Raw genomic sequence first — 144,179 nt, 5'->3', positions numbered from 1 at the left:
GCATGAACAGGGGAGGGGCAGAGACAGAGAGAGACACAGAATCCGAAGCAGGCTCCAGGCTCTGAGCTGTCAGAACAAAGCCCGACGCGGGGCTGGAACCCACGGACCGTGAGATCATGACATGAGCCGAAGTCAGACGCTTAACCGACCGAGCCACCCAGGCGCCCCAATGCTTGTATCTATTCTTACTCTCATATCTTTTCTATTTATGGCAAAATTACTTACCATATTTGAAAAAACAAGTTAATCTGTGCACAAATAATTACTGGCACCTACTAGGTATTAGGTACTGACAATATAGATGTAAGAAAAAAAGAATCTCTTTAAGGAGTTCATGTTCTATTTGGGAATTGGCGAGCCCAGACAAGAAACACTACGATAGAATAAATGTGATCTGTTCGGCTGGTGCTTATTTATGGAGAAGATGAAATGGAATAATATGACAGAGACTAGAATATAGAACATTACAGGGAGGTTAATGTTTTTTCAGGGCTAAATGAAGAGGCTTTTCTCCTGAGGTAAATGGGAAGAGAGCAGTTGTGGAGATGTTGAGAGAGAACCTTACTTTGTCTTTCATTATTTTTATATATGGTTTTAAGAAATCTATATTTATATGTCTCTCTATATATTTTTAAATATCAATTATAAGCAGTCTATTAATTTATAAAATCTTCCTACCTCTTTATTATTACTTATAAGCATTCTTGTTTAATTTTTTATTTGTCTGTTTATTTGTTTGTTTATTTGTTTGTTTGTTTGTTTTTGAGAGAGAGAGAATCCCAAGCAGGCTCTCCACTGTGTGCGTGGAGCCTGATGCAGGGCTCAAACTCATGAACAGTGAAATCATGACCTAAGCTGAAATCAAGAGTCAGATGTTTAATTAACTGAGCCACCCACGTGCCCCGGACTCTATTAATTTTTCAAGTTGTTGCTAATTCTCAGTACTTTTAAAGCTGCTTAAATTTTACAGAGAGATAGTTTATGCATATATTCTAAAATCATTTTTTGTCTTTCTGTCTGTTGCCTTAATTGGATTGATTCAAATTGGGGTAACTAAAATTTTTCTTTTATCTTTTCAAGAAATTTCATCTGTGTCAAAGGAGTCCGAAGGGAATATCGGTATCAAAAATTTATGACAAACTGGAGTAAGAGAAGACAATCACAAGGGCAGGAGCAAATGAACATTCCCTTTTTCCAGATTTTTAATTGGATCCTGGTTATTGATTTTTCCACAAATAATGTTTAGAGGAAATTCATGATTTAAGCAAAGCACAGTTTAAGAGATGTGGAATCTGTCACCATAACAAGACTAGACATACAGTAAACCTGACCTAGAACCCCAAGGAAAGTCTTGGAAAGAGCCCTGTAACTTTATAGTTTTTGAAGATAGTTGCAATAAAAATGTGCAGAACAAAACAAACTTAACATGGAATCAGGTCCTCTCCTGACAAGTCTGATGCATCTCTGTGGGTGCATCATGACAGCAGGTCAGGGGACAGAGTGATGGCCTGTTATGTGCTGTGGATTTTAGGCAGGGAAACAATGTGCAAACACAGGAAGCTGTGAATTGTAAGAATGCAATTTTCAAACACACACACAATATAATGTTACCTAAGTGTAATGTAATCAAAGTGGTAGAATAAATAATTAAACTATGGTATTCCTGTGTTCAGGAGTAAATAAGTTAAATACATGTATGTGAATAATATACAAAAATAATTTAAAAAATGAAAAACAGCATGGTGGGGGGGGGGCTTGAAAATACAGGCATTTTTTCACTATATAGTTTAAGAAGTTTTTTCTTTTTGTTTTCTTTTTTTATTAAGTTTTTAATTTTAATTCCAGTGTAGTTAACATGCAGTGTTATATTAGTTGCAGGTGCACGGTATGGTGATTCAACAGTTCTGTACATTACTCAGTACTCATCGTGATAAATGTACTCTTAACCCCTTCACCTATTTCACCCATCCCCCCGCCCACCCTCTGGTAACCATCAGTTTGCTCTCAACATTTAAAAGTCGGCTTCTTGGTTTGTTTCTCTCTCTATATCTTTTTTTTTCCCCCTTGCTTATTTATTTTGTTTCTTAAATTCCACATGAGTGAGATCATATGGTATTTGTCTTTCTCTGACTGACTTATTTTGCTTAGCATAACACTCTGTAGCCCTATCTATGCAATTGCAAATAGCATGATGGCATTCTTTCTAAAGGCTGAGTAATATATATATTTGCACATTTGGACTCTTTCCATAATTTGGCTATTGTTGGTAAGTACTGCTATAAACATTGGGGTGTATATGCCCCTTCGAGTCAGCATTTCTGTATCCTTTGGATAAATACCTAGTAGTGCAATTGCTGGGTCATAGGGTAGTTGTATTTATAATTTTTTGAGGAACCTCCGTACTGTTCTCCAGAGTGGCTTCACCAGTTTGCATCCAGGAGAACTACCAATTCTACTTCTATTGTACCAAGATAGATGGCATCCACTAGATTCACACGAAGATAAATCTGGACATTTGGAGCTAGAGTGTCGGCATAATGTCATGCTTACTGTCACAATTAAAGGATATTAGTTTACATATAATATTTTTTAAAAAAAGATCTCCCTGGGTTCATGATTAGAATATATGGCTGCACAGATGTTTCCCAGCCAATACATAAAAATGTTGCTATTTTCTCCTTAATATCCTAATAGTAATTTCCAAAGGGCATAGTACTGGATTTAAATGGAACATTGGTCAGGGAGCCTGGGTGGCTCAGGTGGGTTAAGCATCCGACTTTCCCTCAAGTCATGATCTCGCTGTTTGTGAGTTGGAGCCCCGCATCGGGCTCTGTGCTGATGGCTCAGAACCTGGAGTCTGCTTCTGATTCTGTGTCTCCCCCTCTCTCTGCCCCTCCCCTGCTCATGCTTTGTTTCTCAATAATAAATAAACGTTAAAAAAATAAAAAATATGTATATTAAATGGAGCATTGGTCATTTTTGGTTGGCAAGCACCACTTCCTCATTAGAAATTTTAACGCTTTCTGAAGACAATGACATTTATGAACTGGAATGAAACCTGGCATGCTTAAAAATTGTGAAGAAAGTTAATCTATACCTTGTGGAAGAGTATTCTGATTTTCAGCTTATGATTACAAAACTAAATTTAGTTATCCAACCAATATCTAATATGCTAAGCCAATTTAATTGATAGTTTTCTCAGAAAATTAAATGAAGCAAAATGAGCTATTTTAAGGTAGGTAAATCTTACACCATAAAAGATAGCTGCTTTTCAAATAACGCCCATTGGATTTTCAATATAACCTATTAGAATTTTGTTTTCGTCCCTTTTTTGGGAGATGTTTTAAGTGAAACATAGAAACCAAAATCTACAATTTGGCTTCCTTTCTTCCAAGGCATTCTTATGTTCAATTCCCACTATTTTCAGCTTTATTCAGTTGTTCCAAGAACATACCTTTTCTCAAAAAGTAATTTTTTCTCCAACTTCAAAGGGAAAATTTAGGAAAGGTCAGAAAACACAGACTCCTTAAAAGTGTACTTGGCCTACTTCTTCTCAGAACTTAAAAACAATTGAGTTTCTTTAGTTCAGTCTCTCTACAGAACAAAAACTATAGCAGAATTTGTTGTTGTAACTGTAAACTTGACCAATGGCAGAGTATTAAGCTTAGAGCTCAGGACCACCAAATCACTTTTGTCCCTACTGGTAAGAACTTAAGTTCCTTTATAGTTGGTCCCTTTTTGTCACTGGTTCTCACAGTCAAGACTGGTCTTTATAACCACCTACATTAGCCCAAAGACTTCACTGCTTTCTTCAGGTTTTCTGTTTTAAAAAATCAGAAGCTTGGCAATAGACACATGTCTGACCAGCGTGCACTGATCAGGTAGGATATGCAGAGATTACATTTACAATTTATTGTAGGGATGTGATATCATGATATAATGGTAGAATGTAGGGATGTGATATGTGATATAATGAGTTACAAATAAATAAGAACAAATGATACTACAGAATTCCTAGAAAAACATGAGGTCAGGAATCAAGTGTAATTCACAGGGATGGAAAGTATTAAAATGAAACCTGTGGTGATTTCAACGTTCTAAGGAGTTGAGTAGGTGTTTGAATAGTAGTGACAAAATAAATCTGTATTCAGTTCCTTTCCACTAGGAAAGGCTGAAATGTCAAAGCCCCTGCTGTGTGATGACACCCAGAGTAGATAGTTCTTTGTTGAGTGGCACACAATGAATGAGTCCTTCGGAGGTAAACGTAGTCTCAGAGATGAGTGAATGGTGGCAGATTAACTTGAAAGACATCAAAAGGTGATGGGCCAGAAAAATGGCGGAGCAGAGTGAGATAGGAGAGGCCCTGAGAAAGGAACAGGCTGACTAACACGACCAGGGAAGTAGCCTAAAGACTTAAGAACAAGGATGGGCAATAATTAATTTTGTGTTATTTGCATCCCATCACTGTAGAAAATCACTATGCTGCACCTCAACTTTGGTAAGATTTGAAACAAACAGAGCCACCAGTCTGGTGAACTCATCATTTTTAAGACTTAGCTCAAATGTTACCTCTCTTCATGACTTCACATGACCCACCCATACCCCAAGAAGTCCATCAGAGAAAAGCAATTTCTTCTCACTCTATGTTCGTAGAGTACTCCATAAATAACTTCTAGAGCTTACCCGCTGAATTATATCGTGCTGCTTTGAAAACGCGTCTCATCTTTCAGACCATGGGCTATTTTAAGCGAGGGCCCCTTTCTGTTCATCCCTGTGACCCCAAATATTAGTACCATGCTGGGCTTGGTGCCAATAACCATTCAAAAATTTGATTGAAATAAATCGGTCAAGCAGTTTTCTAAGGACAAATAAACTTTTCAAAAAGAAATAAAAGGTAAAAATGAAAAGCTTCAACAGCTGCTTGCTGATCACGTAGCTGGGTGAATAGACAGATACCCAAATTTAATTGTATTATAGTAGCAATTAGTATGGATTTCAAATGTCCGGCAGATCACTGTCCAGGACACGGCACTTTGTACACAGGGCCCTTATGGCCTTTGTATGACTGTATTACTGCTAATTATTTTCAAGTCTCCCGCAGAAGGTAAGCACCTTAGCCAGGACTTTCATGCATTCCTGTATACCACCCCTGAGGTTATAGCACTTGATGTACGTAGTATGGTTCTAAAAAAAGTTTGAGAAAGAAAGGACAGGTTTAAAAGAGTGGGGGGGGGGGAGGGGGGGAGAAAAAGACAAAGGGTAAAATTTTAAGAGTGTGGTATAAAGTTATGACAAAAGAATTTTTTTGCTGGGTTGGAGGTGTCTAGGCCAAGGAAGGCAGTCACACACACACAAGTTTCCAACTGAGCCAAAAGAAAATCTGATTCCTCCCGGTCTCCTCCTCGCTGCTCAGGTGCCACATGCGTATCTGACTAACGTCAAAACAGAAAGCTGGACTCCTCGTACAAAAATGTGCTGGCAAGCCATCCGGTGACCTTTAAGAATCAATCACTGAAAATGGGCACTGGAGCGAGAGGAAATGATCCTCAGGTGGCCGTCTCTCTTCTACATATGCTGGTTGGCAGAGTGGCGGGCAGAAAACTATAAGGAGCACATTTCTTGTTTTCAAACTGCCTGCCCAAACCTTTCAGTCTTTTCCATAGCTTTACTGCAAAAAATAACACTAGCCTTAAATTTAACAGGATGTGAACGCTCCGTCCACGTTTTGAGACAATTCCCCTCCTATGCCGCTGCGCAGCCTCCTGGCCTTTCCCTTCTCACCCAGTGTGATCTGCGTAAATTGTTTTAACAGCCGGATACCAAGAGCAAATATTGGCCTTTCTTCTTCCTGTGTCCCAGGATTTTGCCCTTATCCAAATGCAGCCCGGCAACCGGCCAGAGTCAGAAGGAATTGCCTAGGTCTTATTTATTAGCTCAGTGTGGATAAACACAGCTAATCAGCAGCCCTCACTCTTCCTTCCTTACTCGGACACTTTCTTTCCCTTTGCAAACCTGGGGTCCGGCTGCCTACCTGAAGCTACCCACTGGGGCTTCTTTTTAGAAGGCCATGCCCCGTGCGGTGTGAGACAGCAAATGCAATGCCTGCCCAGATGTTTAACATACAGCTTCTAGAATAAGATTACTCCTTTCGCACGTCTCCAAGTAGTACCCATTCGCAAGCTTGACACATTGTTTGCTACTGAATAATTCGTAGAAATAGACACAGGAAACATGTTGTGTTTATTTCTTTGTTTCTCTTCTGTTTGTTTTTGGAATGAAAAGGAGGAGGGGAGGAGAGACAGTCGCTTCATGTTTTAGCACGCCTTCTTTTAAGTCAAAAAAAAAAAATCTTTCAAAAAAACTCAAAAATCAAACTATATTCAAACTTGTAATAAAGGTCGCCTTTTCCTAAAAGATACGTTTCTAGCACACACAGAGGTCAGTCAGAAGTAACGTTGAGCTGTTCTCTAAAGCAATGCTATATTAGAATAATCCGGTTATAACATTTTTGTCACCAGCCTATGGGAAGCAATTGCCTCACTGAAGAAGTTTCTATAACGTTCCGAAGTGAAGCTAATACTGTACATGAAGTACGACTGACGAAACGACCTTGTTTCATTTTGAACAAACCTGCCCACTATGATACATACATGTAATAGTCACCGTACATCCAGCTGTGAGTTAAATGTGAGGATATACATGCTTTGGAATAAAATGTGTGCTACATTACCATCGAAAACACTTTATTAGCGTTATTTCTCTTATTCATGTATCATATGGGAATAAATGTCAAAATCTCTTCATCTGTGTCCTCCCTGCACTTCCTTCTTGGAAATTTGCTGTGAATGTATCTTCAGGGCCGTGCAGCAGTTGAACTCGGGGAGTCTATTCCTGCGACCTTGAAGTCTACGGCAGCAGTAGGAAAGGCTTCTTTGTGACAGGTTGGTGTAAAACTACGTTTGTTGGCAGGACAGCTGACATCACTCCGCTGGCTCCAACATACATAGTAGACATCCTTAATCAAGGAAGCTACTTTCTCCTGCAGAGTAGAGATTAGACTCAGCCTCGCCAAATACGGAGATCCAGACAGCTAAGTAAACTTATCTCTTGGACTGCTTATGGAGTTAGAGGAAGTCCGTTCGGTTCTCTGAAGTCCCTCTATATGTCTTCTCCTTGTGGTCTCTTATCTATCACAATCACCCTGGGACTCTGTCAAGGCCAATTGGAGAAACTTGGTCGGGACACGATGAGCTACTGCTTTTCTACAGTTCTGAATTAGAGAGAAGAAAGTTTTTGACCTCTCCCGCCCTCTGAGTCAGAGAACTTTCCAGAATGCTAATAGTACTGGACAGGCCTTGCTCCTGGAGCAGCTAGTGCCACGACAGGCGAGTTCTGCAGTTTGTAGAAGCAGCACATTCTGTTCCTTTTCTTGATCAGCCAGCCAGAATAAATGAGAGCGGAGCTCCCCTCATGCCTACAGCTGCATTCCAGCATGGACTGGAGAGGTGCCCCTGACACACGGTGTTTTCTACTGGGAAACGTGCTAAAACTAACCAGAAGTTCCTCAAGTCCTGGCTGGGGAGGTATCACACAGTCAGCAGAGCTCCCTTTTCCTCCCTCTTCACACTCTTCCTCGCTATCTCTGGAGCAAGTGACCTTTGGCATTCTGGAGGATTTATAACTGTTGTGTCTTAAACTTGTAACTCTCTAGTAATGACCAAATCGTGGACATTTCAGTGGGCAGGGCACTTTCCTATACTAATTCCAGGCATGAGCTACATACAGAAAGATTTTTTTGTGTGACTTTTTCTTCCACAGGCCCCATCTGGCGTTTGCAGCCCAAGTCTGAGGAAATCTAATGCGCAAGTGAAACTTCCATCTGCCATCTATTAGGCTTCCTGTCTAATGTTGCCTCTTTGGGAAAAAGGCACCTGGCTTTCCAATAAGCCATCTGGGGAAAGAGGATGAATGGGTCCAGTTCTCTGATGGCTCTGGGGCACCACGTCGCTGAGGGCCGCAGGCAGGAAGCCCACTCCTCGTGAGAACCCCCGAGCGCTCCCCGTGAATGTCAGCAAGGCCATGATGAGGCACTCCTCTACCTACTCCAGGCTACCTCCAAGCCCCAGCACAAGCATTTGACTTTGGATCCGCTCACCTAGCCCCACCCCCTCGAGCACCGGCTTTGGCCAGAGCGGACCTCCCACCCCAGCTCAGGCCTGGCCCTGGCGTCCTCAGCTGCTCACACAGGTCAGGCGTCCTCTCTTGCGTCCCACACAGACCTGCATTCCTGCCTTCCTACTGACCGATGCGCCTGTGCCCTGGAGTCCTGTCTCTCCACATCTCTACTGTGTCTCTGAAATCAAGGTTCTGTCTCTCAGAAGGCAAGGACGTTGGTTGGGCCAGGGCACAAAACAGTGGCGGCAGGTGGGACGGGAGAGAGCCAGAGGCTGGGGTTGGAAGCATGGTCTGGGGAGCGTGGGTACTTGTGTGTTCCCTGACCTCATGCAAGTCTCTGACCTGCTCTCAGGCTTGGTTTCTTCATCCTAAAAAGTAGATCGTACTAACACTGAAGGAATAATTAAATATTCTGTTTGAAGTCTTTGAGACCTGGCTGGCAAGCACATGGAGCTTCTCACTAGGAGCTTTTTTTTTTTTATTGCCGTGACATCAACATACCCCCTGAAGAAATGAATCTCAGCATTTGCCATACCAAAAAGCTTTCAAATCAAATATGCCTGGGAAATGTTGTGAACTGAAGCTTACCCAAGGTCACATGAGGTGGAGCCTGCCAAAACTACGTAATGGCTCTGCTTCCATTTTTCTGACCCACAAAATGGGACCAAGAATAGTCTCTTCCTCCTATTATATTGTAAATCATGCGCCATATATTAAACATTGAGAAAAATGCCTGGCATATCACATGTCAAGGAGAACTTTTACAACTATTATGACTACAACTCTTTAATGATACTGAGAAGTCTTGCAATTAAAAAAAAGAAACAAAAAACAACTTTCTAAGTTTCTGAACCATGTGTTTCCCAAACTTACCTGGCCACGCATCTCCTTTCTGGTGACCAGTAGAAAACATGAGCTGAAGAACTGAATCCTTTAGAGGCGTGCTGTGTTCAATAAGAAGCTTCTGGAGATGTTATGTCTTAACTGAAAGAACTTCTTATGCTGTAGTCATATCCACTGAGCAATCCTTGACATGTATGGTTCATGCTCCAGGGGAAAACATTCGAAGAGGGGCATGATAGTGAAGCATGGGCTTCAGAGTCCAGACTCAAGAGCATCCTAACAGAGGGCCAAGATTATGGGTCTGAGGCTCAGATGGTACTGAGTCTAAATCCTCACTGAGTATTTACTATTCTTTTTTGGAAGAGAATTATTTAATCTCCCTAAGCTTCAATTTTCTCATCTACGAAATAGGAACCATTGGGGCAACTTCGTAAGATTGTTACCTAGTGTAGTACATGGTTCAGCCTCAAGAAATTATATCTCCTGGTTATTATAACTGTATTACTATTATCTTTGTTATTATAATCTCTGATTCTCTGCCTAACCAGCATATGGTTTTCAGCACAGTACACGTTTTGTTTATGTCTGGAAACTCCTCACGGACTTTTGAAGGTTAAATGAGGAAATGCACTTGAAGAAGGTAGCCCAGGGAAAAGTGTTCACTATAACACTTCTCTTTCCCCAGCTTGTACCTTCCTATAATATTGACTGTAGCCCAGTTCATACTGGTCCCCATTGTTTCTTGTACTGAGACTTTTTTTTTTTACCAGAAAGTAAGGTAGATTATAAATCCTCTCCCCTCACTTGACCCTTTTCTAAGAACCTAGAATATACTAAACATATAGGAGATTGTGAATCACTGTGTGAAAAAAGTGGAACATCAAATATTAATCAGACTAGTGTAGGAGAGAGTTTCAACCTAGCTTCTTTCTGGAACCCTTCAAATCAAGACCTAAACGAAACACCTTTTCTAGTTTTATGTTCCAGTGTGAACAGGCCCCACTTCTCCACAGATCTCTTGGCATACTTTTTTCTGCCTGAATTGAAGTATTATAGTGGATGTGCCTTAAGTTCAATCACAAAGTCTCCAAGTTGAGACAGCAAATTCCTATAGGTATTTTATTCTGCAGAATCTTATCTTCCCAGAAGCAGTCTGCTCTGCTCATTTTAGTGGCCTGAGTAGCTTCCAGAAAGCTGCCAGTAGTTACCCACAGCCCCTAGGGCATAAGTCAAAGTCCCTTAATTTGTCTTAAGGATTGTGTATTAAGATAATTATATGAAAAAGGGCACCCCTTACATATGAAAGTCTAGTGATCTCAAATTTCTACCTTCCATAACTACTCAGAAGCCAAGAATGGGCCCTGTGATGGTTAACTGCATATGACAACATGACTGGGCTAAGTGATGGCCAGAGAGCTGGTAAAACACTATTTCAGGGAGAGTCTGTGACGGTGTCTCCAGAAGAGATTAGCATTGGAAAAAGTGAACTGAATAAAGGCAAATCATTCTCCCCAGTGGGGAAGGCTTCATCCAATCTCTTGAGAACTTGCTTAAGTAGAACAAAAAGGTCCAGAAAGGATGAGTTTGTTCTCTCTCTCCCACTCTCTCTCTTTCTCTCCCTCTGCTTGAGCTGAGAGACGCATCTTCTCCCACCCTTGAACATCAGCACTCCTTCTTCTTGGGCCTTCAGATTCAGATAGGGATTTTCATCATCAGCCCCCATTTCTCAGACCTTTGGACTCGGACTAAATTACACCAGTTCTCCTGCTTCTCCAGCTTTCAGACAGATGTCTCTGACTTCACAACAATGTCTGCCAATTCTTATAATAAATCCCCTCTAGTCTATCTGTTTATCTGTCGTGTACCTATCATTGATCTCCTATTGGCTCTGTTCCTCTGGAGAATGTTGATGAATATAGACCTCATAGGATGGCCATACTATGCAGACAGTATCAAATTTAAAGTTCATTTACACTCTCTTTATTTTAGAAAGCTGAGAAGATAGACAATTTTTAAAGTTTATGTATCTATGTTGAGAGAGAGGAGGCGGGAGAGAGAGATCAAGCAGGGGGAGGGGCAGAGAGAGAGGGAGAGAAAGAGAATCCCAAGCAGGCTCTGCACTGACATGGGGCTCAAACTCACGAACCGTGAGATCATGACCTGAGCTGAAAGCAAGAGCCGGTTGCTTAACCAACTGAGCCACCAGGTGCCCCAAAGATAGAAAAATTTTTTAAATGAACCAGGAAAGTATACCTCCCGTTTAGGAAAACTATGTTAATATCTATTTTATTTTTAAACAAGCCTACATTGTGAACAACTCGGTTCATTTAAAACAAAATAAAACATAGGTAGTTTTTTGCTTATTACCCAGCACACTTTTTGGAAGTAAGAGCTGTATCTTTTCTCCCTGTTCACCTTGCATACAGTGCAGCTCCTGATATTTAGCAAGGACAAAATATGTGTTTCATCTAATAATTTCTATTCAAGCGGAAATACTAATAGAAATATTAAATATAACAAAAATATTAAATTTTATAGTTCAAAACATAAAAGTTAATTTGCACAGCTTTCATGACTTAACTGGTTCCTCCATTTCATGAGAAGAATCATATCTGAATTCTCACAGAGAGGAAATGTAAAGGTTTCTATTCATTAAAAAATTCAGTGAAACCAGTATGTTTTTATTATGCCAGACACCAGTTAAACATTCAGGTTCTTGAGATAAAATCTAAATTTAGCAACACTTCTCACAAATGGATGTTGGCAATAAATTGAGGAGTGTCTTATTGTTTGTTTCAATTGGAAGTGTCTAGGAACACGTATATGTCATTCTTTTTGATAGATTCCACTGTGTGCAAGACAAGAGACTGGGAAGCACTGTTTGGGTTCAAAACCAGTACTGTACTTTATGACAAATGTCTTTAAAAGGCATATATAATAAAGGGTTAGTATCCAAAATCTAAAAAGAATGTATCAAACTCAACATCCCCCAAAAACAAGAAATTCAGTTAAGAAATGGGCAGAAGACATGAACAGTTTTTCAAAGAAGACATCCAGATGGCCACGAGACACATGGAAAGATGCTCAATATCACTTATCATCAGGGAAATACAAATCAAAACTACAATGAGACACCACCTCACACCTGTTGGAATGGCTAAAATTAACAACACAGGAAAACAACAGATATTGGTGAAGATGCAGAGAAAGGGGAACCCTCTTACACTGTTGGTGAAAATGCAAACTGGTGCAACCACTCTGGAAAACAGTATTGAAGTAAAAAGTTACAAATAGAACTACCCTATGATCTAGCAATTGCACTTGTAGGTACTTATTCAAAGGATACAAAAATACTGACTCAAAGGGGCACATACACCCCAATGTTTATAGCAGCATTATCAACAATAGCCAAATTATGGAAAGGGCCCAAATATCTATTGCCTGATGAATGGATAAAGATGTGATACACACACACACACACACACACACGCACGCATATACACACACACTGGAATATTTCTCAGCCATCAAAAATGAAATCTTGCCATTTGCAATGATGTGGACAGAGCTACTAAGCAAAATAAGTCAGCCAGAGAAAGACAAATACAATGTGTTTTCACTCGTATGTAGAATTTAAGAAACAAAACAGATGAACATAGGGAAAGGAAAAAAAAAAAGAGGAGGCAAACCATAAGAGACTCTTGATAATAGAGAATAAACAAGGTTGCTGGAGAGGGGGAGGAGTGGGGAATGGGTGAAATGGGTGATGGGTATTAAGGAGAGCACTTGTTGGGATGAGCACCGTTATATGTAAGTGATTGAATCACTAGGTTCTACTCCTGAAACCATTACACTATATGTTAACTAGAATTTAAATAAAAACTGGAAACAAACAAAAAAAGATGAACTTTATTGTTTTTATTATGCAATAATAATAGAAAATTAGGATTGCATTCAAGATTTCTGTGCAGATCCTTAAATGCCCACCCAACCTTCTGACAAAATTCAAATCCTTTAAATTCTTACCTGGATTCCTTCCTGAGAATTTACCACTCTCTTTGCAAACGTGACAAATCTACCACAAGAGGGCACTGTGCTCCTAACCGGCTCCAAAAAGAAGCTAAAATCAAAACCGCATTTGGCATTCTGTCTTGGCTCATACACAAAGGTTCCAGCTGTTGCAAAAAAAAAAAAAAAAAAAAAGTTTACATGGGTCTATTGTATCTGGATGGTGATAAAACAGATGCCATTATGAACTCAATAGTTCCAAATGCAAGGAAATAAATATGTAATGAGAACTTTTGGCTTGCCTACACTTCAAATCATTTTTCATTTGTACCACAAGATGGCGCCTCCTTCCTGCTCATAGCTATGTTGACAGCGCTGAGCCAGCAACAATTTCTTTTTTAACAATTTGGGTTGAATAATCAGCACTGTCATTCTGAAAGTATTTCTTACAGGTGGAAGTTTTACTAAGAAACTTTGTTAACTGTTACTTCAGCTTTTTCGCATTTTTCATCTAACTATGAAAATGTGTTATTTGTAGAGAATGTGTTTCTGTTAAAGATGAGCAAATGTTAAGACAATAAAATGGAACTATTTACTATGTCTGAGGGATTTTCACTAGTCCATTGAAAATAGGCAAGGCTGTGTTTCACGTGTCTTTCATGTCCAGTATTAGCTTTAAAATCTGTCCACAAAACTGATAGAAATCTTTCTTTCACACAATCAGCAAAAATTCTTCCATGAACCATGAGGAAGATAAATTATTTTTTGAGGAAAATGATTTCATTTCTTGGTGTTGCAATTGGGTTTTGGGCTCTGAGTTTCTGGATCGTTTTCTAACTCAGAAGCTTGCCCGTGTTTTGCCTTTTCACTTGCGTGGTCCATTGTTACAGTTCTCAAGCTTGAGGCATTTCTGGGTTGTCTTGCAGCATCTTGAACTGTGACTTCTTTTTGTAGCATGAAGGTGATGTACTTTCCTCTCTAGGAAGAGGGAGGAAGAGGGCAGCATGAGTGTGTGTATGTTTATTAGAAATATAGACCAAGATGATATAACAATAAACAATTTTGATGAGTATTTTTGAGAAGCTATCACGTTGCTTTAATTAACCAATTGTGAGCGTTCCAAGCCCATCCTCTGAGATTATGCTTCAGTAGGTATGACATAGGGATGAGACTGGGAAGTTTTATGTTAACAAATTATTCCAATATGATTCCGACACATCCAGGTTTTGGAATCACTGACAAGGTAACCGGCAAAAGACCAAACAAAAGATAATAAGAATTTGAATTGGGGATGCCTGGGTGGCTCAGTCCATTAAGCAGGCTAAGCGTTGGACTCTTGATTTTGGCTCAGGTCACGATCTTGCAGTTCGTGGGTTTGAGCCTCCAGTCAGGCTCTGCACTGACAGCTCAGAGCCTGCTTGAGATTCTCTCTCTCCTTCTCTCTCCCTCTCTCTCTCTCTTTGCCCCCCTCCCGCACTTGTGCACACCTACTCTCTCTCTCTCTCTCTCCCTCTTTCTCTGTCTCTCTCTCAGAATAAATAAATAAACTTTAAAAAATACAATTGAACTCATAACACTCAAGGATCTATGAGACACAGGGACAGATGACTGTGAAAATTGAAGAGGTGGGTGAAATCTATGATGAGTTCAAATTTTCCAGTTTAGGTGAGTGAGAAGACTGTGGGATCTGTTCACGAAAAGGAAATAGATAAGAAGATGGACTTTTTGGAGCAAGATGAGTTGTAATAAAATTTGACCTAATATAGATGCCATATATATTCTTACAAAATATAGTATATACCTATATAACATAACATATAATATATGTTATATATTATATAATATATAATGTAACACCATATATATAACAATATAATTATACACACACACACATATATATATATATGTATATATATATATATATATATATATATATATATATATATAAATCCATGTTGCTGTACCTAGTCCAATATGTTGGAGGCCAGGAATTATCATGATACAAACAATAATGAACCCCAAGAAGGACAGAACCCTAAAGAGCACCAACATTTAAGCCTGAAAGTTGCTGGATCACATAAATCCATTCTGTATGGCTGACTCAGCATTTTCTAAATTTAACTTAATTTTAAAAAATTGAAACTTTTAGTTTAGGCTTGTGTTCTTTAATTTGACCAGAGACTTCTTCTTTCCAAATTTCCTAATAGTTGGCAAGTACAATGCTTATTTATATTACTGGCTTGGCCACCATAGTTACTGAATTTGCCACCTTAAATTCAAGGAGTGGGTAGGGTTTAGGAAAAGATGGAAGTCTGGGGAAGAACAAGAAGAGAAACTCTGAAGAGAGAAGGAGGTAGTGATCCTTGCATTAAATGTGACTGGGAAGTGAGATGAGACTGGTCTTGGAAGCAACCTGGATTATCGTCTAATAATTTGTAAAAGAATCCATTTATTCAACAAGTGTTTATTGAGCACTTTCTCTGTACCTGGTAGTATGTTGGGAGCAAGTGAGAAAACAATAAGATGGTTAGAATTCTTATCTTTGTGGACTTTAAAGGTCAGAGGACGTAGAAAATGATGCAGGGAATATATAGTAATGAATCTTCTGAAAAAGGGAGCACATGATATTATTGGGTAATAGAAGAGGAACCACCAATCCAGATGTGAGGGATGGGAAGAGTCAAGAGACCCCTGGAGAAGTGGACACCTACGGCTGGCCCCTTCTGTCTGGATGTCTGACATCCTGTGGCTTGAACCAATCTGCTTCAAACTCAGAAAACTCAAGAGGTTTCTGCTCCTCTTGCTTCTACACTCTTCCCTGACCTTACTGTTCCCTTTTCAACTGGGCCCCATGAAATGGATGGAAACCTCCCATTCCTGCCCCACACCCAAGGAACCCCGTTGACCAGGTAGGTAGGCTTTTCTCCTTCCTTGTGGGAAAAGTAACAATTCAGGTAGAAACCAAGTCATTTCAGATATCAACCCATAATGAGATTTGTTGACATATAAGCTTACCAATTTCATAAGTATTTATCTAGGCTGTCCTGTTCAGTGTCAAAGGAACCCAGTAATCTCCCTGAGTTGAGGAGACAGAACGGGGCTTACAAGAAAGCCAAGGATGTTAGTATTCACAGGAAGGTTATAGAGAGGAAAGAGATGAACAGAGAGAAAACCCCAGGCATCTGCAGGGGTCCTCATTAAGCATTCAGTTGACTACTAATCAGCTCAGCTGAAGCCAGGGGAAAAACCATCTGAATTGTTTGGAGGGAATAGTGCCTGGAGGTTACACTACACTGAAAGTAATGCTAGAGTCTATTTCCACCAGTCAGAGTGAAAAACTCATAATTAATGGGGGCATTGGTTAAAATGCTGAGACATTTCTTGCTTCAGAAGTGAGGAAAAAATTAACCCTAGGCTAGATGTTTCCACCAACAAAACTTAAAAGATCTGGGGATTGAACTGTTTCCAAGTAACTTAAGAGTGATCCAGAACAAAATTCAAGAATATTCATAATAACACAAAAATATCCAGCAACCACTACAGTAAGTTTCAAAGTGTCCAGCATTTAATCAAAAATTGCTGCCAAGAAAGTCCTGTAAGGATACAAGAAGATACAGTCCATAGTGGGGGGTGGGGGGGGGGGGTGGAGTCAATCAGTTGAAACTGATCTAGAGAGGGGAAGGTCATGGGATTAGTAGCCAAGGGCATTACAATAGTTATAACTATATTCCATACGTTTCAGAAACTAGAGGAAAGATAGAGCATGCTAAATAGAGAAATGGAAGATATAAAAGATTCAGTTCAAATTTCTGGAGATGAAAACTACAATGTCTTTGATGAAGAATACAAAGAGTGGTAATAGAGGGGCGCCTGGGCGGCTCAGTCGGTTGAGCGACCGACTTCGGCTCAGGTCATGATCTCATGGTCCGTGAGTTCGAGCCCCGCATCGGGCTATGTGCTGACAGCTCAGAGCCTGGGGTCTGCTTCAGCTTCTGTCTCCCTCTCTGTCTGCCCCTCCCGCTCTCTCTCTCTCTCTCTCAAAAATAAATAAACATTAAAAAATTATTTTAAAAAGATAAGGAGTAGTTACTAGAGTGTACATTACTGAAAAGACATTACTGAAAAGACATAGCAATGGGAAATGACCAAAATGAAGCACAGTGAGAAAAAAGACTAATCTGAAAAAGTAAATACATAAAGCACCAATCACCGTGGTACAATTTCACGAAACCTAATATACAAACAATTGGAGTCCCTAAAGGAGGAGGCTGGAAGACAGAAAAAATATTTGAAGAAACAATAGCCAAAATTTCCCCAAATGGGATGAAAACTCCAAATCCCAGATCCAGGAATCTCAACAAGCCCCCAGTGCAAAAAACATGCTGAAAAATACATCAAGGCATATCATGATCAAATTGCTCAAAACTAGTGATAAATCAAAACCAGAGAAAAAGACCCACTATGCACAGAAGAATAAAGATCATGATAGCACATTTTTGTCAGAAGTAATGTCAAGAGCAACCTGTTTAAAACACTAAAAGAAAGAAAAGAAAGAAAACTAACAGCCTAGAAATCTTTACCCAGCAAAATGTCTTCCCAAAAGAAGGTGAAACATAGACTTTTTCACAATATAAGCTGAATGAATTTAATGCTCGAAGACCTGCAGTGCAAGAAATGTTCAAGGAAATCTGACAAGCAGAAGGCAAATGATACCAGATAGAAAGCTGGATCCACATAAAGAAAGGAAGATACTGGAATGTTGATTGCATGGGTCGAATGCTTTTTCTTATCACCGAAATTTCTTTAAGGGTAATACACTGTTAATGTCACATATCATGGGGTTTATAATACATGTAGAAATAAAGTATATGACAATGACAAAAAGGTCTCAAGAGAAGAAATGGGAACATACCGTCCAGAAGTTCTCACACTATACACAAAGTAATGAGAAATCACTTGAAGGCAGAATGAGAAAAGTTAGAGACACACACTCTACCCCCTCTAGTAACCACTAAAACAACATAACTAAGAGTCCTAAGTCGCCAGCAAGAAAACAAGGTGAAGCTATAAATAAGATTCAGTTAATCCAAAATAAGGCAGAAAAAGAGAAAAACGTGAACAAAAAACAGATGGAACAAGTAGGAAACGGTAAGGTAATAGGTTTGGAACCAACCATATCAATAATGGTATTGAATGTAAGTGGTCTAAAGACACCAGTTACAACACAGAAAGGACCAGATTGGATAAAATAGCAAGACCCAACTACACACTGCCCCAAAGAAACCCACTTTAAATATGAAGACGCATATCAGGGAAAAGTAAAAACACGGAAAAATACAACACCATGCTAACACTAACCATTATCAACTAAATAAATGAAAATTACTTTGCCAAGAATAGCGTCAGTCTCCTGACTAAATTTATTTATGTGAGGAACAATATATAAGGGGGCGGGCCATGGAATATGTGAGGAATTTCTGTACCTTCCTCCCAATTTTGTTGTAAACATTAAAGTGGTCTTTATTTTTTTTTTTAATTTTTTTTAACGTTTATTTATTTTTGAGACAGAGAGAGACAGAGCATGAACAGGGGAGGGGCAGAGAGAGAGGGAGACACAGAATCTGAAACAGGCTCCAGGCTCTGAGCTGTCAGCACAGAGCCTGACACGGGGCTCGAACTCACGGACCGTGAGATCATAACCTGAGCTGAAGTCAGATGCTTAACCGACTGAGCCACCCAGGCGCCCCTAAAGTGGTCTTTAAAAATAAGGTCTTTATGGGGTGCCTGGGTGGCTCAGTCAGTTGGGCGTCCGACTTCAGCTCAGGTCATGATCTCGCAGTTCGTGAGTTCGAGCCCCGCGTCGGGCTCTGTGCCGACAGCTCAGAGCCTGGAGCCTGCTTCCGACTCTGTGTCTCCCTCTCTCTGGCCCTCCCCCGCTCACACTCTGTCTCACTCTCTCTCTCAAAAATAAACATTAAAAAATGTCTTCTAAATAAAAGTAAGGTCTTAAAAAAAAAAAACAGTATCTACAATTAAGTGTCTTCTGTTAAGCACTTCTGTTTGTCCCTTAAACATCATCCAAATACTGTTTCATATATTTCCTAACTGTAGGAGAGATGAAAATGTTGTGTTGTTAGGGCGTAGTGACATTTTAGAGCAACCACGAAAGGAAACCGAGTGTTAAATGAGAGAGCGGACCTGAGCAGCGGTATATGTACTGTTGGTATCCAGACATTATCAAGGGAAAACGTTGTTATTTTGCCCCCGTACACTCTGACAGAATCAAGCTGGCAATGGTCTTTGAATAAGAAAGACTGTTCTGCAGAAGTTGAGAAAGTCTGGCTTTCGGAGGGAAAGGTTTTCATTAAAAATCACATCAGCCCTGGCAACGAGGCTGAGACCATGGAACATTCTCAGACACACCAGGGGCCCTCGCAGCTTCAGCTGAGATGAGTCACCAGACAGCAGAGGCGGCACAAATGAGCTCAGCTGAATAAAAGGGCGCAGCAGCCCCCGTCCTCGTTGTAACTGCAGCTGGCCCCAAGCTGGAGCAAAGCAGACGTTCCAGATGATGTCTCTCAACTCCCATTCCTGAAACTGAACGTTCTCCTGACACTCCGCACTCCCCCACTGAGAACAGATCCCAACCCTAATAGTATTTATTTGTGTGACTTCTCCAACAAACACGCAGTGAAATGCTTCTGGTACTTAAACATTTTTCATGTACACTTTTTTTATTTTGGAAGAGCTTAAGATTCACAAGGAGACGAAAAATTAGTACAGATAGTCTGTGTACCATTCACCCAGCTTTCCCGAATGACGACACCTGACATAACCATAGTGCATTGTCAAAAGGAGCAAATTGATGCTGGTTTAATACAATGAACTAAACTACAGACAATGTTGGTATTTCGCCAGTATTTTCATGTTTTCATGAACTTTCTTTCTTTCTTTTTTTTTTTTTTTGGAAGAGAAGGGTACATCGACTGAGAGATCTCATCACATGTATATATTTGTGTAACTATCACAATCAAGAAGAAACAGAACTACTCGATCACCACAAAGAAACATCCTCACTTTATTCCTTGATAGTCAAATCCTACACCCGACCCTAATTCCTAGCAACCACTGGTCTCTCTTCCACCGCTATGGCGGTGCCATTTTGATAATATTATATAAGTGGAATTGTACATTGTGTAACCTTTCTAGATTGCCTTATTCGCTGGGCATAATGATGTGGAGAACCATCCAAGTTCTCATATAGCAGCCCATTCCTTTTTACTGCTGAGTGGCTTTTACAGTGGTTGCATGTACCCCAGTTTGTGTTTCCATTCATCCATTTAAGAACATTTGGGTTGGGGTGCCTGGGTGGCTCAGTCTGTCCAGCGTCCCGCTCTTGATTTTGGCTCAGGTCACGATCTCATGGTTGGCGAGATCGGGCCCCACATTGGGCTCTATGCTGACATCGCGAAGCCTGCTTGATATTCTGTCTCCCTCTTTCTCTGCTCCTCCCCTGCTCGTTCTCTCTCTTTCAAAGTAAATAAATAAATGTTATAAAAAAAAGAACATTTGAGTTGTTGTTTCCAGGTTTTAGTTATACTAATAAAGCTGCTACGAACATTCATGTAAGTTTTTGTGTGAACACAAGGTTTCCTGTCTCTACTATAAACACCCAGGAGTGTGAAGCCTGAGTTATATATTAAATGAATGTTTCCTTTTATAAGAAACTAACTGCAAACTTGTTATCAAAGTGGCTGCACCATTTTATATTCCTACCAGCGATGTGTGAGTGATTGATACATTTTTGCTTCATATCCTCATTGGCATTTTCCCAGTGTATTTTTATTTTAGCCATTCTAACATATGGACAGGGGTATTTGTATGATTGTTGTTCATTATATTTCTCTCCCATTAGGTGGTCGGTTCCAGAAAGTTAGGAAATTTGTCATGTTTCTGGCCTGATCAAGTTGGTGCTAAACACATACTATCCAGCTGAGAGGAGGTAAACAAGAAGAAAGACAGGAAGGGAGAGTCCTTCTTGTTTAAGGTAGAAGGTAGCAGGGAGGGTGGGGAGACATCACGAGGGAAGAAGAATGACGAATCTAAGGGGCCACAGTGTTGGCTCAAATGGCTGGATCCCCCAGTAATGGAGAATGTTCCTGCCGCTGGCTGGGCATCTGTTCACACAGTGGAGGCCACGTCCCTTAAAAGCAAAGGAGGCCTTCGACAATATGTGGCTCCTTCCGTTCTTCGGTAGGAAGAAGGTCACACCTACCCCCAAGGGACAGGAGGGAGCCCCTCTTTTCCCTTGACCTCCCTCTCCGTAACTTTGTTCTTTATTAGTCAAGCCCATTTCTTCTTACAGCAGACTGAAAGACAATGCACCTGCTGTTTAGAGGGCGCCCGTTTTCAACTTTGCACTAGATTCTCCTCTTAGGATAGAAGCCTCTTGTTTTCCTTCTTGTTTTAATACGGATGCCGCTTTTGTGGGTGACAGGAGAGGATGCATTAAGGGCTAATTATCTTGCCAAACCTTGGGTATGGCTTATGCACACACCTACTGAGGACGAAGAAAAAGGGAGAGAAGTTTGCTTTCGACTCCTTTTTAGCGCCTGTTACCTCTTGTAGGAACACACGTTCATTCTTTTACCGGAAGACCCCTCCACCCAGCACATCTCCTCAAATCCTTTTACTCCCACCACATCCTACTGAATTCCTTCTCTTTTCAGAAGGAATAATAAGGTTGGCTGTATTATTTTCCCCGTGACCAAATACTAATGTTCTATTTTTGAAATTTTAGGCAGCAGCCGGGGGGGCAGAGTTTTTCCCTTCATCCCATACACCTTCGAATTCATGAAGCTGGATCACATGAATGGTTATCAATTTTGCCTATTTACAGAATGAGCCCTGCCTATAAAACCTGGCCTTATACTAGTTTTGTTTGCTGTGTTTTTCCACCAGAAATAAGCTATCCCATGAAAGAACTTCACACGAAAACAATTTATTTTGTCTGATGTTACATCCTTTGTATTACATTTGGTACAAAACACTCTAAGTTCAGAATTTTTTTTAGAATTTTAAATACTAAATATATTTAGCTTCTTGGGATTTGGCAACCTACTTTAAATTTTTTTTAGGGGTGCCTGGGTGGCTCAGTCAGTTGAGCATCTGACTCTTGATCTTAGCCCAGGTCGTGATCCCAGGAGCATGGGATTGAGCCCTACATCAGGATCTGTGCTGAGTGTGGAGCCTGCTTGATTCTCTTTCTCCCTCTTCCCCTCTCCCCTGTTTGCTCTCTTTTTCTCTCTCTAAAATATTTTTTTTAATTTTTAAAAGATTAAAAAATTTCTTTAATGTTTATTTTATTTATTTTTGAGAGAGTGGGCAGGGGTGGGGCAGAGAGACAGGGAGACAGAGAATCCCAAGCAGGCTCCACACTGTCAGTGCAAAGCCCAACGAGGGGCTCAAACCCATGACTGTGAGATCATGACTTGAGCCCAGATCAAGAGTGGGACACTTAACCGACTGACCACCCAGGTGCTCCAAAAAATTTAAAAAAATAAATAAATAAAGCATAATTGGAGAAACTCTAATCTACATATTTCACAATTATTCAACAAACATTTATAATGAAAGGACTAAAGACAATTCGCTGTGCTAAAGTCTAGAGGGGTTACAAAGGGAAACGATAAAAACTTTTCGGCTAAATCACATTCCACAGTCTAGTGGATGTGGATTTTTCAATAACCATCATAAGAGGATTTTTTAAAATTCAATATTATATCATACCTTTTTCATTGTACTTGGGTCACCTTTAAATCAACCCTTTGTTCATTGTAATGAAGTAAGGCAAAGATTTAAAGTCAATTCCTCACGTCAAAATAGGTTCTTAGAGCTACTGTGAGCTTCAGACTAAGCATACACAATTGTCTTCTGTAGATACACAATATTGGCCAAGGGACACAGTCCAAGCTCTCTTCCCCTGCAGGCTCTCTGCTCACACATCCCGGCCCCCAGTTCCCTTTTCATTCTGGTAGGTAGAGTGTTCAAGAATATAATTTATAAACTAGATAGAATAGGATAGGACCAAATCACATGAGAAAGAAAATTTTTATTAGAGATCCAGGCATATCCTACTTAAAGAAAGCTCTTTTATTTTTTTAAGTTTATTTATTTATTTTGAGACACAGAGAGAACATGAGTGAGGGAGGGGCAGAGAGAGAGGGAGAGAAAGAAAATCCCAAGGAGTGCTCTGTCAGTGCAGAGCCCGACGTGGCGTTTGAACTCACGAACCCTGAGATCATGACCTGAGCCAAAACCAAGAGTCAGATGCTTAACTGACTGAGCCACCCAGGTGCTCCAAAGAAAGCTCTTTTAAACTATTGATTTAAATAAATTCATCTACAGATAATACCAAAAATAAGTTAAAATTTCTAAAAATACCACTCACATTGAGGGGAAATAGAAAACTTAGCTGTATACAATATACCTGTCAAATATTGCAAGTAAAGATGTGTACTATAGGTGAAAAGAAACTATGTCCTATGGCCATCAGAATTGATGCTATATTAGCTATAAAAAGGGGCTCAAAAATTAGAGTCATAAAAATCCAACCTACAACCTCTGTTTTTCTCACTATATTTGAGTTTCAGCTTTTTTTGTTTACCAGTGTATTTCAAGTCTGTAGCAAAGTGTCTGACTCAAGGTTGAATGACTGATGAAAAGTTAAATTTGTTTAAAGGATGCATAGAGTTCTTGCAGAGCCCATATGTACAACCACATCTCAAGTAAGAAGAGACGGACTGCAGGAAATCTCTGTTAACCATAAAATAGAGATTTTAAGAGAAGGAGAGAGAGAATTTCTGTAGCTAATGAGGAATCACAAAAGCAACAGAAGAAAACTGGCAGCCTGAGAAGTAGGCTCAGTATACCGTATTTGTCCAGTTCTCCAAGTGCAATGACTGTATATGGCTCCTGACCAGAGTATGAAATTGTCAAAATTAACTCCAAACCCTGTGGTTTTATAACTTGGAGACTATGGAGTTTTAAAGAACAGAGTACTTCATATGAGGACTGAATGGATCTATGGAAAGCAACACCATTCTTACAAATCCATTGTGCTGAGTGATGGAATCTATGACTCTAGCATCTGTGACATTAAGCATTGGGGAATTTTCCTCAATCCCTGGGAAATCCTTTACACGGAGCCAGTGATGTAGATTCAGAGAGTTTTAGGGGGGAAATTCCTCCACTGCTTCTTGTTTGCAAAGTGCATCCTCACAACTGCTCATGATTTCTGCTGAAGGGCTTCAAGCTGTTAAAGTTTACTTTTAAAGAATAAAGAACTAATGGACTAAGTAATAAAGAGACTGGGAAGTAGTGATCAAGATGGTTAGATTCAAATTAAAAGTGGAAATTAAATTAGAAAACAAAACCAAAAAAGTGAGAAATAAGAGAACAAAAGGTTAAAGAACCAAATAATTTCAAAATGGAAGGTGAAGTATGAAAGGCAAGCTACAGTAAAACAGCAATTTGGAAATTTTAAAAGGAAGCTTAGAATCATCTCTGTAAAAGCTTAACAGACTTAAGATTGATCTTGGAGCTAAACCCTCAGAAAGAAAGTTTAAGGTTCAGGTAATTGAAGTTAGAATTAGCTCCGATAGGAGCACCTGGGTGGCTCAGTTGGTTAAGCATCCACCTTCGGCTCAGGTCATGATTTCGTGGTCTGTGAGGTCTGTGCTAATAGCTCAGCCTGGAGCCTGCTTTGGATTCTGTGTTTCCCTCTCTCTCTGCCCTCCCTAGCTCTCGCTTGCTTGCTCTCTCTCTCTCTCAAAAAATAAATTAATTAAAAAGAAAGGAAGAAAGAAAGAACTCCAATAAAAGTAATAGGGAAGGAAGTAGAGTTGGTGTGAAAAGTCAGGCCAGGTTCTGTAAAGACCAGCAGATACACGGAACGCCCTCTAGTGGCTAATAGAGAGAAATACTTTCCTTGTAATACAGATCCCTCCCACACCACTCTTTAATTTCTCCTATCTTTCCTTATTCTTGCTTAACAGAATATCACTATATGTTTGGAAAAGCCTGTTTTTCCAGATATACACTATTAAAAGAAGACAACTTATGGAATAATTGCTCAAGGTGACATGAAGTTACTGGTAATCAAATATGGAAGAAAACGTTTCACAAAGCAATAAAAGAGCAGAATTTATAGCCATTCACATACAAAACTAATCATATGAAAGACAAGAAAGGTAAACTGGTTCATTTTAACTCTGAACTAGCATTTCAGTGAGAACAGATTATTTCCAAGAGGAAAAAAAAGCAAAATATGATGTTTTTCCTCCTCAGAAACATAAGACATAACAAGCAGTCATTAGAGATTCTTTTGAGTGAGTGATTGTCAAACTCACTCATATCTAATATTCATTTGATTAAGTATCATTCACTCAGCCAAAGTAGTTTGGGTAAAGTAAAATTTTAGTTGATTATATCTGAAAAGTAAGAGAAAAAAAAATCTCCATTTCTTGTCAGAGAGTGTGCATCTCAGTGTGAGATCTTGAAAAGAGAGGAAGAAAACTAACCTTGACAGCTCGGTGTGCCAGGTGCTATATCTTCATCACCACTTTTAGTCCACAAGCAACTTTATAAAGTTAGATATTATTATTCCCACTTTATCAGTGAGAAGACAACAACTTAGTAAGTCCAAGTAATTTGGGTCTGACTTATCCATGTGTAGTTTGTAAAGTGATTGAAACGGGTCTCCCATGATTCCATGCTGTCTATTTAACTTTTCTGAATATAAGCAATCACTTATAAGAGCAGTTGTAATTAAATGAGAAATGTTGTGAAAACACTGCAAGTTCCAAAGCATTATATAAATGCACAGCATTATTTTGCTTGTGGATATTTAATAGGGTTATTTAAAATTATTAAGGAGGCAATTGGTTCAACTCAGGCTTGCATCCTACACTTGTAGATTATTCCCCACCTTTTCCAATATCTTTTTTTTGTATTCCGTCAGTTGCACACCATTAGTCTATGTCTATCGATTGTGAACTTTCCAAAGACATACAGCCTTATTTGTCAACTTTCCTCAAATACCTTATTCATCCCATGTAATTCGTTTTAGTATATTTCATTTTACTATTTCCTCTTAAATTCCTTTTTAAAATTCTCTCTATGTATTACACTACCTCTAGATTGATAAAAATGTAGTGTTTGTGTGTTGGCAAAATAAGAACCGGAAGGAAGGAATAGACCAGTGGGCACACATGAAAGGCCTAGGACTGTCGGGCTATGTTTTGTAGTTGCCCATGAACAGTTTGGAATCTTCCAAAAACTTGTTACAGAAACCTGAAGATGTTCTGCCAGGAAGGTAGTGTGCCCCAAAGCATGTTTCTTGGTGAATGTTGCTTCACCACAGCATGGTACATTGGGAGATGTTTCGTACTACACAGCTTCTCTTGGACTTTCAAATGTAGATTTATATTTTATTTTATTTTTTTAATGCTTACTTATTTTTGAGAGAGAGAGAGAGAGAGAGAGAATGCAAGTGGGGGAGGGGCAGAGAGAGAGAGGGAGACACAGAATCAGAAGCAGGCTCCAGGCTCTGAGCTGTCAGCACAGAGCCTGATGCAGGTCTCGAACTCGTGAATCACGAGATCGTGACCTGAGCCGAAGTCAGTCGCTCAACCAACTGAGCCACCCACGGGCCCTTTGTGTATTTATATTTTAAAGACTCTGAAGAGTTCTGTTGTAAGCCTGTTTAACCCTGAAATAGTTTTCCCTGACTTTTTATATTTTCCAGAGAACACAGCTCTAGCCAGGGGAGTAAGGGTTGCTGCCATCAGTCTATTCAATTATCCGTTTTCTGCTCATGAAGTACCAGCTTGACTATGCTGGACTTGGGAGATGTTTCATAGTACACAGCTTGATTTTGTAGGGCTTAGATGATCAAACTAAGATATAAACTAGATTCATGGTCCAAGTCTATGGAAAAAGGATGGTCCTTGATGATGAATAAGCTTTTCACAAAGCTCAATCTATTCAAGTGGAAGGACTGGCGTTTATTCTGAATACTTCCGCTTTTCAAAGCCAAATGTTGGTGATGGGAGATTTTAGCTGACTCAGTCAGCTATGAGCCTCATCACAAGACTATCATCTCCATCACGGCAGAGACAATATCTGCTTTTGAGTTCTGAGGCCAACACTCTAGGGTAGAGCCTGGTTCCAAGCAGGCTTTCAATGGCATTTGTGAAACAGCAGTTATTCTGATTAGTGCTCCATTTGACAAAATGTGTAGTTGGCACCCCTCTACTGGTCTGATTGTTTCCAACTCAAAACTCTTGGAATCACTGAGCTAGATGAAAGTCAATTGTGCTAAAAATATATATTTCAACAGAGACAGCTTCTCCTCTATTTTGCTACAGGCAGCTTATAATTAAGCATTATACACCCAGCCCCTTTTACATCCTAGTGAGGCCATGTGACTAATTTTAACTGACAGAGTGAATCTGGAAGTGATTTGTGTCACTTTTAGATCATGTGTCTCTCCATTAGCGAGGTGAATGCACAGGACCCGTAGGACCTGGGGTTGACGGAGTCACCAGCTCTCGAGTACCTGAATCACCTTAACAAGTAGAGTCCGTTACCAAATGAGTCACATGCATTGAACTATTAAATAAACATGAAACAAACCTTGTTGTGTTAAACCACTCATATTTTGGCATTTGTTGCATTAGCTAGTGCTAGCTTGTATCAACATATGGATTCCCACAGATATCCTTTCATGGGCATATACTAGAAGCGTATGCACCAAAAGGTTAATTCTCTAGGTAATAGGGCTAACAGATTTTGCTATTTCCTTTTTCAAAGTTACCATATTTTCTAGATTTCCTTCAGCGAATAGGCATTATTACACATTAGGTTTATAATCAGGGAAAAACACAAATAAATTATAAATATTTTTGAATGATTCCAAACTCCAAGACCTCTTGCTCTTTTGTTTTGGGGGTCCTTCTTCACTCCCTGGATTTTTCAAGCCTTTTGTGCTGGACCTCCAAACTAGGCATATGCCCATCTGTAGCCAGAACCGGCAAACTGAGGAATAATCCCCCAGCAGCATGTGAGGAATAGTCCCAACCCAACTTCTCTTCTCGCCTCTCCAAAATGGTGGGCTAACGCCTAGTGGAGGAAGACCACATGGGTCACTGTACTGTCGGTGGATCCTTAATTATTTCATTCACATTTGTAACTTTGAATTCTGAAATAATTTCAAACGCCAAAGAAGAGATTTTTAAAAACCCTTCACCCAAAGTCTTCAATTGTGATCATTTTACTATATTTGAATTATCATTCTCTTACTGTAGATACATAGATAGATAGATAGATAGATATAGACAGATGATAGAATTCTGAACCATTTGAAAAAACTTAAACAAGTTGAAGACATTTGGCAATATTCATCTAAGTTCAACTTACAGTTACTAGTTTAAAATTAGTGAAAAATACAACTATTAATTCTGTAATTTCATTCAAAGTAATTTATTGGAAGAAGATACTTATAATCACAGCAAAGTTTATCATAGTGAAAAACAGACGGCCTATGTGTCCAACAATGAGTTTGGGTGAGCAAATCGTACAGTGTCGTCATGTACAGAGCACTTACAGTGCTTTTCTACGTCGTCCTGTTTGCTATTCATCATTGGTCTCCATAGCCATTAAAATGAAGTTCAAAGTTCTTAATAGGTCTGCCTCTGTGCATTGCATCTCTTTTATTATCACTTGGACTCTCTTGATCCTGCCTGAGACCACCTCAGAAAAAAAATGATCACCCCAAATACCCTCAACCTCACATGGCTTTGATGAATATTGGCCTTATCACATGTTTTTCCCACCCTTCCTGCATTAAGAATCAAAGCAGGGATCACCAGATGTGGACACTCCATCCTCCACTGGTCTCAGGCACTCCTTCCTGCTGGCCTAGGAGACAGGTAATGCAACTTGGCCAAGGGCAGCAGCAAAAAAGCCGGGGCTGTTCAGGAAGGTCTGCTCGTTGTAAGAACAAACTAATTTAGAATTGATCAGAATCTTACCAGATTTTCAACAGATAGCCTATCCTAATTTCAAATAGAGAGTCCTGTGCCTCAAACACATACATATTCATGAGAATTCCTAAGAGAAAAAGAATGTCAGCTTTATTCTTTGCAACATCAGCTGAAGAAGTTGATTCCCTGGTTCCACCAACGCAAGCGGCCAAAAGCTGTGTATCCCTTTCTAGCCTGTAGATTCACCTTCCTGACTCAGAACACTGAAAACAAACATATCATTATGGAATTTCCAAAGGAAATCACTTTACTCTGACATCTCAAATTCAGACATTCTGCAGTAAAATAAACACGAAATTTCAAACAGGGAGAGTTTGGGATTATCGTGTTCCTTGTATAAATATCTGTATGGAAAATCACAGAATTCGATATAGCACTTATGAAATAAAAACAAGTAAACTATGAGATACGCCTCATAAATAGTACAAACATTTCAGTAAGTGGATAAATTCTGACAACCAGAAAGGAAACACTCTAAAATACGGTATTTATTCAAAAGACGATATTGTTTGCAGGAGAGAAAGGGCTTAAAAGAATGGAATACAAAATGCAACATTTTCAATCTATTTGGCTGGAAACGTCAGTACTGAATCTCTTGGTTCTCTCAAGGAGCGTGCAAGATACCACACAAAAACTTAATTTTATTGAGTTTATTCATACGATCCCGAAAGACTTTGCTTAAGAAATGAGGAAAGGACACACAACAAGATTTGGCTGAACTATACCAAGGGAACCTAAAAGGAGACAAGATCTTCCACTGGTGACATTCTACTAAGGAAAGTTAGTTCATTAACTAATATAAAAAATAAACCTACAACAGCAACTGCGACTCAAATTGAGCCAGGATGCGGCACGTGTGACACCCAACGTGGTCAGGGAGGTACTGCAGGGACCTCACGCCCTCCTAGGTTGGCTCAGACTATCCCCCTTTGACCTGACACCTCATAAAGGACCCCTCACAGCATGGGGTTTGCAGCCAGCTACATCTTCTCCTCGGCCTACAGTCCACCATATACCATTTCCGTGTTTCTTATAGCTTCTTTCTTTTTAGAGAGTGATAGAGCTCAAGATAAACTCACCTGTCCAGTGAAGCATAAAGAAATGCTTTGAGATGGCTTTGGGGTCATTTGGGGGTACCAAGAGACTCAGATAAACCAAGAAACTAGAATGGGCATCTTCAAAAAGCACAGAGGTAAGGGGCCCATTGGTTTTTCCCAGAGGAAGACGGAGCTGGATTGACAATGAAACACAGAAAGAACCATTGTTGCCCTGGGGAAGTCACACCCAAAGAACAAGAAAGAGGAAGGAACACGGGAAGAGAGAGTGCTTCCTTTTACGCTGTTAAGATGGAAGTCTTCTGAGAAAGGAATATAGAAGCCAAATGATGAAGTAAAAAGTGAAATGGCGATGATGAGTGTTTACATAAAATGAAATATGGAAGGAAATCAGACACTCTGTCACTTCCACTTGACTTTGTCCGAATTTTTTAAAAGGTGGTGTTAAGTCAGTCCAGTTTTGCTTTATTGGCAATGGATACATTTTATCAGACGTATCTGAGCAAAAGAAAGAGAACCCAATCGGCTTCTCTCGGGTAGACGGGGAAGGATGGTGTAGGGAGGAAGGGCGTGTGTGACGGGAAGGTCTCCACACTCCTCACGCTCTGCTCTTCATGTCCAAAGTGTCTTTGACCTGACACGTTCGGATCACAGAAAACACTGTCCCCCAGCACAGAATTATGACCACAAGTGTGTGCTGTGCAACAGACTGCAGAGTACCATGAAACACACGAGCAGCTCAAGAGGGTGGTTTCTGGGCGGAGAAGAGGAAGAAGAGGTTCCACACACCAAGGGCTCTGCTTTATACGGTCTTTCCACGTGTGGAGGTAATGCTGTCATCCCTTGAATCTGAAAATGAAAAAGTAAACAATGCCAGTGATTGAAGAGCAGGTTCGCGGCCAGGCTCGCTCAATACCCCCCCTCCCCTCCAACTTCTGCAGGGTAAAAGGGGTGGGTGGCATGGGTGGCTGCTTAAGGAGTCAAAGGTCAAAGGAGTTGGAGCCTGAGGGATTCTAAGGGACGTGGAGAAGAAAGCCAGATGCGCCTTTGGGATGGAGAGACACAAACCAGGCTCTGTTGCTTTTCGAAGCTCTCATCTCATCCTATCCCCGCTTCATTCCAGCCTTAGCTTAACAGCCAATCTCCCTCTTCAAAGGGAGTGGAATCAGGAGTTTTCGGTCAACCCGAGCAGTTATGGAACAAGTAAATTATCAGACATATCAAACGACAACTGAAACATCGGATTCATGGATATTTGTCCGTTCCTTAGATTTTGCCTGGAGGGGATTAGGTAACATGTGACATCTGGCTTCTCCGAAGATTCAAACAAAGTAGGGCTCACCGACCACTCCGCGTTGTCCGTCTTGGAGCATCTCACGTTCACCGGCAAGCTAAGGACAAGCTTGTTGAAGGAGAGACCTTCCTTTTTAGCCCATTTAAATTTATTCATTGCGTCCATGAAAGAGAGGTTTTTATACTGCTTGGGGCTTTTGATAATGAAAGGCCAGGTCCTGAAATTCAAATAACCACAATTAGTCAGGTTCAGAACAAAAGCATGACACGTTTCCAGCACTTTTCAACATTCTAAAATAGACCTCACGCTGGTCCATTTTTACACACATAGAAAACCTAACGCGAAGGATTGATAAACCCATCAGCAATTGCCAGAAGAAATACATGCCAAGTAAGGAGTCTTTTGGAAAGAATGAAATTCCTTATTGTAGTACCAGATGGGTAATACCCTAGACAAATAATTTTGACTCAGAAAGCTTCCCCAGCCTCACAACTCCTTGCTTATTTGTTTTGGCTCTAGGTAACAATGTAACTCAGTACACGTTCAGTTCTGCAGAATGTAAGGCGAATGGCGTAATGAAGAAATCTGTAGGCTTTTTTGTAAGAGACAGAAATTTCAATTCCACACAGTTGAAAAGCCTGACCCCTGCTGGCTGCCTTGTTTTGGCTTGCCTAAGAGATAATAAATGTAACAAATCTGGAACTGAACCAGTGTTCTAAAAATTCTACTGAGAAAAAAAATACTCTTGCTTCTACTTGCCCCTCTAAAAAAACACATTAATGTCCAAGAAAGAAAGACGAGATCCCAGAAGAATGACACGATCTGCTTGAAAAGATACTCTTCAAGTGATGTCTGTGATTAAATGTTACGTTTTGTGTTATTGATTCCTGAAAAAAAGAAGTGTAAGGAAGTGTTGGAACACCACCAGGATTTACATGAATAAATCCATGGGTCTTCCCAGAGATTATCATGGGTAACCAGCAGGTATTTGGCTCCCACAACATCCCAAGAAGCTATTTCAGTGGTTTTGGTAATTGCCAACCAATTAATTTCCAGTTGAGGCATTTACACTTTTAATATTGGATCTTCTTCATTTATTTATGCCTTTAATTACTCTCTCTCTTACACACACAAGCTACTCAGGCACTTGGAATATTAGCTTTTTAATTAAATTGAACATCTTTTATTGACCTTTTAGAGAAAATAAATTTTTAATGTCTAAAATAAAATTATTTCCCCCTTACTCTAATAAGTGAAACAATGAGTAAAACATTGGGTAATATACAAGGACCTTTACATTCTTCATTTCTAACTTCCTTTTTCTTTTAATTAAAATCAGTATATCTTTGTTGAGTTTTAAATGCATTATTTTGTACAGAGACCTTAAAGTACCTAACTTTAAATAAAGAAAAAGCATTTGGCATCACACTACACTAAACACAGCTAGAAATGACCTAAAATCTATAGCATTCAAAAATTAAACATCCTGTGAAGACTTGTAGAGATGTAAATCAGAATTCGTATAAAATAATTACTTGAAAGGGGCCCATTATGTTTACATACAAAGTCCTTTTAAACACACGAAAAATTACAGCTAGGTTTTATTAAAAATAAAAGTTTTAAAATCAAATATTAAAGGGGCATCTGGGTGGCTCAGTCGGTTGGGCATCCGACTTCAGCTCAAGTCATGATCTCCTAGTTCATGAATTGGAGCCCCGCGTTGGGCTCTGTGTTGACAGTTCAGAGCCTGGAGCCTGCTTGCGAATCTGTGTCTCCCTCTGTCTCTGTCCCTCTCCCGCTTGCGTTCTGTCTCTCTCTTCACAGAAATAAATAAACATTAAAAACTTAATTAAACATTAAAAATAAAATTTGCTTTTCAAAAAAATAAGATGTCTCTCTTGAAACAAAGGAAATCAAATTCACAACCAGGGAGAAACGCTGGGAGGAAATCATCAGCCTGTAATTCCCTAAAACACCACAAGGTGGCACTGGAATCTGTACTAAGGCGCTAAAGCGGCTTAAATCCGCTGCGCTGTCTGCTGCCTTGCAGGTAAGAGTGAATAGAGTATTACACGTAGATGAAATCTTTAAAAAGCTTTGCTGCTAGAATAAATCAGGAAACTAGTTGTTGGGTTTTTTTTTTTTTTTTGAGATTTCACAGCATAAAGTAACAGAAGTGCTGTCAGCAAACTTGCTAATTTACTGTAAATATATGAAAAAGGATCTAGAAAAGGGCAAACCTAATGGCTCACGTGGAGACAGCATGACTGGGGCTGGTGACCTCGGGACATGGCTGTGAGCCTCTCTCGTATGGCAGCTTGACTCATATTTATTGTCCCCTCTCCATTCCTGCTGACGTCGTTCAGGCCTCTATTCTATAATGACATCACCCCAACAAACCTCCCACCCTCTCCAGCCTACACTACCCCATATTTCCTGATTACCCCTGGAGAAAAAAGAAGAGACAGAAAGAGGAGAAATCCTGAAAAGGTAAATATTTTTCCTTAAAAGACTAAGCTTTAAACCAGAAACAGGTAACTTTGAAGTAGAAAGTTCTGCTCTCACCTGGGACCGGGAGCTGGTTAGGAATATTGGGAATGGTCTAGAAATTCAGTTACATTTCTGCATATCTGAGCAGTGTGTAAATGTCTACCCAGATGCATCTATAAATAAGAGGGTATTATTTATATATCACTGTAGTTGATAAAAACAAACTATATTAACATGTTGATTTATTATGGGTGAGAAGTCTTCCTTTGCAAATTTAATTGACAAGTTGATTTAACTATATATATATATATATATATATATATATATATATATATATATGAAATGAACTTAGACTACCCTAAATAATTCGGGGAAAAGGAAAAAAAATGACAAAATTTTGGGACTTAATGCTCTTATTTCAAGATCTATCATAAAACTATGATAACAGAGTGATACAAGAGAAAGGCTAAATATGAACATCAATGAAACAGAATTCAGAGTCCACAAATAGCCAGTATATGATCTAATGATTTTCAACAAACATTCCAGGGCAATTCAATAGGAAAAAGGTAGGTTGTTTTTTTGTTTGTTTGTTTTTTTAGTCAAATGGTTCTTGAATAACTTGATATTCATGTGAAAAACAATGAACCTAGATATTTACCTCTTAACACACACAAGAATTTACTCAAAATGGATCATCAACCTACATATAAAAGCTGAAAACTGTAAACTTTTTAGGGGAAAAAAAAAAAGGCTATTCCAAAGAAAGCTCCTATGAGCATTATTGTATTAGTCTTTGTTATGGACACATGTTTGGCATTTTCTGAGCTAGCACGTAGTGGCTGAATGACTGCATTGGATACTAAATTTATGTTTACCTCATAAGACTCTCAAAATATTCTCCAAAATGATGTACCCTTAACATTCTTTACATTCTTTACCAAAAAAAAAAAAAACAGGAGAAAGAAATCTTGGGTAGGCAAAAATTTCCTACACAGAATATCAAAAGCACAAAATAAACAAAAATGATAAAATGGTCTTCAAAAAATACAATTAAAAATAAAAATGAAAATCTCCACAGACTAGGAGAAATTATTTGTAAAATGTATCTGACAAGAAGCTTTTATCTTAAGTATAAAGAATTCTTTAAAAATATAAAGAACTTGGGCGCCTGGGTGGCTCAGTCGGTTAAGTGTCTAACTCTTGACTTTGACTCAGGTCATGATCTCACGGTTCTTGAGTTCGAGCTTTGCATCAGGGTCCGCACTGACAGCACAGATTGTGCTTGGGATTCTCTCCGTCTCTCTCTCTCTACACCCCGCCCCCTTCGCACGCTCTTGTGTGTGTGCTTTCTCAAAATAAATAAATAAACTTAAAAAACTTAAAAAAAGAAAACAAGTAACCCAATGAAACAATGAACAAAAATTTGAACAATTAAAAAGAAACATATATAAATGACCAATAAGCATATGAAAAGTGGCTCAACACTGTTAGTCATAAGAGAAATGGAAAATAAAACCACAATAAGGTACCACTACATACACATTAAAATAAATAAAATCTAAAATATCAATAATACAAAACACTGGGCATAATATTAAGCAATAGGAGCTCTTAGACATTATTGGTGAGAATGTAAAAGGTACATCATTTTGGAGAATATTTTGAGAGTCTTATGAGGTAAACATAAATTTAGTATCCAATGCAGTCATTCAGCCACTACGTGCTAGCTCAGAAAATGCCAAACATGTGTCCATAACAAAGACTAATACAATAATGTTCATAGGAGCTTTCTTTGGAATAGCCTGAGACTGGAAACAACCCAAATACCTTTTTTTAAAAATTTAATGTTTATTTACTCTTTGAGAGAGAGACATAACATGAGTGGGGGAAGGGCAGAGAGAGAGAGAGAGAGACAGAATCAGAAGCAAGCTCCAGGCTCCAGGCTCCAGGCTCCAAGCTGTCCGCACACAGCCCAATGCGGGGCTCGAACCCACGAACTGTGAGATCATGACCCGAGCCAAAGTCAGATATTTAACTGACTGAGCCACCCAGGCGCCCCAGACCCCAAATGCCTTTCAACTGGTGAGTCAATAAATGAATTTTGGTGTGTCCACACCAAGGAATAGAACTCAGCAATAAAATGGAATGGAATTCTGACACATGCACCAGCATAGATGAATCTCAAAAACCTCCAAATCAAAGAAGTCAGGCATGAAAGAGTACATGCTATAAGATCCCATTTTTATAAAATCTAGAAAAGATTGAACTAATGTGGTGACAAAAAGCCAGTTTGCTGTTTCCTGGGGTTTTGTGTGGGAAGTGGGGTTGTCTCCAGATAGCAGAATAGAACTTTTGGGGGTGATGAAAATGTCCTATATCTTGTCCGTGCTGGGGTCAAGTAGGTATACACATCTGAGAAAACAGTATAGTTAAAACAGGTGCATTTTGTCGTGTGTAAGTTCTACCTGTAGCAATTGGACGTTAAAAAATAAATAAGAAAACAGAAATCAAAACATACCAACAGGCCGATGAAAAAAAGACGACAGAATGCCATACATTTTATAATCTAATTGTTAAAGAAGAAAGCCAGGAAGTCTGACCTAACAAGATATAACTTCTAATCCTTTTGACACCCCAAGAATATATGAATATTGGGAAGCCCACAGTAAAGTTGTCTCCCTAACTGTAGAGAAGACCCCATGATGTGAGGCCTCAGACGTTCCTCTGTGAAAGGGGATTCAATCCCAACCAGTTAGAAAACTTCCTTGGGGCGCCCCTGGCTCGCTCGGTAAAACACGTGACTCTTGATTTCTGGGTTGTGAGTTCGAGGCCCATGTTACGTGTAGATTACTTAAAAATCTTTAAAAAAAAAAAAAAAAAGAAAGAAAGAAGGAAGAAAGAAAGAAAGAAAGAAAGAAGAAAGAAAGAAAGAAAGAAGCCTTCCTCAGTAGATTTTCTAAAAAACATCCGAGAAAGGAATAACCCATGCACTGTAATACAAAGTTAACAGTCCCACCTCTATACCCACAGCCCTTTACCCTCAAAATATAGTAAGGTGTGTACATAAAATATGTGAGCTGAACCTCAGACTGTGGTGTAGAAAGATAGAAAGCTACTGTCAGATTTGTTTAGAAGGCAGACAAGAATTCACTCATTTTTTTTCAGACCAAAGAGAAGTGTTAGACAGAATTAGCTCAGCATAAGCAAGAAATGACATAACAACCCTGCAAACATAGGGTAAAGAACTTCTATTACATTTCATGAAAAGAGACAGAAAAAGTTGACTCTAGTAGAAAATATAAACCAGTGATACTGGAGAGAATTCCCATAAGTGTTTCATGTTGTAAATTTATTTAATAAAAACATGAATTGAATTAAATAAGAGCCCGCATACAAGAATTTAGAACAACTGAATGAGATGAAAAGGGAGATAGCAGACCAATGGAAATAAATTTAGGACAAACCAAATTTAACACCAAATAAATCAGAAAAAGCAAGAAGCAGAAGAACCCTTCCAAAAAAACTACAAGAGAAAGTACTTGTGAAAAATTCCAAATAGATTTTCAAAAAACTTGGTAGATATAATATAAGAAAATTTCCCTGAAATGGAAAAAAAACAAGTGAATATATGAAAAACACTTCATGTTTCAGGAAAATTGAATGCAGATGTTCCACACTGAAGTATGTTCAGTTTAACTTATGAATTCTACAGGTAGACGAAGAATGCTCCCATTCATCCAAAGAGACTTCCCAAGGGAAGGGGAGGGTATGACCTCAAAACGTTATATCCAACCAAATGCTGTCCAAATATAAATGCAGAAATTCTCAAATACAAAACAAAACAAAACAAAAAGCCCCAGTCATAAAGCATCTGGAAGCCCCTCTTGATTAACTAACTTGCAGATAACATTCTGATGAATCCAACGAAAGAACTCAGAAATGCAGAAATCCTATAAGATTAGGGATTACCGCTGAATCTATTTAACTTTAAAATTTTCATTAAATATTGTGGGACTTTGGTTTGAGAATTATATGCATAAATTTAAAACCTTGCAAATACAAAATTATAATATGAGTAAAAAATGCTTGGAAGTACGGAAAGGGACGTGGGAGAAAATATAAAAGTATGAATGTCCTCATCTTTTATGATCTAAAATCGAAACATGTAAAGTGTGTGGGACATTTTAATGTCTTTTACAATCTATGTTCTCAACATTTAAGACCCGTTTACAAAATATTACCCCTTGTGGCTAAAACCAACAGCACCAACAGCATTCATCTGAAGTTCAACAACTGTTCAGTTTTAGTTTAGTGGTTTTTTAAAAAATTTTTTTAATGTTTATTTATTTTTGGGACAGAGAGAGACAGAGCGTGAACGGGGGAGGGTCAGAGAGAGAGGGAGCCACAGAATCTGAAACAGGCTCCAGGCTCTGAGCTGTCAGCACAGAGCCCGACACGGGGCTTGAACTCACGGTCCCCGAGATCATGACCTAAGCCGAAGTCGGATGCTTAACCAACTGAGCCACCCAGGCGCCCCTAGTTTAGTGTTTTCATATAAATTAAACAAAATTACGATTTAATGGTTTTATTTTAAACAGTGCACAAATTATAATCTTTATTACAGTTAATTTATTCATCTTTATAGCAACATCTCCATAGAAAGATATCTGTAATAACCTTCAATTAATGTTAATATTGTTTATTTATTTTCTTATGTATTAAAGTTTATTTCTTTTGAGAGAGAGAGGGCGCGTGCACATGCACATGTTGAGCAAATCAGGGAAGGACAGAAAGAGAGAGGGAGAGAGATAATCCCAAACAGCCTCCATGCTAGCACTGAGCCTGACTCAGGGCTCAATCTCACAAAGCATGAGATCATGACCTGAGCGGAAATCAAGTCGGACACTCAATGAACTGAGCCACCCAGGAGCACCAGTATTGTTTATTTCTAACAGAATTTGAGATGATTGCTTGTGTCTTTTTTTTTAAAACCTTTTCTTCTGCACTCCTTAAAAGCCCTATAATAAGCATGTGGGATTTTTACACATTGTAAACATAAAGTGACTTTTCCTACAAAGAAAAATACAAACACTTGATTCTTTTTTAGAAATAGAATAAATTATATCAAACTTTCCATCACATAAGCCTCACTGGAACTACGTCGTGTTGATGTGTGGTGCGGCAGAGAATACAGAATTTATCTAAACTCATGATCTATTCTGTTATCTGATCTTTATGAGTGTTTTGTTTTTCCTTAAGCCTCACCAGATCTGTAGGAGGCAGAGAAAAACTGCATCCCTTAGAACAGACAAATCCTGAGACAGAATGTAGTTGTCTCTATGTTTCTATCAGCTCCTCCTCTAATCCTAGGATTGTTACTGAATGTTTGAAATAAGACAAAGCACCTAACTAATCATTATATTCAAAGCACAGAATACGAGATTTGGGGCTACGTTTTAAGTGATATTCCTCTTGAGTACTGTATCCTGAAACCAAATTCACAACATTCTCTTAAATAAAACAGAAAACAAAACCACCCCAACTGTCTCTCTTTCTGATCTTTGGTTTGGCTTTCACTGATCTTTTAGCCAGCACCTTGTTGGTTTGGCTTTCAATAACATTTATGTCAATGTGATAAGCTAACTTGAAAGACTGATTTAAAGCCTAAACATAATTTTATAACAGAGCCTCCTTTTCGCTTGTATTTTTGAAGAATGCCTAAATTTAACCATGTAGTTCAATGGTTCTGTGTGGGCAATGACATCTCAAAACTGGTCTTGTTCTGTGAAGCAATTCTCCTTGTCTTTTTAAGAAATGAAAAACCCAGCTTCAATATTTCCTGGGGGAGACCAAAGGTGTGGACTCAGAGCTCTCTGTAACTTGGAAGCGGAGCATTTTCAGAGGATCTACACAAGTTGAACACCAAAGAAAATAACGAGGCCGTAGAATACACTTTTGAACCTCATCGCCTTGTAAAACAAACAGCTTTCGATGTCCATGTGTTTTCAAGATTCTCTCAGATTAACCCTTGAATAGGAAAAGTTTCTAGCCAATATGTAAAAACAAAACAAAACAAAAACCAATATTCTAAAGGGGAAAAAAAAGACTACTAAGTCTTTGTAAGAGATAATGATATTTTAAACAAGACTATCCCCTAGTGTTTTTAGAATGACATTTTACATACTGTTTTGATATTCACTACTATTTTATTTTTTGCATATGTAATTATTTATTTTGAAGAAACAGGCAGATATCTAGCTACCTACCAGAGGTAGGCAAAAAATGCAAACACTAGCTCCTTCATTGCTTACGTAGATACGATGTTGAACAGCCTCTTAATCCCTGAATTTCCATTTCCTCTTCTATAAAAATAGGATTGTAAGCCCTACTCTACCTATTGGAAGTGTGTGAAAACAAATTAAGCGAAATTATACATATGGAAATACTTTTAAACTACAAACTAATTTACACAAGCATTTTGTTATTTGTATTTTAGTAGATACAGATTTCTGACGGTCATTGGGTTGTCTGGATAGGAACTCACTAGAATGTATTCACAGATAGTATAATTCAAAAGAAGAGTGCTCTTAGTTCATAATCTACAATCTCTATAATATTTTGGAATAAAAAAGTAGACCATAATTATATTCTACTCAGTGAGTGCATTTACCACATTCTCATTAACGGTTTTTTAATCCTTAAACACACTCCCTCAAAGATCTATGTGTTTCTTTTGCCCAACTTCATCAGTCTCTTTTATTTTGAAAAGTCCTAATCATTAGAAAATTCTTCCTTATATTAAAACAAAACCTATGCTCCAAAATTTCTACCAGCCACTCTAATTCTTCTTTGCGCTATTACCAAGAATGAATAAAATCATTTTTCCTACATCAGCCCTAATATATTCAAAGCAGAACTTTTGATTTCTGCTTCAAATCTGTTTCCCTACAGCACTCACACATCCTCATTTTCCCCTTCCTCTTTTTTTCCCCTCATCATCTCCCTGAAATGCCATCAACCAACAAGTCCAGTGTGTGCTATCTTGAGAAAGTAACCTGCTTGCAACCATTGCTCATGAGTTCTACTGCTATCACCTTGGTCCCAGACACATTCACCTCTCAACTGGGCAATCACAACAGTCTCCTGGTTGGTATTATTATTTCCAATCTGGTCCTCCTAGAGTCCTTTCTCAATTCAGCAGCCAGATCAATTTTGTTTATATCCAATAGCGTTTTCTTTGCACTTAAAACCCAAAGTCTTTATGTCACCTATAAAGTCCTACATGATCTTTGTGTCACCTACAAAATCCCACTTGAAGTCAGACCTCCTCACTTATTCTCTGCCGTGTTTCACTCTGTTCCAGCCAAATTCGCTTTCTGGCTGTTCTTTGAACATGCTACCTTCATACCCACCATAAGGTCATTACAGTGGCTCTTCTGTCTGCAAACAGTATACTTTAGATCTTTCCATGGCTGGCTCTTCATCGCTGAGGTCTCTGCTCAAACATCACCTCCTGCCATGGATTGAATGTTTGTGTCCCACCCACCACCACCGCCCCTGCCCTCCTGCTGCAAATTCATATGTTGAAATCTTAACACTCAAGGTGGATGGTATTATGAGGTGGGGTTTTAGGGAGGTGATTAGCTCATGAGGGCAGAGCCCTTATGGGATTAGTGCCCTCATAAAAGCAGCTTGAGAAACCTCCCTTGCATCCTCTGCTATGTGAGGTTACAGTAAGAAGATGGCCATCTCCATCTACGAGGAAGTAAGTCCTCACCAGACACTGAATCTGCTGGCACCTTGATCTTGGACTTCCCCGCCTCCAGAACAGTGAGCAATAAATTTCTATTTATAAGCTACTCTGTCTATGGTATTTATGTTACAGCAGCCTGGACAGACTGAGATACCTTCCCAGAGAGGCTTTTACTACCCTACTGACAACAGCTACATACCTTCTTCACTGTCTCAATTATTTTCATAACATTTACTAATATCTAAAATTTTATATTTATATTATTTATTCCCTCTCTCCCTCTGTAGCATATATTCCCAAGAGGGCAGGAATAATATGTATCTTGCTAATTATTTATCTTAAGTAGTTTCTATGATGTGCAATTGTGCAGACAGAGTGAACCTAGCAAGCCTGAGACTTCCATCCTTAGAAATGCCCATTTGGAAGGCTGGCCTTTGGCTGATGTCAAGGAACTTAATTAGTAAACAATTTCCTATACTGATATAAAACTTTCTCTAAGTGAAGAGTGACTCACTGCGCCTAGAGTATTTGTACAAACGATGCAATTTATGTTGACCATCTGCTTTCCTTCTAAGAGTCTAGATTTTGGTACTTACTAGGCATAGAACACCTATGTAACCAGCCCTTCATAAAAACTCTGAGTATTGAGTCTCCAATGAGCATCTCTGGGTGACAACATTTCATGCATCTTGTCATACTTTGATGCTAGTGTTATTAAGTACATTCTGTGTTATTCCACTGGAGAGGCCCCTTGGACACTTGTACTGGGTTTCCTCTGGACTTGGCCCATAACCTTTTTCCTTTTGTTAATTTTGCATTGTATTCTTTCTCTGCAATAAATGTCAGCCATGAACACAGTAATAGGCTGAATCCTTTTGGTCCTTTTAGAAAATCACTAAACTTGGCAGGAGTCTTGGGGACCTGGACATGCCAACCAAGAAGCTCACCTTGTCACCCAGCTAAAAAAAAATTAAATAGGATAGGACTTGAAAAAATTCTATAACATGGTGATAAATCCAATATGAAGACAAGCCCATCCTTCTCTGAAGTATACTATCCCACTACGAAATCCATTTACTACTTACGTGACTGGCCTATAGATCTCCTTAACGCCAATGAACTGAAGTTGTTCCATAATGTCAGGAATACTTGCACATCGAGTAAGATTAATTCTTGGGTAATAAAGAAGGTATGAAAGACACATTTCATTCCTGGTGCTTAATCCTCCCTGAAAATGGAGATGTTTTATTTAGAAAAGTATATGTTCCACCAACTTTGACACAGCACCCAAGCCACCAATGTCATACAATTCCATCCAGCTTTAATAAATCTTAACCTGAAAAATAATAATCTCCTTGACAATTTGATTTTTAAAAAAGGTAGACACACGTTGAAAAATTAATAGAATTATTTCCATCTCTTTAAAAGTTGCCTTTCTTTAACAACCTAATAATCTCTTTCAAGTTCTGTTCATATGATGTGAACTTCTCACCACAGTGAGGATTATGGGGCTGTTTGATTAACAAACAGGTTATGAATCAGTCAGTTTGATGGAATCTTTGCCCTATTGCACTGAATTTTCTATAATCTTGTTTTCATGTGTATCGACATCAGCAGATGTATACCACAGGGAAGACAGGTTTCACATTTTGCATCCAGGTAATAAACTATCTACTGAAATTAAGATCAAAGCTTCTCAGAAGAACAGAGTCTAGAATAGAATCTAGAGTTGCTACAATATATTATCCACAGTGTTGAATTTTCAACCAAAGTTTATTAAATATAAAAAGAAACAGGAAACTGTGATCTGTGCTCAGGAGAAAAAAAAAGTTAGCAGCAGAAACTGATTGTGAGAAGATACAGATGTTGGATTTAGTAAAAACTTAAAAACACATATAAATATGTTCAAAGAGTTAAAGAAAGATGTTCAAGTACTTAAAGGCAAATACGTTAAAAATGAGTAAACAGAGAGAGAAAAAAAAAAAGTACAGAAAATGAAAATATCCCAGAAAATATCTCAAAATGCAATATTAAATGTTCTAACATACATGTAATTAGAATTCTACAATGAGAAGGAAGAGAAAAAAAAGGTAGGAAAAATATTTGGAAAAATAATGGCTGAAATCCTCCCAAATTTAGTGAAAAACATGAACTTACAGACCCAAGAAGGTCAACAAATTGCCAAAGATAAATATGAAGAGAGCAATACCTAGACACATCAGTCATACAGATGAAAGACAAAGAGAACATTTTGAAAGCATCAAGAGAAAAATGACACATAGCATACAGGCGAACAATAATAAAAATGACAGATGACATTTTGTCATAAGTGATGGAAGAAACAAAAAGATATTGGGATTATAGGAGCTCCTGGGTGGCTCAGTCGATTAAGTGTTTTTCTCTTGATTTTGGCTCAGGCCACAATCTCACGGTCGTGAGATTGAGCCCCATGTGGGACTCCTCACTGGGCATGGAGCCCGTTTAAGATTCTCTGTCTCCCACTCTCTGTCTCTCCCCTGCTAGTGTTCTCTCTCATATGTATACCCAGATGTGCTAATATTCTTTAATGGAAACTCCATCCTTTGCCACTTAAATCAATGCCATGTCTATTCTAAACCAAGTTTCCGTACAGGGGGTTTATAGGCCAGTCTCCAAAGTTCCTATTATGTTCTACTGTTCTAACTCTGGACCCAAGTACACTATCGATCACCATAGCTTTAAAATAGTCTTCATATCCAATGGCTTGTCTCCACCTTTTACTTTTTAGTAGTGTCTTGCCTATTATTAACCTTTGCTCTTCTAGGTAGATTTTAGAATCAACTGGTTCCATATAAAAGCTAAAACTAAAATTTTTAGAAATACATTTTTTAAAAAGAGAAAATCTTTGCAACTATGACTAGGCAAAGATTTCTTAGGATACAAGAATCTAAAGTCATAAAATTTCTGTGAATTTTTTATTGGAATTACATCAAATTTTTAGGCCAATTTGAACAGAAAGATTACTTTATTGGGCTTTTCTATCCATGAACATAGTATCTCTTCATTTCTTTTGGTGTACTGTAGTGTTTTGCAATCATGATTTATAATTTTTTCCAGAGACCAAGTAATATTAGATTTTAAGTAAATATTAGGTTTTATTTCTATAGAACTTCTTGAGATAGTTTCTTATATACTAAAATACAGTTAATTTTAGATACCAATTTTCAGGGGGGTTTTGATGTAGAAAATTACAATGTCTGTGAATACTGTATTTTGCTTTTTTGCTTCTTCCTTTCTGATCCATAGATATTTTTTTCTTTCCCAGTAATATGTTGCATAGAAATAGTGATAATAAATACCTATCTTCTTCCTGATATTAAATTAGTACTTCCAATATTTCATTTAGTTAGATATTTGCTACAGATTTTTCATAGGTAAGCTGTATCTGGTTAAGGCACTTCTCTCCTATTCCTGGTTTGTGAAATGTTCTTTTTTTTTTTTTTTTTTATGACTGACTTAAATTTTATGAAGTCTTTTTCTGCCCCTATTGACGTGGTCACGTGTCTTTTTCCTTCAATCTCTTAATGTAGAATGGTATTAATATATTTTCTATTTTAAACCAATTTTACATTCCTTAGCTAAATTAATCCCAAATTTGCTCTAACATTTCATTTTTATATGATGCAGAATTTGGTTTGTCAATACTCTGTCAAAGATATTTCCATCAGGTGCATGTTGCTGACCTCTTTCATACTGTCATCATCAAATTTTAGTATTAAGAGTATGCTGACTTCATAAAATGAGTTGGTGGGAGATGTTCTCCGGAAGAGACTGGGTAAGGCATGAATGTTTGTCAGGACTCCCCAGTCAATCTGTTTGGTCAGAAGATCGACCTTAGGGTCATACAATTCATTCTTCCTTTTGAAGTCTTGATTCATCTAAGTCCAGACTCAAGCAGATGGTCATTTGTGATCACAGGTCTTTAATAAGTTTTGGTGAGGAAAAACTAAAAGACTAGAGATAGCTTTTCATGAAAGAGCAAATAAATTCTACTGCAAATATTGCTATAGTATCACTAGTTAACCTGATAAAATGCTAAAACAGTTCTAACTTCTCTTTTATGATGTTTCATGCTCAAGAGGTTCAGGAATTTTGCCTCTAAATTGGAATGCTTTTTACTTTTTCTCCTTCTCCACAAATGAATTTTAATAATAATAAAAATTTTCTTACCCAAGTCATCCGGGCTCTATCTTTTGTGTTGTAACGGCACTCAGTAATGAGATTATCTCCCTAAAACATAAAAATAAAAGCTTTCAGATTGGAGTTTAGTTTGCTTTATTTATGTAATCCATTTGTAGGCCAATAGTTTTATTTCCTACATGAGTAGATTCATTAAGCAATTTGATTCAGGGAGACCTTTGATCTACTTAATTCTAAGAATACTAGTATAATAAATAAGCAAACAAACAAATAAGGCTCTCTCAGGCCATACTCCACCATGTTCTAGCTGAATGACCTTAAATAAGAAAAGAATTAACTGGGCACTATTTATTTATTTAAAAAGTAATATAGGGGCGCCTGGGTGGCTCAGTCGGTTAAGTGTCCGACTTCAGCTCAGGTTACAATCTCGCGGTCCGTGAGTTCGAGCCCCGCGTCGGGCTCTGGGCTGATGGCTCAGAGCCTGGAGCCTGCTTCCGATTCTGTGTCTCCCTCTCTCTCTGCCCCTCCCCCGTTCATGCTCTGTCTCTCTCTGTCTCAAAAATAAATAAAACGTTAAAAAAATTTTTTTTAAATAAAAAAAAAAAGTAATATATAAAATAACTGTTATTTTTGCACAGCTGTTGTGAGGAGATTAAATGATACAACACACACTTAGCTCTTAGATTAAACATTTCATAAATGTTAGCCATGGATACTAGTCATTGTGTTACCTCTTCGTTTATATTGTTTTCTTTAAAAGTCTTTAGTCATGTCTTTATTTCCTTACAACAGAATTCTGAAGTAAAATAATAGTAATTTATTGCTCCAGTGTTTTCTAACCTTTTGAACAATTCAGTACGCATAGAAAATAATTTTTTTTTATGGGTCACCCCTCAGGTAAATGGACAGACGGCTATTCATAGACCAAAGACAGCTCGCTCTGGGTGTTGATCCCTAGATTTGCTCTCCCTGGCCTACTGCTCAGAAGGTGCAGAGATCGCTATCTCATCACATGCTCTTCCATAAACCCAAGTATTGTTGCAAGCTGGATTACAGAGTATAGTATAATTAGTTCTGTCCAAAAACTGTCAAATGAAAGAATTATCCTTATATTCATTTTCACTGAACTGTAACTTCCCCAAACCATCCTATGGTGCAAAAAAGATCTCTGATTTTTCCCATCACCAGAATTGCCATGCAAAGTTTTCCTGGAAAGTTAAGTAAGAAAAGAGTAATGTTTGGTGCTCAGAAACCAAGTTTTCATTTTCTTCTTAAAACAACTTGAATTGCCCGTGGGAATAGTAAGAAAAATGAGTTTTGATTTTGGAAAAGAGATCAAACACATTCCATCTGGGTTGTGCAACACCCACAGTGGGTGGTTTAAAGAATGTGAATACGATGAGCAATTCATTTTACACATAGAAACCTTGCTAAGTCTCAGCTGATATATGTCTTGACTTTTCTAATATTCAGTGAAAGAGAAGAAAGCATTCATACTGGTAAGATTGTTTGTTCTTCCTTTAGATACTGAAACTCCTGAAAATTGAAGTCAAAATCATCATCATAAGCCAGTAATCTCAATTCCTCTCCTTTGCGAAAATGACGGAGCCTGATGCCCCTGCCCGCCAGGTGAGCATGAAGAAGCACAGCAAACACATGGATTCCACTTGGCTTTTCAGCTTCCAGAGCCTAAGGGCAGGGCACACAGAGGAAGACACAATTAGCCCAAACAAGCGCATGTTCAGACAGTTCACAGTAAAAGAGACTTGGAGGGACAACTAAGAAGAAAATCTAAAGCAATTTAAGTGAATGCTTGAGCAGCCAAACATTTTGAACTTGGATTTTTTCATGACTTATTCCTAGCAGGGTTATTAGCTTTGTGAAGTAACGTTTGTAGGCAGAGAAGAAAGGGAACGAATGCTTACTGGGGGCCTACAGAACCACTCCTAAATATTATCTTTCTTTTTCCTTCTTTTAGGAGGTGAAGAGTCAATCAAAGCTCCTGGCAAAAAGACTCCAGTATGTTAGTGACCTGTAAATGGAAACTCTTAAAAGGACAAGTCATTCCCACTTTTTAAGATAAGAAAACCAAGTGGAAGGATGGAATTATGTGAATTGTCCATGGTCCTACAGTGAGCAAATGATGTCATGGCAATTTGCATCATGGTCTAAATAACTCAAAGGGCTCAATCTTTCCACTTCGTCCATCTGCCATCTGTCTACAATTCTTTATGGTTCATAAAGAATATGATCGAATATGATTGAAATATGTTTGCTTAAGAAAAAAAGAACTATAAATGGAAGTAGCCATTATTAAATACTTAAAATATTTTTTTTCTTATCCAATATGTATTTTTATATTAGGTATTCTTGCTCTTTGGTTTAAGTAGGGAAACTATAAGCAGAGAAAAGGAGAAAAAATTGGAAATGAATAATGAAAAAAAAAATGTAGATGAAAGGTAGAGAAATGCCAAAGACACAGATAACCAAAGGTAGAAATTGTAAAAGAGAAAATAAAGTGTCCAATATGAAATAAACAAAGGAAGTAGGTCAGGAAGAAAAACATCCTGGATATTAGTCTTGTCCAGAATTCTACTCCTATAGACTTCAAGATTTAAAAAACCATCAGATGTCTTCCCACAATGATAAATAATGGCTTTAAAACATGACAACAAGAAAAAGATTGGTAATAATAAACATGAGATTTTCCAAACATAGTTTTCTAAGAGCATTATTCTGTAAGTGGCAGCTCGCAGATTCAGATGTTCCACATACCTCTTCTAGGCATTCCAGAGTGCAGTGACCCTCAGACCGAAATTCAGGCATCCCTGGAGGGATGGTATGGAAGAGGCTTACCCAGAGGCCAGCCTCAATCACCCCAGCATCGTATTTCCTTATATCTGTTGTATGAAATAACCTCAGTCCAGAATTATCTATTAAGCCTGGAATGCGAGCATATAGTTAAAAGTGAGTTTGTGTTCTTAAAAAAATAAAAATAAAGGTTCTCCACATTCAGTTGAAATGGGTTTATTCATTTTCCTTAAAACTTCATAAGGGAAAGAATTACAAGTAAAGATCACTGAAATACAATATTCAGTTTCACAAATGGGAATTAAAAGACAAGTCGCCATACTGTCTGCAATCATTTTTGATTTCCAGAGCATACCATGGGAAAAATGTTTGTGTGGTCTAGCTGATATAGTCCACAATTATCTAACATAAAGACAAAAGGGAAATTCTAAAGTCACTCAATAGAATGTAGAATAACTCAACAAAAGTTTTATTTTATATTGTTTTCAGGTAAAGTTCAGTAACATTTCTACAAAGAGAGAAGCCCCTTGGCCTAGAAACCATCTGCTAACAGAATAAATTACTAGTGATAACGTTCTTTATAGTTTGCCACCATTCTTTTAATCATTCAACAATGGTCATTCTATCAACAAAAAATAGTAAGAATCTATTATGTGAATAGCATGCATGATAATAGGCATGGGGGATCAACAATGAGTAAGACACATTCCTTACTGTGACAGTTTTCATAGAGGGGAAAGTATGACCCAAACCCTTCATAAATTTGTTCCACTGACTTGGGAATTAATTGACTCCTTTCTGGAGGGTTGACTTACCTACCTGTGACTACCAAATCGATGGTTTGGAACAACTGACATATACATAAATTTACATTAATTGGTGTGATTAGTTTTATTGTTTCTCTTTCCCACCACACTATAATTTCCATGAGGGTGGTTTGGTTTGTATCATAAAGCACAGACCCAAGACAAAGTTGGTGCTCAGTATTTGCTGAATAATTGCATAAATCAATGGAAAATAGTAACTTTCATCTGCTTCTTTTGATAGCTTCATATTGAATCTTTCAACTTTTTGGTTTTGGAATATTACATAAGTCGATTTAGAAAAGTAGATTTAGAAATCAAATGTAAATACGCTCATCTCTTCATTTCAATATCATATTACGCAGTGTCACTGCATAAATATTTCTTAAGCATATTTATGGTTTTCCTACCATACAACAAAATCTTAATATTATCTAGTGATGAATGGCAGCTTTTCATATGTGCAGTTAGAAAGAAAATGTTTCATCAACACTGTGTATTTAGGACTAATTTACATCGCAAATAGAAAAATCTATTATTCTACTTTCTGGAAAGTAGCATGCAAATTGTTTTTTTTAAGATCAGTGACCACACATGCCCATTTGCCTGGTACAGTGCTGGTTAATCACTTTTGTCCCAGTATAATTATTATTATTTTTTTTTAATATATGAAATTTACTGTCAAATTGGTTTCCATACAACACCCAGTGCTCATCCCAAAAGGTGCCCTCCTCAATACCCATCACCCACCCTGCCCTCCCTCCCACCCTGCCCTCCCTCCCACCCCCCATCAACCCTCAGTTTGTTCTCAGTTTTTAACAGTCTCTAATGCTTTGGCTCTCTCCCACTCTAACCTCTTTTTTTTTTTTTCCCTTCCCCTCCCCCATGGGTTTCTGTTATGTTTCTCAGGATCCACATAAGAGTGAAACCATATGGTATCTGTCTTTCTCTGTATGGCTTATTTCACTTAGCATCACACTCTCCAGTTCCATCCATGTTGCTACAAAAGGCCATATTTCATTTTTTCTCATTGCCATGTAGTATTCCATTGTGTATATAAACCACAATTTCTTTATCCATTTATCAGTTGATGGACATTTAGGCTCTTTCCATAATTTGGCTATTGTTGAGAGTGCCGCTATAAACATTGGGGTACAGGTGCCCCTATGCATCAGTACTCCTGTATCCCTTGGATAAATTCCTAGCAGTGCTATTGCTGGGTCATAGGGTAGGTCTATTTTTAATTTTCTGAGGAACCTCCACACTGCTTTCCAGAGCGGCTGCACCAATTTGCATTCCCACCAACAGTGCAAGAGGGTTCCTGTTTCTCCACATCCTCTCCAGCATCTATAGTCTCCTGATTTCTTCATTTTGGCCACTCTGACTGGCGTGAGGTGGTATCTGAGTGTGGTTTTGATTTGTATTTCCCTGATAAGGAGCGACGTTGAACATCTTTTCATGTGCCTGTTGGCCATCCGGATGTCTTCTTTAGAGAAGTGTCTATTCATGTTTTCTGCCCATTTCTTCACTGGGTTATTTGTTTTTCGGGTGTGGAGTTTGATGAGCTCTTTATAGATTTTGGATACTAGCCCTTTGTCCGATGTGTCATTTGCAAATATCTTTTCCCATTCCGTTGGTTGCCTTTTAGTTTTGTTGGTTGTTTCCTTTGCTGTGCAGAAGCTTTTTATCTTCATAAAGTCCCAGTAATTCACTTTTGCTTTTAATTCCCGTGCCTTTGGGGATGTGCCGAGTAAGAGATTGCTACGGCTGAGGTCAGAGAGGTCTTTTCCTGCTTTCTCCTCTAAGGTTTTGATGGTTTCCTGTCTCACATTCAGGTCCTTTATCCATTTTGAGTTTATTTTTGTGAATGGTGTGAGAAAGTGGTCTAGTTTCAACCTTCTGCATGTTGCTGTCCAGTTCTCCCAGCACCATTTGTTAAAGAGACTGTCTTTTTTCCGTTGGATGTTCTTTCCTGCTTTGTCAAAGATGAGTTGGCCATACGTTTGTGGGTCTAGTTCTGGGGTTTCTATTCTATTCCATTGGTCTATGTGTCTGTTTTTATGCCAATACCATGCTGTCTTGATGATGACAGCTTTGTAGTAGAGGCTAAAGTCTGGGATTGTGATGCCTCCTGCTTTGGTCTTCTTCTTCAAAATTACTTTGGCTATTCGGGGCCTTTTGTGGTTCCATATGAATTTTAGGATTGCTTGTTCTAGTTTCGAGAAGAATGCTGGTGCAATTTTGATTGGGATTGCATTGAATGTGTAGATAGCTTTGGGTAGTATTGACATTTTGACAATATTTATTCTTCCAATCCATGAGCAGGGAATGTCTTTCCATTTCTTTATATCTTCTTCAATTACCTGCATAAGCTTTCTATAGTTTTCAGCATACAGATCTTTTACATCTTTGGTTAGATTTATTCCTAGGTATTTTATGCTTCTTGGTGCAATTGTGAATGGGATCAGTTTCTTCATTTGTCTTTCTGTTGCTTCATTGTTAGTGTATAAGAATGCAACTGATTTCTGCACATTGATTTTGTATCCTGCAACTTTGCTGAATTCATGTATCAGTTCTAGCAGACTTTTGGTGGAGTCTATCGGATTTTCCATGTATAATATCATGTCATCTGCAAAAAGCGACAGCTTGACTTCATCTTTGCCAATTTTGATGCCTTTGATTTCCTTTTGTTGTCTGATTGCTGATGCTAGAACTTCCAGCACTATATTAAACAGCAGCGGTGACAGTGGGCATCCCTGTCGTGTTCCTGATCTCAGGGAAAAAGCTCTCAGTTTTTCCCCGTTGAGGATGATGTTAGCTGTGGGCTTTTCATAAATGGCCTTTATGATCTTTAAGTATGTTCCTTCTATCCCGACTTTCTCAAGGGTTTTTATTAAGAAAGGGTGCTGGATTTTGTCAAAGGCCTTTTCTGCATCGATTGACAGGATCATATGGTTCTTCTCTTTTTTTTTGTTAATGTGATGTATCACGTTGATCGATTTGCGAATGTTGAACCAGCCCTGCATCCCAGGAATGAATCCCACTTGATCATGGTGAATAATTCTTTTTATATGCTGTTGAATTCGATTTGCTAGTATCTTATTAAGAATTTTTGCATCCATATTCATCAGGGATATTGGCCTGTAGTTCTCTTTTTTTACTGGGTCTCTGTCTGGTTTAGGAATCAAAGTAATACTGGCTTCATAGAATGAGTCTGGAAGTTTTCCTTCCCTTTCTATTTCTTGGAATAGCTTGAGAAGGATAGGTATTATCTCTGCTTTAAATGTCTGGTAGAACTCCCCTGGGAAGCCATCTGGTCCTGGACTCTTATTTGTTGGGAGATTTTTGATAACCGATTCAATTTCTTCGCTGGTTATGGGTCTGTTCAAGCTTTCTATTTCCTCCTGATTGAGTTTTGGAAGAGTGTGGGTGTTTAGAAATTTGTCCATTTCTTCCAGGTTGTCCAATTTTCTGGCATATAATTTTTCATAGTATTCCCTGATAATTGTTTGTATCTCTGAGGGATTGGTTGTAATCATTCCATTTTCATTCATGATTTTATCTATTTGGGTCATCTCCCTTTTCTTTTTGAGAAGCCTGGCTAGAGGTTTGTCAATTTTGTTTATTTTTTCAAAAAACCAACTCTTGGTTTCGTTGATCTGCTCTACAGTTTTTTTAGATTCTATATTGTTTATTTCTGCTCTGATCTTTATTATTTCTCTTCTTCTGCTGGGTTTAGGCTGCCTTTGCTGTTCTGCTTCTATTTCCTTTAGGTGTGCTGTTAGATTTTGTATTTGGGATTTTTCTTGTTTCTTGAGATAGGCCTGGATTGCAATGTATTTTCCTCTCAGGACTGCCTTCGCTGCATCCCAAAGCGTTTGGATTGTTGTATTTTCATTTTCGTTTGTTTCCATATATGTTTTAATTTCTTCTCTAATTGCCTGGTTGACCCACTCATTCGTTAGTAGGGTGTTCTTTAACCTCCATGCTTTTGGAGGTTTTCCAGACTTTTTCCTGTGGTTGATTTCAAGCTTCATAGCATTGTGGTCTGAAAGTATGCATGGTATAATTTCAATTCTTGTAAACTTATGAAGGGCTGTTTTGTGACCCAGTATATGATCTATCTTGGAGAATGTTCCATGTGCACTCGAGAAGAAAGTATATTCTGTTGCTTTGGGATGCAGAGTTCTAAATATATCTGTCAAGTCCATCTGATCCAATGTATCATTCAGGGCCCTTGTTTCTTTATTGACTGTGTGTCTAGATGATCTATCCATTTCTGTAAGTGGGGTGTTAAAGTCCCCTGCAATGACCACATTCTTATCAATAAGGTTGCTTATGTTTATGAGTAATTGTTTTATATATCTGGGGGCTCGGGTATTTGGCGCATAGACATTTATAATAGTTAGCTCTTCCTGGTGGATAGACCCTGTGATTATTATATAATGCCCTTCTTCATCTCTTGTTACAGCCTTTAATTTAAAGTCTAGTTTGTCTGATATAAGTATGGCTACTCCAGCTTTCTTTTGGCTTCCAGGAGCATGATAAATAGTTCTCCATCCCCTCACTCTCAATCTAAAGGTGTCCTCAGATCTAAAATGAGTCTCTTGTAGACAGCAAATAGATGGGTCTTGTTTTTTTATCCATTCTGATACCCTATGTCTTTTAGTTGGCGCATTTAATCCATTTACATTCAGTGTTATTATAGAAAGATATGGGTTTAGAGTCATTGTGATGTCTGTATGTTTTATGCTTGTAGTGATGTCTCTGGTACTTTGTCTCACAGGATCCCCCTTAGGATCTCTTGTAGGGCTGGTTTCGTGGTGACAAATTCCTTCAGTTTTTGTTTGTTTGGGAAGACCTTTATCTCTCCTTCTATTCTAAATGACAGACTTGCTGGATAAAGGATTCTCGGCTGCATATTTTTTCTGTTTAGCACACTGTAGATATCGTGCCAAGCCTTTCTGGCCTGCCAAGTTTCAAAGGAGAGATCAGTCACGAGTCTTATAGGTCTCCCTTTATATGTGAGGGCACGTTTATCCCTTGCTGCTTTCAGAATTTTCTCTTTATCCTTGTATTTTGCCAGTTTCACTATGATATGTCGTGCAGAAGATCGATTCAAGTTACGTCTGAAGGGAGTTCTCTGTGCCTCTTGGATCTCAATGCCTTTTTCCTTCCCCAGTTCAGGGAAGTTCTCAGCTATAATTTGTTCAAGTACCCCTTCAGCACCCTTCCCTCTCTCTTCCTCCTCTGGGATACCAATTATGCGTATATTATTTTTTTTTAGTGTATCACTTAGTTCTCTAATTTTCCCCTCATACTCCTGGATTTTTTTATCTCTCTTTCTTTCAGCTTCCTCTTTCTCCATAACTTTATCTTCTAGTTCACCTATTCTCTCCTCTGCCTCTTCAAGCCGAGCCATCGTGGATTCCATTTTGTTTTGCAATTCGTTTAAAGCGTTTTTCAACTCCTCGTGACTGTTCCTTAGTCCCTCGATCTTTGTGGCAAGAGATTCTCTGCTGTCCTGTATACTGTTTTCAAGCCCAGCGATTAATTTTATGACTATTATTCTAAATTCACTTTCTGTTATATTATTTAAATCCTTTTTGATCAGTTCATTAGCTGTTGTTATTTCCTGGAGATTCTTCTGAGGGGAATTCTTCCGTTTGGTCATTTTGGAGAGTCCCTGGCGTGGTGAGGACCTGCAGGGCACTTCCCCTGTGCTGTGGTGTATAACTGGAGTTAGTGGGCGGGGCCGCAGTCCGACCCGATGTCTGCCCCCAGCCCACTGCTGGGGCCACAGTCAGACTGGTGTGTGCCTTCTCTTCCCCTCTCCTAGGGGCGGGATTCACTGTGGGGTGGCGTGTCCCGTCTGGGCTACTTGCACACTGCCAGGCTTGTGTTGCTGGGGATCTGGCGTATTAGCTGGGGTGGGTAGGCAAGGTGCACGGGGGCTGGAGGGGCAGGCTTAGCTCGCTTCTCCTTAGGTGATCCACTTCAGGAGGAGCCCTGTGGCAGCGGGAGGGAGTCAGATCCGCTGCCAGAGGTTTGGCTCCGCAGAAGCACAGAGTTGGGTGTTTGCGCGGAGCGAGCAAGTTCTCTGGCAGGAACTGGTTCCCTTTGGGATTTTGGCTGGGGGATGGGCGGGGGAGATGGCGCTGGCGCCTTTGTTCCCCGCCAAGCTGAGCTCTGCCGTCCGAGGGCTCAGCAGCTCTCCCTCCCTTTGTCCTCCAGCCTTCCCGCTTTCCGAGCAGAGCTGTTAACTTCTGACCTCCCAGACGCTAAGTCGCGCTTGCTGTCGGAACACAGTCTGTCCGGCCCCTCCGCTTTTGCCAGCCAGACTCGGGGGCTCTGCTTGGCCGGCGAGCCGCCCCTCCGCCCCGGCTCCCTCCCGCCAGTCCGTGGAGCGCGCACCGCCTCGCCGCCCTTCCTACCCTCTTCCGTGGGCCTCTAGTCTGCGCTTGACTCCGGAGACTCCCTTCTGCTAATCCTCTGGCGGTTTTCTGGGTTCTTTAGGCAGGTGTAGGTGGAATCTAAGTGATCGGCAGGACGCGCTGTGAGCCCCGCGTCCTCCTACGCCGCCATCTTCCGGAACCCCCCTTGTCCCAGTATAATTATTAATAGTACCCTCTTTCGCTCTAAAGAGTATCCTAATTTGGATGACAAATATATAGGTTAATTCTTTCTAAAATGATGCTAGTTTATTTCAACTCTGTTAAGTTAGGTGTTCTAAAACTTTTAAAAATCAGAGGTAGAATACACGAAGAATAAACTCACCCTCCTTATATGTCGGATTGTCATAATGGACTTCCAGGAGCACATAACGAGGATCTAACGGTGTGCCAAGGGACAATCCAACATGAGGTGGGTAGGAAAAACCCTAAATAAGGAAAATTCCATGAGACGTGCCCTATGAAAGTCCCTACAAGCTCTATTCCTCCAAAAACCCCAACCATTCTCAAAGATATTTCAACATTCTGGAACCCCATAATCTATAGTGGATAAAATAAAGGGGCTTAAGGAAAGAATCCCTGCCAGTGGAAAGAAAAGTAAGCTACCCTCATATCAGAAATAGTGTATAAAGCGGGGTGCCTGAGTGGCTCAGTCAGTTAAGCATCCGACTTCCGCTCAGGTCACGATCTCACGGTTTGTGAGTTCCAGCCCCGCGTCGGGCTCTGTGCTGACCGCTCAGAGCCTGCAGCCCGCCTCAGATTCTGTGTCTCCCTCTGTCTGCACCTCCGCTGCCCGCACTCTGTCTCTTATGTTGTCTCAAAAATAAATAAACATTTTAAAAAATGTAAAAAAAAAAGAAGAAATAGTGTATAAAGCTTTACTTGTAAGTATGAGAACTGTAGGGGAAAGACATGATCAATGAATAGTGTCACATCTCCATAATCAATCATTGGCCCCACCTCTCCACCAATGGCCCAGGCAAAAATCACAGTCTCGCAGGTGAGGAACGCATCAGGCATGTTAGGATGGTAGCACTCATGGCCATAGTCCAGAACGCTGTCATTGAAGCTGCTACTGCACTGATAGAGCAGGATGTGGTGGACCAGACTCTCGTGGCCTCTCTGTATCACTGGCTCCACCTAAACGAGCACAAATGAGAGGGAGGATGTGACAAATCCAACCACCCGACAACACCCTCCGGTAAGCATGAAACTAGCATAGAGCATTAGCAGTTTTGTGAAGGGATCGTTTGCTCAACGATGTAAAGTTTACGATGGGGTTCAAGTATAATGCATTCTGGATATGAAAACAACGATGGTGATGGGAACAATGGCAACGGCAAAGATGAGACGATAACCTGTTCCTCCAAGAATCACAGGATTTACTAATCTGTTTGTGTTTTGAACTCACTTTTGTTTTCCTGATCATTCTGCATGGCAGCTGTTTCAAAAATTGCTTTCTTCCAGGCTACTTTGCCCTTGGTCCCCTCCCTTTTTTCCTTTCTTTTCTCCCTCCGCCCCACACATAAAAAAAAAAGAAATTAAGGCTATAGACAGGCATAAACTCCCTCAGTCTCACTCTCTTCCACCTCAAAATATTTTTATCCATCCCTACTGAAGGCAGTAGATGATGCCTTATTCATCTATTACCTGTCTATCTATCAATACCTATCTATCATATACATATCTACCTGGTGCTGAGCATAGGGCTGGGCACAAAGTAGTGTTCAATAATGGATATTTTTAATTTTTATTCTAGTGATTAAAATCAAATTGTAATAAGAATCTTACCATTAGAATTTAGGAGAGAAACAACACGGTAGTGATGTGTTCCTGTGACACTGCTGAAATTAGGAGAGGGGAAGTAGAAACCAGCGAACAGAGAAGGGGCAGTAAAGTCGGTTCTAATCTTGACAGCACAATGCATATGAACACGTTCCTTCCGTTGTCCTTTCTGTAAGCTCCCTTCGTAACGCTTGCACACCTCAGCCCAGGGAACTCACAGCGAGCTGAACACATCCTAAGGTCCCAAAGTGCCTTACCTGCAGAGGACGTACAGGAGCCCTGTCTGTACCTAGTGTAGCTGGGCTACAGGTGTTGCCATCAGCCACAGGGTTCTTTGAACGCTCCATTCATCTGCTAAAGAAACCATGGTCTGTCCCTAAATTTCCAAGGCTTGACCTGTCTTAGAGCTCAACACCCTCCGCCTTTAGCCCTGACTACTCAAAAGCAGGCGAATGCATTTTGAAACCCTTGCTTGTCCTCCAATTTAGACGTGCTTATGAAGATGAAGTGTTTTCAGCTATTGTCTCCTAAGTCTTTCCATTTTGATTTTCTACATAGTTTTTCTTTCTTTCCTCCTTGTTTTTAAATCAGAGAATCTAAGCAGCCAAACAGGGAAGCGGTAGGTAGTAGGCAGAGATCTGAATAGGCAGCCGGGGGTTCGACTTTTTAAATCCAGCTTGCCTTTGTGTTACATAGTGAGTCATGCCATAGCTAGCCCACACGTACATTTTAACATCACATTCACAGCAATGACACTGCGCATGGCTTTGTTTGCACTTGTCTCTCATCTCTAAAAGACTGCGTGCCCTGAAGGCAGAACCTATTTTCTATTTTGCCTGAAAACGACAGTTATTGTTCAAGCATGGTTGCATAACACATTACACAGAAGGGTAGCCTAGGATGCCTATTAGATTTTAGTTTCCGTGTCTAGTTTGAGCTCTCTTGTGAAACCTGACTTATTCGGGCACCTCAGCACTCCAAGGGGAACAGGGCACTGCTAATATGTCCAGAGTAAGAGAGGGGCGTGAGGCATTTTCACCAAGTGCCTTTTCAGTTCTGGCAGAACCTGTAGGTTGCACTGAGCTCCACAAGGTAGGTCCTAGAAAGGAGCCATTAGGGCTTTAAAGAAAAGCTGGCTCTTGCCAAGGCAGCTACAAAGACAGACGGTCTTCATCGAGGCACAGCAAGAGAAAGCTGAGAATGTGCATGATGAATTATATGTGGCTGGTGGTGCCTGCTTTGAAGGAGCATCACTAAACTTCTTGAGAGAATCTTTGAAGAGCACGCATTGTTGTTGCTGTTTTTAATATAGGAAACGCTGAAACCAACCCCAGGCTTCCCAACTACCAATGCATTCTAGTAATAATAATAGTAACATCTGCATTTTACTTAGCACCTACTATCTGCCAACCACTGTATTAGCCACTAGCTACATTTCATTTAATATTTACAACGAATCTATAAGGTAAATATTATTGTCTCCGTTTTACAGATGAGAAAATTGAGACTCAGAAGATTAAGTAACAAGCTCAAAATATCATAGCCGGGCAATCGTAGATGGGGATTTGAGACTAGGCAGGTCTGACCCCAAAGTCAGTATTCCTCCCACTGCAACACATCATTGGAGGAGGACACGTTGGAGATGCATCGGGACCTGGAAGCTTCTGCCTGTGAGCGGGGGGGAGGAAAGAGTGGGAGCCTTATGTCTGGCGGGGGGGGGGATTCCTGCCCTCACCCCAGTCGCGTGTCCTTTGGCCCTTAGGGAGAGAAGACAGAGTGTGGCCTTTCAATATGTTCTTTCCTAAGGAGAGCAAATAGCAAGGTCTCTCCTCAAAACCTGGCAAGGTCTTCAAAGAAAATTAAACTGTAATCTGACCTCCAGATTACAAACTGAGGGTAGAGCCTGGAGGCTTTTTCTAAGAAAACAATACATGTATACAACAACAAGAAAACGTTCTGCATGCAAACCTGAGCACTGATCACAGGAGAAAATAAGAAGGCCGGGAAGAAGCAAAGCTCTTGGCAAAACAGAGAGGATGTGAGAAATGAAAGGGCAGACTGAGAAAGAGAAGTGCCCCCAGAAGGATAACAACTGAGCTAAGGAGGCACTGATGTCAGAGGAAAAGCACAGGTTACCAAATTCTTGAAGAACAGAAGAATTTTTGGAGAAGGAATTTTAAGATGACCATGTAGAATACTTAAGGGGAACCCCAAGCATATTCTTATGGGAAGGCATAACCTGCTCCGTGCAGGGGACACGTTCCAGGGATCGGGAGCACCTTGACCAGAATGGGTCTGGCTCTCGGTGCCCCAGCACGGAACAGAATTTCCCACAGAGCTTCCTGCCACGTTGACCGAGCATAGTGATGCCAGCGCACAGCTACCCATCCCCAAAACGCCTGCTGGTCATTATCTGCTGCTTCCTCAACCAGTTCCACAAACCTTCGAAGCAGTCACATCACCTGTTGTGACATTCTTCTTTAGCCCAAATAAGGCTGCGGCAGAGACCGGAGGGCACTAGAGGAGGTTAAACACTGCTCTTTCTTGGATATTCAGTAATTGTCCGCACGGGAAAGACTTTTCCTTTTGCATCATTGCATCATTTGAAATAATGGTGGTGTTATACATTTTTACATTAAAAACCTTTCTGAGACAAATAAAGCTATAGTGCAGTGAATCACTGCTGTAAGAGGTAGCACTTTAAAAGGGCGACTTATTTTGGTTGCTTCAGAGATGTCACATTGTCATCACAATCTAAGTGGGAATGCCAAAGGTTACCTCGATTAAAACAAAAATTAAACTTATAGAAATTGCCAAAGGAGGTCATGGCAACATAAAGTATACCAATGCGGATTAATTGGTATTTCTGAGACTGGAACAAACATTCAATTTCATTTTTGTTTTAGGCCGGCTGTATGACTGCAGAAGGAATAAATACAAAGGAATCGAAAGTAGTGCTTATGGAAGTGGGTGGCAATGACACAAACACCTGATGACATATTAAACTGTGTTATTAACTACAGTGTTCTCATACACAGGTGGCATTTACAGACCAGAATGGATGACAGTTCCATACACCCACCTTCATATGCAATAGAGGCCAGGCAAGGATGGCCTGGCAGCTGTGGGTTACCTGTTAGCCCCAGTGCCTAGTAAAGGAACAGCCTAGAAAAGAAACCACAGGTGGAAGGGAGGTGAGGAGGAAGCCTTCAACCTGAAGGATTCTTAAGAGTAAAATGGTCTCTTCTTGTACCCTATGTCTTCAAAAAATTAAAAATAGAACTACCCTATGTATGACCCAGCAATTCCACTACTAGGTATTTACCCAAAGGATACAAAAATGCTGATCTGAAGGGGCACATGCACCCCAATGTTTACAGCAGCACTATAGACAATAGCCAAAGTATGGAAAGAGCCCCAAAATCCATTTACTGAGGAAAGGATAAAGAAGATGTGATAGATAGATAGATAGATAGATAGATAAATAGATAGATAGATAGATAGATGATAGATAGATAGATAGATAGATAGATACAATGGAATATTACTCAGCAATCAAAAAGAATGAAATCTTGCCATTTGCAACAACGTGGATAGAACTAGAGTGTATTATTCTAAGCAAGATAAATTAGTCAGAGAAAGACAAATATCATATGCTTTCACTCCTATGTGGAATTTAAGAAACAAAACAGATGAACATAGGGGAAGGGAAGGAAAAATGAGATAAAAACAGAGGGAGGCAAATCATAAGAGACTTTTAAATACAGAGAACAAACTGAGGGTTGCTGGAAGGGAGTCTGGTAGGGATGGGCTAAATGAGTGATGGGTGTTAAGGAGAGTGCTTGTTGGGATGAGCACTGGGTGTTATATGTAAAGTGATGAATCATTGGGTTCTACTGAAGCCAATACTATACTATATGTTAACTAACTTGATTTTGAATAAATTTTTAAAAATTAAAATAAAAAAAAGAGTAAAACAGTCTCCAGTCAGTTCAGATAACTGGACCTTTGAGGTACTCTTGAGAAGACTTAGCAGTAAAAAGCAAACAATAAGAGAACTACTAAGCATAGTCAAGACCAAGGTGGAAATTAACATCAACTATAAACTGGGAATTGAAAAGCTCCAAATATTATACTGTTCTCATGACCTCATCACCTTCTCTTACTCTCTTTATCCAGGTCAATATGTCTAGCATAATCACTGCAACACGCAGACTGCTTAATAACTATTTATTGAATGGAAATGAAGCCTTTCCATGAATGAGACTGAGTCATCAAATTTATTGCCTCCTAATTTCTTGATTGTCTAAACTCCAGTGACCCACCCTGCACCCCACTTCAGCTGCCCAATCCCACCGTCCCAGCCTTCACTTAGAACCACTCAGGACTGTGCTCCTCTGAAACTCTCTTTCAGTGCTTTTTTCCTGCTCTGTTGGTTCTCTCACGCCTCCCCAGCCTCTCAACATACCACTTTTTCCCAGGAGGCTACTTGAACTACTTGTGCACCAGCCCCTCACAATGGACTCAGACACTCACAGCTGCAGATCAATCCGGTAATCTCCCCCTTCTGATCCTCTACTTGGGATACTGAAGATGCTTGCACAACCATTAAGAGCTCAAAAGTCATGATTCACATTTGTACTTCCAGGCATCAATCTTTCTTTATTTTGTCATGTTCTGTTCCTTGGCTATGGATGAGCATAATCTGTTCGGTGCAGGGCACACGTTTCAGAAAATGAAAGCAGTTTGCTCCCATGCAAACCTTTTAGCATCTATGTATACTTGCTAATCAACTCTTGGTAAATGACTCAATTATTTTGGTAAGAGAGGAAAGAATTTCAGTTCACTCTGTCACTGAATGAGGGCAGAGTTGGGGTGGAATTTGATACAAAGGACACAATATGGTTGGAAAATTTTAAAAATTATATAATATAATGAAATGAGGCTAAGAATTTTACTCGGTGTGACCTAGGTCTATAGAATAGGATTAGATGGGGATAAGAAAAAAAGTTCCTAAGTGTCTCAGAAATCCTTAGAACCTAGAACCAAGACCACTGTATCAGAATAGAAGGTAAGAAAATCTTAGTGGAAATGTATATTATCTTTCTGACATAAAACATTTGGGGTCCTTGACAAAACTGTGCCTGCCTGATGGTCTCGTACCTGCACCTACTGTGAAACTGATTCAGTTTCAAAAGGACTTCTCCCAAAAAGCCACTGAGCATTGGCAAACTGAAGAATCCACATGCTTTTGCAAACGTCAAATACCAACTACCTTAACAATAACAATAAAGAAATATATATAAGGGCACCTGGGTGGCTCAGTTGGTTAAGTATTTGACTCTTCATTTTGGCTCAGGTCATGATCTCATGGTTCATGAGTTCAAGCTCCAGGTCGGGTTCTGCACTGACAGTGTGGAGCCTGCTTGGGATTCTCTCTCTTCCTGTCCCTCCCTCACTTGCACACGCATATGTTTGCTCTCACTCTCTCTCTCAAACTAAATAAATAAACTTAAAATTAAGAAATATGTATGTTTTTAATTGTTTATTTAGTTTGAGAGAGAGAGCAGGGGAGGGGCAGAGAGAGAGAGAATCCCAAGCAGGCTCTGCATTGACAGTGCAGAGACCAACACAGGGCTCAAACTCACAAACTGTGAGATCATGACTTGAGCCAAAATCAAGAGTTGGATGCTTAACTAACTGAGCCATCCAGGCGCCCCAAGAAATAGATTTTTTACTTACTTCCCTTGTGCTGGGTTGAATAGTATCCCTCCAAAATTCATGCCCAACTGGAACCTTGGAATGTGACCTTTTTTGGAAGGAGGGTCTTTGCAAATGTAATTAGTTAAGATGAAGTTACTCTGTCTTAGGATGGGTCTGAATCCAATGACTAGTGTCTTTATACAGAAAAGAGAAGGAGGGGCGCCTGGGTGGCGCAGTCGGTTAAGCGTCCGACTTCAGCCAGGTCACGATCTCGCGGTCCGTGAGTTCGAGCCCCGCGTCAGGCTCTGGGCTGATGGCTCGGAGCCTGGAGCCTGTTTCCGATTCTGTGTCTCCCTCTCTCTCTGCCCCTCCCCCGTTCATGCTCTGTCTCTCTCTGTCCCAAAAATAAATAAAAAATGTTGAAAAAAAATTTTAAAAAAAAAAAAAAAAAAAAAAAAAAAAAAAAAAAAAAGAAAAGAGAAGGAGATTCAGATTCAGATACACACAGAGAGGAGATGGCCATGTAAAGATGGACACAGAGGTTGGACTCAAGCTGCCACAAGTCAGGGAAAACCAGAGACCATCAGAAGCTGGAAAAGCCAAGGAAGGATTTTCTCCTAGAGACTTTGGATGGACCATGGCCCTGCCAATGCCTTGATTTTGGACTTCTGGCCTCCAGAACTGTGAGAAAATAAATTTCTGCTGTTTCAAGCTGCATGGCTTGTGGTCACTTATCATAGCATCCCCAGGAAGCTAATACATCGTCTGCTCTCAATTGTTATAATCATAAACTAACAATTCACAGATTTGTACCTTTTTACCTAGGTCATGAGTATCCCTGCATTTGTTTGTGACAAAAAATTATTACAAATATACATTGTTTCCCCTTACATGATTGATGTTGTATAATTCCATGTACTTACATAGTCATAAGGCTATTTTACTTGATAAATATGCAAGTGCACTTGAGAGAGTTAAACAAGTTTTATTATCTGTAGCTAAGTATATGTGTACCTTACTTTAGTTTTTACATTTGGAGGGTAAAAATAAGTGGGCGGGAAGGGTGGAATGCCCTTCTTGACTTGTCCAAGTACGAGAGAAAAACAGGTGTGAGAAAAACAGGAGGTTATTAGAGCTCTTATAAGCAATTTTCCTACACTTATTCCTCCAAGTCTACCCATTTAAGATGTTGCTTGTTGAAACATGAGTAGAGCATAGCTCTCCAAAAACAACTTGCAATTCAATAAATTAAAAATTAAAACAAAAGGAGAGAGGTGATGGGTGAAATCTGTAATGAGCTGGAAATCTGGTAAATCTCCATCACTTTTCTTCCTGCCCATTCTTGTTCTTGGCACCCTGCTTTCCATACACACCCCAGGCACAGGTTGCTGTCCATGTAAAAGCCAGGAAACCATCTCTGACAGAGGTTATCCAAAGGGCATCTGGTTCATAATGCAATGCTGCCTATGAAAACATTTCAGCCCAAACTAGCAGTGTAGACAGACAATTACAAAATCATGCTAGTATATGCTCATGGGATTATGGTAGGATAGGATAGTAGATGGTATCTACCTGTCCCTCTTTCCTTATCCTCATCCCTAATGGGGAGGGCTCTTTTAGCATGACAATATATCCAACTTATGAGAGGAGACAACCAAATTGAGCAAGAAAATGATATCATTGTCTCACAGGTAATCCACTCTGAAAAAGGTCAGAGTTCAAAGCAAAACCCGACCTGCTGATATGGGGCTCAAACTCAGGAACCATGAGATCATGATGTGGGCCAAAACCCATGAGTCCCTGTTTCTTCATATTCATGCAGCTTTATGACTTTGTGATTTCCAGCTATACAAATGAGTCTTCCACCAGCACTGTGAAACAGTCAACAATTCTATTTTCTTCAGTCTCAAAGACTGGGACGGTCACCATCTTGACACCTATAGCAATATCTAAAATGACAACACCAGGGTTCTCAACAAATGTAACTTTCACCACCTCAGTTTCACAAAACATACCCCAGATGCCATCGACAATGACCACAACCCACAACAGTTCAGTGACATCTGTTACTTCAGCAGCAACAAAGGTGTATCAAAACTGACCTGTTTCCTATGCTGAAAATAGTTGTTAAATGCCACATTTATGTCTTTGTTGCATTCTGAAAAAATAGAAATGATGTCATATTAAATAAATCAATGGTATAGATCCTAGTATCCTTGTCCCTGTGGAAAATGAGTTTCCAACTTCATCAGGCCTGCTAATGAGTGTGAATAAGTGACTTGTCCTACCAGGGAATCGTACTTGGATATGATTTGAAATGTGCCACACCTTTCCCTCCTGGGCCCCTCATTAGACAACAGAATTAGGCAGCATTCAGTCTACATGAGTTCTAAACCAAATGGTTAGCTTTGGTTTTTATTCATATGTGCCATAAAGATATTTTCCAATGGTATTAGATACAGTGTAGTAACAGAGTATCAGCACTCTTCATTTTCTGCATTTTTAAAAACATAATGCCTGTGAAACTACAAATTCAGAACCTCAACATTTTCTTTTGAACTTATTCAAAGTTCAGTTCCACTTAAAAACTAGTTATTACATTCGTGATAACAGCAGACTTTATGGTATTTTCAGTGTATTTTTAAAATTTGTTTAAATGTTTATTTATTTTTGAGAGAGACAGAAAGAGAGAGAGAGAGAGAGAGCAGGAGAGGGGCAGAGAGAGGAAGACACAACCCAGAGCAGGCACCAGGCTCTGAGCTGTCAGCACAGAGCCTGACACGGGACTTGAACTCACAAACTCTGAGATCATGACCTGAGCCGAAGCTGGATACTCAACCAACTGAGCCACTTAGGCACCCCTTGTGTATTTTCATATGTTTCTAATCCACAGTTTTATTACTACAATTTGTATTTTAAATCAACTAATTTCTCAAGGTCTCTTGATGCGATAAAACCAAAACAGTTTCAATTTCCAATTTATTCAAAAGGAGAAATTTCAGTTAGAACCATTTATTCAGATTAGATCTAGTTGCAAGATTAGACCTGTGTTGTGCGGACCTATTGTTAAGGCACTAACTCTTAAGAGGACCAATAAGGGGGAAAAAAAAATCCCCAAATCGTACTGCCTCTGAGGTTGTGGTAGGCAATCTAAGTTCAGCATCACAAACAGCTTCAGATGCTGGTGTTGCAGTTCTGGGGATGGGGGTGATTGGGAGATGTGTTAGATCAACTAGAACCCAGCAGTCACTAGACACAAAGCAGGCTGGAGAGCAACCTTCTACAACGAGACTTCCTCTTCCCCCATTCAGCATTCTTATGTAGAAATTCAAAGTTTTAGCTTAGTATGATGTTTTTTAAAATCACCAAAGCATACTTTTTTTGTTTTCTTCTAATCACAGCAACTATTAATTCTAAAGAAAATACATTATCAAAATTTGATATTGGCAGCTTTGTTGGTGGTATTATATTAACACTGGAAATCTGTCGATTCTTTACATTGGATGCAAAATGTGTTATTCAAGAAGAAGAGGCATTTGGTATGGAACAATGTGAGTTTTGATTAGCCAGGACTTTATTATAATTTCTGTGTTTCTTTAAATGTCACAAGAAAATACCAGAACGGGCCACAGATTTATGAATTACATTCCTACTAATCCTCTATGCCCAAAGTAAATTGTTTAAAACCTTGGAACGCTTCACAAATTTGTGGGTTATCCTTGTACAGAGGCCATGCCAATCTTCTCTGTACCGTTCCAATTTTAGTATGTGTGCGGCTGAAGCACTATTAAAGCTGTTTTACTTGATGAATATGCAAGTACCCTAGAGAGTTAAAAATATTATGATTTACAGTCATCAACTTCTGAATGTGAATTAATTAGGTTCTTTTTTTTAATGTTTGTTTTTTATTTTTGAGAGACAGAGACACAGAGAGCAAGTGGGGGAGAAGCAGGGAGAGAGAATGAGAGAGAGAGAGAGAGAGAGAGAGAGAGAGAGAATCGGAAGCAGGCTCCAGGCTCTGAGCTGTCAGCACAGAGCCTGACATGAGGCTTGATCCCACGAACCGTGAGATCATGACCTGAACTGAAGTCAGACCCTTAACCGACTGAGCCACCCAGGCACACCAAATTGATTAGGTTCTTTTTGCCAAACACCTCAAGAATGTAAAAATACAGAAATATAAAATATTTTAAAATTACTTTTAAGAAAGTTTGTAATAGCATTCTTAATATGTATATTGTTCTTTGAATTTTTAATAGATTATTCATGAATTCTAAGGTTGCTTTTAGCCTTACATTAACAAATATTAATGTTCAGTTAACGGAGATATTCAGTAAACTAGAGGTCACCTAGCTCCTCTAAGAAATGTTACATTAATACCAATATGACCCGCAAGGCATAGTGAAAGATCTGATGGTCAGGAGACTAAGTTCCCTTCTTGGCTGTGTCACTAAATAGCTGTGTGACATGACTGTGAGCAGGTCAGCAGGTCATAGCACACGGGCTTTTTTTTCCATCATTATGTATGTGTGTGTGTGTGTGTGTGTGTGTGTGTGTGTGTGTGCATTTATATATGTATTGGAGCTCTGAAGAGCTCTAATAATCTATTTTTCTCATACCAAGCTAGTATACTTGGACAAGCCAAGAAGGACATTCCGCCCTTCCCACTCACGTTTTTTTTACCCTCCAAATGTAAAAACAAAAGTAAGATACACATATATTTAACTATATATAATAAAACTTCCTTAACTCTTTCAAGGAGACTTGCATATATATATATATATATATATATATATATATATATATATATATATATGCCTTCATCTAATTGTCAAAACAAGCTCATGAGTTTAGGTAATAGAATTATCACCTATTTTATAAATGCAAACAATAACGCACATGTAAGTTTAAAATTTTATCCAGCTGTCAGAGCCCGGATCTCACCACTGGTGACTTGGATCAGGAATTGGTGCCCCTAAACCAGCATGCTGATATACAGGAAAACCTTGGTTTGTGAGCATAATTTATTCCGGAAACATGCTTGTAATCCAAAGCACTTATATATCAAAGCAAATTTCCCTATAAGAAATAATGGAAACTCAGAGGATTCCTTCCACAACCCAAAAATTTTCATATAAAAATAATTACAATACTGAATATAATACAAAATAATAAAGAAAATACAAAATATAAAGAAAAATAAACAAATTAACCTGAAATTTACCTTTGAAAACCTTCATGACTGGTGTGAGGGAAACAAGAGAGAGGAGGGTTATTGTGTAGGACGACTTTCACTACCACTAATGGAATCACTGCTACCTGTAGGCTCAATGGAATCTTTTTCTGCATGGGGGCCATTGCATACATTCACACAGGTGTTGAGCATGGTACAGCATTAACAAGTTCTTAACATATACTGTATTTAATGTAACTGGCAATAAGGCAGCAAAGGATCTGTATCTGCAGGCAGCCTGATCCAGAATGAAGCAAAGCATTCCTAAGCTGACTCTTGTATGGAAAAGCAAAGAACTGTCCATAGGTGCTTTGAAGTGACAAAAAATTCACTAGTGCCAGTTGTGGGCACCTTCCAATGTTCTGAAAAATCACTGATTTCTGCCAAACACCTCGGCCTGAGATGGAGCATCCAAGCACGGGAGAAAACCGCCCACAATCCCACAGCAAGATAAAGAGACAGACAGAGGCAGAGACAGAGAGACAAGAAGCATTGGTTCAGCTGTGATCATGTGACATTCGGCATCACGTACTACTCATATGGCAAGACCTCATTCGTTTATCAAGTTAAAATGTATTAGAAATGTTTGCTCATCTTGCAGAACACTCACAGAACAACTTACTCACAATCCAAGGTCTTACTGACTCCCATCTTGAATGGCAGGGGAGTGAATGAGACAGTGTCAGTGCTCCACCAAGGTCACTTTGGGTTTCTTTAACTTTTTCTGGGGGCCTTACTTCCAATCACTTGCACCTGTAACTTTCCTCAAAGGCCCGATCTTGGGCTCACTTTGCAAGGAGCAAAAAATGCCCCAAAATGTACATTAGTCTGAAGAAAGTGAAATGGACAACTCAAAACAAAATGAATGTTTTCCATGGGTGCTATGGACTGAATATTTGTGTTTCCTTCAAATTCACGTATGGATAGTCTAACTCCAAAGAAGAGGGTATTGGAAGGTGGGGCCTTTGGAGGACAATTAAGTCATGATGGCTGATTTCTCATGCATGGGATGAGTGTCTTTACAAAAGAGACCCCGTGGAATTCCCTTGCCCCTTTCACCATGTAAGAACAGTGAGAAGACGGCTGTCTATGAAGTGGATCTCACCAGACACCAAATCTTCTGGTATCCTGATCTTGGACTCCAGAGTTGTGAGAAATAAATTTCTGCTGTTTATAAGCCGCCCAGTCTATGGTACTCTGTTAGAGCACCCCGAGTGGACTAAGATAATGGGATTAAGTTACAGCTGGAAGTACAGTGCAATAACACCCTTGCTTGGCTTTCTCTTCCTCAGTCTTACTCTCCCACCTCGTGTTTTCTCCTGGCACTTCCTTAGTCATTTGTACACACATCCTTCTCTCAAAGGACTGCAGCTGAGAACCCAATAGAAAACAAATAGCATAATGGAAGAGCATTTTATTGGACCACATGTTTTGGGGTTTGAATCTAATCTGGGGGGTTTAAATCTTGCCCCATTATTTTCTATTTATTTATTTTCTTATTTATTTACATTGAAGTATATTTGACATGTAACATTGTGTACATTTTCAGGTGGACAACATGTTGACTTGAAACATTTATATACTGCAGGGACACCAGGGTGGCTCAGTTGGTTAAGTGTCTGACTTCCGCTCAGGTCATGATCTTGCGGTTTGTGGGTTCGAGCCTCACATCGGGCTCTGTGCCGACAGCTCAGAGCCTGGACTCTGCTTCATATTCTGTGTCTCCCTCTCTCTCTGACTCTTCCTCACTCTCACTCCCTCTCTCTCTCTCAAAAATAAACATTAAAAAATTGTTTTAATATAAACTCCTTAAAAAAAGAAATATTTATATACTGTAATATGATCATCATGATATGATCATCAAACATGCTAAAAGACTAGGTCTTAATTATCTCTACCACAAAAAAAAAGAATTGATAGTTATGTGATTTTTCCATCTCTTTTTCCTAGTTGCTCAACTTCTCTCTGTCTCAGTTTCCTTATCAGTAAATCAGTGACAATAAGGTTTACTTATAAAATTACTTGAGAATCAAATAGCTGGCACATCAGAAGCAACAGACGCCTTGTAGGTGTTCAAAGAATGATGTGACTATATTTATTAAAAGTTGGACTCTGGGTTTTAAATACGATTTTAACATTGCACCCAAATAAATAACGTCTATACTGGTAATTTATTCACAAAGTCCAGTGTTTCAAAATCTAACTTTAAGACTTTTATGTTACAAATATTCAGGCAAAAAAAATATTGCCATGGTCACATGCTGTATTGCAAAATACATAATCATATGAAATATATATTTATGTGTGCCATGTCAATTTATTTAGGATTTAATTTGTATAATAGTATGTTCTTTACAGAGAAGTTTTTCTGAAATATGACCTCCCCCCTTCCTCTAAAAGAAACATAGCTACACTGACACTTCATTTTTTAATTTTAATTTTTTTTTTTTTTTTGAGAGAGAGGGAGCAAGCACACAAGCTGGGGAGAGGGGCAGAGAGACAGAGAGAATTTTTTTTTAAGTTCATTTATTTTGAGAGAGAGAGAGAGAGAGAGAGAGAAAGCATGAACAAAGGAGAGCAGAGAGACAGGGAGAGAGAGAGAATCCCAAGCAGAAACCACACTGTGAACACAGAGCCCGATGTGGGCTTGATCCAAAGAACCATGAGATCATGACCTGAGCTGAAATCAAGAGTTGAACAATTAACTGACTGAGCCACCAGGCACCCCGAGAGAGAGAATCTTAAGCAGGCCACATGCTCAGCATTGAGCCAGACACAGGGCTTGATCTCATGACCCTGGAGTCATGACCTGAGCAGAAATCAAGAGTTAGATGCTCACACGACTGAGCCACCCAGGCGCCCCTACACTGACACTTCTCGTGTGTATTTATGCACAGTTTTGAATACACATTTCCCTTACTATTTTGCTCTGAAAATCTTTTCATCTCAAAGAGATGTCTTCCATTCCATTCATTCATTCTTCATTCATTCATTCATTTATTCACTCAACTAATTAACTAAAGAAAAAATACCCCACCTATTTGGCTCTTTATCCGATGCCAAGAAGTAAACAAACATGGGTCTGACAATCATACAGTTTATATTCTAGAAAGGTAGAGAAGTTAAGACCAGAGAATGATAATTTTTGGTTGCCTTCCAGCATCAGTTCCCCCAGAAGAACTACCAGGATCCTGAATTGGCTTAGCCACACTCTTTGACTAACAATGATTCCCACTTCCCTTAAGTGGCCCAAACCCATCTATGTGGTCCCAATCTTGAACTTAAATTGGTCAAATCACAGCGACTTTCAAGTGGTGGCTGGCAGAAGAGCTGTCCTCCCAAAATAAGAGAGAAAGTGCTATTTCAGGAGTTTGGGCTGTCATTTTTCTACCATAAGGGAAAATAGCCTAAGGCTGAGGCCCAAACAATATTAAGGGCAAAGCTCAAAAGGAGCTGTAGCTCTTGAAACATCATAAATCTCTGGACAAAGGGATTTGCTTGAAATAAACCCAAGTGACGTTCAGCTGAAACAAAAAGAAGTTCGGTGCTGATAGTAATTATCAATGACAGTTGTTTTCTTCAGTCATCTTTGGTTTCTTTCCCCTCTTTAGTCCATGAAAACTGAGATGACTACCCAAACCTGGATTAAGTCAGAAGCTTTGTTAATTCAGATTTCTGAAAAACACAAAACGAAGTTCCCCAAATAACTAGTTGTGTTCTGTAATGTGTTTGGAAACCACATTTTTTCATGAGAACACGGAATACTTAGAGCATGCCAAAGCAATATGACTCATCCTAATTTATATTTCTCATCTTCAAAATGTTTCTCATGTTACACTCTAGGCACGGCATTCATCCCAGTCCACACTTCTATACATCCCACCTGGGTTCCACCAATAGCCACCAACTAATCTTCTTGGATGCTTAGGGGGTAGCTTTCTAGACAACACCCCATATCCCAACCAATCTTCCCAAATCACTTTTCATCTTGGACATCTGACCGATAATATTCAGTGGCTCCACACCACCCTTTCTATAGCAATCAAGTCCACACTTCTTTTTCTGACATTCAGGATCCTATGTGGTTTGCTGCATGTTACCTACACGGTGCCCTGTGCATGAATTCCCAGTCACAGGGATCCGTTCCTTTTACACACCATGTTGTTCTTACCTCCATGGTTTCATTCCGTGTTTTCTTCACCTAATATGTCCTCCTACTCGCTCTTGAAAGCCCAGGTTTTGTTTCCCCTGGATGCCTTCTCTGATTACTTTGGCAGACATTTGCCTTGTTTCTCTAAGCTTCTTTCAGGAGGCAGTACTGTGTGGTAGCATGAGGCCAAAGACTTGGTTTGGAATTCAACATCTGGCACTTACTAGCTGTGTGATCTAAGACAGATTGCTTAACTTTACTGAAACTCAGTTTTCTTATTTACAAAATAAAAACACAAATCAATTTTTAATCCACTATAAAAAGTAAAGGAGAAAATGTGTCTAGCACATAATCATTTGTATCAAGCAGTTGAAAACGATACTCAGTTCTGTACAACTTAGTACTTTTATATCGAATGTAATTAGTGCCTACATAAGAGTTTTTCTTCTTATTTGGAGTAGCAACGCACTGTTCTGCTAACTTGTTGATAATTCATTACATGGAGCAGACTTTTTCAAGGCCTTTATTATTTGCAGTGATTGTTGTAATGAAAATACAACATCAAGACTAAATCTTGCTAGTTATTTTTTGGTATGCTCTTGCTTACGTCTTTATAAGTATGAGCTGTTTTTAAATGATAAATTGAATTGTTTTTCAGGTTAATCTGCATTTCACAGCAATTCATGGAATTGAAAGTTCATAGAAAGTAGATGTGATTTTATTGTTTCACACTGCAGGAAATAAAGTTCTCTGAACTAATTTTATTACTTCAACACATGACTTTCAATGCAGCAATATGTATATCAGAGGTATGAGTATATATGGATTTCTTCCAATCCTATGCAGAGCAGAGAAACACGCGTAGATCAACATGTTTTACACAGGATAAGAATGCAGGAAACGGGGAACTTCTCATGGGAACATAGCTCATCACAGAATGACAGAGGAGATAGATCTGTGCAAAAAAATGCATAGACAGTACAACTTTATTTTACATGACCCATCTCTTATCCTGGAGAAGTGAATTAAAGGTTAATAGAGGAAGGAACTGGAAGCAGCACCCACCTGAGCAAAAAGATAAGTAAACATTACGTTACCAAAACCAAGAAGAGAAGAGTTGTAACATTTATGTCAAGTAAAGGGCCGGTTCCTTTAACACAGGGAGAAGACAGCCATAACTACTAAGTCCAGATACCAGTCCTCAGAATAAAACCTACCTTGCCGGACCTTGATCTTAGACTTCTCCACCTCCAGAACTATGAGAACAAACTTCTGTGGTTTGAGCCATCTCGCCTATGGTATTTTGTTATGGAAGCCCAAGCAGACTAATACAGAAAATTTGTAAATGGCATAAAATTGAAAATAATTTAATGTTGCTCTTTATTAAATTACATTAAATTTAGACAATGGCCTACCAGACAATCATAAAAGAATAGGATAGGTCTGTACATAATGTAGTGGAACACTTCCAGGACATACCGTTAAATGTAAAAAGCAAGTGTCAAAATAGATGACACTATTGTCTCATATATGATCCTGAGATCTAAAAATAAAAGCAAGAAAAACCACATATATCTATATAAATATATACTTATATACATATATAATATATATTATATACTTATAAGTATATAAAGTATATAAATATATATTATATAAGTATAAGTATATAAGTATATAAGTATACTTATATAAGTATATAAGTATATAAGTATATAAGTATATAAGTATACTTATATAAGTATATAAGTATACTTATATAAGTATACTTATATAAGTGTATAAGTATACTTATATAAGTATAAGTATATAAGTATATAAATATATACTTATATACATATATAATATAAAGAAAGACGGATGAAAATATACACAGAAGTAAACATAAACATAAAGGTACATGATTGCATACATATAGAAAATTTCAGGGGTACCTGGGTGGCTCAGTCAGTTAAGCATCTGACTTTGGCTCAGGTTAAGATCTCACAGTTTGTGAGTTCAAGTCCCCCATCAAGTTCTGTGCAGACGTTTCAGAGTCTGGAGCCTGCTTCAGATTCTGTGTCTCCCTCTCTTTCTTCCCCTCCCCTGCTCATGCTCTCTCTCTTTCTCTCTCAAAAATAAACAAACATTAAAAATTTTTTTTCAAAAAAAATTTCAGAAAAATACAAGAAAATATTAATTTGGCTTTCAGGAAGTAGAACTTGAGTGGTAGAAGTTAGAGCTTTTTGATTTTCACTTCATGGCCTTCTGTATTTGAATTTTTTACAGTGAACACATATTAATTTTATAATATATTTTTTAAATTTTGTTTTCATCACCTACGAGCTCAATGTCCCTGACAAGTTAATGAATATGTGAGACAGAGATTATCTACATCCTACCTCACAAGGTGATCTTGAGAATTACATAAGATATCGGGAAACCCCTCACAGTGCATGGTATATACAAAGTATACATCACATGTTAGTTTTCATATTTTCTATGCATAATCTATCTACGGTATTACATATGAAGTAGATATATCCTATGCTATTATATACTTAATCGTATAAAACAAAGTCTCCAAGAACCTTCAAAATTGTTTATTTCCCTACACAATGCAAAATAATCTATTTTGTTTAAATTAAATCTGTTATTTAGAGAAATAGTTGACCAGGATGTATTTGGCGCTAGGTTTCTAAAACAACATGTTGATCCTCTGCAAACTCAATTATATCTTCTGCGTTTGTAGGCTCTTAGAAAAAGAAAAAGAAAAAAAAAAAATAACCAGAAGAATTTTCTACCCCAAACCTGTTGTCAAGACTTCATAGCCCAATGGCAGATGTGAGTATATGTGGTTCACCCGTGACAAGGGGCAGCTGCTGCTGGGAGGGTCCCCACAAAGACAGTGAGACCTTCCTTGGTTCTGCATCAAACGTTTTCTGTCTCTGGATTGTTTTTCACTTTGTAATCTCCTTTGAAGTAATGGTTGCTAGTCTGCTTTTTGTTGTTGTTGTTGTTGTGTGATTTTTTTTTTCTTTTACAGTTTAAAGGACTAATAATTCCATCCATGGGAGGACAGAACTCAATTACTAACAGATGATCCTTATGATAAAATGTCACAACCCCAAGTTAGAGGAAAGAAAAACAACTTCATTTTTCATTTACTCCAATACAACTTACACATAAAAGGAACTAATTTAAATGTCTGTATAGTAAAACTAACTTTTAAAAACTTATTTTCAGGGCATGTGGGTGGCTCAATCGGTTGAATGTCCGACTTCGGCTCAAGTCATGATTTAGCAGTTCGTGAGTTTGAGGCCCGCGTCAGACTCTGTGCTGACAGCTCAGAGCATGGAGCCTGCTTCCGATTCTGTGTGTGTGTCTCTCTCTCTGTCCTTCCCCTGCTCACGCTCTGTCTCTCTCTGTCTCTCAAAAATAAATAAACACTAAAAATTTTTTTAAACTTATTTTCATATCCTAGAACTTCCAGTACTTGTGTTTGTATATAACTTACTGTAATAATTTGGCAGTTTTAAATAAAGTATATTATTTTAACATTTATTTGTCATGATTTAAGGATTATACTTCCTGAAGAAATTTAATAAATGAACCATCTTTGTCTTCTTCTAAGAGTAGGGAAATCATCATTGAATGGCATTTCTTATTCCCTCAGGCACAATTTAAATATTAGACCTAATTGTAGGCAACAAATTAATAACACTGCCTCATGCAGAATTCTTGGTTGGCTTTTATCCAGAGATCTTGAATTCATTGCTCTTTCATTTTAAATTAAATTTGAATGTAAAGTATGTTGTTTTATCCTGTAATGAAGGGAGAAACTGATGTTGAGTGTTTTTCTCTATGATATCGAACAATGCTGCTTTAGAAGTGATAATAAATGCAGGTCTTCAAATCCTACTTAATTTTATTGAATTTTGGTCCTCTCTATAAAGCGTCTGCAAGTAGCCCAGCAGGACTGTTCAGTTCGGCACTTAAGTTACTTACAGACTCCACAGTGTCACACACGCAAAATTCCTTTGTCCTGGGAATGAGATAGATTTTCAGAACGTTGTTCACAACTCACCATAATTGAATTAGGTCTAGATTCGAGTCATTAATCCAACAAGCACTCACTAAGCACCACTATCAGGAAGTGCGCCCCGAGCTGAAAATCCAAGGACGTGCCTGGCCCAATGGGAGAGAGCCTGGTAAAGAGAGGAGTCCCATAGCCAATACAGGGGTGTTATGACATCAATAATAACTACCACTGGTGAGCATTTACGTGTACCAGGTACATTGCACATATCAACACGTTTAATTTCATTTCATCTTCCTGCATTCTGGAGAAAGGTATTACTCTCTTTGTTGCCCAGATCAGGAAACTGAAGCACAGTTACGTAAACCAAGCAAACTTGCAGGGCTGCTGTGTAGCTGGCTTGAACCAGCACCGGGGGCTGACCGCTAAGCACCATTCTCTGGGAAAGCGTGCCTGCCTTTGTGATCTGCCGTGGAGGTGTGAAAGGGCAGTGATGGTTAGAAGGGAGCTGAAGTCAGTTCAATCATTTTGTACACTAATGTAACAATATGCTTCAGAGAGCCATTTGATTTTTTTTTTTAAATCTTTATTTACTTTTGAGAGAGAGACAGAGTGTGAGCAAGGGAGGAGCAGAAAGAGAGGGAGACACAGAATCCGAAGCAGACTTCAGGCCCTGAGCTGTCAGCACAGAGCCCGACACGGGTGCCTGAACTCACGAACCGTGAGATCATGACCTGAGCTGAAGTCGGACGCTCAACCGACTGAGCCACCCAGGCGCCCCTCTATTTGATTTTTTAAATGGAGTTTTGTTGTCTGGTTGGAAAAGGGATAATAAAATGAAAAAAGAAAAAGACTATTTTTGCTTGACCTCATCCAATTTGTTTAACCATGACTATAATTAAGAAATACAGTCTTTTATATTTCAAGAAAGTGAAGCAAATAAATGAATATCAGTGGATGGCTTCTGTAATTCTGGCTCCTTTCTTATTTTCTATGTGTTTCAGACATGAGTTCTCCATAAAAAGAAGTCTTAGTTTGCAGGGCAATTCCATGAAAATGGGGAAACAAAAAACTGAAGTGTGTTCAGACTATGACTGAGTTAAACACTGGTCTTTTGTGGGTGAATCTCCAGTCTGGGTGGATAACCCCTAATCCACGAAGCCTTTGCTCAGCTTAGTAAACAGGTTCACACTGAATTCACCTTTTCAAAGCCTGTAAGTCTCCTGCTGCCTTCCAGCTATTTAAATAAAGAAGTCTCCTCTAGATGTAGGTTTCTGGAAAGCAAAGCAAATGTTTTATTAATCTTTGAAGTTATTCGTTTGCTTGCTCGCTTTTGAAAAGTTTATATACAGAGAAAATAATATAACATTATTCATATAAAAACCATCCAGAGCTAGTTAACATCTTGTCATTCCTACTTTGCTCTCCATCTTTGTCCCCACTTACTCCAGTACATCTCTCTGTTCCCTCTAGGTGCTCATGTTGACCTCAATTGCCAACCGGACCATCAAGGTGAGAGCCAAGTACAAACTCAGGTACTTAGTCTTAACAAGTCTGGTCTGCCTTTTTTCCTAAACATGCCAGCCAACTCCTTTAAATCAAACCTAAAATAACTTTTCCATTCAATACTTTTTATCAGTTTAAATAGTCTCAGGTCTGCAGTTATAGAAATTACATTCAAAAGGGATCTACTTATGAAGGAAACATAAAAAGCATGGGTGATTTATTCCATATTTGCTCAATCAGATAAAAGCCACACTCAACTGAAATGTCATAATTTACAACCTGCGTAGATATTCAAAGAGAATTTTGCAGTTTCAGAAATGTGGCCAACCTCCTTTCTTGGCAGCTGAAACAAGAAACCTGAAAAGGATCTGATAAATTGAGTTGCGATAATAGTTCCAAAAGGGAACACACCATCTTCTCTCCCCCATGAAACATCACTTCTTTCAGATTTGTTTAAAAGTCTTCACCCCTAACATCAAGCGAGTGGGGAGGATTTCCATCTCTACTGCCACAATAACCCTTGTGGGCATTCTCTCCTTATTTCCAAAGACACTTCCCAAATACGGCTGCTTTTCCTCTCACATACATTTTCCTAACATGTCCAGGCTAAACTCTTGGCTCTAATCCTCTGTATTCTAAAATCTCCACAACAAATCATGCCATTTCTCCAGCCAAAACCCAATAGTCCCACGTTGCCTCAAGAGAAACTCACTTCTTGGCTTACAATTCCTGCTCTCTGTGGTCCTTTCACAAGATCTCCAAACATTACTAGGAATACGTGTTCTCAGTGTCTTTGATCATGGCATTCCAGCCTTCTCATCCTGAACCTGGCAAAACTGTATTGTATCCATCAGAATTTGTACTTCCAGTAGGAAAACTAAATGTTCAGAACACCTCTCAGTTGGAAGACTGATTTTCATTATTTCCATGATTTTCAAAACTTAAAACCATGTGTCTTGAAATATATTGATAAGCTCAGTAAGAAATTAAGGAAGACCAAAGGTAAAAGAAGAAGAATATAAAGTCAAAATCAAGTGATAAAAATAGAAACTAAGGCTCCCGTGGGAACATATGTCATACTATGATTCTAGAGTCTCCAGGAATAATGGTCACAGGATAGGATCATCAAATGATGTGGGACTCAACTTGACACACACCTCTCCCTCCCACAGCCCTCAATTAAATACAGAACCGGAACCCTCTGAGCTCATACCAATCCAGTAAAGTGAAGAACTAGAAAAAAAAAAATCTAACTGCTAACAAAGGCAGCTGATGAAAAAACTTGTCTGTCTCTGCCACAGTTCTGGGTTATTATGGATCAAATGTTTTTGTCCCCTCCCCCCCTTCAAATTTATAGGCTAAAGTCCTAACTTCTAATGGGATGGTATTTGAAGATGGGATCTTTGGGAGGCAGTTAGGGTGCATGAGGTCATGAAGGTGGGGCCCTCATGATGGGATTAATACCCTTATAAGAGACACCAGAGAGCTTGCTGTACTCCTCCTCTGCACCCCATCCTCGTGCATTAGGAGGTCATATGAGCACACAGTGAAATGGCAGCTGTCTACATGCCAAGAGAAGAGGCCTCAGAATGAAACCCACCTTCCAGAACCTTGATCTTGGCTTCCTGGCCTCCACAACTGTGAGAAATAAATGTCTGCTATTTACCAGTCTATGGTATTTTGTTATGGTAGCCAGAGCTGAATAAGACCTGGTTAGAAGAAAATAATAACAATATTCTCCCCTGGAGGTGTGTAAACAAAGGTCCAGCCTCATGAGACAGTAAGATTTGAATTTATAGTCCTGTACGGTTGGGGAAATTCCAAACCAAGAAAATAAAGGATCCCTCATGGGTTGCCATCCCCTGGCATCTGGCAAAAGTAAATATAAATATAATACCTCCAGGAGGGAGCATCCTCTCCTCCGGTACCTTGTGATTTCCATGGATGACATTAACTTGGCAAAACTTAGCAAACACTTGGGGAAACAAGAGACTATCCACGATGTATTTAGATTCCCAATGACTTGAGCCATTGGAATTATTAAACATAAAATCAAAAATAACAATGTATGCTTCATTTTTTAAATGTTATGCATTATATTTATGTGGTTAAAGAATAAAGATGAGCTTGAAAAGAGCAAGAAATATCAAGACTGAATCAGCATATTTGAAAAAGAACAAAATAGAATTTCTAGAAATAAAAAATAATTGGGATTTAAAACTCTATGGGTGAGTTAAACAGCACATTAAAAAACAATTTAAGGAAGAATTACTAAATGTGAAAATATTCTGACCTCAAACTTCTCCAAGACAACATTTCTTTCACTTTTATTAAAGTGTCATTTGACAAGGGCACCTGGGTGGCTCAGTCGGTTAAGCGTTCAACTTCAGCCCAGGTCATGATCTCATGGTTCGTGAGTTTGAGCCCTGCATCAGGCTCCCTGCTGTCAGCACAGAGCCAGCTTGGGATCCTCCATCCCCCTCTACCTCTTCAACCCTCCCCTGCTCACACTCTCTCTCAACAATAAACACTTTTTTTTAAAAAGGTATAATTTGACATACACTAAGCTGCATATATTTAAAGTATAAAATTTGTTGTTTTGACATACGTACATACTCATAAAACCACAGGCTAGATAATGAATATGCACATTATCCCCCAAAGTTTCCCCAGGGCCCTTGCCAACCCCTCATTGTCTTCCCACCTTGCTTCATTCTCATCCCTGGAAACCACTCAATGGCTTCCTGTCACTATAGATTACTTGAATTTTTTAAAATTTATAAAAACTAGAATCATATTATATGTAGTCATTTTTTTCTGGCTTCTTTCATTCAGCATAATTATTTTCAGGTTAATCTATGTTGGTTTTATGTATCAATAGTTCGTCCATTTTAATTACGGAGTAGTATTCCACTGTACATATACACCATGATTTGTTTATCCATTCACCAATTAATACACATTTGGACTGTTTCCATTTCTTAGCTATTATAAAGTAAGGTACTAAAAAACTCTTTGACAAGTCTTTGTATGATCATACGCTTCCATGACTCTTGGATACATAGCTAATAGCAGAATAGCTAAAGTAAATGACAATGTATGTTTATTATTTAAGAAACTGCCAAATGATTTTTCAATGTGGTGTACCACTTTATATTCCCATCGGCAGTATATTAGAGTTCCAGTTGTTCCACATCTTGCCAACCCTTTAATTTCCATATGGCAATTCTTAAAAGTGGTATCCCAGTGTGATTTTAATTTACACTTCCTTAATCAGTAATGATGTTGGGCATTGTCTCAAGGAAGTGGACTGATATCAGGCAGAGAAGGACACTGATCTCTGAGAAACAAGAAACAAGTGAGGTTAGTCCTGTGGGTTGTTCAGATGGCTGTCTATAGAGAGATTTTTCAGGCTGTTGCATAGGAAAGTGAAACTCAAGCAGGACCTGCCATTCTCCTTGAGTTGTGGAGATTGAATTGGCCCAATGAGGCCAAGTAGGTTACAGTTCACAGAATGTAATATGGGAAGGGAAGAGATGCACAGAGAGATAACTCAGGACACCTATATAAAGTCTGCTTCAGGTGAGCTACTGAATACTGATCCTTTTACAACAGGTAAAATCACCCTAAAAAAATCCTACCCAAGACCAGGTAAAAATTATTCGAAAGGATTAAAAGAAACCATGATGGAAATATCACAATGCAGAGAATAGAGCCTTTCCCCAACAGAGTGGAAAATCTTGTAATTCACACAGCATTAGGTAAAAGTACTCAGAAGGGCTTGCCTTGCAGTGGGTAAAATGAGGATCTAACAAAGCTCATAAATAAGATCTGAAAGGTCTGATTTCAAGTAACTTAACTACGTCCCAGAACAAAGCTCAAAACTATTTACAGAAGTGCAAACATAACCAACATCCAGTAAGGTAAATTAAAAATGTCTGGCATCCAACAAAAGATTACTAGTTACACGAAGAATTAGAAAAATAAAACCCATAATGACAAAATTCAAACCAAATTAACCCAGAACTCACGCAAATGAAAGAAGCAGATATTATAACTGTATTTTATATGTTCCCAAAGACAGATCAAAGACTGACTACGTTAAATATAGACATGGAAGATACTTTTAAAATACTTAAATCTAAATTTTAGAGATTAAAACTACAATGATTGAGGTGAGAAATACAGTGTATAGTATTAAGAGCAGAGTAGATCATAAAGAAGAAAAGATTGGTAAATGTAAAGACAGAATAATAAAACTACCCAAAATCAAAGCAGGCTAAAAAAACGAAATGCAAATGAGCTGCAGGATAACTTGAAACAGCCTGATATACTTACAATTGGAGTCACCATAAGAGGGGAATAACCGAAAAACCTATAACTAACAGCATACCTAAAGATGAAAGACTGAATACTTTTATCCTAAGGGAAGGAAAAGGCAAGGAATCCACTCTCACCATTCCTATTCATCATTATACTGGAGGTTCTATACAATGCAATAAAGACAAAATTTTAAAAAGAAAGAAGAAAAGGCATCAGATCAGAAAGGAAGAAGTAAAACTGTCTTTATACTGAAATGGCATGATGATCCCTGCAGCAAATCCAACTGAATTCTAGCAATGCTGCTAGAACTCATAGGTGTGTTTAGCACATTTAAGGGCCAGAAGATCCACATACAAAATTCATTTGTACACATTGGTGACAAATAATCAGAAAATGAAATGTGAAGGTGAATACCATCGAAAATACCATCAAAATATTAGATATTTAGGAATGAATTTGACAAAAGCTGTATACAAACCCCTACGTTAAAAACTAAAAACACTGCTTAGAGAAATCAAACTAAATATTCATGTCCTAGAGTTAGACAAAAATGTCTTATAAAGCCAAAAGCATAATCATAAAATTTTTAAAATAGACTAGACTTGGCCAAAATTAAGAACTTCTGTTCTCCAGAAATACTGTTAACCATGGAAAGACTAACCACAGATTAAGACAAAACATCTGCAAATCAAATATGTGGTAAACAAATTGTATCCAGGATATTAAAGCATACTCAAGGCTCAATAATAAGAAAACAAACATCCAATCTTAAAAACGGACAAAGATTTGAAGAGGCTTTGTTTCACCGAAGTAAATAGAGGAACGGCAAATAAGCACACGAAAAGGTGCTCAACCTCCTTGGTCAGTAGGGAAATGCAAATTTAAACCACAATGAGATACAACCATTAAAATGACTAAAATTTTAAAAGACTGACTATTCCAAGCGACGGTGAATATATGGAGCACCTGAAACTCACTTATTTTTGCTGTGAATGTAAAACAGTGCAACACTGGGGAAAACTGTCTGGGTCTGACAGCCTTTAAAAGTGTTGAACACAGGGGCACCTGGGTGGCTCAGTCGGTTAAGCGGCCGACTTCAGCTCAGGTCATGATCTCACGGTCCGTGAGTTTGAGCCCCGCGTCAGGCTCTGTGCTGACAGCTCAGAGCCTGAAGCCTGTTTCAGATTCTGTCTCCCTCTCTCTGACCCTCCCCCGTTGTTCATGCTCTGTCTCTCTCTGTCTCAAAAATAAATAAACGTTAAAAAAAATTTAAAAAAAAGTGTTAAACACATTGCATTGCATTCCACTCCAAGGTATCCATCCAAGGGAAAAGAAAGCACGTGTTCATAGAAAAAGTTGTACCCAAATGTTCACAGCGACTTTAATGGTCATAGCTCCAAAATAAAGATACACAAATATCCATCAAGTGAATGGATAAACCAGTTGTGCTATATCCATACAATGGAATGCTATCCAACAATAGAAAGAATGAACTATTATGGAAAACTGTCTTGTATCTGAGTTAGAACTGCTTCTTGGGGCAAGAGTACTGGTGTGCCAGTCCCAAGACCAGGCTTTAAGTGGCTTTAGAGTTTCTTCTCTCTCATTTGGAACCTTGCCACCACCATCTGAACAAGTTTAATCTAGACATCTGCAGAACATGCTCCATACTATAAAGGAGAACCCACTTCTCAGCTGAGGACTCCTAGCCCCACCTACAAACTGCTGACTCCCAACCATACGAGAAAGCCCAGCCACCATTCAAGAACCTGCCTACACAACCCAAGCTGGTTACAGACATAGGAGTAAGCAAAGCGACAAACAGAAGAACCCCCTGGTCGATCTGTAAACTGCAATATGTGTGTATGTATTTAAAGGCTTTGAACGTTGGGTGGTTCGGTGCACAGTAATGGCTGATACAAAATGAATAAAAAATTCTGGTATATTCAGATAATTAAACTCTATAAAAGATGAAAATGAACACATTTTTTTGACACACAAAAGCATGGTAGACTCACACATTCTGCTGAGCAAGAGAAGCCAGACACAAAAGAGTCTGAGGTTCATAAAGTTTAAAACAGGCAAAAGTAACAAGTAGAGATCAAAGTCAGAATAGGGGTTAGGTCCAGAGACAGGTAGTTACCTGGAAGGGATATTGAGGGCCACTTTTGGTGGACTGGTAGTGTTCTATTTCTTGATCTTAATTCTGATTCCATGAGTTAGTTCACCTTATGAAAATTCAATGAGTTGTATACCAGTGTTTTGTGAATTTTTATGTATGTAACTCAATAAAAGAGTTTTTAAAAAATGTTTTGGTTGAACAGGAAATTCACCGAAGGAAATATAAATAAAAAGAGCATCAGTCTCACTGGTAGTCTGAGAAAAGCAAGTGAAAACAGTCATAAACATCAGTTTTCACCCATCGGTAGACAATAAGTTTAAAAGATGGCAATACTCAGGCTTGAAAGGAAGTGAAGAAATATTCACACATTGCTAGTGTGTAAATTTTAGAAGGTAATCTGACAAATATATTAAATTTTTGAATGCATATAACCTTAACTCGATGCATTTAGAAATCTTTCCTACAGAAATGAAACTGCTAAGGATACATATAAAAGAATATTTATTAAAGCATTGTTTCCAGCAGCAAAAACATTAAATCACCTTGAAAGTGAATCAGCTACAGCCGGCTGCCAAAAAAAATGTGGTTTATACATATTAGGGGATTTCATTATGCAGATATTAAAATAAAGGTGTTATTATGTTTTGAGCTGCACTTCTATGGGTGGCAATTTGAAAAAGCAAATTTCAAAGTAATATGGACAGTGATCCCACATTTTTTTAAAAAAAGAAGGGTGATTAACTCAGTAAAATCCTATATAATTTTGTAAGGGTTTTCTTGAACATAGATTATAGAAGGACCCAAATAAATGTGTTAACATTGGGCACCTCCAAGCTGGATTTTAGAGAAATGGGGACACCACTATTATACACATTTCACCTTTTTTCCTGTTGTAATAAGCATATGTCACATTAAAAATGAAACAATTACACGTTAGATAATACTTTTGTAAATTTCCAGCATTTAATTTTTTTTCTTAATTTTTTCTAATGTTTATTTATTTTTGAGAGGGAGAGAGAGAGAGAGAGTCCGAGAGGGGGCAAAGAAAGAGGGAGACACAGAATCCGAAGCAGGCTCCAGGCTCCGAGCTGTCAGCACAGAGCCTGACGCAGGGCTCGAACTCACAAGCCGTGAAATCATGACCTGGGCCAAAGTTGGACGCTCAACCGACTGAGCCATCCAGGAGCCCCCAGCATTTAATTTTTTTAAAAAAGAACACCAAGTCACTTAATAAATACAGTTTTCAAATCTTATGTCAAATCAGTGCAGGTAGACACAGGCTTCGTACAAAATGGACTAAAAAAAGGAGAAAATGGGCATCCGGGTGGCTCAGTTGGTTAAGCGTCTGACTCTTGATTTAGGCTCAGGTCATGATCTCACAGTTCATTCTGGGGGATTGAGCCCCCACCTCGGGCTCCCTGCTGACAGCAAGGAGCCTGCTTGGGATTCTCTCTCCCTCTCTCTCTCCCCCTGCATTCACACTCATGTGTGCTTTCTCTCTCTCAAAATAAACTCAAAAAACAAAACAAAACAAAAAAACAGGAGAGAAAAGCCTAAGCGTTCCCTTCAGAAATAGTTTACAGTCTTGGGGCGCCTGGGTGGCTCAGTCGGTTGAGCGTCCGATTTCGGCTCAGGTCATGATCTCATGGTTCATGGGTTCGAGCCCTGCATTGGGGTCTGTGCTGACAGCTCAGAGCCTGGAGCCTGCTTCGGATTCTGTGTCTCCCTCTCTCTCTGCCCCTCCCCCGTTCATGCCTTATCTTTCTCTGTCAAAAATAAATAAACATTAAAAAAAAAAAAAGAAATTAGTGCACAGTATAAACTCCTTAACCTTTCAAACAATGAGGGATAAAAATTTAACAGTTGTGATCTCTTTTCAAAATTATTAGAGGAGCATCTCATATTACATATGAATTTCATATGATTATTAATTCAAGCTGAGGAACACATAAATTATTCCATAAAATATCTTTTAGCAACTTGGAATAAATATGCTTTGAAATAATGTGACTGAACCAACAATCTGTTGGAAAATTTTATTTGCTATATGAGTGGAAAATATTACTCAGTACTGACATTTCCTGTTTATCATTAAAAAAAGAACTGAGCTAGCTAACCTTGCAAATTTAATTCAGTTGTAAATCTTACAACCTCTTGCAATAAGACCTTGCCTTACATAACAAATAAAATGTATCTGGCAGGCTCACTCTTAAAAGAACTAAGCTTTATATCTTAAAAGTGAATATAGAAATAAAAAGCAAAGATAGTGAAATCCAAGATATAAAAAAAACTAACATACCAACGAAACCCAGTTGGATATAAACAAATCTATCTCAATGCTTTCCCTTTTTAATGTCTCAAAAAAGTCAATGAAATCAAAATGAGTTCCACGACTGCTCTAAATTACTGGATAATTATATCTAAGTAATTGTTAAAGTTTGAAAAAGCTTTAAAAGTTATTTCATTATAGATTATTAAAATGACAGAGCAGAAAGGGATATATATCTGGCTATATTTTTTTTATCTTGAAATTGTTTTCTATTTCATATGTTGAAAAAAAAAAATAGACAAGTAATAGCAATTTGGAATTTATGACCTAAATTTGAATTCTAGCTTCAATTAATTAACTAGAGGAGACAAGCAGAGTTTTTCCCCTAGACTTCACTTTCTGCAACCATGAAATAAAATGTTGCCAAAAGTAAACAGGTTTAGAATGTCAGAGTAAAAAGAAAGTGACTGCAGAATGACAGTATTTCACATCTACCATGCTTCAGATGCTTTATAAAAACATCTTCAGATAATTTTCCCAGCCATCTTCTAAATAGGCAGGATCTCCATTTTGCCAGTGAAGAAACTAAAATTCCGAGTTCTGTTGAAATTACCCAAGTTCACATGAGTGGTAAATGAGCCAGGATTTGAAAACAGCTCTAGGTGACCAGTCAAACAGGCACCTCCAAACTTAGGCTCATATAAATTAAATGAATTGTACAAGTTCCCACTGCTAGACTACATGAATGATGTTTTGTAATACTAAGTACACTATGACGTTAAGTAAAACACGATTTTTCCTGAGCCTCAGTTTCCTCATCTGCAAAATGGCATAAGGAGTAAATAAAGCAGTGTCTATTACATAATGAGTAATCAACAAATACTTGTTTTCTAAAATTCAATGTTTTTAAAGCACTTTCAGAGTAATCTTGAGAAGACAGGAATTGTTATTTCCATTCTGCATATGCGTATATAGTCTTACCAAGATAAAATGTAAGAAAAAAGCAAAGGGGCATGTTCAATAACATGGTCCTGATTGTCATAATGTGAAACAACGATGTTCAGTTTCCATCCAAAAGGACCAATTTTGCCTTGAAGTCATGAAGTTAAAACCAGCTATTGTGAAGGACCTACCCAATTTTATTCATAAAGATGAGTTTAGAAAATGGAAAATTTTAATAATTATAAATATCATCATCTAAATTTGAAGCCTAGTTTCAATTAGTTAACTGGAAGGGGAAAGCAGTTTTATTCACTAGACTTCATTTTCTGCAAATGAAAAAAAAAATGTCTTCAAATGATAAGGGTTATAAAATTTAATGGTTGTGGTCTCTTTTCAGGATTGTGAAAGGCCATTCCCTGAGCATGTCATGTCACATATGAATTTCATATGATTATTAATTCAAGCTGAAGAAGAAAAAAAATTAGTCCATAAAACGTCTTTCAGGGTGGTTTTAAAGCAACATTTTTTTTTTTAAATCTTGGACCGTAAGTAAATTATCTCTTGAGATCTTCATTAGGCTCATAGTCCAATAAATTGAAAAACTAAATGATATAAACTTCTTCCACAAAGAAGCTCACATACATTACATACATTTAAGTTATTAACAACACGTAACTGACATTGACAATGGGAACAGAGGTCCAACAAACTCAACAGTCAATCACTCTACAGTGACTGCAGCTCTAGGGAAGTCCTCTTCATTTCCACAGGAACTGAAAGGCCATCACTCTCTTCCCAGGAAGAGCCTGCAGCTTTCCTTTCAAGAACTAAATGGTTACAGCACATTGTGCAATTAAGAGGTAGCCTTGATTTCTATTTCGGAGACTATGACGCAACTTGCCAGAGTTTTCACATTAAGTGAAACTGGTAAGTTCATGTCTGGGGATAAAGCCACACAATGGTATCATTCAAGATAAAAATCAGTGACCCCATTTAGGTACTAAAGGCCACGGTCTGCAGTTCCTTTCAGTGTTTCACACTAGGGGCTTTGGTACGATTCAGGCATTCTCTGATCAGAAAATGCAGTTACCCTGACAACAAGTAACTGGAGAGATTCTGCATTCTAATCTGACACGACTCTAGGATGGATTTCAATGTTAGGCAGCAGCTGTGAGCTGGCTGTAGCACAGGCAGATGTTGGTTTCAGCATCCTGTATTCTCTACCACGTGTGGGACCAGATGGAGCTTCCGCACAGACAAATGTGTAATACTTGGGAATTCTAACGTTGAAGCAAGAGTCTTACTTTTGAGCCAATGAATGCTGCTCTCCGCAAACCTAAAAGTCATGTTTTGAGGCTAAACTAGCAAAAGTGCTCATACATGTTTATTTAAAAAAATATACTGTCTTCTTCGGGGAGAAGTATACAAACAGGAAACTTGCCAACAATGCGCAAGTTACTTAACTTCTCTGGGCTTCAGTGTCTTCCTCTGTAAAACGAGGATATTAATACTACCTACTTCCTAGTTTTTTTCTGATGATTAGTGATCCACAAAATGGACAATGCTCTCAGTTTTATCACGTGCTTAAGCATGGGAACAGTTTGTGTCCTAGGGATCCTCACCACACATCCCTACCTCCCTAAGATCCATTTAGTTGTACTTTCCCCAAATTGTTTTCTCCATATGGCTTGAGATGGTGCTCAGACCTTCACTCCTTTCTTTTGCCTATACTATGTACTTTGACAGCAACGTTCACTTTCCACCGTTCGGGTTTCTCGGTTACTCAGATGTGCATGTCTTCTCCCCATCTAAACTGGGAGGTCCTTGGGGTGAAAGACCATGTCTTATATTGCCTTCTATCTGACAAAAGACATAGTACGGGGGCACCTGTGTGGTTCAGTCAGTTAAGCCTCCAACTCTTGTTTTCGGCTAAGGTCATGATCTCACGATCCATGGGATCGAGCCCAGCACCCAGCTCCGGGCTGACAGCACACAGCATTCTTGGGTTCTCTCTCTCCCTCTCTCACTGTCCCTCTTCCGCTCACTCTCTCTCAAAATAAATAAATAAACATTAAAAAAAAAAAAAGACTTAGCTGAGGCAACATATCATCTGGTAAATGTTTCTTTAAAAAAAAAAAAAAAAAAAGACAGTACTGAGTGCTGTCCAAAGCAGGCACTCATTAGACACTCTGATTCTTCTTTGCAATTGGGAGGGTAGTGCAAAGGGATGTCTCCAGCTGATTATGATACATAATATATTAAATACACTGATTTCTGAAACATACCACAGAAGGCCTCTCCTATATTCTCAGGACTTCCTCATGCCAAGCTAAAGCCTGAGAGGCACTAGGCAGCATTTACATAATCATTAACAGTTATTTACATGGTCTTGCCCTTACTTAATATTTAAAGTCCCACATAGACCAATTCTGTGAGATTTCAGCGATAAACAGATCGCTCTTTATTGGTAATGGAATGCATTTAGAGTCAGCAAGGTCGCCTTCAGTATACAGTTTCTAAAATGAAGCCATTACATTATAAACATTAATGTATAGAGTTTACTTCGATGTATATATTTCACTAGGTCATAAATCTTCTCCCTTCATAGAAGAAAGTATCCCTTATATCTGAATTAGTTCATGTTGAAATTTTATAATGAAAGTCAGCTGTGGTTCCAGGAAACAGCTGGTGTTTTTGCCTCTCTGCTTCCATGAAGAAATATGCAATGCATCAAGGAATGACTTATCTCATAAACTGCCTAAATTTTTTTCATATGCAGACAGCTAGCAGTGTATTTTGATAGGAGATGTTCGGTGTGAGTTCAGTTTTTACAATATTTGTTGAATAAAACAGCATATTACTATAAAAATGAGTATTGATGCTACTTAACATGAAGAACCTTTTACTAGGTGCTAGAAAATATAACCTAAAAACAGTCTTTCCCAATCTGCTGGGAAGTTTTAATAAACGTAAAACAATGATTCTCGCTCAAGGAGCTTGTATCAAGATCACTTGGGGACCTTTCCAAAGGACAGCAACCACCACCAACCAACATAAGGGGCTCCATCCCTAAAGATTCTATCAAGATGATTCATCCCAGGTAATGAATCAAGAAAAGTACACTGATTCAAGGAAGCAAGATTCAACCATAATGTTTTTGATACGTGAGAGTAAATTTTTCTTTATAAAACAGATACATTATTAAGCTTTTTGTATAATCTAAAGTTTTAAATTTTTTAAAAATTTTTTAATGTTTGTTTTTGAGAGGGAGGGGGGGAGGGAGGGAGGGGGACACAGAATCCGAATTAGGCTCCAGGCTCTGAGCTGTCAGCACAGAGCCCAACAGGGTTTGAACCCACAGGCTGTTATACACTCAACCGACTAAGTCACCCAGGCGCCCCTAATCTAAATTTTTGATATAGAAATACATTCATTTGGGAGCGCCTGGGTGGCTCAGTCGGTTAAGTGCCCAACTTTGGCTCAGGTCATGGTCTCGTGCTCCAAGAGTTCGAGCCCTGCATTGGGCCTCTCTGCCCCTCTCCTGCTCACACTCTGTCTTTCTCTCTCTCAAAAATAAATAAACATTTAAAAAAAATTAAAAAAAAAACACATTCATTTTAAATGCTCCAAGAGAAGCTTGATATTAAAGAACACATCTATGCAGTCCTTTATAACTTGATTAGGATTATGTAAAACTAACCTTTGATTTATGAGTTTTATAAACTCGAATAGTAGATATCTCATTTATTTAAAGTGAGATCCTACCACATACATAACCTTTTCCTGCTAATTACTAGAAGTCCCCTTCATAAAAACCATAAGAAAAGTCATTGTTGCAATCAAAAAGGAAATGATGGACGTCATCCTGTTTTGGTAAGTATATAATTTTTTACATTGAAAACAGACACCAACATAAAATTGGCATATTATATCCTGTGGGAACACACACACAAATTATCATTTCCTTCACGACTTTTTAGGACAACCTTTTATCACAGTTTATCTTATAAATTTTACACATATATCAAATTTATAGATTTGTTTTATAAATTTCTGGTTCTCTTAATTCCAATATTTGACGAAAGTCATAGAATTTAAGAGCGAACGAGACTACTTAGAACAACCTCTCAGTTACACAGATCTACAGTCTTTGAACTGTTATCAATCTCAATGAGTCTCTGGAAGCGCTGTGGTGTGGCCACATTAACTTTCAGCTGAGCGAGGGCTACTGTAGGATGAGAACCGTGCTCTCAGCTGGTTCATAGGCCACACTGAGATGCCAGCACTCCTAGCTCTTTCTCCAACAATGGAGCTCTTCTTGTTTTTAGGGTACTTTTCTCTGGGTATTTTGCCACAAATTTAACTTCCAAATTAAAATGTTAGTACTTCGGGGCACCTGGGGGCTTAGTTGGTTGAGCATCTGACTCTCGATTTTGGCTCGGGTTATGATCTCATGGTTCGTGAGACTGAACCCCAAATCGGGCTCTGCACTGACAGTGTGGAGCCTACTTGGGATTCTCTCTCTCCCTTGCTCTCTGCCCTTCCACTGCTCTCTCTCTCTCTCTCTCTCTATTTTAAAGTTTAAAATAAACTTTAAAAAATAAATAAAATGTCAATATTTCTTTCCACAAGTCCCTTTTTATAGACAGTTACTGTGAAAGGGGATAAAATAGGTCATTACCATTATTTTTACTTAACTCCAAAAAGGACTGTACCTGCTCAAACAGGAGGCTATGGTCTTCTTCTCAATGATCCTTATGCTACAAGATGTGTCCCATAAGATTAGCAGGCCACTCTTTTCAGTGAAATTATTTCCAGTTCCTATCTCCCTAACATCATCTGTGAGATTTAACACTGTGCGCCTTTTTATAGCATGTGCATAATCTTTCACCTAATCATCTTAACTCGTCTTATTTAAATAACTTCCTAAATCACAAATGACATTTTATATGTGGCATTTCCTGTTAAGGAGCATTTCCAAACCCCACGTGTGAAAAGAGCAGAGTTCTGTGTGCTCAAAATGCTGTCGAAGTAGGTCTAAATCAATTCCCAGGATCTTTGAACTGGTATCTCTGGCAGGTTCTGATGGGATTATTCACATAGCCCTCGGCCTATGCACCAATTCTGTAAGGATTCAAAAGCAGCCTTGGCTCTGAGAAAGTGACTCAAAGGCCCTGTGGCCGGATATAAGCTACCCGACATCTCTCACCCAAATTATTTGTCACTGCAACATATACCAGCTAGAAGGCTTGGACTAGTAGAATTGCATGGAGAAAGGTCCACTACTTTTGCTCAGAAGATCTGTGCTCAGTCTTCGCTCTGTGTCACAGAATTTGTGAATAGGGTTAAGCAAGTTACTTATGCAAGCTATGCCTCAGTGGGTTCATCTGGAAAGTGGTGGTAATTCAACTTGCCTTGTGGGAGGCTGTGAAAATCTAACAAGAGAAGCTATTTAAAGTAGTAAGAAACAGATAAACATATTACCTGCATATCTCCCTGCATTTAAGTAAAAGTCATTCCTATCTTAATATTCCCATACTTCTTCTGAAACCTACTTTGCCATCAACACCTAGAATCCAACATAAATATCTTAGTATGAAGTTAGTGCTTTTGATAAAAATGCTGCTCATAAATGATTTACCAACTTTTATGGCCAATCATTATCAATAAATGTGCTAATGCTTTTCAATTTCGTCATCCAATGTTTTAGACTACTTTAAAAAGATGTCCTAGACTGAGATTAGAGTTGGGCAATAGAAGAGTAACAAAGAAAAATATCTCTTTCTGTCTGTCTGTTGAAATGGTATTATTTAAGACCAACTTAAGGAAGGCTAATGGGTGACCTAAGAATGTGAAAGAATATTTCCCAGAGGATAGTCACCAGCTGGCTTTTATCCTTACTCAGACAAGAACAGGAGGAAATTAGGTTAAATTTCATTTGGGTTAGAATAATGAGAGCAAGCTATGAAATCTAATTCCCAGGGAATCTTTCCTTCAAAATAAAATAAAAACTGACTTCCTACTGTGGTTTCAGTGCAGCCCTGATAAGTATGAGAAAATACTGGATGAAGTTTGAGTCGTCTGTCTCTATAATCCCCATCAAGAGAAAAAAACGAAAAATTACAAGCCCTTTACGCAACAGGTGTTTTCACTGGTACTCATTACATCTTCACTGGAAATCATTTTTCCTGCTTTACGAGTAAAGCTATAAACTCTGAGAGTTGAGTTTGCCCAAGGTCATCAAGCTAATGAAAAGCAGAGTTGGAATACAATCCCTACCTATCTCCAGAGCCCATACTACGTGCTATATCAACTGGTCAGCCTTGCTCGCCTTGGCACTCTTAGGTCCTATCCTTATTTAAAATTTACATTCTGTCCAAGATTCCGATTTAGACTTGGATTTAGATTTAGATTTAGATTTGGATTTGGATTTGGATTTAGATTTGGATTTGGATTTGGAGTTTGGATTTATTTCTCTTTCTTTCTTCCTTTCCTTTCTTTACTTTTTCTTCCCTTCCCTTTTTTTCTTTCTTCCTTGTCCTCTTTCTTTCTCTTTCTTTCTTTCCTTCTTTCTTCCCTTTCTTTATTTCTTTGTTTCTTTCTTTCTTTCTTCCTTTTTTTTCTTTCTTTCCTTACTTATCTATTTACGTATTTATTTACTTATTTATTTGTTTACTTAGATTTACTTCATTTAGATTATTTTCCAAGATTTAGAGGTATCTGAAATCCAATGTAAATTGGAAATATAGCCGGTATTTATGAGCTACCTAATATATGCCAAACATATAAGAACTCTATGGATATTATTTCATTTGATAATGGCAGTTACCATTTGAGACAAGTACTATTATTATCCCCTTTACAGATGGAAATCTAGGCTTCCAAATACATGCTAGAAGAGCCCAGGTCCAAGGGATTAAAGAAAGGGGCTTTTAAACCTCAAGGGAAATCGTGGCGTCCTAAGCATTTTTACCCAGGTACGCCTAGGGATAGTAAGAAGCAAGCGTATCAGGAATTCAGACCACAGGGCATCCAAACCCCAGCACATATTTCACTTTTAGTTTTAGCAAGTCATAGATATTTAGAAGTAAAAAGAGCCATTTGGAAACATCGGGTCCAATCCCTTTATCTTACAGACAAGGAATCTGAGGACCAGGGTGAGGTTAAGTACTTTCTCTAGGGTCAGAAAGCTAATTAGTGACAGAGTTAGCAATAAATCACTTCCATGAAAAAGCATGCTTTCAAAGTGAATTCAATTACCTTGTACTCTCAAGTGGCTATTAAGAACACCCAAGTAGTTAGACAATCTCCAATGTTTCTGTGAAGTAGATGTAACTCAAGAAGATCGAGAAAGAACTTTGCAACACTGAACATTCTAAGTCAGCAAGCGTTAAAAATGTGCTAATTTGAATCAACTTATCATTGACAGGAGCAGTGCTCTATTCACTTTTTTTTTTTTTTTTTCTGTACAAAGTTATAATTTCAGCCACAGTAAATGGCCAAGTATTCTTCATCTCTTGGACAAAAGATACATGTAAACTTTCAGATCCACTGATACATGTATATATATTACATATAATATATATAATTATGTTAATAATTACAAACTCTAGATGACAAATTCCCAAAGAAAAGGATGATTCTTATGATTTTACAGCATAATTTTTCTACAAGATAAAGAATTATCCATTTTGTCAATGGGTGACAGAATCCACAGGTGCCAGTAGTAATGCATTGGTATTAAGAATTTAATAACCAAATATAGTGCTGCCATGTACTTAAAACGAATGGAAAGTACTTTCACAAAAAGCATACTTTGAAAGTTAATTTCTTTCAACATACTAAATAGATCTAGCTAAATATCCAAGATTTGCCTTTGTGAAATATGGTTGAATTGGTAAATAAATAAATAAATAAAAGGGAACATTGGTAAGCCAAAAACGTTCCAAAGAATTGTAATGTAAATGAGTGAAAATACAACTATTTGGTTAATAGTCAATAGCAAACACCTGTTAGTCTGCCACCTAATAGAGGGAAACTGAAGGTGAAGGCATGAAAAAAAAATGAGAACTAAAGCATAGAGTCTGTGGAAATGCATCCTGATGAGAAACCAATTCTATCAGGGAAGAAAAAAATCACATCAATGAAAATATATTTTGAAATATTATTTCAGGGAGAAAATGGAAGACGATATACTGACAAAGAGGAGATCATTCTAATAGTCAAATCATGTAGCTTGACAGTGAAAATTCTTACAATTTACTAAATTTAACCTGGAAATCTTACACATTTTCAGAAATAGAAGTCCTCTATCACACTTGACATTTCAGAATATGTTAATGCTAAAGTTTCCCATGTGATGGTGTTCTTATATTAAGAAGAAGAAAGAAGAGGAGGAGACGAGGAGGAAGAAGGAGGAGGAGGAGAGAGGAAGAGGAAGAAAGAAAAAGAGGAGAACAAGAAATAAACACAATAGGGAAACTGACCAGCAATGTTGATTTAACATAGTGCATAAACCCAAATGTTCATACTACGTGTCTAGGATAGGAAAATCAAAGTTTTGAAGGACTATTTCATGGCTATACAGTACTCTGGCTTCAAGAACATTTCATGGTCATTCAATATCAATTATCCTTAGATTTTCTTGTCCTAGGAAACATTCCCCCAAATTAAATCATTCAGATTTATGAGTGCCACCAAGGGAAAAAAACAGCAGCATCTAATATCAAGTCAAGAAAGATGTTCTGTTCAGTAGCAAGTGACAGCACAGTATCTCATTCTATTGGTGAATAGAATAGAATAGAATAGAATAGAATAGAATAGAATAGAATAGAATAGAATAATGATAGTGTTTTGTTTATCTCCACTTCACATTTCTACACAGGAGAAAGTTTTCACGGTGGCCTCCCTACATGAAGAGTGAGAATCTAGGTTTTATTTGGAATTCTGACTCTCTAGAAGGGATTGGCAGGCTTGGGATCCCTCAGCAACCCAGAAACCTAACAAGATGATCAATAGATGAGCAGTTGTGTTTATTGCTAGTGATCTACATAATTTTATTTAGTTACTTTATTTAAAACTATGTGCCAGGCATTGTTCTAATTACATATGTTAAACTCCTTTGATTCACTTAATAGTTGTAACAACCCTATTAGTTGAGAACTATTATGCCCATTTTCCAGGCGAGAAAACTGAGGCACAAGGAAGTAAATAATTCGTCTGAGGTCACACAACAAGTAAAGGTAATCCTCTCTTAAAACTCAGCAATGGTCAACCTTTCAGCATGATGCTCTTTGCTTTTCTGGGTCTCTTTACTAAACAGCAGTTTTCAATGAAAAGTCATTCAGACAACAACATTGAAAATAAATGGCCTGATAATAATAGTTGGGTTTGTTAACAGTTTTCTATGTGTCAGATATTGTGCTAAGTGGTAATACAATTTTATTAACTACTATTTAACCTTTAGTCTAAACAATTCCATAAGGAAGTTACCATGCAAATTTAAATGATAAAATTGACATGTGAGTGACAAATAACTCATCCATGGTTAAATGCCTGATGATGGAAAGCAAGGATCCAAATCTGGCCCATCAGAGTGCAGAACCCACCTATGCTACCATGAGGCTCACTGTCTCCCTATTAGAAAGGTGGGCCTTTAAGGCAAGATGGAGATGGGATGATGAGTCAGCTTGGATGTTTTTCTTGTCTAACCCTAACCCTAACATAATAGGCAGTCAGCAATTATTTATTAAATCAAATAAGATAGATCATGCTTAAACCGATGAGTTAGGAGTTTAGTTTATCTATGAGGAGAATTCTCTGACAATAAAAGCTACACACGCATACATACACACACACACACACGGGTGTGTTACACCAGTTGATAACCTCAGCTTCTGGCAGAGTATATCCAGTTGTCACCATCAGGTGATAATGATGTTACTATTGACTACAGAGAGCGGAAAGAATCACTTTCTCTAAAAAATTTTAAATTTAGGGTAAAGCTATGTATTTGGCAAAGCTTAAATAGGGTCATGTTTAAATATGGAGATATGGGCTGGACAGTGGGTCTCGAGAGTGAGAGACACAGAGGTGATCTCATATGAGGAGTGTGGTTTCGATATAAATTACCAAGAGCTTTCTTTTTCATAATCTCCATTTCTGTCTTCTAGTGTGGCATGCTGTCATCTGACAATACCAATATTTTGAAATCACAATTTTAAGCATTTTTCACAAAAACCAAAATACAAATCAATAAATGTGAATCCCAACTGAACTGAAACCCCAATAATTTTTATCATAATCCCATTATTCCTGTGGATGAAATTATTTGCCTTTATTAGTTTATAATTTTAGAAATTATTTACCTTATTATTTCATATTTTTGGTAGTAAATAATTTTTATCATTATATGATTAAAATTTAAATTAAGTGAATTAATATGTTTAAGTTTACTCATTCACATTAAATATATTCACACACAGCCACTGATATATTTCATTTATCTGCTTAGTTTTATAGTTATTACAACTACAAAATGTATGTTGGGCAGCACTATTAACATTTAATTGCAATTACACACTTTTCTTTGTTTGAAATGAGAGTGCAGACAACAAAATTGATTTCTCGCCATATTACTATTATCAATGTTCTTAAAACTTGCTGTGAACAACACATAATATAATACAATATAAAAGCAATGTTCTTTTTTCTGAGAAAGTACTTTTTGGTTTTTGTCTCAGAGAAGGACTGAGGCTTTTTGATACAGTGATTCGCTGGACATAAAATACAGAATAAAGACAGGCACCTAGCTGATGGCTCTTCAAAACAGGCGTCTTTGATTCTATGGAAAGAAGATATATTTGCCTTAAATTACCAGAAATCATCTCTGCTAAGGAAAAGAGAATGGGAATTATGTAATTTCTTAAGGTAAGTTTTAGATCTATGAATTCTACCCTAGAAATGAATTGACATTTTATTATAAACTGGCATGAGTTGCAAACGAAAACTGTTTTTTAAAAACTGTCTCAAAACGTACACAACCTGAATTTTTTTACAACATAGATATTTTGAATTTATTTTCCAAGTAGAGCTTCCTCTTCTCTCTTTTAAGATTTCATTTTGAAGTAATCTCTACATCCAACATGGGGCTCGAACTCACAACCCCAAGATCAAGAGTCACCACATGCTCCTCCGACTGGACCAGCCAGTCTATTTAGGCTCATTCTTTTTTGCAAAATGTTCCATAGTACTTGACGACCTTTAGGATATTTTAGGATTTAACAACAAGCTCAGGAATCTATTCTGTAAGTGGTATTCTTAAGTAATAATAGAATTTTAAATGCCAGCCACCAACCCTCTGCCCCTGAAGCAACCAAATTTTGTATAACCACCCCCTCCTCTCTGACTTGCAGCCTGTACCCCAAACCCCCTCTTGCTAGGAGTAAAGAATTTCCATCGTCCTACAGAACTCCAAACATTCAAATACATGCCCACATATCTGAGTATTACTCTAAAAGCATGTGCCGGGAAAGCTAGCTAAGAATTCTCAGATGGGATACCAGGTAAGTGTCCTACGTACAGAGTTAGAACATATACTGACCTCCCTTAAGAGCAAATACTTTTATTTCATTTGACTTAATTATTAGCATTAATAATAAGAAAAAAATGCATTAATGTCAGTAGTTAAGGGCTTTATATCCTATCCGTTAACATTTGCTGAAAAATGAATCCAGGACCCATTTTGTGAAACATGTGCTTTTATTTCTGAACCTGTAGTTTTACATTTGTCCCTTAAGCCGAGTTCCCATTAAATTTGCTGCGAATGACACACAGTATTATATGGCACATAGTCTATATAAATATAACATTCTCTTTTCTGAGAAAGGCTTTTCATTAGCATAAGGGAAGGCCTTAGGCACTGGTATTAAGGCACATGCAAGAAACAGCAAATAACATTGCACAGAGGTAAATGGCTTATCCAAAGTCTCATCGTTGGTAAATCTTCTGATTGCAAAAATATTCTACAAGTATTTAGGACTACTTAGTAATTCAAAAAACATTCCCTTCCCCTGCTCTTCTTGCCTCTGTAAGTAGTGATGAATCATATCCGTAAGCAAAAGGCAGCTCTGTGCCACTAGACAGATATATTAGAAACTAACAAATCTAAGTCGCTTTACAGAATGTACTCAGTGTTTCCAACTCTGCCAAGAGGTTTTGAGGTTAAGAGGGAAAGTGTTATGGTGACCACCCTCTGCAGACGAAGAAACCAGGGCATTACCCCAGAGCAACTTACCTGAGAGCACGCAGTGAGCTAAAGAGACGACCTGCGAGTCAAACCCATGCATTTCCCTCTCGATTCTAGAATCCACACGTTTTCTCCTTTCTCATATCCACACTGCTTTGTTACAGAGTCTGAGGACTGACAAAAAGCTGATGATGTCTGGCCTTCTGAACGTTTAGAGTATTTGTATGCATGATTTAATTCTATCTTATTCTTTCCTGTGTCAAGGACACTTCTCCTACCTTCTTACTATAGTTTCCTGGAGAGTATGGATTATACATTCAGCCTCTGTGTAACTACCAAGCAGTACCTAGCACAGAACCAAGGACATGGAATTCTTTGAAAATACCTGTTTCTCCACTAGCTAGATACAAAAGTTTGGGGAAGCTATTCCCGGTGGAGGTGGGAGGGAGTTAGGTGCCACAGGCGAATTCTGTAATTTTTAATTTTGTAGGAATCCACCAATTTTCCTATTTTCTTATTTTCAAAAAATCACTGTAAAAATAGTTTTTTTTTTTTTTTACAATATCCAATGTTTACAATGAAACAAGCCATTCTCAAACAATCTTGGTGGGAATGTAATGTTCCTGTATATAGTTTATCAATATGCAAATACATTATTTAAATTGCAAGTCCAGCAATTCCAACTGTACACAATGTTGCCTAGGAAATAGGCAGCACTATTCAAATGCATCCTTTAACTTTTACCTTAAAATGTAAAATTAGGAGCCAAAAGCCAAAATCCTAGCTACAATCCAAGATTTCCCTCTAAATTCAGTAACTCGTAAGACAGGGTGTGAGTCAGAGAAGCCAGTTACTTTGCTCTTGAAATAACTTTCATACAATTGAAAATCATTTCCATTTTTTAAATAATTTTCATTTTAACAACAATTTCCCCTCCATTTGTGCAAATTAAATTTGGCCTGTGAGTGAGTCACATACCTTTATTACATGATGCTTTTCCTGGAACACAGGAATTTTAAACATTTGGCACCAGTAGGTCGTACCTTTGTTTGGGATGGGGACCTGTCTTAATAAAAAGGGGAGGGGGACACAAAGTCACATTCTCTTGACACACTATTAAACACAAAAGTGTAAATAAAAACTCTTACACGCTTTCCATAAACCCACCCCTCCAGTCATAAAACCTGAAAAAACTTACGTCCTGATTAACAAGGTCAAAGTATGGTATGGCTGTAGACAACACGCTGGTTTTCTCAGGATTCAACAGCCGCAGACTCTTGGTGCCACGATTGGAGTCGTGGTACTTGGGGCCGGCTTCTCCCACATCTTCATGGTGGTAAGCCCAGATCACTCTCACTGTGCTCTCCTAGTGAGCAGACATGGGCACCATTATGTCTCATGAGAGCACTTCCCTTACCACTGAGCTGAGTTTAAGGAATTCTATTTAAAGCAGGATGCAGACGTGAAAAAAAAGAGAATAATGACATTGGGAGCTCTCAACATGGTCTCTAGCATTAATTGTGTCAATTTGATTCAATCATTAAGTGTCCAGATAGATGAGTTTCTTTTTGGAAGAAACGGTATCTCTTAGCACGCAAGATTATGGCTTCCAAGGCAGAATGAAAGGCAACTGACTCAGAGGTTATGCTTCCGTGCACATGGCGACGGTAAATCGTCGTCACGCCAGGTCTGCGCACCAGCAACTAGTAGTCGCCAAGCAAATATTCTTGTTAAGAAGCAAGGATTCTGGAAAACTAAAGTCACCTTCCAGGTTAGCACCTTTACATTCACTAAAGATTTTCCCCAGAACTGGCCCCGTCACATGTACGAATTGACAGAAAGTGCAAACACAGGAGGAATTTCTGATTCTGGGTTTATTATCCTAGAATCTAGCGTTAGTCATTTTATGAATCCTGGGAATTTCCAAGGGACTAGGGTATCCCAACAAGGGAAAGTACTGTCAGGTGAAATTGGTTTCCATTTAGCAAACAGGAGAGATTGCCCGAGGGGTGGTGGGCCAGGGGGAGGGCTTGGTGAGGTATGAAGAAATTGTTCAGTCCTCCCACAGAAAAAGGTGTCTTTGCCAGATCTCTGTAATAAGAACTTTAAAAATAAATAATAAAGCAAAAGCTATTTATTTTAAAAGCTATATTCTTTCTTAATAAGTCAAATGACTATAATTATTTTTCCAATTAAAGTATAATTGCACAGTATATTACATAAAAAGTGATCCACGTTTTTGCATGTGGTTTTCTTCTTCTTTTACTCTTTATGCTGAATGTTAATCAAAACTGGCTTCAGATTTTTACATTCCCATTTTTAAAGCTTTGATTTATCAAATAAAAAAGATAATTTGATTGATCTATACAAAATGAAACTGATCCAAGGAATTCATGGAAATTTCCAAAGTACCACATGAATTATATGCTGTCTAAATATTTAATTTACATATGCATAAAGATATTAATTTTTGAATGAAATCTGACAATAACAAATCTTGTGTCGGGAGGCAATTTTAATCAGTCTACTATTCATCTTGATTTTAGAAATTTACAAAAATAAATCACTCACAAATCAGATGAATTATACCCTAAAATTCAGTATCATAATTCCCTCTTGTGTAATACATTTTTTCCAACCTATATCTGTTGTATAGTCTCAAACTTTATGGAGAAAAAACTGGAAATCTTACAGATAAAATCATACCCACTTTAAATGGCCCTTCAAAATGTTAGATTCACACAAAAATTGCCTTTATTGAAATGCATAGTCTTAGATTTTCTGTGGCTTCTAAAAAAAGGATTCAAAGATATTCCAAAACAGACTGTGTGACTTTGTTTTCAAAGGTTATTTTTAAATATTTGTTCCTTTTATTCTATAAAGTCTTTCACCACTGTAAACAAACGTACAATTTATTCCTGTGGCATTCACTCATAGACTACTCACCGTTATACTCTTGTCATTTATGTCACATGTATGCAGTTCTCTGGTAAATTCAATTATTGTGTGTGTACTATTTTCCATGGCATATTCCAGGTGGTAATCTTGCTGAGCATCTTTTTTTAATTCTCTATTTGCATTTGTAAAATAATCCTGTGGAAAATATAAAAAATAAAAAATTAGGCTATCCCAAATTCAGAGTGGAAAAAATTTAGGTTAAGAATATTTAGGGGCACCTGGGTGGCTCAGTCAACTAAGCGTCCAACTCAATTTCGGCTCAGGTTATAATCTCAGAGTTCGTGGGTTCAAGCCCTGTGTTGGGCTCTGCACTAACAGTGTGTAGCCTGCTTAGGATTCTCCCTCTCCCTCTCTCTCTGCCTGTCCCCTGCTTGCATTCTCTCTCTCAAAATAAATAAATTTTAAAAACTTAAAAAAAATATTTGCAGAACCTGAAACAATTGATTCTGGATTTGCTCACTACAAAATACGGTATCTATAGCCATTTTTAAAGTCCTGGGAATTTTTAAGGAACTGGAGTATCCCAACTAGGAAATCAATTCCCTAAAAGAGTGGTCCATATTTGAATTTCTGGCCCTTCAGGAAAATGTGGGAAGGATTTTATAGTGTCATAGAGCATCAAAAGAAATGGAATAAATAGACATTCAAGATCACTTAGTGATTTTCATTCATACAAATGAAAAGAGGAATTTCAACACTGTGAAATGGCTTGCCCCAAATGGAATTGACTAGTTTGTGATAAAGACAGGACCAACCCCAAGATAAGGACTTTTCTTACTATTACAGCAAGTGGAACTTCCTTTCACCACTCCTGAAAGCTAAGAGACCCCATCTGAGGTTATAGGCCATTTTAGTATGTGCTTTAATAGTAAATGCATATTAAAATGAAATGCAATGGAAAATTATGGAAAGAAATGAAACTAGTTGAATTATAAGACATCGAAAAACTGGAGAAATTTTGTTTTTATGGATCACCTATGATTTTTGTACTAAACTTGATCAATGGTATGCAGATCACTCCTGGGAGGCAGACAAATGCAATGGGGAGATCATGGGTTTTGAAATAAAATGGCTAGGATCTGATCCCTAGCTCTACCCCTAAATAGCCTTGGAGAATTGTTAAAGTCAAACTCTGAGCTTTTGTTCTAACATTAGTAAAATGGGGATAATACATACCTATTTTATGGATTTTGAAAGATAAAGAAATGAAACCATATATGGGGGGGAACTGCCTATTTAATATTGCCCATTTACTACTAATTTCCTTCCCCCCCTTTGCAATATCATTTGGTTTTTATCCAAAATATTTTCCTATATCATTTACCATTTGCTTTCTACAGTAAGAGTTATAAAATTCATGGTGCTAATTTTCATTTCTTAGAGAAGACGCAAAGTTTGCCTTAATTATAATGGTCTTTGCATACATCATGATATTTTATCTCTAAAAACTCATAAATGGTTGGGGTGTCTGGGTTAAGCATCTGACTCTTGACTTTGGCTCAGGTCATGATTTCACAGTTCATGAGATGGAGCCCCATGATGGACTCAGCCCTGTCAGCATGGATTCTCTTTTGGGATTCTGTTTGTCTCTCTCTCTGCCCCTCCTCACCCCTCTCTCTCTCTCTCTCTCAAAACAAATAAACTTTAAAAAAATATAAAAATTTGTATTTAAAAAATAAAAAGTCACAAATGGTTGATTCAGACAATGCATGCTAAAAATGAACTACTGGGAGCTCATCAAAATAAAAAGCTCCTGCACAACGAAGGAAACAATCAGCAAAACTAATAAGCAACCGACAGAATGGGAGAAGATATTTGAAAATGACATATCAGATAAAGGGTTAGTATCCAAAATCTATAAAGAACTTATCAAACTCAACACCCAAAAAACAAATAATCCAGTGAAGAAATGGGCAAAAGACATGAACAGACACTTCTCCAAAGAAGACATCCAGATGGCCAACCGACATATGAAAAAATGCTCAACATCACTCATCATCAGGTAAATACAAATCAAAACCACAATGAGATACCACCTGACACTGGTCAGAATGGCTAACATGAACAACTCAGGCAACAACAGATGTTGGCGAGGATGCAGAGAAAGAGGATCTCTTTTGCATTGTTGGTGGGAGTGCAAGCTGGTACAGCCACTCTGGAAAATAGTATGGAGGTTCTTCAAAAAACTAAAAGTAGAACTACCCTATGACCCAGCAATTGCACAACTAGGCATTTATCCACGGGATACAGGTGTGCTGTTTCGAAGGGACACATGCACCCCCATGTTTATAGCAGCACTATCAACAATAGCCAAAGTATGGAAAGAGCCCAAATGTCCATCGACGGATGAATGGATAAAGAAAATGTGGTATGTAAATACAATGGAGTATTAGTCGGCAATCAAAAAGAATGAAATCTTGCCATTTGCAACTACGTGGATGGAACTGGAGGGTATTATGCTAAGTGAAATTAGTCAGAGAAAGACAAAAATCATACGACTTCACTCACATGAGGAATTGAAGAGACAAACAGATGAACATAAGGGAAGGGAAACAAAAATAATATAAAAACAGGGAGGGGGACAAAACAAAAGAGACTCATAAATATGGAGAACAAACTGAGGGTTACTGGAGGGGGTGTGGGATGGGGGATGGGCTAAATGGGTAAGGGGCACTAAAGAATCTACTCCTGAAATCATTGTTGCACTTTATGCTAATTTGTATGTAAATTTAAAAAAATAAAAAAATAAAACAAGTTTAAAAAAGAAATTAAATACATATAAAAAAAAGAAAATGCATGCTAAAACATAATTGTACCTATTTTTACTAACATTAAAATTACATTTGAAGAAATGATTGCTGTGCTCAGCAAAAATAAATAAATAAATAAATAAAAATAAAGTATACAGGAAAAAAACCTTAAATTGTAAGTGTCACACTCAAATGGATGGCATTTGGTATTTTTATTCCTAGTACCTTTTCAAGGTAGCTATCAAGCATATGTAAATTTCACATGCAGCTCATGCTCAAAACCCACATTATTAGTGATGGATGGGGCCTAACTAAGCTTTTTTCACCCTGGTAACAACTACAACTCACTGAGTACATACCACGCACGAGGACCAGTTTAAGCATGTATTAATACATGCACATGTGTTAACTCATTTAACCTTTACGTCAAGTCTATGAGATAAAATTATTTTCCTACTTCACCGATGAAGACGCTAAAGCATAAAGTTAAGCATCGTGTCAAGTTCACAGGGCTGGTAAATAGTAAAGCCAGTATCAAAGCCAGAGAGTCTGACTCCAGTCTGTATCCTTCTTCATCGTTATACACCGTAGCGGCCACTGCTGGAAAAGTATGAGTTAGTTTATATTTTCTGTCTACAGAAATGTTTCTGTAAACATTTTTTTCCATGTAAAATGTTACTTTTTCTACTGGTAAAGTTGGAGGCTGTCAAAAAATTTATTCTGAGAGCCGGCTGTAACTGTGAAAACAATTCAAATGAAATACTCCTATCGTATTGTGATTTTCCCACTTGTGATCACATAGATTTTCAATATGTAGATGAGATAGCAATGCCTATGGACAATGAGAGATTCAGATAAATTGCACCTTTATACTAAGTTCACATTTCACTACATGATTCAAGCAATCACAGTTTTTGCAAACAAAAAGAACACAACACAAAATGCAATCAGCCGGAAGAGTAGAATAATTATCCTAGTCTTGCAAACATGCTTCCAAAACCATTAGTCCCACAGAATAGTCAGCTGGCTCCCCAACATTCCATTCCTTCTATTTCTACTCACCAATAACAATTCCTTTCAGCTATCCCACCTTCTTGTGGCTTTTCAGATAACTTAGCTACGAGAATATGGAAGAAACTGCACTCGGGTCTCACTGAATATCCCTTGAGAGCATCTATCCTGTGTAAACTACTGAGTGTCCAATATTTCAAAAAGATGGCTTCCAGACAAGCTCTGGACTCTTGGCAAAATGTGATTGTCTAAAAGAGGCTGGTATCTTCAACCTTATGGAGGGAAAACATGAATGGATTTTATTATAACTGAAATGTGAAACAGTCTAACCACCACCATAATTCCATTATAATTTGTTCACATTTTCTAGTACTTAAGGCCTATTTTAATATATGTCTTCAAATTTGATCACAGTATACCTTACCTATCACAACAGTATTATTGGTTACATGTTTACGTAAGCTGGGCCCCTACTGATGCTTAGAAATCCACATGTTAATCTCTTACTGTTTTCTCAGGAGGCCTCCCAAGACAAATATTCTAACCTTCTCGATTTAAGATGCCAACATTTCCCCACCCTCAGCTTATGATCACGCATCTCACTTCAAGAGAATTTCAGTTTCGACACACGGCAGCCCACATCTTGCCTTTTTTCCATCCAAAATAACATCCACTCTTTTGGAATTATAAAAATACTCAATGTAAAAGAAAGCAGGAGGGGCGCCTGGGTGGCTTAGTCGTTTGGGCGTCCAACTTTGGCTCAGGTCATGATCTCCCAGTCTGTGAGTTCGAGCCCCACTGACAGCTCAGAACCTGGAGCCTGCTTTGGATTCTGTCTCCCTCTCTCTCTGCCCCTCCCCCACTCATGCTCCCCTCTCTCTCTCTCTCTCTCTCTCTCTGAAAAATAAACATTAAAAAAATGTTTTTAAAGAAAGCAGGAGAAGAGAAATATAAAGCAAAGAGCAGACGGGACAAGTACAAAACAAATACATATAAATGAAATAAAAGGGAAATATTACAATAGATCCTACAGACATTGAAAGGTTAATAACTTCATGGAGATGCATGGGTGGATCAGTCTGTTAAGCTTCTGACTTTGGCTCAGGTCATGATCTCACAGTTCGTGACTTCGAGCCCCACATCAGGCTCTGCACTGGTGATGCAGAGCCTGCTTGGGATTTTCTCTCTCCCTCTCTCTCTCTGCCCCTTCCCCACTTGCACTCTCTGTCTCCCTCTCAAAATAAATAAACTTTTTTAAAAAGGCTAATAATATTATGCACACCTAGACATAAACAACTTGGATAATTTAGATGAGAGAAGGGCAAAGTTTTTGAAAGACACAAACCAGTCAAATTTATTAAGGAAAACAAATATTCTGAATAGCCCTATAATCTACTCATGGGTAAAAATCTTCTTACAAAAAAAAAAAAAAAGCTAAGCCAAGGTGCTTCCACTTGGAATTTTGCCAAATATTTATGGAAGAGATAATACAAATCCTTCACAAACTCTTCCAGAAGATAAAGAACAGAAAACACTGCCCAACTCATTTTTTGATGACAGCCTTACCCTGATACCAAAATCAAAGGCATTACAAAAAAAAAAAATGAACAAAGCAGTATTTTTCATGGGCTGAAATGCAAATTTTCTTTATATTGTAGCAAATATAGTGATATATTTTTCAAAGGATAATATATCTTGGCACCTGGCTGGCTCAGTCAGTTGAGCATCTGACTTTGGCTCAGATCATGATCAGGTCATGATGTTTTTGATACGTGAGAGTAAATTTTTCTTTATAAAACAGATGCATTATTAAATCTAAATTTTTTTATTTTTTTTAAAAATTTAAATGTTTATTTTTGAGAGAGAGGGAGACACAGGATCCAAAGCAGGCTCCAGGTTCTGAGCTATCAGCACAGAGTGCGATGCGGGGCTCAAACCCACCGACCATGAGACCATGACCCAAACTGAAGTCGGTCACTCAACCACCTGAGCCACCCAGGAGCCCCTAATCTAAATTTTTGACATAGAAATACATTCATTTAGGGGCGCCTGGGTGGCTCAGTCGGTTAAGCACCCGACTTGGGCTGATCTCACAGTTTGTGAGTTCGAGCCCCGCATCGGGTTCTGTGCTAACAGCTCAGAGCTTAGAGCCTGCTTCGGATTCTGTGTCTTCCTCTCTCTGCCCCTCCCCTGCTCCTGCTCTGTCTCTCTCTCTCAAAAGTAAAACAAAAACATTAAAAAAAAAAAAAGGATAACATATCATTAGCACGCAGATTTGGTTCAACATTACAAAATCAATCAATACAATTCATAATATCAAAGTCTAAAAAAGAAAACCATACAATCATCTTAATAAATGCAGAAAAACTATCTGAAACATTCATTCATGGTGAAATTGCTCAGTAAACAGCAGCAGAAGGGCACGCCCTTAACCTTATAAAGAGCATCTGTAGAAAATCCTACAGCAAACATCATACTAAATTCTTCCCCTAAACTTGGGAACAAGTCTTGGGTATAAGGCAAGGATGTCCATACTGCCAGCTTCCAGACAGCCCCACTATTGACTGTCCATTTCTGACAGTTTATCTCTACTTTTTCCCATTCCTAACCATACACATCAAAGTTCTGTCCTTGACATTATACTCCTCTGTCTTTGTATTTCATCCTTTGGGAATCTCGTCTACTCCAAGAGTTTCCAATCATCACCTTCATTCAGTATCACATATCCAAAAGTCTAACTCCACTTGGAAGTCTTAGTGTCCTTTCAAAATGCAATATATCCAAAATTGTATTTACCCTTTGTCTGTCTCCCTGGTTTTCCAGTTTCCCTGATTTTTTTTTCCATTACACTGCCACTCTCCTATCATCCAGATTCAAAACTGCAATCTTCTTTAACTTCTTCCTCAATTACTCATACCTCCACAGAACCCGTCAGTTCCTTCTGTGAAAAAATAACCCGTCTTTCGCTTCTACTCGATTACAACTTCCTCTACCTCACTTCAGACTATCACCTGCATTATTTCTGTCAAAGTTTTCCTTGAAAATCACTCTCAGTGGATCACTGTGTTTTATTCGATGGTATATGGTAGAATTCTAGAATGTAGATTCAAGTTTTTCTACAATTTAGCCTAACTTGATTTTTCAGTGTCTATCACTAATCCCACCACATGATCTCTACTATCTATTTATTATTCCCCTCAAATTCTGCCCTTTTCCTTTTTCTCCTTTTGTTCACACTCTTCCTCTCTGTCCTCCCTACTCTCTTTACCCCACTGAGAAATCCTCTCCACTAACTCCACCTATTGAAACTTAACTCCATTGAAATGCTTTCTTCCCTTCAAGACTCATGATTCTATCTGCTCTATGAAGTTTTCTTTGATCATTCCAACTGGAAGTGATCATTCCCTCTTAGAATCCTTACTCCTCTTTTGCATTCCCCTGTCGCCTGTAATATATTCTAGACATAGAATTGTCTTCTCAACCATGTAGTAACTGCCTAAAAATAGAAAGCTAACCTTATCAATCCAGTTATACATCTGTACCTTTAATATAGTTGTGTGCACTGTAAATGGAACAAAAAGAGGGAGAGTGATTATTTTCCCAATTGCTCTCAATTACATTTACATATGGTTAAGATCCATGTGGAATGTGCTTAACCAGATGCTAGGATGAGTTGAGTCTGCATGATCGGCCATCTAGACACATCTGGCACTGAAATCTGGGAACGTTGTTGTGACCTTTTAGCCCCTAAATGGACATGAATCTTATGGAACTGACATCCTCATTTAGAAAAAAGAGTTTATGCATGCAACAGCTCTTTGAAATCCTTTTACACTAAGAAGGCATTCCCCACCTATTTTAAAGAAATAGGACAAAAAAACAAAAACAAAAACAGATCTAAGAGAGAGAAATCGTGTTTCAGAATCTTTTCTAATGTGAATTTATATCCCGAGTGACTTGTATGTTGCAGATGCTTATTAAATATAGGTAATTTTAAAAGGAGCATCCTGCCTTTCCTTTTGCCAATTCTAAATAAGGGGACAATTATGGAAATAAAAGAGAAGAACTCAAGAACCATAACCCAATATTCACATCTTAATGGTATGAGAATAGATTAACTTGGGAGGTGCACAATTATTCCCCAGAAGCACCTTAATTCTTCCTTCAGCTTGTGTTAAGAAAATACATGAACTATAACCAAACACAGTCTTAATGGTGTCGACATTATACAATAAAAAAATGGCATATTGGCAAACCTTAAAAGGATAATTAAGTGAGGCAAGAGAAGAGAAAAAAACCAAAAAAAAATCTGCATCCCTAATTTCCTATCATTCAACTATTCTTGCCAGGAGGAAGAAAAGAAGTAAGGGAGGGAGAAAAAAAAAAGAGCTAAAAAGAAACCAAGTCAGTCAAAGAACAGTCAATCTTGAAAATCCTTCATGCATATTGGCTAAACCTAAAAGAGTACGCTCAGTGAAGTTAATGGTTTCCTGACAGTTTGACAAAGGGATAAATGTTATCTGAGTAGGTAATTAAATGGAATAATTATTTGGTACTATTATCCACTTGGAGAAAAAATAAACTGGAGAATGAAATTGACAGTAAAACACCAACCAATTAAGAATCTGATACCAATAATAGCACTTAGAAATTTATTTTCACCAAACCATACTGTGTAGCACTTATGAGATATTTATGGAATTTCCCCAGATCACTATTACTCCCTGGTTTTCACCTTTACAATTAGAACTGAATGGCACCCGTCACCCCCACTGCCGGTCCCAGTTAGCAAATAGAGCCCAGATGCAACACTGTCACACACCCATGGTAAAGACCATTCCTCAGCCATTGTCCTATGGTGCCTGATATTCCAGTACTTTTAAAATAAAAATAGGGGGCTTCTGGATGGCTCAGTTGGTTAAACATCTGACTCTTGGTTTGGGCTCAGGTCATGATCTTGTGGTTTGTGAGTTCGAGCCCCGCACAGGTCTCCACACTGGCAGTGTGGAGCCTGCTGGGGATTCTCTCTCCCCCTCTCTCTGCTCCTCCCCTGCTGTGTGCTCTATCTGTCTGTCTCTCTGTCTCAAAAATAAATAAATAAACTTAAAATAAATAGGATTATTGATCACAGTGCACTCTCATTGCCACAGCTGGATGTCACAGCCGTTATAAAAATCCAATTGTATGATATATATTGCATATATTATAAATTAACATAAAATACTGGTAAATAAAAGTAGGCTTCAATTAAGTATCATTAATAACGGGCTTTATGAGGACAAGAGGGTTGAGGAGGACACAGAGAACCATGGTTCTGTAAAGATTTTGTAAAAGCTAAAAAATAAAATTTGAAGATGTTTTAATTATGTAAATATAAAAGCTGATTTGCAGAAGTCATTCTTCTTTATATTTACTCAGCTTTAATATTCTGTAAAGTGAAATATGAAGTAATGTTACCCTACATAAATGGGGTTATGTGGATTTCAATCATATTCTAACTCAGCTACCTACATGAAGATCAACTTCAATATGAATTGTCAATGAGGTATTATTTTTGTTTTTATTGTGGATTACTATTATTTTAATCAGGTTTTTAGCTTGTTTTACTTTTTAAAGATAGAATATTACCTGCTACCCTTGAAAATCTGAGTTGATAATTAGACTCCAGCAATCAAGTTAATCCGTGGTTGTGTCCTAAAAATGAAACATGTTCTCACAGGATATAGTTTCTTTTGAACACCGTGCTTTGAAAAAGATTATGAAATACACCATCGAGGTTTCAAAATGCTGTGTGGCAATAGTAAAGTAAGTGAGCATCAGCATCCATTGGCATTTATCAGTTAGCACAACAGCAGGAATCCTGACTGCCACTTTAAAACTAACCTCCTTAAAAAGCTAGCTGCGATAATCTGCAAGATTGCTCTGACCTCGTGTTAAAAAACGTGATTACACAGATGTTAAATTGGTTCTTAAGCATTGCCAGTCTTTTTTCTCTCTCTTGAATAAAATCTCTGCAACAGAAAAGAGCTTCGACCGGCACTGTGTTAAACAGGATGAAGTGAAAACCCTTCTGGGTGTAATAAAAGATATGAATAAACCCGGCCCAGCCTGGAGAACTGAATGTAAGCACAGCTGCAAGGGAACCTTGAGAAAAATGTTACCATCTGTCATCATTTTCTTCAACAGGTGCTTGTAGTTTTTCCTCTTTTTGGAAATCTCAAAAGCCTTGTTACTTCAAACATTTCTGTTTGTAACATCAGCTTCTATAATAAGTGTTATGGTGGTTCAATAATATTGATAGTATAATAATAAATATTTTTGTGTTAAAGAGAATCTTTGATCCTAAAAAAAAAATCCCAAACTGGATAAACAAACTATACAAACATAATCTTCAGATTTCAGTGTAAGCTGGTTTTAAGAAGTCATTTCTTCACTAACCTTAGAAATTAGAGAGGAATGTCAAAACAGAAGGGGCGTGCCTTCTAGAAACCACTTCAGATAAAATTGAAACTCCTTACATCTAATAAGAGATCTGTGAATAGCTACTGGAATGCCAAAATAGGAACCCTGTTAGCTTGTGTTCCAATGAGGGGCCCACCTGAGCAATCTGTCAGTCCTTTAAGTGCCACCTTCTGAAAATACACATCCTGCATTTTCCCCTATAGCCAATCACCTCAGTTCAGTTTTCATGTAGAGTAATTTAATACTTTGCTATAGTTATAGAATTATCAGAGATAGAGTGCAAAATTAACATTTTGACTCTTTAGGTCTAACAATAAACTTCAATGGAAAAAACAATTTCAGATTTTATCATAGAAATAAACTGTATTTTACCATCATTTCATCTTATTCCACTATCTTAATTTTCTAAAAGTTTACATGACTTCTTTTAACTATGACCAGTGAATGCAAGTATAAATTTTGAGAAGAAAACTCCCTTCCTTCCTTCCTTCCTTCCTTCCTTCCTTCCTTCCTTCCTTCCTCTCTCACTCCCTCCTTCCCACTTCTCCTTTCTTCCAACACATATTTCATTGAGCAGCTAGTATTCCTAAGCTTCTGTTGCAGGGCTGAGGGCACAGGACTATACAGGATAGCAGACAAAGTCCACACTATAATGAAACTTATAGTTAGTTTGGGGTTGGAGGAGGCAAACAATTTTTTAAAAAATTTAATAATAATATAATCAACATGCTTAGATAATAAATACTTAGAGGACAATAAAACCGATTGTAGAGAAGGATTGGAAAGCCTTCAGGTTGAGTTATCAGAAAAGTCACCACTGAGGCTATGATATTTACTCTGAGAAATTAACTACAATTAGGAGCCAGCCATGAGAAGTATGGATGAAGTAGATTCCAGGAAGAGAGAGCAGTTATTGGAAAGGACTTGAATGGGGCTGGGTATCCATTTTGATGAAGCAAATAAAAGCCAGGATGGTCGAACTGTATAGCGCCCAGGAGAGAGGTCAACAGGAATCAAATGAGGCCCCGGACATCGTAATACCTTATTGGTTAGTGTAGGAAGTTCAAATTTAATACTAAGCTTATATAAAAGTCATCCCAGCTTTAAGCAGCAAGTGATATATTCTGATTGACATGAAAAGTGTGTGTGTGTGTGTGTGTATGTGTGTGTGTATTGCTGTGGCTACCATGTTGAGGATGCTAAGAAGTAAGAGTGGTGGTCAGAAGACAGGAGTCATGCAGTGGTCCCAGTGGTCTGTGCAAATAGTGCAAATAGTAAAACTGAAGGGAAATTGGCAGTTTTAGATTGAGCTTGGAGGAAAAGTCAACAGAACCTGAAGATGTGTTTCATACATGGGGTGAAGCAAAGAGAAGAAAAAAGGATGACTACTAATTCTCGACAGGAGCTACCAGGAGGTGCCATTTACTGAGATTGAGAAGGCTGGGAAAGAAACAGGTTGAGGGTGAATAAGATTAAGTTTGAGAGGCCTACCTCGATATCCCAGTGGGAAGGTCTGGAGACAGAGAACATGCAGACTGGTACGAGAGAAACCAAAATAATGCAGCCACCAAGTTTCAAAAATTCACCAACTTCACATTCAGCCTCCCTCATGAAGCCCTCCATATTCTTCTGAGTTATATACAAATCACGAAGCATTCTTTTTCTTTCTTTTTTTTTTTTCAGATTTCAAATACACATCCACTAATACACATTCACTAAACATAAATCAAATATAGTGAAATACATAGTAGGGAGAGAAATGAAATTCTCTCAGACACTGTAACAACCTAGGGCCCACCCACCCATGGAGACAGGACAACTCCTGAGACAGGTTAAAAAACAACATCGACACTTTCCAATATAGTTGCTAATATCTTCTCTCCTACTAAGTTCTTGAATAACCTAAAAGCATGAATGCAGAATAAAGTTATTTTCAGCATCTCATTAAAGCTGGAGGAAATCTGAGGGACACCTGATCCTAGTTCCCACCAGAGGAGGATTTCTCTCAGAAACATTTTTTTTAAATTTTTTTAATGTTTACTTATTCTTAAGAGAGAGAGAGACAGAGTGTGAGTGGGGGAAGAGCAGAGAGAGAGGGAGACACAGAATCTGAAGCAGGATCCAGGCTCTGAGCTGTCAGCAAAGAGCCCGACGCGGGGCTTGAACTCACAAACCACGAGATCGTGACCTGAGCTGAAGTCAGACGCTTAACTGACTGAGCCACCCAGGTGCTCCTCTCTCAGAAATATTTTTAAAGAGATGATTACACAGTATTTAATACCTGCAGTGACAAGCTCATGAATTTAGAACTTCACAAGGCAATCTGTTCAATTTTAAGACCTCCCACTGTCAGAAATATATTTGTTATATTGGCTAAAATCTTCTACTCTTTAATGTGTATTAATTGGGTCTTTTTTCTTCCTTCTGGAGCCTAACACGGAGCATCTAATCCCTATTTCTTGCGGAAGACTGTCCACTATTTCAAAAACAATGATCACGTCTTTTCTAATCATTTTATTCTCCAGGCACAACACTGACAACTGTTTCCCATTGCCCAGGTAACCCCGATTTCCAGAGATTTCAACCATGTTTGTAATCCTCTTTTAGAATCTTTTTAAAAATGTTATTCTAGAACCTATCTTCTGATGCGATTAGCCTTGTACAGAGTACTATGTCAATATCACTTTCCTTGATGTAAACAGCAGAGTTTATAGGCTAATATTGCATCTGTGTGTATAGCAAACATATGTTTTGAGTTAAAATGAGCTAATAGTTAGACCTTTTCCATATGAATTCCAATTAAATTCAACTTTATACATTTTTAACCAAGTGTTTAATTCTATTTGTATTCTCAGTGAACTTTTAACTTTTAGTTTCCTCTTATTATTTTAATATATACTACCTTTGAGCCTTTATCCTGTAGTCTAATGTAGACAGTCTGTTATCAACATATTTGGGGTATGAATGTTTAAATATTTATGATTATAATGAATTCAACTTTATGAGTCCATCCTATACAAGAAATCATGAGAAACCTTGCTAATTACCTTATCATCATTCAGATGCACCATTTATTTAATAGTCCAACTCCACATCCAGCAAATCAAATGCAAGAGAAAATGCAGTCTTGTCAGTATAATCTGTGTCTTTTGAAACCAGGCTGGTCTCTGGTCATTAATGGTTGCAGAGTATTCACAAATCAATTGCTTAAAGTTTGTCCTCAAATTTTCTTAAAAATTGCTATTGATATTCCCCATCTTTACACTTAGCGGATACCTTTTCCCCACGTTGAAAGGCTGCCATATTTGTCTCTGTGTCATCTTCTGACAATTCTGACATTTCACTGACGGCTTGATTGATTATAATAATATGCTGTATTTAGTACACACTTTCAATGTGCCACATACTTTGTGTAAGAGCTTTACATGCCTATTCCATTTAATCCTCACCCAAACCCCATGCTTTCGATATCAAAAGTCCCTTCTTCATAAAGGAAATTGTCATTTAGAAAGGTGAAGAAGTTTGCGAAGGACCACGCATCCAAAAGGTAGCAAGCAGTGCCAGGATTCACACCAAGGATTCCTGCTTTTAGGTGTTCAACAGTTATTCAGCAGGGATTTCTTGACAACCTGCCAAGTACACGGAATTGGTCTTGGTACCTCAGGAAGATGTGGCAACACTGACAGTCGTCGACTTATAAATGTTCCATCCATACCCTAATAAAATACTAATTATCTACCACTCCTGCTACCTTTTCTCCCTCTCCCTTCTGTGGTGATGGCTTGAGGGCATTTCACTGCTTATTAGTAACCTTAGAGAATGGAGCTTTGAAGGAAGGGAATGTATATATCTATTTACATAACTGGAAAGACACTTGAGAGTTTTCCAATTACAGAGGGAGTCCATTGTGTTACTGTTAATTCTAATAAAAAGATTTTAAAGCAGAACATGTCCCTCGCCTTAAATACAGGCTGAGAATGATCTGGAACTTTCATTTATTAATGCTCCTTTGATGCCCTGTAACCATATATAACTTATAAATTTTAGACTCTGTGTGGGCAGATATTCTTGTTGCCTAGAAATATGGCAGCTAGTACCAACTGGCAAAAGGTGTGTAGAAATGATAGGGGTATGAGGAGGAGACAGATTTCTGGTTCAGCACATGTTGAAATACACCACTACCCACAGTCCTTCCACTGCTACTCTTGTTTTAGCATTAAGTTTGAAAATATACTTAGAATTGTCAATAGCTTTGCTAAACTCATCTCAGAAGTGTTTCCATTTTAGGGAAGTCCACTTTATTCTTCTATTTTATAAAATAATTGTCAGTATCCAAACATATGCTAGCCTTTGCTTCAAAAAGCACACTTCAAAGGCACTGTGAATTACATTGCATGGAATTCTCCTTTGTATCCCCCTGCCCAATGCCTGGAATCTTCGAAGCTTCTGTAGGTCTACCACAAAGGAGTAGCCTGATTTCTATCAAAGAGCCGGACCACATAAGATCAGTAGTTCCTGAACATGTCTGCTGCTCATAATCACCTGGGAAACTTTAAAATTTATTAATGTCTATGTCCACCTCCTCAGATTGTGATTTAATTGGTATGGAAGAGGGAGGGTGGTTACATGGATGTTGGGATTTTTTAACAGCCCCCAAGTGATGCTAATATGCAGAGAAATTTGGGAACTTCCGGCATCAGAAGTATCTTTCCCAGTGCCCGGTTCTCTGTTGGCTCCACTGCTCATCACTGGGCTATAATCTGCCACAGCATGAATCCATTTTGGCCCTGGTTGTCCGAAGTACCAGCAGGCCTAGCTTCTACCCATGAGTTTCCTTGTATGAGTGAGTTTCAGTGCGTGAAATTTGCAGCGGAAAAAAGGGCAGCAATGTAGTTTTATTTAACAAACTGAGATTTCAGAGTTTTAGTTTAAAAATTGCCTAAAAGATAGAAATCTTCCACAGGCACATGTGGTTTTGCTGATCTAGCTTCTCCAAGTTCTTTGGGTCTCCAGTGTTATTGCAGATAAGAAAGAACAGAGGATAAGCGAAAAACATTCGCACCTAGAATTAAGAAAGAAACTCCTATAAAATCACCAAGTCTCTAGATCAAAGCTTGAGAGACTCTAGTTGAGCTTACTAAACATCTGTGCAGCAATGCCACAGAAATAGAAAAGAGAGCTTGTGTGGTTCAGACATTTGTTAAAACATTAATTATATTTCTTCCAGGTAGGCAGTTTCCTATATTCGAGGTCTACTAACTTCTTTGATGCGCATGCCAGATCATCTTCTTCATGGTATATAGTATTTTGAGTTGTAAACACTATGATTAATCTCCAAAGGCCACCTTTAAGACCTGGGACATTTGTTTTCCTTCATGTCTTGATTATAAGCATCCTTATCTGAAATAACCACATGGTTACTCCTTATCACATCGCCCTATTTTAATTCTCAACATTTCCTTGTATTTTTATTTGTTTATGTACCTGCTTATCCCCCACCAAAATGTGAGCTCTGTGATGTCACTGCCTTCATCTCACTTAATGTTATACCCTTATGACCATTCATTGGTTAAATGAGTGAACGAACATCCCAATATTCACTGCCTCACTGTGATGTGAGAGTCAAGTGATCCCCCTACTGTGTGACCTGGAGCCCCAAGTTTATGCATCTACAAAATGGGAGAAATAAGACATTGTTCTCACAGGGGTATCGTGAAAATTGCAGAAGATCACACACTTTAAGGACTTATCAAAATGTAGGGCATATATGAAGAACTCAGTAATGAAAAATCATATCATAGAAATGAATATCTATGACATTTATAGTGGAACAAAAGTAAGAGAAATACTCGGATTTTGTCTTGCCAATCTGTTTTAACATGTATTTCATTATACATGTTCTTTCAGTATTAAGGAAGAAAATTGGAATATGTATTTTTTAAGTTTATTTTTGAGAGAGAGAGAGAGAGAGAGGGAGAAGATACACACACAAGCAGGAGAGGGGCCGAAAGAGAGGGAGAAAGAATCCCAAGCAGGCTCCATGCTGTTAACACAGAGCTGGACACGGGGGCTTGATCCCATGAACCATGAGATCATGACCTGAGCAGAAACCTGAGTTGGACGCTTAATGACTGAGCCACCCAGGTGCCCCTGGAATATGTTTTTATGTATGCAACTGCTTACTTGAAGGAGAAGACAGAACAGAAAACCAGGACTCAGAGGAAATAAATCCAGGCTGCTGATCTACATGGCCTCCAACAAGCCATTTAACAGGTACCTAACACTCACAGTAAAAACACAGCTCCTCACCTGTAAAAATTGGTGTGGGGAAAGTTTGGAAATTTGAGGGGAATCAACTGAACTCCGAGCTCTTTTTAAATCTGTTTATTTTTTAGTAATCTCTGCAGCCAATGTGGAGCTCAAAATCACAACCCTGAGATCAAGCGTCCTATGTTCTTCTGACTGAGCCAACTAGGCACCCTTGAACTCTGAACTCTTAAGAACAGCAATACACAAAACATCAACACTTAACTCATAAAAGCAATAACTGTTTAAAGATTTTCTCATAATTTTTGGCTACAGGAGATGAATAGGAAAGGCCTCAATAGCAGATTAAATCTGGTCTATACATTATTTGCATAGCCCTCGATATATAATTCCAACTTTACAGTTAAGAAAATTACCCATTTGAAGTTACTTTTATAGAATTTTCTGCTTATGTGCTATATGCTATCCTTATGAGCATCATTTTTTTTTTTTTAATTTGAAAGACAGATTGGGAAGACGTTTCCTGGAAAAATAACTTTCTATTTAAAAGTTTTATACTAGTTATCTTTTTAAGTTACAATAAACAGCCTTGTGGGGCATCTATATGCACTTTTTCTTTACATATGGATCAAACATTTTCAAAAGCATGATGATGTATAATGAATTCATTCCTTTTGCCAGCAACTTTATTGTAAGAGGTCTGTATTACAAAAAACAAACACACAAACAAAAACGAATCAATAAGCCACCATTCACTTTCTTTGAAGTGGACTCTGCCTTCCCTTCCAAGAGTCCAGAAATATGCCATTGGTTGCTTGAAGCCTTGAACACTGTTGGTCAGTTCAGGTGCATTGTACCCTTGGTTCTTAGGTCTGCCCTGTATCCTCAGGCTGGCATTATGAAATCATCTGCTCTGCCAGGGAGAACCACACAGCTGAAGAGGATCATCTTGTGTGAAGCATTACGTTCGTGCATGTGTCCTTATTACTAATGCACAAAGCACGAAGCTTGGAGACATCCCCTCGTCATCTGGAAATTGGGGTGTGTGGTGGGGGGGGCATAATCTGAAGACTTATAAATATCTCTTAACAAAGCCCCAGCTGAGCTGTGTCAGGATTGTACACTCTCTTCATCTTTCCCTTACAGCTTTTCAATTTGCTTTCCAAACATTTCTTTGTTGCCGTTGGCTGGGGCGCACTTAAAAGCAGCACATCGTTAACCACAAAGAATGCTCACTGTTTTCTGTGATTTCAAATCACAGCACAATTTCCAAGCACTTCCTCAGCGAGCAGCCCAGCAGCAATTACCCTGCTGCTGAAGACTTACTTGTCAGCACAGAAATGTTTCAGTTTTAGAGACAGCCAACACCACAAGGCTGTAACAAATGATGACATATGCTCCAGCTTCCATTCACTAGCGATTTCTACCCCCAAAGGAAGAGTGAATCAATTTTTGTGCAAATTCAACAGGCACATCCGACAATGCTGCCCTCTTCTCTTAACTCACACAAACTAGGCATTCATCAACCCGGATTACTTGCCTCCAATAGGGACTCAGTTGCTAAGTGGTTCGGGTGGGGGTGGGATTGCACTGTGTCAAAAAGGGGCAAAGTACAGGGAAAGGACATGAATCCGTCAGGGAAGTGAGAGTTGAGTTCATTCATTGAGACAAAATAGTGAGGTTTTCAAAAGCCAATGCAAGAGGAAAGACTGCTTCCCACCCCCTCCCCAGGCAATCCTGTGAAAGACAGTGCATAAACCCACAGCAGCATCCCAGGGGTCACATCTCCCCAAGAGCAAGCAGCTCTCCAACAGTGTATCTGATGGAGACAGGCTCCACTTCCCAACCACATTTTTCTCTCTCATTTGATGGTACCTGGTTATATAACATGTGAGGAACTCTCTCCAGACTGGGCAGGTGGGTTACAAAATGGACAGGGCAAGTTTCCATAATGCCTCATCTCTGGGCCTATAGGTTTTAAGGGTGGCCAAACCTACTGGCCTGAGGCGAGGAAATCAAAATTTGATTTTTCACTGCACAGGACTACAAGCAAATGTCACACTGCCCTCTGGAGGTATTCGCATTGGGTCCAACCCTGAATTAGTGATTGGCAACCGCTGAAAAATATGGGTTGTAGAGGCTCACAGGTCTTTTTTGGCAGGGGAGTATGGAGGAGGAGAATTAAGTGTTCCCTCACTCCTTGTGAGCGGTGTGAAAGACTACAAGGGAAAAAGGTGAATAAGTCAATATCGCCTCCCAGTCTCAGCAGCATCAAGAGAGATTAGACACATACAGACTCTCAAAAGTGGTGGTAAGAGAGAGACTGTGACTAGTCAGTGGGTCAGTGGGGATGGGTGTGGAAGGAGGTATTTTGCAAAGATGACCTCACCTGTATATTCCGTTCCCCTGTGAGCTCCTTATGATGTGATACTGAGGTGGAGTCTATCTTCCCTCCTGAATCGGTGGGATAGGGACACAACAGAAGATGACTCAAAGGCTAAGTTACAAAAGCCTATCCAGTTTCTACCTGGGCCTCTCGGGATATTCAGCCTTAGGACCCAGCCACTCCGCTGTGAGGAATCTGAATAGCTGCATGGAGTGGCCACTCTCCCACCACCATGGCACCTGCTGAGATCACCAGCTAAGAGCCAAAGGCAGCTGGCGTCAGACAAGTGACTGAGGGAGCCTCCTGATGACTCCAACCACTCACTTTGGAGTTGGCATCAAGTAAAATAGAGATCTGTCCCCACTTAGCTCCTCCTCAAATTGCAGATGTGTGAAAAACGAAGGGTCACTGTATTGAGCCACTATGTCTTGGGGTGGTTTGTTACACAATAGGCAACCAAAAAAAAAAAAAGGCAAGGTCCCCTCTGACACGGGACATTTCTTGGCACAGAATAAGCTGGGCCTGAAGAGAAATGGGACCTTGCCTCTCTGCCTTTCATGGCTTTTCATAATCTGGGTTGATTCTTCACCAATCTTAGCTTTTTCCCCTCTTGACCCCAGATTAAGTCGAGCTCTATCTCAGCTAGAATTGTGTGTACATGCATGCTCTACGTGGTGCTTTGCACAACATGGAATTGTGGCCAGTATTTAGTGATCAGATTTACACACATCTACATTTCTGTCTTCCCCCCCAAAAAGCAAAAACAGAAGATCTGCCAATACTTGATTTGCATACCCACATAACAGTAACTTGGTCACAAAAACTCTTTTTGTCCTCAATCCTCTGTCCTGTCTGTTGCATTAGATCAAGCCCGTCACTTTGTTATACTTGCTGTCTGACCTCTATAGGCATTTGGGTTTGTGGCATCTATTTTAACCCAACAATTCTTTACTGGTTGGCCGGAATGAATTCTCACACAGTTATCCAGGAGTTCATATCCTATTGAAAAGAAAAGCTTAAGATAATCAGCAAAATAGAAGTCAGAATAATAAAAAATATATATACCTAAAGGTCAAGTTTTTGAAAGTTAAATATATGAAAATATATTTCATAAAATATATGAAAAAATATATTTCATAAACTATATGAAAAAAAGCCACAAGGGGAGGTGACTGGGATGTCACCTTGGGTTATTACCATACAGCTTCATGCCATCTGTAACCATCAGCAGCCGCTACATATACATTAGAGCCCAGAAGCCAATGAATGCTCTGTCTTGCAAAGTTTGTTCGCACTGGAAGCAAAATTACCTGAAATCCAAAGTCTACTAACTGAATCGAATACACTGTTTAAGAACCCTATTTACCTTTTGGTATAGGTGCTGAGGAGGGCCTTACTACACCACTGTATAAAGACTCTCAAGGTGATAGTTTCTAGAGAGAAGATTCGATTTCAAGTTTTGGAAAATCACCTAACCTGGATGACCCAGCTGGAACTGATACATTTCATTTTATTTTCAGTGTTTGGTGTCTTTCATTTGATTAAAGAGGTTGTTAATAAATTTTTTCCCATATAACTGACTAGCATAATTTTTACTGTATTTTATATGTCCTGTAATGAGTGGGATTAAGGAAATGGACCAGTAAAGGATGTCAGTCCACTAAGAAAATAATTACCATTTGTATATGGAAATAAGAATTTTATCTCCTGAGGAATAAAACTGAAAAGGAATATCCTATTGCTTTCTCATTAACTATGTTGGAGAAGTGACCATTTTCTAAGGTTTATCTCATAGGGATCGGTATTCACTGATTATTTTAAGAAAAGTTCCACGGTTCAAAGTCAACCCAAAGAGCACTTAGTTAATTCTCATGCAGTCTTTATGAGAATCACCAGCAGTGTGAAAACACTCTGTAGTTTAACGAAGTCTGTTTTTGTGGTGGGCCAGTTATGGCATGTTGAAACACTACTCTACGCTTGGTCTTTCATTTGATATCAAATTGGATGGGCTTTCTAGAAACACTACTCTCTGGCGGGAAACAATATCAAGTTATCCTTTAAAGTATACCCTGTTTAGGGGTGCCTGGGTGCCTCAGTCAGTTAAGCGTCCGACTTCAGCTCAGGTCATGCTCTTTTGGGGTTCCTGGGTTCGAACCCCAGGTCAGGCTCTGCGCTGACAGCTCAGAGCCTGGAGCCTGCTTCAGATTCTGTCTCCCTCTCTCTCTGCCCCTCCCCCACTTACACTCTGTGTCTCTCTCTCTCCTCTCTCTCAAAAATAAACATTATAAAGTATACCCTGTTTTATGATATTACCATAGTAAGATTTTCCATGTCCCTTTCAACAAAACATGCAAGGATAGTTAAGAGGCATAGTACCCTCCCCACCCAAAACAACCAAACAAACACAAAGACTTGGCTCACACAGATATTTAAACAAGGTATTTTCTACTTCATATCAGAAGAGAGTTACGTTATTCAGCTAGTGAGGCCTGTGTTTGGGGTCAAATTCATGGTTTACAAATTCAATGTCTGAGATGCCGCTGCAGGAAGAAATTTATACATCAGTGACCTCAACAAAGTGCAATCCTCATAAAACCCAATTTTATTGGAGCTGTGGAACACTTATTTTGGGAGGAAAGGACTAATTTATGAAAAACCAGACAACAGGATGGTTTTGAACTTGTTATTACTATCATTTTCTTTATTTCTACCCAGAGTTAATAGCTCAGTGCCAGAATTAGGGTTAAAATTGGATGGCTTCTCAGCCAGAAAGTTGTGGAAATCAAACTTAGAAGTCAGGAATAAAATTACTGAGAAATGCACTTTGAAATCGATCGGGTGCTTTGATTTTAATATCATCAAAACCTTAACACAATGCAAAAACAGCAAGGAGTTTTCATTTGGAAGAAGAGACTTTTAGCAAAGGGCAGTATTTTTGGATGAACTTTTATAAGTAACAGAGTATACTCACCACGATGTTATGCAACTGTGGAAAAGTGTCCAAATGTTGTCAAGATCAGATAAACAAAGATGTCCAGAAGACCTAACCACCTAATCATTATGGTTACTTCACAATTCTTTTTTCCCCCCTCCTATGCATGAAGTTATCTATGAACAGGCAACATATCTACTCTGACTCTTTCAAAGCAAATCAGCAGCTGTCAAATCGACTTTGTTGGTTATTACAGTAAGCGAAAAGTTTCTCCACTTAATAGAGGATTTTGCCGGGGAAACTAAAGATTTTGCAGGTCTCTGAATGGGGCATCCTAACGGGCTCCCAGAAGAGCAAAGTTCCTAAAAGATTCTTAGTGGGGGGCCTTTCATTCATCTCTCAGATAAGGCAGCTGACCCCAGCTCCGTGCCTGGGACCCTAGAATAGCTATGATTTGGGAAGTTCTGGGATCCTGGTCCCAGGCAGCAAGACAGCAAAGTGCTGTAAAGCTCACAGGTCCCTCCAACCCTGAGAGCCGTCCTGCTAGAGCCCCAAAGGGTCGTTCTCCTTTCCCATTAGAGGTGAATAGGGATGCGTGGCAGGTGTGTATGCAGGGGATCTATTAAATGGGGTGCTGGGGACAGGAGAGTGTTCAGAGACAAGCTGCCCGAGGTCACCCGTGCTCAGCTTCCCGGGGCGAAAACTCGGGGCCAGGCGGCGGAAGCAGGGAGCCCAGCCGCAGGCGCCTTCGGCTCCGGGGGTGCGGGAGCTGACCGTCCAGGGGAGCGCGTGCCGGGCGGGGGCTGCCGGGGGGGGGGGGGGGGGCGGTGGCGTCCAGCCTCCGCCGCAGGGGACACCGGGTGGCCCCCGGGACGCCGGTACTCGCGCCTGCCCCGAGGGCGGGACGGGACGGGGCTCGGTGGGGACGCGCTTACCTGCAGGTAGGGCCGCCCGTGGGCCACTCCGCCCACGACGATGTCCGCCGAGGCCATGGCCCCGGTGGGCGAGAAGCCGAAGCCCACGTAGCCGGCGGTGCGCACCTCGAGGCGGAAGGCGAGCCCGCCGCCCCGCGGGCCCCAGCTCAGCCAGTACTTGCCCTCGGAGTCGAGGAGGGTGCGGTGCGGGAGGGCTCGGCCCGAGCCCCCCGCCGCCGCCGCCGCCGCGCCGGGGAGCAGCCCCCACAACAGGAGCAGCGGCCAGCGGCACATCCTCGGGCGCCTCCTGCCCGCCGGCACCTGGGTCGCGCAGACTGGCGGAGCGAGGAGGCGGCTCGAGGGGCGGCGGCCGCGCGCGGGAGGCCTGGGCCCGCCCCCTCGGCCCGCCGCGCGCCCGCCCGCCGGGAGGGGCCCCACCCGCTCCCACTCCCCCTCCCCGCCGCGGGCGACCCCCGGCCCGTCGGGCTGGCGGCCCATCCACCTGCCGCCCCGCACCCGGGGCTTGGTCCCCGGGGTCTAGGTTCCGTGGGGAGGGAAGAGGGGGGCGTCCTGGATAGCGGAGGCAGAGAAAAGGGGGCTGGGACCCAGGGGAAAGGAGAGGGCAGGCTGGTTCTGGGAGACCGTGGGCGCTGGCTGGGACCGTAGGGCGGGGGGGGGGGGGGGGGGGGGGAGGGGGGGGCGGTGAGGGGGTGGAGGAGGAGGGGCAGGGGTGAATCCCTGGGGAAAGGAGAAATTGGTGTGGGAGGGCAAGTTTAATCTGTCAGAGAAGGGGAGGAGTTGAGGGATCAAAAGGGATAATCCTGGGTTTGATGGAGGGAAAATGAGGGAAAGTCCCAGCCAGAGCAACTCTTTTAACATTCCTGTATCCATTGCAGTTGCTTTTCCGAAGCCATTGTACTCAGAGATCCCCCTACCCCACAGAGGAACACCGTTCATCTCTCCCAGGACATTTCTCTCACCCTTTCACCCTGTGGGAGTCCCAAGGTTGGGGAAGTCTTGCTCATGATGGCAGGAGTCGGCTCTCTGATGCTTGCCTTCCGCCTGGGTTTGGTGTAGTTTGGTTTTGATGGGACAACTACTGGCCAACTACTTTGCTATCAGTGGGGTAGGTCAGGGATAAAGTATCACTTAGAAGATACACTATAATTTGAAATCTTCTTTTCCTGCTATTTCAAGTTTTGATCGTAGTCCTGTTCAGCAAAACGTGTTTTCGCCTCTACCTATGACCACATCACTCCTGTCTTCAGAACGCTGATTACTCCATGTGGCAACTGTACATTACCTTCTTTATTTAGTCATTTATTTATATTCTGTCATGTTTCAAAAAAAGAAGTTTTAAGGTGGCTTACAACTACACAATGTAAAATAGAAAATCAAATACTACAGGATATCAGATGAAAATAGGTATAAGAAGAATACTATAAATATGTCCTATTAACTCTGGATTTGGGGGCTCCTCACAAGCCACCCATACATCCCGTTCCCCCTCTTCAAGTTTCGTAGTTCAGCCTGATTTTTCTTCCTCCTGTTTTCTCTTTCCATTCCTCTTCCCAGAACTTTTCCAAAGTTACCAGTCCCCATCAAAACTATGTTCTCCCAAGGATTCGGGCATATTTCACCATGTCTGGAAGGAAACCAAGTGGATCGGCTCACCAGAGAGTTCAAGGAGTGGCCTGAGAAGAGCCAATCCCAGGAAGAGAGGAAATACAGGTCTACAGGTTTAGCCAATGACAATAGGGCAGCAACAGAGAAGAGTGCCATTGAAACTGTCAGACAAGGCAAGAAATAAAAAAGCCTGAGATGCCTTAAAAGACCTGAGGCAACAAGAGCATGAACTATCAGGAGCAGTGGGGGTGCACTGCCCAGACATCAGGGACAGCAGGAGAAACCGCAGCAACCTAAGAACTGCAATCTTGGAGCTGAGTTTCGACGAGCATCAGGGACTTGGCTAGTGCTGCTGGCTCCAGCCATGAAGAGAAGAGGAATGTGGAGAGAGGGGAACAAAATGGTGGACAAGGGGCCGAGAGGAATGGGTCTTGGCACCCTGCGAGGCACACTCACCACACTGAGCAGGATTTCATGGAAGTTCAATTATTCCAGAGCCATCAAAGGCCAACTTCCAGCTCTGTGACCCTAGTGTTATTCCTAGCATGGAGGAACCTGGGACACACAGCTATATCTGCTTCCTGAGGTTTGTTTTATAAGTCCCAAATCCCCATCTAGAACCTGACCCCCGTTTCGTGTTCTAGCCTCACCTTCCCTCACTCTCATCTCACTCACTCACCCCAGACCCTCTAGATACATGAAAACTACCTCTAGAATTTTCAAAAGAGAGCCCTGCTGTTTCCCATCACTTTTTCAGATGTGCCTTTTCAGATTGCTCACTCTGCCACATTTGCCTTTTCTCCCCTTTGTTCTTTGAAGTATTTTCTGATCCTTCCTCCCGTGATCCTGCCAGATGACATCGGCCCCTCCATGGTGGTGTTCATGCAATGTTCCATCCAGGCTTCATGATTGCAGCCCTAACACCTCGGTATCTTTATATGTTTGTTTTCCTCCATTACCCTCCTTAGATCAGGAACTGCTTCTGGTTCCTGGTTATAAACGCATTGCTTTGAGTGTAGACCACCATGCAACAGGTGCTTAACAAGTATTTGCAGAAAAAGTGAATAGATGCATTTCCAGATCTTCCTGGATCCTCCTTACAAAGTTGGACAGTGGGGAAAAAGCTTGGCCCCTAGATGTGTTGAATGTTCTGCTCTGCATTAGTATTGAAGCAAAAGCAGGAAAAAAAGACCACACGTGGATGCACAAAAGAGAAAGTCTTAAATGGTGTTTATTATTTCATTAAGTAAAATCATTGAGTGTGAAGTTTATTGTCTTCTGTTTGTCTGTAACTGACATCGTATCTGAAAACCCCGAGTGCTCAAGAAATATTAAAACTAATAAAATCATCTTGAGATTAGCTCAATAAACAGATCATTATTAGCATAGTTCATATGCAGGAGACCCACTCTGCTTTGACTTGAATTACCTCAGTAAATGAATTTTATCTAAGTGCTTCACACGCTGCCTGAGTTCCTTAGATCAGCACTAACTGCCCACTCAGTTGCACAGAGGACTCACTTTCCCAATTTGGAAGTTAATTACTATATAACTTCTTGTCTTCAATTTGTAAAGAAAGCAAGGTGAAAGCATAGGTCTATTACAAATTTGGACTATTTGGCAAAGAGGAGAATGAAATCAGTGGTGAGGGCTTTCAGTGTTATTATTTTTTTAAACTATTGTTTTGGTAAAAATGATACTTGCTCCTTACTTAGAGGGAAAAAAGTCAGGAAATGCAGGAAAGTATGAATAAGAAAATAAACTAAGAAGATCACCTGAAATTCCACCATCCAAAAATAATCCTTGTATGCATTCCGAGAACATCATTCCGGAACTTAGTCCCATTAAAATCTTGGAGGAACAGCCTCTTGGACAAGAATTTGCGAAGAAACAGGTGAATTAATTTTGGAAGACTCCACTTGAAATAAACAGACTCTAAACATGCCAGTTACAATCCCATTTTTTAGGTTTCTTCTCTCCACATGTATCCAAAAAGGAAACAGAACCAACAGCAGTAGAGATTCAGTAAGGTCTTACTCAAGTACAGAACATTCAACCAAATTACTCATTCTTAAAATGAATCATTTTCTCACACTTTTCAATCAGGAATTTTAAATGTAATGTTTATTTTGAATCCTCACCCATTCTGATACACAGCTTGAGATCAGCCAGTATGACTACACCCATGCTGAGCTCCTCACCTTCCTACCCTCTGCTGTGGAAGTTTATTTATATTTCCACATTCATCAACTGCAAGAGGGGGAAGAGGAGACAGGAAAAAAGCCCAAGGGACTCTAACAAACCAATGCAAAGTTGCTAGGGCTGAATGGGAATTGTCTGAAATAGGTTATTTCTTCCTTAAATATGGGAGTATCATAATTTTCCTGTCTACTTGTACCTAAGGTGCAACGATAATACTAAATATTTATAAAGTTCCTGTCTTCTAGGGAACTCAAAGAAAAATATTTATATAAGTGATCTCAGTAGTTCTCCAGCTTCAAATAGGGAAACTGAAGCATTTTCTCGCTCTTATGAGGATAGGCTCAGTTAACAGAGGATGAAAGCGGGTCATTGTGATGTGGGAAACAAAGGCAGAAGGAAATGATAGATAAAGTTAAATTTCTTTATAACCTGAAGCCCATTGACAAATACTTGAGGCAGGCAGAATATAGCATTCCTCCAGGAACTCCCCACTCTCTTAATGTTAATGCTTTGCTAGAGGGAAAAACAACCTCAGTTTCACAATAGCCAGGCCTCCAGGAGCCTATAAGTCTTCTTTAGCATATGGCAATCCTTTTGTAAACCTCCCCTTGCCTTAACCTCTCCCAGCTCCCAAGTGTATCATCAGTCCCTCCTAACAATCCCAGGTCCGCTCTTTCTGCCCACAGGTCCTGTCCCTGTGATTTAATAAACCACCCTGTTTGCACCCAACATTTCTCTTTCTTGGCTGTGGGCTCTGAACCCCCACCACTACTCCAAAACCGCATCCATTGGTTCAAGTTAATACTATGAGTCAGTACAGAAAAGCCAAAAATAGAAATAGAACTGGTTTCTTTCTTTCTTTCTTTCTTTCTTTCTTTCTTTCTTTCTTTCTTTCCTCCCTTCACTTTCTTTCTTTCTTTCTCTTTCTTTCTTTCTTTCCTTTCTTTCCCTCCCTTCCTCCCTCCCTTTCTTTCTTTCTCTCTTTCTTTCTTCCTTCCTTTCTTTTCTTTCTTTCTTCATTTCTTTCTTTCTTTCCCTCCCTTTCTTTCTTTCTTTCTTTTTCTCTTTCTTTCTTTCTTTCTTTCTTTCTTTTCCTCCCTTCCTCCCTCCCTTTCTTTTTTTCTCTTTCTTTCTTTATTCTTCTTTCTTTCTTTCTTTCTTTCTTTCTTTCTTTCTTTCTTTCTTCCCCTCCCTTTCTTTCTCTTTCTTTCTTCCTTTTTTCCCCTTTTACCTCCATATTTTCTCTAGCTCTCACCTCACCTTCAATAAAAAACAGTAATTTTTAAAGCCACCAGGTCATCACCATGACATTTTCTTCCAGAAGAGCTGATATTTTTCACATGGGCAAGACACTATGATCCACTATTAGCCCAATGATACACTCCTCACCTCAATAAGGGGTGAAAGTAATGATGACTATGAAGTGTAGGACAAAGGTGAGGCTATAGGGCATGTACTTCCATTCTCAGGAAAACAAGATGGCCTTAACGGACTTCTTGAGGTTACTTTGAAGTGGAGGGCCAGTTGGCATTGGAAATCACCGTTAGGCTCTGACATAAGAAAACAAAAATCACAGCAAGCCAACCACGTTCTCTGCTGCAAAACCTACACTTTGATATTATCTACAAACTATGCTCTGAAATACGACTGTTTCAACTAAAAAAAAGTCTGTGAAAGAAAAAAAAATAATATTCTATTTTATCGCTAATGACCATCTGTTAGTATTTCCCTTTATAGGGAACCATGATGTATTATCAGTAATGCGGTGAAGAAAATGATCTATACTAGTATTTAGCCTATATTATAAAGCCATGCTTAAAAAGTTGTTTGTGTACTGATGACAGCACTAGGCCGTGGAATTATGCCCTTCATCAGCGTGATCTGTAGCATAATGAAAATAACCGTGTCCTCACATTTTGGCAAACTGCCCTTCCGTGGGGAGGAAGCCATATTAGCTGTCAGTGATGGTGGGAGGAAAATGAGGAGTGGCAAAATGTGCCGAGTTAATCCTAGGAGTGTCAGTTTTGGAAGGAACCTAGTCAGTACGCTCAGCCTGCAGCTGGGGAAAGTAAGTCCTAGAGAGAAGTGAGTTGTTCAAGGTTACAACTTTTTTAATAGATGCCAGCAGGATGCTGGGTGCCTGGCACAATTAACAACGTTTGACTCCTTCCGCATCCTTCTCTTAACAGTTAGTTCTTTTAGATGTCTCGTGTTCAATTCACGTTGGTATTGGTTTTACCAAGTTCTAACTTCTGTAAACATGTCTGGAGAAAGAATAGAGAGGAAGAAGACATGTGAATGAGTGCTATTCTCCCCAGGCTTAGGGCTCCCTAGATATTATCCTTCTGGTTATGCAGTGCATATGGCATGTAAGTAAGCGTGCTTATACTTCTGTGGACATCAATTTAACGAAAAGCCTAAGTGCTTAGATGAAATGAGCAACCAGTATCAATTCAAAACTGAATATGAAGTTGGCTCCACACCAAGAATGAGATGATTCAGTACCACTTGATTCCAAAGTTCTGCACGTGGTTTGGGAAAAACTTAAAAAAGTACGTACTATAATGAAAAAAACATAAAGACCAGAAATATAAATATGAAAATGTAATTCTCCAAAAAGTTAATTGAAGTCATTACAATACGTAGGCATGATAAATAATTAAAAAATAGGCATAATAATGAAAATAATAGTAAATAATGAAATAGTAAATAATGAAAAAAATAGGCATAATAATGAAAAAAGGTTTCCTTAAATAAAAAACTGGAATAATTAGCAATTTTTTTTCCATGTAGAAACTGGCAAATATAAGACATAGTCTGGGAATGAATGTTAAATAAGTCTTTGATGCTCTCTAATCAATACTTGGATAATGGGAAAAAATGTAGCAGCAGGGTGACAGGGCAGGTCAGAGACCCCAGCAGGGGAGCATCGTGGTGCCAGAGTCCTTGGGCATGATGAAGAGTGGTGGGACTGGACAGGATGCTTCCCGGCCCTTCTGGGCCCACAAGTCTGTCAGAGACAGTGAACAGGCCACAAGAAATGGACCAACACCATCCCAGAAAGCAATAGGAATTGAGAAAGGAAATTAAAAAGGGTAAAGGGCCAAAGCATGGGAACCAGAGAGATGGGCAGCGCTGGCAGGCGCCTCTAAGGAGATGACTTTTGAGCTGAGACCTGGATGATGACTGAGAGATGGCTGGGGAAGATCCGCAGGGCAGATTTCCGGAAGGAACGGCAAATGCAAAGGCCCTGTCTCGAGGGGTTGACTGGAGCCAGAGGTTGCAAAAACTGAATTGAGCACAAAACCCCACAGGGAAATGGAACCCTAATTCCAGCCCAGTTCTTTATGACCCACAGCCCCATGGTCTTCCTACTACATTGCCTCTCAACGCGATACTTCTGGTACCTTAAAATTCATCTTTGCGATTCAGTAGAGGTAAAGAGCTCCTTGGAGGAGGCTGCCGTGTGGCCTTATTGACAATAGTGAAAGACTGGAAAGCACCAAAGCCCAACTACAGAAGAACATCTAAGCGAATTATGTCCCACTTCAAAAGGACTCTCTTGCAGTAGTCAAAAATGCTAATTATAAAGATGGAAACCCAGGGAAAGGCTGATGGTAGTACATGAAGTAAGAAAAAGCCCCGTGCAAAGTAGTCTGCATGCCATGATTACAATTGTGTCAAAATACGGCCTTGTGTAGGGACTTGAGGAAATGTGAAGCTGAGAATACTTGTGCATTTGGTTGCTGGAGCCGTTTTCGTCATGCTCAAAATTATACTTTACAGTTGGTGTTAATTTGTTACTCCAAGAAGCCTGTGTGTCTAAATCCACCCCACCCCCAGAAGCCTAGTTTAGCCCCCCGCCACCTCCATAACTTCCAGTAGGGCATCACACACCTTCTTCATGGAGTTGTCGTAAGGATAACGTGTTACACCTGCTCATAGCAGCCTGTACTTTTTCTTCATGGCGCTGGAGGCAGGATAAGTTACTGACATGGCAGCTTGTGCTTTACGTGTTCTACTTCCAACCACTCATTTAAATATTGTAATTCCTCTTCTTTTTTTTTAAAGTTTATTTTATGTTGCGAGAGAGTGCAGGCGAGGGGCAGAGAGAGAGAGAGAGGGAGAGAGAGAATCTCAAGCAGGCTCTGGTTGTCAGCGCAGAGCCTGATGTAGGGCTCGAATTCAAGAACTGTGAGATCAGGACCCGGGCTGAACTCAAGAGTCAGGATGGAGCCACCCAGGCACCCCTGTAATCCCTTTTCACAGAGATTTTAGCCTGTTCCTCAAAGACCAAGAATCAAAAGCCCCAGGTCTTCTTCACTCTTCTCCGATTTTGAAAAACTAAACTCATTGAAATGACTGTAGTGGGGGTGAGGGGAGGAGGAAGAGGACTTGGGAGAAGCCAGGAGCAGTACTCCATATACCGTTCTTACAGCATCCCTACGACAGGCAGGGACCCTGTGCCTGCCCTCAGAAGGACTCCAACTCAAAGGATATGAAAATCCCTGGGGCTCCTGGGTGGCTCAGTGGGTTAAGCATCTGACTTCAGCTCAGGTCATGATCTCCCAGTCAGTGAGTTCAAGCCCCACATCAGGCTCTGCGCTGACGGCTCAGAGCCTGGAGCCTGTTTCAGATTCTGTGTCTCCCTCTCTCTCTGCCCCTCCCCCACTCATGCTCTGTCTCTGTCTCTCAAAAATGAATAAACATGAAAAAAAATCCCTTTGATTAAAAATCCCTTTGATTAGAGGTACCTGGGTGATTCAGTCGATTAAGTGTCTGACTGTTGGTTTTGGCTCAGGTCATGATTTCACAGTTCATGAAATCGAGCCCAGTGTCAAGGTCTGTGCTGACAGAGCAGAGCCTGCTTGGGATTCTCTCTCTCCCCCTCTCTCTAACTCTCCCCTGCTCTCTCTCTCTCTCAAAATAAGTAAATAAATAAACTTTAAAAAAAATGATTAAAAATCATTACAGCAATATAACCAACACAAAGAATTTATTATGAGCCAGATAACTTTCATGGGAAAAATATATATATATACACATATGTATGTAAAAAAGAAGGAGGAGGAGGAGGAGGAGAAACATGTGTGTTCACCTCCTATGCTGCAAGATTTTATTTCCGCTCATTTGTAAATGGAAGCTTAGTCTTAATCCTTTGGAAATGTCTTCATTTAAAGGTTCATATTAGGGGCACCTGGGTGGCTCAGTCAGGTAAATGCCAGACTCTTGATTTCATTTCAGCTCATGATCTCGCAGTTTGTGAGTTCAAGGCCCAGATTAGTCTATTGGGCTCTGCAGTGACAGTGCAGAGCCTCTTTGGGATTCTCTCTCTCCCTCTCTCTCTCTCTCTCTCAAAATAGATAAATTTTATTTAAGAAAAGATACATATGTTAAAGAAATGAAAGATTAAACAATTTTGCCTTACAGGGGCACCTGGGTGGCTCAGCTGGTTAAGCATCTGACTTCCAGCTCAGGTCATGAACTCATGGTTAGTGGGTTTGAGCCCTATGTCGAGCTCTATGCTGACAGCTCAAAGCCTGGAACCTGCTTTGGATTCTGTGTCTCCTTCTCTCTCCCTCTGCCCCTCCCCCACTCACTCTCTGTCACAAATGAATAAACATTAAATTGTTTTTTAAATATTCTAAAAATAATTTAGCCTTACATAAATGCAGCTCGGTCTTCGAAACTCATCTTTTCCCTTACTTAGATAACTTTTAAAAGGCTATGCATTTATTTATATATTTGGTTTTGCTGATATCTACTTTTTTTTCCAAATTTGTATTTTAAATTCTAGTTAGTTAACATATAGTGCAATATTGGTTTCAGGAGTAGAATTCAGTGATTCATCACTTACATACCACACCCAGTGCTCATCCCAGCAAGTGCCCTCCTTAATAGCCATCACCCATTTTAAACTAAACAATCAGATTGACTGTCACTGCTATAATTGGCCAGATAATTACTGTCACTTCACTTACCGCAGAGTTTACCAAAACAGAGTCTATTAAAACCCCAGGCCATTAAAAAATTAGCCATAGGAGTAAAACTACCAATAATAATGAGAATGCAAGAGTATGACCAGAAGGGTAATTTCTAGAGAGCCCTAGGCTTGGGGAGAACAGCACTGTATTCACAATGCCTTCTTCCTCTCTACTTTTTCTCCTTCCACCATGTGTGTGAAAATTAATAAAACCAATTTCAACAATGAGCTTGAGACATTTAAAGAATAAAGAATAACAATTAAGGGGAGGTTATGGACAAAGCCAGGTATTATAATCAGTGGGAGTAAAACCACAATAGTGGTAATAATCATAGCAATAATAACAATAAATTTATTGAGTGCTGCAAGTATGTTACATGAACCATCTCATTTAAGCTTCAGAGTAATTATATGAGGTCAGTGGTGTTGTCTATTTGGAGGAAATTGAGAAAGAAAATTGCTTTTTGATGTGTGTAAGAGCAAAGACAACAAACAAGATCTTCTCTCAATTGTGAAGGAAGAAACCCCTTATAATATTAAATGTTTATTAATACCATACACTGCTATGGATCTGAGAAAATTCTTTATATCTCTTATCAAACCACTCTATTGGTAGTATTTTTAATGAAAAAAAGTAAAATAAACAAACAAACAAAAACCCCAGAAAACCAATTTGCTACAGATGTTTGAAGCTTTTCTTGACACAAATCTCTAAAATTTTGTGTGGTTACTGTGTCCCCAGAGGAATGGTTATATACTGAAATTGGTCCTATGGCGATGGAACATATAAAAATTTAATTGAGGGACGTACGCGAAGAGGTGAAGTGAGTTCAAGTGAAATTGAAGGAAGTGAGTCATCTTTTTGTTTTTTATTTCTCTGTTATTTTCTTTCTACACTCCTCCCCGCCCCCCACCCCCCAACACACACACCTTAAGATAATTCAGTTATTTTTGCTAGGGGGAATGGTAATTATAAATTCATTTTTCTCCTGTCTTCAGATGTTAGGAAAAGGAGTAGATGTATTGAAAACTCAAACTTCATGCAACGTAAAATGAGAGAGAAGATAAAATGTTCTCGCAAGGAACAACATAGAAAAAAATAAATAATCAAGCTCTCTCAAGTATGTAATCAGGGCTTGGAATTCACAGCAGCAAAAAGTTATGGAGAAAATTGCCCCGGTCACATTTTTTTTTTTTTTTTTCAAATTGTAGGCTTATTTTGTGACTCCTAGTGACATTAGAGAGTGAAGGAATTTAGATAATTCTGACAGTGACTAAAAGCATTAACCAGTTAATGGGTATTAAATATTTTGAAAGCCTAATTTTAAAAAGAAAGCTTGTTTTTTGAAAAAACTGACAACATTTTATTATTGCTACTTTTATTGCAGGTCTGTAAAGTCAGAAAAAAAATATTCAGGAGACTAAAAAACTGCCACAATTTTGTACATAAACCAGAGAAATCAAAATATTGTTTCTGTATCTCTAAATTTTTTTCTTAACGTTTATTTATTTTTGAGACAGAGACAGAGCATGAACGAGGGAGGGGCAGAGAGAGAGGGAGACACAGAATCCGAAGCAGGCTCCAGGCTCTGAGCCATCAGCCCAGAGCCCGACTCGGGGCTCAAACTCACGGACCGCGAGACCGTGACCTGAGCTAAAGTCGGACGCTTAACCGACTGAGCCACCCAGGCACCCCTGTTTCTGTATCTCTAACACTGCTGAAAAGCATTTTTCACAATCATAACCAATGTTTTGATTTGAAACTATTTCAAAAATATCTACCCTTGTAAGGTAGGCTCATTCATGTAAAAAATATTTAGAAAGTCTAAGTATTCCAGGAAAGGGAATTGACCTGACCTATCGGATCACTTTGACCTGCCTCCCGCAAATAGGAAGTCACATAATCAGTCAAAACAGACCATCCTCTGCTCCATTCTTCCACCCTCTTTAAAAGTGATACCTTGGGGGAGAGGTGGGGAAAAAAATAAAAATAAATAAAATAAAATAAAAGTGTTACCTTAATTCGGTCTTTCAGAAATTCCTGGATCAATACATTTCCCAAGGAAATAATAAGTAATACTGAGGAAAGAATATTAATTTTAATTCTCTAATTCACTGTGAACAAAAACAAACACCATGCAATAAAATGTATGTTATTTGAGAGTACCGAAGTTAGGCAAACTGATAAGTCATATGGCAGTAATCTCCTAAAGCATGTTTATTGCCAATTCTGAATTACCTAAGGAAGCAAGTGACCCCTTTAATATGAAGAAGTTACCTGAAAAGTGTTTGTCTAAGGTGGTGTGAATTCTAAATGTTTTTTTTGGTAACCAAAAGTGGAAGAAGAGGAACACCTGGGTGGCTCAACTGGCTAAGTGTCGGACTCTTGGTTTGGGATAAGGTCATGATTTCACGGTTTCAAGAGTGGAAGCCCCTGTTGGGGTCTTTGCTGATAGTGCGGAGCCTGCTTGGGATTCTCTGTCTCCCTCTCTGCACCTACCCCACTCACACTTTGTCTCTTTCAAAAAAAATAAAAAGTCTTAAAAAAAAAAAGAGTGGAATAAGAGAGAAGTAGAAAAAGCAGCAGATGGAATCCCACTGAATGAGTCAGAGGAGTGGGAGACGTAAGGGTCAGGGTGATAGGGAAATGCCAAAGTCCTGTCAACATCAAGCACATGGCCTCTGCCTGCATTGTCTCCACCTCCCTCGATAGCCCATTTCAAGATAACTCTCCATCGGTTATGGCCACTGCCCGGATTTGGCTAGTTTGTGATTTTTCACAATAAAAATAGAAAGCTTTCTTTCTAAACCCAGAGAGTAGAACCTTGGGATGTTCCAAAAGAAAGCAGAAACTTAACTAGATTATCCAAGGCTACTCTGCCCCAGCCAACTATGATATTGATGAGGAGGAAACCAAGTTGGTGCAAAGAAACAAGACTAGGAGTAGAGCTTATCTAAAGGAAAGTTAAAGATCAAAATAAAATGTGAAAGTATTTGTTAGATATGAAGTGAGATTTATGAGAAATCTCCTCTGTAGTTTGGTTAGTAGAATGATCTCTATGTATAGGACAAATTTTAGTCTGGGGAGCACCAGAACTTCAAAATCAGAAAGTCTAAGAAAGAACAGTTTAAAAATGAAGAAATACACCTCAAATATTTAATAGAAAGAAATGTTCACAGTATGCATTCTATAATGGAGAAGGTAGTTTATTTAGCTTTTTGTGAATAGCTACCAGGATTTAGAAGCTTCTTACCAATGTTTAAAAATTATTAGAGCAGGGGCACCTGGGTGGCTCAGTCAGTTAAGCATCTGACTTTGGCCTAGGTCATGATCTCATGGTTTGTGAGTTCAAGCCCCACCTTGGGCTCTGTGTTGACAGCTCAGAGCCTGGAGCCTGCTTCGGCTTCTGTGTCTCCTTCTCTCTCTGCCCCTCCCCTACTTGTGCTCTGTCTTTCTCTATCAAAAATGAATAAATTAAAAAAAATTTTTTTTAATTATTAGATCAGCTGATTTTTCTGAGAACTTCTAAATAAGTGAACATAAAAAGAAAACTCACACGTACTAGAAAACAAAACTTTATTTTTTATTTCTTTATTTTATTTATTTATATTTTTTTTAGAGACAGAGACAAAGGGAGAGAGTGTGAGGGGAGGAGAGGGGCAGAGGAAGAGAGAGAGAATCCCAAGAAGGCTCCTCACTCAGCACAGAGCTTGATGTGGAGCATGATCCCCCAACCCTGGGATCATGACCTGAGCCAAATCAAGAGTTGGACACTCAACTGACTGAGCCACTCAGGTGCCCTAGAAGCAAAACCTTTCTAAGAAACCATCATGTTTACACAACCTTATCAGAGGACACTTCCTTAATTCGTTGGGATTAATCCCTTGAAATACTTTTTGTTTGAAATTTGTGATTTTTTTAGTTAGATTGCATCCAGGATGTTATTTTACTTACTTATTCACAAATACTTTTGAGACCCTGTGTGCCTACATATCTAGACCCTGGTGATATCTCGCTGAACAAAACTAATAAAAACAAAAAAACAAAAAACAAAAAAAACCCCTGTCCCCTCATGGAGCTTGCATTCTAGTGATTTAAGTAACTCAGGAAGCATCAGAAGAATCAAATTCTATGTAGTCAAAAATGGGACAGGCTCCCCCCTTTTTTTGATGGCTATAGAACACATTTTTCTTTAATATAAAACCATTTTTCAAATACTATCACTTTCTTATTTTGAGCTCTATCAAAAGAAAGAACTAAATAAGGGCCTCTGTTTTCCTACGTAAATAAAGTGTTGAAATGTTTTGCTCCATGTGGTAAGAATTATCGGAACATGAAGAGTAACTAAAACAAAGCAAAAATTTGGGGGAAGAGTATTTATATAAGAAAGAACTGCATCAAGATACTTTTAGTGGTGCCAAGACACAAAGTTTAAACCACCATAAAGAAATAATGCGTCTAAGGTCTGAAGAATGGAGATGTGCTGTCCTGAGCAGGACTAGAGTACAATGTTCACAGAGGTCTAAAACCCTAATGAATTTTGTTATGTGACACCTCAAAGCATAGCTGTCTAAATTATCAAGTTCATTTATTAGGAAGCAAATTCAGTCAACCAAACAAATGTTTGGGTATGACATTTTGAATTATTAGCTTTGTTCCATAAATATTGTCATCTCTTCCTGTCTTATATTTACTCAAATCTCTTCACACACAATTATTCTTTGGGTCCCGGGTCCCAGCATTCCAGCTTCCCTTCCGGACTCTTATTTCCTCTGCATCCTGACATCCTGTTCCAGACCGCCTGCCTCCTACACACACACACACACACACACACACACACACACACAGTTAAAGGGCATCTCTAATTTCATAATGCATTTGATAACCACATATTTAAGAATATGTATATGTTATGAATAGCTCTATGTGCCTAGAAAATACACACACACAGAGAACATCTTTCTAATGTCTATTTAACACACTTTTGCAAAAGTTAAAACTCTGTTATCTATACTACATTTGAAAACAGAATATAATTTTTAGGAACACAGTAGAAACTGAAACCTTTCTTCGAATATACATTTTTTTCCCTTAGCCAGTGGTTGAGAAACTTCTGAACATCCTGAAAAATATTCCCCCACAATCTTAGTCTACTCAGCAAATTAATATGTTTGGTTTAAAGCAGATGCAGGAGACACCTGGGTGGCTTAGTCGGTTAAGCATTCAACTTCAGCTCAGGTTATGATCTCACGGTTCAGTTCACAAGTGAGTTTTTGCCCCTCATTGGACTTTGAGCTGACAGTGCAGAGCCTGCATCAGATTCTCTGTCTCCCTCTCTCTCTCTCTGCCTCTCCCAGCTCACACTCTTTCTCTCTCGAAAATACATAAATAAGCATTAAAAAAATAGATAAAGCAGATTCAGATTTTCATGTATTATTTCACTGCTTACAAGTACAGGTACCGTTTGCTTTGCAGCATATATAAGATTATATTGGAAGCATTTGTAAATGGTACAGACTTTAAATGTGTGGAATCAAACTGAATAAACCCAACTTGTGATGACAGTGACTGATCACTGTTATTTATGATTTTCTTTCTCACTCAGTCCTTCCTCTTTCTCTTGTCTCCTTCCTTCCTTCCTTCCTTCCTTCCTTCCTTCCTTCCTTCCTTCTCTCTCTCTCCTTGCCGTTCTTCCTTCTCTTTCTATAAGCAGATTGTACCTATGGGTAACAAGGTATGGGTTTAATTTTTTAGAAAATGAAGAGCATGGATTTGGGGGTAGACTACCTGGAATTGAAATTCAGCCCTGCCGCTTGCCAGCTGTGCAAACTTGAGGAAGTTTGTTAACTTCTCTGTATCTCATTTCTAAAAAATATTCATTTTTGAGAGAGAGTACGTGTGAGCAGGGGAGAGGCAGAGAGAGAGAGCGGGACAGAGGATCTGAAGCAGGTGCTGCGCTGACAACAGAGAGCTCCATGCAGGGCTCAATATCGGGAACCATGAGATCATGACCTGACTCGAAGTCAGACACTTAACCGACTGAGCCACCCAGGCACCCCTCTGTGTCTCACCTTGTATCACTTATAACATGTGGGTAAAATTAATCATTATCTTATAAGATTGGGCTCATACTTACAAAGCCCTTAAAGATTGGCACTAGGAAGTATGATAAGTACATGTTAAATAAAACAAGTTCACAGGCCTAAAGACAAAACTATTCTTCCCTCCTGGAAATAATTTCTCAAGAACAAAACCATGGAATGTTAGTCAAGCCACCCAGTATTTTTGTTTCTGTCGTCCAATTCACCTGTTCTTGCATGGCAAATATACTTTCTCAAGAAATTGAAACTGATTCCTTTTTGCCTATTTAATTCACACTGGTAAACAAGAACTCCAGAAGTTATCTACTGTTTCCATTCCATTGGTTGTTAATGAAAGGGAGGATTCCTTCTGAATTAGATGTCAGTGGAGAAGTAGCAGGGAAAAGGAGAAAAGTACAGCAGGAGTGACTGAAAGTAAAATACAGGAGAGCTGAAAAAAAACGTTGAAAAACCCTGTAATTAAAAGCATGCAAAGGGTGCTGTTGACCTCGGCTGACTCCAATAACACGGTTACAAGAGAAGTGGTCTACTCCAGCATGTCGTTAACCGTAAATACAGAGGTGAAGAGTTCCAGAAAAAAAGAACATCAAAGGGAAAGACCAAGGAGACGAAGGGGCCCCACCCAACCTCCCTGGATGAGCTGGGTTTAACATAATTTTCCAGCAGACTAACCAAACCAGCAGCTTTGACCCTAAGTGTGAATTTTCACCAACTCTGGCAGACGAGCCTCCAAGCAGAGTTACGGCAGTTGCCTGGGATCAAGGCGCACCCTGAAATTAGAGATAGACCTTACATTCCCTTGTCTCTTGAGTGACGACTGCTTGAGACCCTTGAGTAGGACTTGTATGAATAAAGCCCCTCTCAGACTTGCAGACCCCCCAAGGCTTTTGACATCACTTGCAAAACACTCACTTTCCTATGAGCTGCATCGCATCGCCCTCTGACCTAATAGAAAGATCTAGTTCCTGAGAGAGTTCTGAAATAGATATTCATTTATAAGAAAGTTAAAATACAAGTCTATAGACCTAGGAAATCATTTTGAACTAATCATTAATTCTGCAAATGTAAAATGCAAATATTGGGGGTTATATTTTTATTGCTTCTTAATTCCTAACTTACTAAATCACTATTCATTCAATGCCTATTCTCAAAAAAAAAAAAAAAAAGGAGTAAAATGCGTAGCAAGAAAAAAGTCAAAAAGTATTTTTTTTTATTATCTATATATTTGCCAAGAAAAGGAGATCAGGAGAAACGTAATTTCTCTGTGTGGCAGAGATTGGTGGCTCCATATGGTATGCTGACAATACAGAGTCACTCTTAGGATATATAAATCCCCTTACCTGTAACCCACCACCAGTCTTGCCCTGAATGTCTCCATTTCTAAGCATGAAATCTTTCCAATTAATTAATTTAAATTATGAAAGCTTTCTGGCACACAAAATGACAAAGAATAATAGAAAACACTTTCAGATGAATATGGGCAACTGAACACTTGATTTGCCTGGACTCCCTCCTTCCTGAAACTCACTAACACAAATTTTCAAAGCCCTAAACCCCCAAAGGAAAAGAGAATGCAAAGGGGGAAAAGAGCAGGAAACTCTTGGAAGCCATAAAGCATCTAAATCGTTGGAAACGGCTTAGCAGATCTGAGAAAACTAAAACCCAACCTGGCAATAGAGAAAGTCCAGGAAAAAGGTGACTTGAACCCCAGAATCTCCAAATGGCCTAGCCCTACAGACTTCAGTTACTCCTGCAAGTGTAGCTGACTGGTGGGGAGAACAGTGAAACTATGAAGGGTGTTTGCAAATTCTGGAAGCTGGAGGCAACCACATCCCCTCTCTTCCACTCAGCCAGGCCCAAGGACCCTCTTTTGCTCCAGCCCCATACTGAAGGTTTACTCTGCAGAAAGGGTAGCAGAGCAACTCTAAATGGAGAAGGGGGTGAGGGGACCAGGCAGTGCTGAGGGCAGGAGTCCTGGAAGGAAAGAGGATGAATAAGTGAAGTGCGGAATGTCAGATGACAGTCGTCTTTCCACTAGCTTCTAGAATGCTGAGAACTGACTTAAACCCTCCGGACAGAAGGTTATTCACTGGAGAATGTACTCAACCTAAAGATATTCTTGTTGAGGACTCCCCAGTAAAACTGCCCAGTCAGATCACCCCACCATGAAGACCATGGTGTACAAATCCAGCTAGGTTCTAGAACTTTAACTTGAACTCCAGGGCTTTTGGTATGAGTGAGCTGCAAAGGATCACAGGGTATTTGAGGAAATTCTCTACTATTCTAAAATGAAAGAGACCAAAGGAGGGAAAAAAA

At 39.0% G+C, this 144,179-nt stretch overlaps 1 protein-coding gene and 1 non-coding gene across 2 annotated transcripts; both read right to left on the bottom strand.

Moving 5' to 3' along the window:
- Positions 1–29,602: 29,602 nt before the first annotated feature.
- MOXD1 (monooxygenase DBH like 1) lies at positions 29,603–126,305 on the bottom strand. The gene is made up of 12 exons (XM_019420570.2): positions 125,972–126,305; positions 103,217–103,363; positions 101,469–101,636; positions 101,249–101,332; positions 56,933–57,112; positions 56,298–56,400; positions 48,682–48,848; positions 47,404–47,595; positions 45,937–45,996; positions 42,813–42,955; positions 31,530–31,698; positions 29,603–31,036 (listed from the first exon to the last, which is right to left on the bottom strand). The coding sequence occupies exons 1-12, from the start codon at positions 126,242–126,244 to the stop codon at positions 30,866–30,868; spliced, it is 1,857 nt and encodes a 618-aa protein (XP_019276115.2). The 5' UTR covers positions 126,245–126,305; the 3' UTR covers positions 29,603–30,865.
- On the bottom strand, positions 67,143–67,245 carry LOC128777847 (U6 spliceosomal RNA). The gene has a single exon (XR_008423165.1). It is a non-coding gene; the product is annotated as a U6 spliceosomal RNA (small nuclear RNA).
- Positions 126,306–144,179: the final 17,874 nt, after the last annotated feature.

Source organism: Panthera pardus, unplaced genomic scaffold (assembly GCF_024362965.1).
Source record: "Panthera pardus isolate Hobbes unplaced genomic scaffold, ASM2436296v1 HiC_scaffold_17, whole genome shotgun sequence".
Classification (NCBI taxonomy): domain Eukaryota; kingdom Metazoa; phylum Chordata; class Mammalia; order Carnivora; family Felidae; genus Panthera; species Panthera pardus.
Note: the sequence above shows the minus strand (reverse complement) of the source record. Positions and strands in the feature narration are given on the sequence as shown.

What these genes read in the sequence shown, in the direction of transcription:
- MOXD1 (XM_019420570.2), bottom strand. Translation starts at nt 126,244, where the DNA reads ATGTGCCGCTGGCCGCTGCTCCTGTTGTGGGGGCTGCTCCCCGGCGCG. An exon ending in ATAGAGCCCGGATGACTTGG is followed by an intron (nt 42,956 to 45,936) that starts GTAAGAAAATTT and finishes CTCCATTTTCAG; the next exon opens with GGAGGATTAAGCACCAGGAA. An exon ending in GAGATCTATAGGCCAGTCAC is followed by an intron (nt 31,699 to 42,812) that starts GTAAGTAGTAAA and finishes TTTGAATTTCAG; the next exon opens with GACCTGGCCTTTCATTATCA.